This window comes from Limanda limanda, chromosome 5 (assembly GCF_963576545.1).
Source record: "Limanda limanda chromosome 5, fLimLim1.1, whole genome shotgun sequence".
Taxonomy (NCBI): Eukaryota; Metazoa; Chordata; class Actinopteri; order Pleuronectiformes; family Pleuronectidae; genus Limanda; species Limanda limanda.
Genome location: NC_083640.1, coordinates 15803387 through 15947565, shown reverse-complemented (window position 1 = coordinate 15947565; position 144179 = coordinate 15803387). Strand labels below are relative to the sequence as shown.

The following is a 144179-nucleotide window of genomic DNA, read 5'->3' as shown; positions in this document are numbered from 1 at the left end:
CGTGTGATGCTGTGGAAAAAAGACAGTCCTTAATTCTAATGAAGCCGCTACATAGCCCAACCCAGCTGGTTATTACATGGACACTGCCTCAACATTCAGGAATGTTTATTAATTTCCTCCACTTTTGATAGCTCATTCCACACATCTGTAAAATTTAACAGAAAAGGTTAATAAACTGCTTTCCTGCTTCCAAGTGAAAACACTCAGCAACACATGGACGAAAAATGCTGGATCTATTATTCATTCACCCGGTTTGGCTGCAAAATGTTTCATCCATTTGTTCTGCCACTATGTGACTTCAATAAAATACAACTTGCAAGTATAATACACTTTTATGTCTGCTACTGTATTACTCTGGTGTGTAATGCTGCTTTGTAACATTATATGCATTATGATAAGATTTACAGTGGGAGCAGAGGGGGACTTGAATGCGAACTTGGAACACAAAGCAAAGGCAGCTGCCTTTTGTCCCAATGTGCTCACCGCACCTCTGTAACATTTGTTCTGGTAATTGTTCACATAATTGCTACAGACATCCTATATATGCTAATAAGATTACATGTATTCAACGGAATTAAAACTTGCAACAGCTACCGTATCGATGAAATGCTAAGCCGTAATCACCGCATTCATGCAAATTGAGCTGTTTTTGCACGACTGGATACACTCAGGTAAGTTATTTACGAGGGATTAAATGATCACAATACTTTACAAATGACAGACCTCAATGGAGAATGTGTATTTATGGTTGGTATTGGATGAGTTGACAGATCTCAAGTGATACAAGGTAGATTATAGACAAATAAGGACAAACATTTCCATCTTGCTGTACGTGTTTGTGCCGCTGACTGAGTGAGACCAGTGTGTGTACACGGAAAAGCCACAGGTGGTAGGAATTTATTTTCCCCCCTATGCGATCGTTTCACTTGCGTGAAGGGAAAAACAATATCTTTTAATGTGCCCCTGTAATGGACCAGTCACAGTCATTAGGGACTGTGACGGGCACCATATTTAGAGGAAATCTTTGAGTAATTAAAGGAACTGTTTGAGAGAAGAGGCCTGGCTTTAATGGGCAGTTCTATTCGTCTGTCATGGTGACGCCTAATGGCTGACCACCATACTATCATTAGAAACTGTGTGTGTGTCTGTGTGTGTGTTGGCTAATCGTATAATTAAACGGATTGCGATTCCTCACAGTAAAATAATGAGAATACAAATCTTTTCTTTGCACTTCTCCCCATTACATTATTGTCCTTTTTTTGCTTTTATTTCAGAATGTAATTCTCTAAAACCCGGTGTTGCTTACAGGTCGGCCCACCCGTTTCCATTTAAGTGTGAATTCCCCGTTTCCCTCACCCCTCTCTCATTCTTTCCCTTTGCATCCCCCCCATTCTGTCCCTCCTTCTATCCTCTCTCCGTCTTAATCCAGATTCTTTCATCTTCACTCCTCTGCCTAGTGCCGTCAGCATTTACTCTCTTTTCCCGTCGCACCAACTCCGTTTGCCCGCTCTCCTTTTCCCGCCCCCTTTGCTCATTGTTATCTTCCCGCAATTCTCTTCAACCGTATTCTGTTAGCATATGGCGAACTAGCTTTACTATACAGAAGTCATCAGAATTTGCATCTCCTCGTCAATCCTGTAAGATCTAAGCAGATGGTTTTATGAACTGCTGATGAAGGTGTTCTTGCCTGAACAAAGGCTACAAGTATGTTACAGTTTAAGTCTTTATCTTTTTTTTACTTTAGGAAGGTTGATAAAGGGCATTGTATTTTCAACTACATGTTTATTCAGGTTTTTTTTTAGCCGGAGTGTTACATGTATATTTGTAACTCCTACATTGCATGTTTATATTCTGCTCATTTTCTATGCCAACTGCATGGGAGGAAAGATAATTTCTGCCTGGATTCTGTTCATTGGAAGGTCTTCTTCTTTTTATAAAGAATGTGTGAAATCCCTACACTGCACAAAAGTGACTGGGTATGACAAGGAAAGATTGTATTTGTAAAAATAACTGTTAATTGGTCTGTGGTCTGAAAAACGACGACAAAATCATTAAAATTAGGTTGTTTGAAGTACAGTTTGATGGAAAAAATTAAATGTGTGTGAGTGAAGTATGAAAACTTAATTTGATTTTCATAGGAATTACAGGCAAAAACATATTGACAAATAAATAAAAAGGTTAAAAAAACGGTGCATCTTGACGAAGTGCATTTTCATCTTTACAGGTCCGTGGCTCTTACAGGATTCTGTCTGTGTGCTCCCCCCCCGCCCGAGTGTTCAGTATCATCCCACAGCCATCTTGTAAGATCTGTCTGAGCAGATGGCCTCTCCTCATGAAACTCTGATGACAGCACAGTAATCTGACTCAACAGAGAAAAGGCTGTCAGATTAACAGCTAACTCCATTCAAGTGGAATACCAACACAGGTGCTCAGCGCTGAGCCAGAAGGCCATGTTTGTGTCAGCCCCTGCGTAAAAAAATAGGATTCATCTTGAGCCTCCATATTTTTAGGGAGGAGCTGTCGGGACCCCTGTTAATACACCACCTCATTTATTTAGTTTTTTATGCAGAGGGTGAAGCCGTTTCTGTTTAAGAAACTAGAGTTTAAAACAGTGATAGTGACCAAGAACTATGAAGTCATATGCAGACATATTCTGCAGCGCCTGGCTGGTTGGCCTGCTGACAAATTGGTTGCCATGGCTGTTATGAGAACCCTGGGAAGAGGTGATTGGGTCACAGTATCCGTAGCGACTGTTGTCGAGAGTTGCACTGAAGGGCCAGATGGGGCAGTAGTAGGGGGAGAGAGCTGCCATCCTCGATACTTCATCACAGCCAAACAGAGACATGATGCAGGTGTGAGGATGATGGCCAATCTAAAAGAGCTTTTTTCAAATCAAATGTTCTCGAAGCTATATGACACACATGATTCAAAAAATGAATGATTTGTTAAAAAAATGTGTTTTCACCCTTATCGACATCATGTATTTTTTTGTCACTGATGTGAGTGGTGACACCTTTAGGGATACACCAGACATTTTTAAATGAGGCTGTATAAAGTTATGTTGTTTGTCCATTATTCTTAAAATTGAATTTTCAAAGTAGCATTCATGGCATGGGGCAATTTCCTTGTCACTGGCATAGAAATGTTTCAAGTTAGAGTAAATAATTGATGTTCGTTGCTCCCTTAAAACTAGGAATTGAGCAATTCATCATTTGCTACCGAGGAGATCAGTTGCTTATAATATACTTCAAAGTACTGGGACATTCATGAGGGTTTTTCGGAAAAACTAAAATGCTCTGATATTTTGTTTTTGGTGGAAAATCAAAATATGGCCAGCAACGAGGTGCATGCTATTCTACGCAGATTCCTCAACCAACGAGCAAAGGCCATAAGTGCAGCAAAAAGTATCCAAACCATCCCAAACTTGTCCTCCCGAGAAGATGGAAAATTCTGTTCACATCGGCAATAGAGTGGAGAAAAATTTGTTTTAGTTAAAATAAAATACATACATGTCATATCATTTCCCGTCTTGCTGAATCTGTTGAATCATGTTCAAATGTTCTCTTCAGTTTCAAATATACATAAATAAAACAAATTAAGCACCTGATATACAAATCACTTGAAAATACATTCATTTTGATAATTGTACTGGGTCCTCAACAATGCCTAGCAGGCTTTTTATCAAGATGGTAGAGAGATATTTCCATTAGCCCAGTCGCTCAAGGCTAAATTCTTTATGTGAGTTGTATATTAAAAAGGCTGTGTCTGTAAGCTTTTCCAAATGTAATAAATAATATTTCATTTTCTTTTTTGCTCACATCATGCACCTGAGCAGGCTTATCGCTCAAAATAAATGAAGAACAGAATGCAACATGTGTATGAGCATGACAGACTGAAGCTCTATCGGCCCAGTCTGCCCTCAGAGGGGGTATCAGTCCAAGTCATCTTTACCTGAATGATGCCACCATGACTCCATCCGTCACCACAAAGCCAAGCCAGAGGATGAAGAATGGAAAACTGTTTTAAGACAGTGTAGAGAGTCAAAATAAAGTAGCAATAAGTAAAAAAGAAACACAGGGATCTGAGAAATACGGGCTGTAAATGTTGAGAAATAGAAAAACCCAAAGAATATGTGATTTATGAAATTCGAGACACATTAAGAGGAAAGATGGAAGAGATAAGAAAAGAAGAAATGTAAACAAAATCTTGGTCTACGCACACAGAGAAGAAAATAATGTTTTACCCCAGTAGCATTTATTGATACGATTTGTGTATTGGCTGATGCCTGAAGGGTTTTTGAACCATATCAATTCTAAAGTAGAGCGACAGATTTCCAAAAGAATAAATTCTGATATAAAACCATCTGCAAAGATCTCTGAATTTGTGCCTTGCTCCATGAGGCCGACTTCTTCCTTTGTCTTAACACAAACTCTTTGAAGCAGAGCGGCCTCAAAACGAGATGTTGTATTCATTACATTACATGTCATAACGAAATGAAGGAAATTATTGATTTCTCTGCTAATCCTTGAAGTCAAAGTGATAAAACATGAGCCACTTCTGAAATCACTCTGGGCGGTGTTGTCAGCAGGGATGGGAACTGATCAGTGTGATGGGATCATTGAGGATGAGATATCGTCCTGTAAAAAACAAAACAGACCCTGACAATGCACAATCTGTCATCACTTTGTGAGATTACATGTATATGGAGAAAATCTTTCCTGCCAAAACTTAAACTTGTACAAATCCCCTACGATCGAGTGATGAACTCAGTGTGGTTTGCGAAAATGAAACGCCAGTAACAAGGTCATGCATTTTATACATTCCACATTCCTAAATACACAACATTTTTCTAATACATCGTGTTTTAGCATGTCTTACATGTACAAAAAGTATAAGCTGTACCGGAATCATGAACACCTGGACAAACATCAGTGTGATTAGAACTACCTGCAATGACAGAAACCAGTCCCATCCATTCACATGGAGGAGGCACTTTGGACTTACCTTTGAGCAGTCATGTCATTAATCTTTATATATGGTCTTTGCTACTTGCTTTACATTACTTCATGTATTTTAGCTATTTAAGGTGACCGTGTAGATTTCAAATCTCAGGTCAGTTTATCCAAAGAGGAAACTGTAGAAACTTGCTCTGGCATTTTGGGAGATGTGAGGAGTTTGGTGCTGGGTGAGATCGGTGGTCACCTCAGCAGCTCACTGGCCAGCTCCTGACACAACTGAGCTTCTCGTCATTCAAGGAGAACGGTCATATCTCAGTAAGCTTGATCGATAGCTAGGTAGGTAGATTGGAAGGTAGGTCCTTCTATGGCAAATTAAATCTGGTCTTGATGTTTTAATATGATATGTGCCAATTTTTCGCAAAAGTAAAGCTGAATACAAAATAAATTATCTTTTTATGGTTTGCAAATACAACAACTGCTTCAGTGGATTTTGTTGAGGATACCGTTTATTATTAATACTTGGGAGACATATTGTATTTGTTGCTTAAGTTTATCACAAACTAGTAGAAACATATTTTGAGACGAAAAAACTATTATTACATATTATTATTTGCTTTCTAATTGTGTTTTGCATTTACAAACAACACTGTGTTTGTTCGGGAACCGGAGGACATTTGTGAAACATGTTTTATCTGTTAAGTTTGGTCAGGGAATGATCTCCATACGTGCTGCTTCAAAGTGCCTCAGGTTCAGATGGTAATGTGACCTCAGCAGTGATACTGAGTGAGTCCTTCAGCTCATCCAGGCTTTGCACACAAGGCCAGATTTCCTGTGCTGTCTAAGTCCCACCAGGGCTCTGAGTCTGCAGATCTCAGACAAAATCTCAAGGATCTGGCTGCGGAGCTCAGAAGTCTGGCTTACTGATGTGAATCAGCTCCATCTGGATAATGTGGGTCATGACATTTTCAGGGGACACAATGTTTCGCTATTCAATTGATAAAGTCAGGCAAATCTGAGTGTCAAGTGTCATGCAGTGTGAAGTGTATTACTGTATCAAAGATACACTATTCACTTTCACATTCATGCTGTAAACTATATCTTACCCTCTTATCATAAACATCATCAAACCTCTGAAGATTGAAATCATTGTAGCTCGACTTTATGACCTCACTCCCTCCACCCGCTCTGTCAAACACGCACACATTACATCGGATGTAATTCACTCACTAATGTAACCCTCATTGTGAAAGTAGAGGTCATGGTTGTTACTCACAGGCTTTTTGGGAGCAGGGGAGAGTGAAATTGATTTGGTGGGGTTAATGACAGGAGGAGCTGAGGGGTCATTTCACCTCAACAGCTCTATTCCCTCAATCTCAGCAACACTGACAATAACCGATAAAAGGGTTCCAGCTGCTACTTAACAACTCTAACAATATCCATTAAAAACACAAGAGTCATTGGTGTCCTTCTATGCGGAAGAAACATATGTTAATGTCTGATGTGAAAGGTGTAAAGTCCAACGAGGGATGGACCACAAAACTTAACTTTAACAAAGGTCGACTAATTTAGTTGTTCACATTCTAAACAAGTTCTAGTCAAACATTCAAAGAATAAGTGAAGTGTGTGTTTCCATTATTCATTCTTTTCTACTTATTAAGTAAAAATACAAAACCAATGAAAGGAAGTAAGACCAAGTGCATTTGTGGAAAAAGGACATGCACCCCCCTCTGTGCTTATTATCACATGAGTGTATGTCCAGTTCTTAGGTCAACTGTCTTAAAGTAGAGAAAAGGACAAAAACCTCAGCCTGAGTGCAGCTCCGTCAATCACAGGCACTTTGATTCATGAAAAATACTACTCATAAAAACGACAACAATTATGTGAAACGAGGGATAATCAGCGGAGCAATTGTGTCAATCATTGCTTTGAGTCTCTCTCGCTCCGTCTCTGAGAGACATAAATGGTGACATTTTCTTGATAACACCCTTAAAATGAAAGGGAACAGAAAGGTCAACACCATTTTCATCTTCTCTTGCATCCGTCTTCTCTGCTCTTGTTCTCTCATGAGCGAGTTGCAAATCTTACATAAAGACAAGCCCACATAGGAAAAGGAAGATTTGGACAGTACATGTGCACCTACTTGTTTTGAACTAAATTAATTGTGAGTTATACAACAGCAGCAAGTCAGGTTTGAATTGGCTCATCTGATTCCCATTAGTCAAAATGACACCTATTTGCTGTGTGGTTTTACACTTAAGTTTGGTCCATGTACAACCGCTAACATTTATGAGCTGTACTGCTGCCAACCACAGGGGGCGCCACCATTTTGTTCATAATATATATATGGGGGAAAAGGTGTACGACTCACAAACAAATACAAACTTTATTCCAGTCTCTGCATCACTAGACCAAAGAAAAGGTGATACTTTATTTTGAAGGACAAGAGGGAAAAAATAAAAAAGCAATTACTGGCAACATAAAAGATGTATAAGGAAAAAGTTATAAAAAAAAAATACTTTTACACTGAAATATATTCCAAAGAATTGCTACTTACTGCACAGTAAGTAGCAAGTAACTGCACCGCAAACTGTTTATGTTACATTTTAATACATTTTATGTCAGATATTATCTACATTATAAAACAAAACAAAAAAAATGTCGACATACTTTCAGTCATGTCGCAAATTTCGATTTTGGACACTAGTTCAGATAAAACTAGCAATTCAAAAATATCCTTCAAGCTGAACAAATTTGTAATGGACAATTCCACTGCTTATAAACTAAAAGTTCAATTAATCTATTAATTGAAAAAATAATCAGTGGCTGCTACTTTCAATGTGCATGAGGCTCAAGTTCTGAGCCTGAAAGGATCCCTCTCGCCCAGCTCCCCCCCCCCCCCCTTACTTCTTCCTTCCCGCTCTCATCACTACTGTATAGATCACAATAATGTTAGTGGTGACACTGGCTGCCATGGTCATTCATCTGAAACAGAATTACATAAGCCATTTACCACCCAGTCTCCATGATGGATGGCAGGGCCCCCAGCCAAAGCACCCGAGCCTGATCGCTCCGCTTTCCTCTGTGACAAATGTCACCAGAAAGACATATGACACCTTCCAATTTCCTACACTTTTAAATGAGAATATGTTTGTGATAAGGGAAGTGAGACAAAAACACATGGCGCTACGTCATACCTGGCAATTACCGACAATTTTCCTATTGATTATATTGATTTATGATGAAATGTTTTTCCCCCCACCCAAGTGGTCAGGTTGATTTTTCACATCGTGATTGATTATCTGTTCAAGGAAGTGAGCGTCATGCTGTGGCAATTTGTGTTGGTGTGTAGTCAAGGTGGAATGTCTAAATTGTATAATGTACATTGTACTGTGGGTGTCTGGGGGTGGGGATTATTCTATCCTTATACATTTTAGACAGGACTGGAAACCTGTTCACGTCTTTGCACAATTGCAAATGCTAACACAAACCAGCCAACATATTAAATCAAATGTGCCTTTTTAATCCAATTCCTGGATATAAACATGTCTGTGAGTGACAATTTTATTTGAATAAGTGATTCAGAAAATAAATGACAATAGATTGACCATTTAAAAAGATGTAACTGCACTACCTTCTACGTATCTGTTTTTCTATATGTATTTAACGTCACGGTTTGTGGAAGGAGATGGACCCAGGATGCAGAGGTATAAACAGAAAGGGTATTTAATACAACAAGAGTCTTTTAACAAGACAAAAACAAAACATAAAACACTGGAGGGAACAAAAACACGAGGAGCATAATCCAAGCGACAAGGCGCACGGAGAAACCCGAAGATCCGGGACGGAGACAGCAAGACAAGACAAACCATATATGACAACGAGTAAAACGAGTAACAAACCGACAAGGGACAAAGGGGAACACAGAGGCTTATAAAGAGACACATGGAAGGCAGGGGTAATTAGCCACAGGTGCAACACATGAGGATTTGGGAAGACATCCCCAAGACAGGAATTGACACACCCAAGAAGCTGAAATAACACACAAGGGAACGAGACTACAAAATAAAACAGGAAACAGAAAACACAAAGCGACTGAAATTAACAAACTAAAATGACAGAACATCACATTTAACGTTGAACATAAATAAGTCTTTAGTGACCATATTTATAATCTTTTCATAATATCAAACTATAATCACATTTTGATTTTGAAGAGCACAAAAGTTTTGAAGAATGTGTATTATTTGTAGTAGAAGTATAAATGAGTCCATGTTGTAGGGTCCGAAGCAGAGTGATAAAGAAGAGGACCAAATGGGCTCTGTGCATAAGCTGCTGTTGTCCAATAGTAAGTGGTGTGGTAGAGGTGTATTCACACAAGGAAAACTTGAGGGGTTTGTTTGATTTGCTAGAGGACTATGTGGATGGGCCCTAAACAATTAAAGAAAAATTGTTCGGGGCGCACACAGCACAGTGCTCACTAAATGGCAGGATGCCAAACTGCTGAACAGGCACAGGCGGGGGGGGTAAACAAGTTCAGCGCAGCTTTGTACCTGCTTGAAAATGGAGCCCAGAGTTTTTGTGTTTATGAGTGAGTATATATCAATGAATTTATCAGTGACCCAATATCACAGACGGATTCATCCAGCAATATCACTCTGTGTGTGTGTGTGGGTGGGTGTAGGTGTCGGGGTGTGTGTGTTTCTGTGGCTGTGGGCACAGATTTGACTGCATTTAAGGCTGGCAGATAGAATTTAGACCGGTCTGACAAATGATTTATAGGTACAATATTACCCAGCTGTCATTGCACTTTATTCAGCTTGACATGGTGTGTGTGTGTGTGTGTGTGTGTGTGTGTGTGTGTGTGTGTGTGTGTGTGTGTGTGTGTGTGTGTGTGTGTGTGTGTGTGTGTGTGTGTGTGTGTGTGTGTGTGTGTGTGCACTCTTATACGCTAGATGTACTGTATACAGTTAGAGTGTGTATGTATGTAAAAGCCATCACAGCCAGCTGGATGAAATGAGCAGAAGCACATTTACTAAACTGATCTTGGATTTAAGTAAGCAGAAACGATTCCCGTCATTTTCAAGGAGCCACTCACATGAACTTGTTGGAGGCTCATTCACTTTGAATTGTGTGACGTCAAGTTGAGAAAAGCTCAACTCTTCTGGTGGCAGCACAGGCACCAGCCAGTCAAATCGCTTTAAAACAGATATCCAAATGCGGGCGCTAGCAAATCAAATCCCATTAAAACAGGTTGATTGTGGGCTCCATACTTCCCTGAGCATGGACAGCTAGAATGACATGTTGGTACCGAAGTAAGCTGTGTTGTGTCCCTCTGGCAGGAAACCGTAATAGGTTGTTGTTGCTATGACGATCACACCAGCACAGAATGTTAAGAGTTGCATGACGGTGGGCGTGTCTTTGTTTGAGTTTTCAGTCAAAGCACATCTCTATCAACTCAGTTGAATTCTAATGTGGTGCTCTTTTGTCCAACTTTCATCAGCTGTAATGGCTTCAGTGTGTAAATAGCAATGTCCTCCATCGGAAAAAATATGTAGGAAATAATCAAAACAGCAGTTTGCCTTCTGGGAAGCGATGACAGTTACTGAAATACAACACAGCCACTGAAGGAGGCCAGTGGCTTAATTGAAAACAGCTAATAATTAAAAATGTTATATGACCTTCAGAATATACACATTCAATTCCTGCTTTATTGGAAAAGTAATGAGTGATGCATGCATGGACAAACCAGATTGCAATGATCGCTCTGTGTTCAATTGTGTATTCAATTGTGTATTCACTTTTATCTGACTGAAATGTTAGCACAGCGAGTTTGCCATTAAAAATGTTATGAATCCGAGCCACTTCTTAAATTTTGTCCATTTTTGAACACTCCACCTCACTGTGTTTTTCATCGTAACTTACATTAAGTGCCAGCTCACACAAAAAAACATCTCTATGTTTCAGCTTGCAGACTCACTTAAATCAGGCTACGTTGGACAGAGCTGTCTCCCTCACGCCCTTTAAACAGTTTCAACAGGGATTTAATTTTGCTGTGCCACCGCTGCAGCGCTCTCAGCTTTTACAGGTTGAACCATTAATCAGCAGAGCAGCTAATAGCCTGAGCTGAAGTAATGTAATGCAGCTCGAGAAAACCAAGTGCTCTTTATCTCGCCGCGTGTCGATTGACTGAAGGCCGTTTGTCTAACTGCTTCACTTTTGCTGCTCTCCATTCATCTCTCCAGATAGTTTTGGCTCCTAACTGCTGTTTTCTTTCCCATTTTCTCTTTGCTCTTCAATTGTCTCAATTTGCTTGGTTAAATTGTGTTAAATGTACTAAAACAAGTTTAAAGGGATACGTTTTATTCTAATTACACACATCAACAAACTCATGGATGCTAGTTCTATGCGTCTACATGCTGATCGAAGTTATTTTATATGTAACAGCGATTTTAGCTAAGAAGTAACTTGCTCTCCTATTGTTTAAAGCCCGAGCTCAGCTAGCTACTGACTCTTGTTTACATCTGAGCAGGGTTGTGGAAAACGATTTAGCAGCGGAGTGCATCTGCTCTAACAGAAATGTGCAGAATAGTCACAGCGCACGTCAAGAAGTCAAACTCAAGCTGTATCAGGGGTTGGTGGACCATATAGGAAAACTGGGATGGATAAATAGTGCACCTACATTAGTCGCTTGCCAATAACAACTTCAACCAGCCAAATAACTTCTTCCCCTCTCTTTACGAAGTTCGTATGAGAACTTTTCTTTCCTCTGTAACAAAGCATCTGGGAATTAATTCAAAATTTGCCACGATGATGCTCGAAAATGTAAATGCCTTAATCTACACATTAGGCAAATCAAACAGCTGAGCAATCTTGCAACTTGTAGTCCATGCTTTTTCCAGTATGACTTAAACGTGAATGGACCATGCATGCTCACAAATGCTGGGAGGTTAATTGTCACTGAAGCTTCAAAATATGCTATTCTGCCATATACAATAAAAAACCTTATTTGCAGAGGTGACACAGAGACCATGAAGAACGGCAATATTTCAGAGAACATCTCACTTGGAATTCCCTATATTGTTCTTAAAACAATAATAACCACATGAATATAATTATCTTCAAAAGGGCAGAATCGTACATTTCCTGCCTTCCCAGTATGTTTCCTCGTGTCGGGAATGAAGCAACGAGGAATCTGTGTTGTTTCTGTGCTGTTGCTTCAACAACTGATGGGCAGTCTTATCCAAAAGTACTGTGCAGCTTTGACAGAGCTCTGGTAAGGAGTCAGGGAAAAACTCCTCACAAGGGGTTTGAGAGCCTTGAAAACAAGGCTTTGTTTACTTGACTGTTTCACGGCTTCTGCCTCTTTCTGCAGACAGACACACACACACACACACACACACACACACACACACACACACATATACATACACATACACACACACCCCGATGTACATTTCTATGAGAATGTTGTCTGTGTGAAGCTTAGCTGGTGAATCTGATAAGGCTGTAGGCAAGGACATATACACAAGCCTGGTAAATGGTGGTGGGCGGCATGCGTGCAGTTTCTAACATGTACTTCAGAAAATGTGACATTAAAGATTTACAACCTGATGAGAATACTTTCGGGGCCTGTACGAACTATTTGAATGTAGCTCAAACAAGAACTGTGCAGAACAGCAACTTTAACGTTTGATTAGTTGTGTGAAAATGATTTTACCCTTAAAAGAAAATGACTCATGTATCACTCATACATTTGAACAATACTTTGCAATCAATACCTCACCAGCCACTGCTCTTTTCTAGCAGTGTTTTTTAAAGAAATATACCAGGCCTGAAATAATCCTCCAGTGTCTGACACCTGTAGAGAACCACATCTTATAATCTGTCTTTATACTCCTGCCGGCAGCATGAGGCTGTGTATATCTGTGTGCATGTAGCCGTGTGTATGTCTGTGTGCATGTAGCCGTGTGTATGTCTGTGCACGTGTGAGAGTGGACATGGCCTTTGTGCTCAGCTCTGCCAGTTGAGTGGACAGTGTCCAAGATGATGAATCGAAAGTTCCGAAAAATATCTGTTCGAATTTGAAAGCCATGGAAGGAGAAAATTGGCAACGTTGTCTAAGGCAGAATCCTTCACAACCTCCATTCATCATCCAGAGATAAAGGTTAGATGTGTGTGTGTGTGTGTGCGTGTGTGTGTCTGCGTGAGTGTGTGTGGCTGGTCACAGACGGATATTTGCTTTTTACTTATTAATCAAGTCAAATATATTTGTGAGTCATTTGTGTGCAATGAGATCAGAGTGCATGTCTGCATTTCTATACAGTCTGGTGTATGTTTGTACGCATGAATCAAAAGCACACACATGTTGATTTACGTTGACAACAGAACAATGTTAATACTGGTCACAGAAGGGACACAATTGTTTTCTCTTCAGTTTTCAGACACCGCAGAGGTTATTTCTGAAGTGTTCAGCCATGTGTGTGTGACAGAGGGAGAATTTGTGGCCAGTGTTTTCTGTAGAGTGGAGGTCTTAAAATTCTCACTGAGTATGAATGTAATTTGTAGGAAAACATGGTTTGTGTGTGCGTGCGCGCGTGTGTGTGTGAGACAATATCAACGCGCAGCCTTTCTGGCATGCTTCATAAACATTCAGCGACACAGTCTCACAGCAGGTGGTTCATTACACGGCCGGTAATTAGGCTGACTTGACTTTCTTCTGCTCCTGATTACAGATACATATTGGTTTCAGTGGAGCATGAAAACAACATTTTTTTTAATTATTTGTATTCCGACAAATTATTTGTTGCCTTAGTGTTGTGTGGAGTGCTTATGAGTTGAAGTTTTGAAACAAAATAAAGGAGAAGGTGAACCATTCGTCATCAGTATATTTGGGGTTGTTCCACTGGCAGTCATGCTGGTTCTTACAACGTTACATTATTGAATTCACTAAAAATCCACTGAACTTGCAATGATCTCTTGGTTATTTCCACAGACATGAAATAAGGGCTTCTTCTCACTGTACAAAAATGATGCCAAAATATCCTTGATACAGGTGCCACCATCTTGTGCTCCTGAGCTCATTTGGAGCAGTCTGTGCAGTAGTGATCCTGGTGTGGAGCTGTGGTATCATAGTCCAGACAATACCTGCGTTTAAACAAACGTAAGTTAGTCTCAGGTCTCCATCACAATGTTTCACCCGTTTTTATGGCATCAAATTTCACATTAAAAACCAAACTTATCGGGAAAAAAATGCACTTGAGATACAGAAGCTTGCTACAAACTAACAGAAATGATAATGAAATGAAAAATTAAATTCATTTGACAATGTAGTTTGACTTTTGTCCACAAAAATGGTAGAGGCAGGGTTGATTATATATACTACAGGCAGGCATCAGAGGATCATCAAGGTGCATCGGCTTCACTTCTATGTTTATTTAGAGTCTGTGGTTATGTCAGTGTGGATGTGGCTCTTGATACGCGGCATCATTTCTGAGTTGTGTTTCATATTAGTTGGCTGTGTTTACTGTTTACTGGGGCAGAGAGGATAATTCTTATGCCAATGCAAGCTACAATCACAGTGTGCCTATCCGCTCTGATAACTGTTGTTACTCAGTTAGTTAATTTGAAAGCAAACTAAAGCTTCCCCTCGAAACTTTAGTGTAGCATATCCATCCATCCTTTAACCTGAGGTCGAGTCATGGAGGCATCAGGCTAAGCAGGGTGTCTCCAGACAGCCCTCTCCCCGGGGACGCTTTCTTACTCCTCCTGGGGGATCCTGAGGCGTTCTGAGGCAAGACTGGATATGTAATCTCTCCAGCGAGTTCTGGGTCTACCCGGGGGTCTCTTCCCAGTTGGGCGACATATGCCTCTAACTGGAAGCTAACTGAAACCAGCTCAGAGAAAGAGAAAAAAATGCTACATTTCTCTTGACTTTTCCAAAAGTAGTTAATATTTGCATGCACTTGCTCCCACTGGCTCTGATATTCCTATGCGATGGGTCGAGGAAATGGAGGATGGTGATCAGCTAACCTTTCTCCTCTGGCAATCACAGGCATGAGGTGACTCACCAAGTGCCACCTGACCTAGATAAGGCTGTAGGTAAGCGCAGCTGTCAGAGGGGTGGTGGAGTAGGATGAGGCTATAGAGGCTCAGCTGTACACGCAGCCTGGATGTATGTGAATACTTTATATTTGGCTTTAAAAAATTTGTCGAGTAACATATGAAGATGAGTACAAAATAAATAATGCTGTAAAATAGATAAAATAATAAGATTTACATGAAATCTAAATTTGAGATTGAACGGGAGTTTTTGTGTTCAACCAATCAGCAGAAATATGGAGAGAATGGAGACCTGTGCCATTTCCCAGTTGTCAAGTTACCAGAGGTTCAGAACCCTGGACAGCGACAGCAATCATCATCACTGTGGGTCCAGAGGCTGCCAATAACACACACCTAGAGAGAGTGACAATAACACACACCTAGAGAGAATGACAATAATACACACCAAGAGAGAACAGCTGGTGGTCTGAATAAAGGAGGGGAGAACAGACACAGAATGAACAAAGTGCAGCTAACACCAGCCTCAGTCCACATGCTGGCACATGTCTCGACAGACATCTGAAATCACCAGGACGACAGCTCTGTCTTTGTCCTTCTGTGAACTCTTACATAGACTGGATCACCTCACCTGCACCCATCGACAATACACTGCTGCTGCTCCCTTCTCATTACTTTCTCCAACACTTAGCCAGTCTGATAAGCTCTTTTATTTGTACTCCCTCCAGCCCTGTGATCCTCAAGGCAGAATGTGAATGTTTGCCTTGTCTACATCTCCCCCAAGTAACACAGTGTTGCAGCTGCGGTGTGCAAATAGAGTTCAGGAACATGAAGACTGCGTTATCACTAATATCATAAACTTCAGCTTGGAATTCCTCCATACTCGTAGGCAAACACAAAGAGCATGTGGGTGGTGTGTCAGAATTCCGTTGCTTAGCATTGTAAAATAATATCTACAGTTGTTCCTCAAAAAACTCTGATTGGATCAAGCATCAGTTTGATTGTCTGGGAGTGAAACACAAACTCATGTCATAACTCAGAGTTGTGTCAATTTGTCTTCAAACAAGATCAGAATCAGAACTGAGGTTTGTTGCCAAGTAGGTTTACACATAGAAGATATTTACCGTGGTTTGTTTGTGCAAGTTTAAATATGAAACATTATGCAATATGTTGTATATAAAGAATGATAACTTCATTTTTACAACTATAACTTATCTCACAATTCACTTTTAATATGGAGATAAACAATAAGAATAAGCAAGATATACAATTCCTAAAATTAAAAAAAATATTTTTTTAATACTTATTAAATAAATGGACTCAGAGCAACAAAATGAGCTTGTTTAGGATTTTTCAAAAGAAAGAGGGGATGCTTAGAAAACAGAGAATCTTGCAGCTGAAGGATCAGCAAAGCAATGATGACACATGAAATGGTAGCATGGCAAGATATCTCACATAGGAGGTCATGTCATTGCCCTGATATATGAAAAAAATACATCTGTGTCCCTTGAGGATTACAGGCAATGATGTATTTCATTCAATATAATTTGTCATACAAGCCAAGCAGTTGCATGTGTGAAGAATATGGTTTCCATTATTAAAAAAGTAGGGCTATGAGATATAATGATTTGGGGAAAATGTTGTATTGTTTGTTCTGTTGTGTTACAAATCCCTTGTTAATGCAATATTTTTCAGCATTTGGACGACACTTTGCTTTTTTCTATACTGCAAAGATGCAGGCAGGACGCTGCATGAAGGGAACACAAACAAACATGGAGGAGAGTGAGCGTGACCCCAAACAGGACGACTGAACAGAAGGACGCGGTGAGGGTCCGACCAGAAACTGCATTTTCTAAAGTGTTCCCCACAACAGACACAACTAACCTCTTGGAACCTCTATGGAAGAATCCATTCATACAAGTCAGAGAAAGTGTCTGAATGGGCATCAGAACAACATAATGGAGAAATCCAAATAACACCCAGACTTGGAAGTTGCAAGACACTTTGGACTGTCACACATCACAGGGCAGGAAATCAGGGACTGCTGTCACATCTTACATTTGCAAAACCATGGCAACAAATTACCTGGTCGAGAAAAAAGTTTAATGAGATTTGGGTCATTTCACACAATCCTAATTCTAAGAAAACAACTTCAATCAGTTTCCATTTCTTTGAGTTCTGCCCTATGTTTCCCTCTCCTTGAGTTTAACAAGCAATTACATGGCATTAGAGTCTTTCCACTGTTAACACAAATACACTTTGTTACTCTGTTGTTTTTGCTTTCGTCCAATGCTCCTTTTAATGCACTTTTTTCCCTCCACACTCTTGACATTTACGGCATTAGGCACAAAATGCACTTGCTGATTATGTTCTTGCTGCATTTTGCTTAAACCGTGGCCTTTAATGATTTAGTTTCCTCTTACCGGTCGATGAAGCTTTCGAAAAAGCAGACATACTGTGGCTCAGCGGGTAGACAGAGAATGGGAAAGGGAGACAGGGAGAGAAATTGAGAAAATGAGATCGAGACAGAGAGAATGAGGCAGCGCGAGATAGACTGAGTGAGGAGAGAGAATTAGAAGAAGTGTGTTCAGGAATTGAATGACACCGGATAATCCATGAGTCGAGATATTCCAGGACCTGTACCACAGATACAGATACTGGAGCAACAACCACATTATACTGCATGATTCAGCCAAAAACTGATCTTATACAGTTTGTAATGAGACAGAAACTTTAGCCTCTTCGTAACAATAATTCATATATTTCTTGGTGGAGGTTTTCTTATATAATAGTGTAATTTCACCTGAGAAACTGAGTATTGCCCAATAAATCATTAATGTTGAAACATCCCACCTCCTCTAATGATGAAATCAATGTTAAGGGGGAGGGCTATATACATGTATCCAGAAACACACACAGTCTCAACTTGGATCCTTATTACACAGAGGTTAAATGTAAATTTGTGTATATGCACATAAAAGAACTTCAGTGATTTGTCAATATATGCATCTTATCTAGAACACCTTCTCTTGATATTGGCCCGGCTGTGGCTCAGGAGGTAGAGTGGGTTTCCACTATACAGAGGGTCGGCGGTTTGATCCCAGTTTCCCCTATCCTGCGTGCTGAGATGTCCCAGGGGAAGAAACTTAACCCAATATTGCACCAGGATTTTCTCATTGATGTATGATAGAGAAAGTGCCGCTCCTAGACCTATGCAATGTATGAGTGAATAGCCTGTAGTGTAAAGAGCTTTGAGTGCTGATCAAGATATTTAATGTTATGTGACACGTTTCATTCTTTGTCTCTTGTATCATACCATGTTTCAGTAAGTGTCACGTTACTATTGATCTTTGTCCCACTTTACATGTATATATAGTATTTTCATTAAGTTAATCTGATCCCATGTTTCACTGCATCCAATGAAAGGAGAAGTGTTTGTGTTTACTGCAAAGCTTACTGCAAGGCGGCAATTTACAAACACTAGCGATTGTTGTTCTGGGTTTGTCTATCTTTTCTGTTTTTGTACTCACGCTTCTCTCTGCACACACACACACACACACACACACACACACACACACACACACACTCAAAAGGAAACACCTCGGGATGTGAATAACCTTCTTTCTGAAGGTGAGGACATGCAAATTTAACCCCCAAATTTAATGAGAAGGAAAGGAGTTGAGGCAAGACAGATAGCTACATTTCACAGCGGCATGCGAGTGTGCTGACACACAAATGCGGATGCATGCATGCAAGCACACACTTGGAGAAGGCTAGTGAAAGCAGAGAGAGCGGCTATAAAATGTGCCTTCCAGCACATAACGCCACCAAACACAACGGGCCGTGTCTAGATGAGCGGTGGCACAAGGTTTCTCCTCCACTGAATACAAAATGTACTGTGCAATCCCAGCATGAAAAGATGCTCTGCACAAAGAGCGCGCAGGATTAATATCACTTAAGTTATCAAGACTTGTAGCACAATATGAAGTCCATAGATCAGTGCACCCCGTTAAGCTGTCATAGGCCCGACATAAGTTATAACAGTGAGGCAGACATGACAGAAGTCATAAAGCTGTCTGCTAGTTTGACTCAGTCATAAACTGCATTAGCCACTTTAGCTTGGCTGCTTTGATTTGAACATATGTCAGCCGAGCGACACAGAGTTGAGGGAACGTGGGTAACGACCTCTCTTGCAGTGCACGGCAGGAACACGACAGACTCTAAGCTTTGAAAAACATTCACATTAAATATCAGGTAGAAATGATTTTCTAAATAAACCCATTGATGTTCTGAAGGTCATATTTTTCTATACAAAACACGTTTCTATCTGCGTAAAGATGAGAATCTCAGCAAAGTGGGCTGCCTATTCTACTTAAAGAAATTGTTTCCACTTTATCTACTGCCTCTATGAATTGTCAGAGACCAATCAAAAGGATCACTGATCCTCTCAGCAGATACCACATTGTTGTTGATGTTAATTTAATTCTTCTTCACTGAAAATATTCAACAGATGTCCCTTTGCAGGTGCAACAGACTCAGTCGCTCCTGCGAAGGGACATCATGACAGGCTAACTCCACAACCATTGCTTTTCACTCGTTGATGTCAAATACCGAGTGACATTCTCAAAGCAACGTATAAACCAAATCCTTGGTTGCATTTTCCATTTACCTTCACAACAAACAGTTTGAAACCATTTTGATGTGATTTTGAAAAACTTTTCCATGCTGAATAAAAGCATTAAATACAATATAGACTCAGGCTATATATATATTCCATTTAACCAAACCTGCACGTCTTTGAACTGTGGGAGGAAGCCAGGGCACTTTGAGAAAAAGCCACGCAGGCACGGAGAGAACATAAACACCTTCTTACTGTGAGTGCTAACCACTGCACCACAGTGCTGCCCATTTTATTCATTAGCATCCTGGAATATGCACAGTATTATCATTTCAAAGATCTGAGGTCACGCTGTATGATTTCTAGGTCTAAAGGTTGTTGCAATGTTTTTGAACGGAACATCTTTGTATCATCATTACGGGCTTATTTGGAAACAGCTACTGTGACTTTCCGACAACAGTATCAAAGACATATACGTATATTTTCCTAAAACCTAATTAAGGTCAGTCAAACTACAATGGCACGGTGGTGTAGTCAGAGAAGCTGCCTCATTATAACAAGATCCAGGGATTGATTCCAGCTTAATATCAAGTTGATTGAATGCAGAATGGCTCAAAAAAGAATTCAGATCTCTTCAGCTTTTTGCTAAATATATTGTGATCTATAGTCCCCTCAGAAACCACTAGAACAAATGATTTGTACACTGAAGACATTTGGGTTTAAGATCAAAACACGAAGATGAGACGAAGAAGCAGCTTTTCAGCTTTTATTTGACGCTATTTCCATCTCAATGAGCAGCCATGAAATAATGTTTAAGACTTCAGAAGACATTCGACTTCAATCACTGAAACGCTTTCTCCTCCCTTTCGTCATTGAGTATGAGCTGTAGCTCAAAACAATTGGCGATCATTGGGTTCCAGCTGTTGCTAAGCCAGTGTCTAAAGGCGGCAGAATGATGGCCTATCTGCTCACCATTAACTGAGGTTTCCATATGCTTGCTCCAGATGCCCAGTGTCTCCACTTCCTGCTCATTATCTGCTCTCCGTTCCTGAGCTGGCAGAGTGTGGGAACCATATCTCATTCTAAGTGCAGCTAGGAACATGTGGATATTCAGCTGTCCCTTCAGTTTAAGTACATGCTTTACTCATTACAAACACTTCCGATCATTTTATTACAGGTAATCATACACACTGATGTACTAAGTAAATGAAGAGCTCCTACTGGGCAGTGCGATGTGACCAAAATCTAATTACACATCCAGATTACAACTTGTTTGGACTTGTTACTTAAACCATTTCTCAACCTTGTCTTTGCTGATGTGTAAGTTCTACAACAGCAGCCGGATCTTCATAGGTTTACATATCATCTGATACTGATACATGGTTCCATACATACAGTATTTTACCCATGATTAAATTTGAGATCAACAAAAGCTCCTGGTCTGAATTTGCTCAATGTTTAAAAACAGAAATAGGGGGGTTAATATAAAATTCATGATGTGAAGCCCCGGCTTTGACACTAGGCTCTGTGGTTTCTATGTGTGCATATCTCATGTTTCTCCGTTCAACATGTAGGAGGAGCTGGAGATTGCAGGCTGTGGTTAATGAGGGGCGGGGCTCCAGGTGATGACCACCAGGTGATGGCCATCACTATATAAACAGTGTCCCGGAACCTCAGAGGTCTCTCTTTCCCTGCTCTGGCCTGACGCCGGAAGGCTGCCTGCACCTAGTCTCGATACTGTTTTTGTATCTATTTTGCTAACAAACATGAAGTATTGTTAGAACGTTACCCGACGGTGTCTGTCTTCCCTATGTCATGACTACTGTGAGCTAGGTAGTCGTGACAATATAAAGAATCATGGTCCTTGTAAAGGGGCGAAAAGTATGTGCACCTGATCGGCCCACTTTATTTACCAGAGATGAAAAGCTTGTTGGTGTAATTAGGTGCCGATCTGCTGTGCAGAGTGGCAGGGACACGCCTTAATAAGGGAGGCTGGCACACACACTCACGTCCTCAAGTACACACAGTGTCACCTCAAGCAAGATATTCACTTTGAAAGTTGGGCAGAACTGTGTGTGTGTGTGTGTGTGTGTGTGTGGTAACTCATATCACATTCATGTAACGTAACAACGTTTTTTGTCAAATAATTAAAACAGCAGTGGCCTCAATGATTGAACGTAACTACTGAATGATAAACCAATGTTTTGTTCCACTGATGATACACAAAATGATTTGTTCTGCTTCCAGACTGGAAACAACCGACGTCTTTATCTAGTTACTGTAACCGTTGTGATTTAAAAACAGTTAGGTTCGGATTATACGTGACTGTAAAAGTATTCCAAATATAACATCAGTAAGATGTTTTCACTACATCATACTTAATGCTCCACAGTAATAAAATGCTATTACTCAAAATGCTGCAAGTTCACAATGACATGTTAATTCCCTTGTTTCTCAAACAACATAACAAAATTACTAATTAAATTTTGATGCTCGCCTGAGACAACAAAAGCCTCATGTCTTACAATAAATTGATGACATTTTCACATGAATACTTTATCTCGTACACCTCAATTCTAAATGTTACACTGTTTGTCACATTTTGGTTTGTTTTTCATTATGGCTTCATTTTGCTATTATCATTTAAAAAGCCTCCTGCTTACAAAGACAATCGTCAGTCTATTGCTGTGTGACCGATAACAGTTCAATTAGAAAACCTCTGGCAGAGGAAGGCTGATAACTTCGGCGCCACCGTGAGAGAAGTTAAAGGGCAGGACTGGTGGCGACGCCCACTTTCTCTCCACTGCCTTGCGTCTTTCCTTAAATTCTTTGTCCTAAAGAACCTTACTCTTACTGATTGGCTTTTATTGAAATGTTTTTAGCTTTCAGGTTTATTTTGTACTTTTCTTTTGCGAGAACTTTTGAATAACATTTTAGTTTGTTGTCTTTGATTTTATATTTTGTTTTATATTCTTTCCTGTCTTTATTTTAGAGGATGTTGTATTATTTTACTTGATGTTATTTTGTCCTCTATTCGAAGCACTTTGTGATGGGTGTTTTGAAAGGCACTATATAAATAAAGGTGTTTTTATTACAAATATTATTTGTCCTTTCATCTATAATAAACCAAATACTTGTTTTGCCTTTGCAATGACACTTTTTACTAGAGGCATTTTATTTCAGTGTTTTCTGCCCGTTTCTTCGTCCCACTTTTGTCGACATAATATACTGCAAGAATATCGTAATGGAATGTCATAAAATTTGGTACAGAGGTTCATTTGGTCTAAAAGATGAACCGGATCGATATTGGTGGTCAAAGATCAAAATTCATGTTTTCTATGACTACAGACAAGTTTGACTTTTTTAGCCAAACATTTCACACAAATGCCTCAAAGAATGAAGTGATGACAATTACTTTCCACAAAAACACGTTTCTTGCCACAATTCAACACCATAACAGGAGAAAAGATTAAAAGACCCAACAACTTCGCAACTTAACAATCACAAGTCAGTAATTCTAGCTTCTTTTTGCTTTCACCTTTACTTCTTGTGCTCTTTTCTGTTTCCTTTCAGTCTCTTCCTTTGTCTACTTTATCTCCCCTCCTCTTTTTTTTTTTTTTAACTGCATCTTGTTTTGCCTTTGATATTTGTGCTTTACAGTGTGATAATAAGCTGTCTGTCTAGTCATGCAACGGTCCCCAAGAGCCACTCGCAGTGTTTATTTGAGTGTGTGTAAAGGTGTGAGCGTGCATGCGAGGCAGAGAGAGACTGAGTGTTTGAATGGGAGTGACACAGTCCCTGCCTGTGTGTGTGTGTGTGTGTGTGTGTGTGTGTGTGTGTGTGTGTGTGTGTGTGTGTGTGTGTGTGTGTGTGTGTGTGTGTGTGTGTGTGTGTGTGTGTGTGTGTGTGTGTGTGTGTGTGTGTGTGTGTGTGTGTGTGTGTGTGTGTGTGTGTGTGTTTATGCCCTAGTGCAGACATGTAACCGAGTGAAAGTGTGTGTGTGTGTGTGTGTGTGTGTTTGTGCCCTAGTGCAGACATGTAACCGAGTGAAAGTGTGTGATGTGTGTGGATGTGAAGAAAAGTGACAGTGAGTGTGTGTGTGTGTGACATTCAGTTTTTCTCAGACTGTGAAGGCGACCCACAGAGCAGGAAGCGGGGATAAGGCGCCACACCCCCCGCTGGTAAAAGAGAGAATGAGCAGGGCAGATAATGCCCTCTTATCTCCCCCACAACCCCCTCACCTCCCTTTTCTCCCTCTAACCCGCCTCCTCTGACTTCTCAACACACACACACACACACACACACACACACACACACACACACACACACACACACACACACACACACACACACTCTCTCTGCAGGAGGGCAGAAAGCTTTAAGTTGGATTTGGTGGTGGTGGTGGTGGTGGAGGAGAGGGGGACTCACACAAACAAACACTCGTTTTTTTAGTCAATCATTCGCAAAAAAACTAAAATATGACTTCATACAGACAAACACATCCTGTTTTTTACTTGTGGCAGAGGAAGGAAAGGAATTTGTTATGCTTACTTTAAGCAGGCAACGCAAATTGAGATACAATTTGTTTTTGCCACAATTTGGCCTGACGTTAAGACCTGTCTTAATGCATATCTGTGAGTGACAGTCAACATTGACATTATTGAACAGAAACTTGTCATGATTATTACCAATCTCAATTACCAATCTCATATCCGTCAGCTTTTGAAACGTCCTGTTTAGCTAAATCTTGGTACGACCCAGTTTTATGTTTGAATGTTAGGCGACCTCCGGGAGCAGATGTGTTAATTATCATTGGAGCACTAGAGCAACAAAGTCCACATGAGGAGACCGCTGTTCATTTCCAGTCTACAGACAACATTGATTATTTTACACATTTGGGCTGTTGGGTAAAATGTAACGTCAACCACACTTTATCATTGTTACCATGACAACGGAGGTTCGACTAATCAGAGTCAATTTTTCACTCAGCCACAACTTCACTTTACTTACTGAGTGACTGATGTGAAACCAGATTATTGGTTATTTCAATATATGGCATGCAATATAATTCGGTAAAGGATAGTGATGGGATATTCAGCTGCAACAAGCAACTTCACCACTTTTAGTGTTCCCCTTTTAACCTTTGCAAAAACTAAAATAAAAGAGCTTCGCTGATTCCGATTCAGTTCCTAAGTTAAGTTCCTGGGGTTATTTGGTAAAAAAGGACATAAGACATATCGTCCTTCAGACAGGTCTGCGGTTCACGTAAGGTCACCACCATCCTTAGCTCCATACAAAATGACAGAGACTTTTAATAATATCTGAGAGATATTTGTTATAGATATTTGTCTGATATGTCAGACCCACACAATTGAATTATACGGTATCAAATCAGGCAATCTTTTGATCCAATTAATCGCTTCAGGTCTGGTGATGCTAATAATCTGCTGTTGTATTATCCTCACAAGCCTGCAGTGAGAATCTGTGGGTATGATTATAATCAAAATTATGTTTAAATCTGTTTACATGGTCACATTATGGGGACAAAAAGTAAGTCCCCATAATGTAAACATTATAAATATGTTATACGGTTAGGATAGAGTTGTGTTTCCAGGAAATTCAATGTAATGTCCTCTGAAGTCATCGAGGCCCTCAGTGTGTGTGTGTGTGTGTGTGTGTGTGTGTGTGTGTGTGTGTGTGTGTGTGTGCGCGTGTGCATGCGAAAACATAGCCCGGGGTTTCCATGATGAGTGCCATTATTGTCGTTAATGACAAAGATAATGGGATACAGATGCAAGTGTATACACACACACACACACACAGAGGGGGACGCCGTCTTCCGGCCTGCATCTCTGCCTAATTGGGAAGGGAATAGTTGCGGTGTGGGCGATCACACCAGAGCCCCTAGCTCATTGACACGAGGTTAAAGACCCATTAACTTGACCAGTAGAAAATTGAGGAGAGAACAAAAGGAAGGCAGAGCAAGAGAGACCAAAAAATCTGAAACACAGAACCGGCGAATGCAGCCCGTTTCATATCCAAACCAGCCTGTCCACTAAAAACTTGGATGTATAATGCAGTGGTGATTACATGATGTCACTGCTGAATCTGAAATCACCCACCCACTCACTATTGCCTACTTCTCTTTCCCTCGTAAAAAGGGTAAACGCTTACGGATACAACTCGCATAGAACGTCTAACTGCAGCTTCGTCATTGCAACCTTTACCATTGAAAGCTGATAGACAGTAACATGAGGTCATCAAAGTGAAAGTTAGTGAAGACATTCCCTCAAGCTGATCTTAAGATAGTATGTTCAAGAAAGACATAAACATACTTTGTTGACCTTGGGCTACCAAAATGAAATCCAAGTGAACATCTGTGGCAAATGTGTGAAAATTTCCTTCATGGAGTTCCAGAGACGTCACTTTCACAAGTCCAAAAAGAAGGGCTTTGTGAGGTCACTATGTCCTTGACCTTTGACCTTTAACCACTAAAATTTAATCAGTTAATCCTTCAGAAAAGGGGATATTTGTACCAAATTTGAGGAAATCCCTTCAAGGTATCCTTGAGATACTGTGTTCACGGGAATGGGACGGACAGAGGCATCAAAACACAAGCATTCAATGCACGGACACCTAGTTTAATATACACATCCCCTAAATTAGCAGGTTGCCAACTTACAAAGTTCACCATTGTTTTTCATCAGAGAGAAAGAGGAGAGTGAAGGCAAGTGACCTTTCTGGAGGTTCACATTTTTGCTGTGTATAAACTGAAATAATTATCATTTCAAAACAGCCTTTTGCTAAAATGTGTGATGTTATATTAATCTTTGAGCTCCCCATGCTTTCTTCTAAATCTTTTCGACTCTGCTGAATGCAAAGTGCTTCGGTCCACAGGGTGAAAGGTTGAGTAAATCTATTCCTTTTTAGCTCAAGTTTGGTTTGTTGTTAATAACGATGCATGTTTTGGTTTTGAAATTAAAATGAGCAGGCTCATAAAAGGAATATTCATGTGATGGAATAATGAGGTGGCATTAATAAAAGGTAATATGGTCTCAGTAAGTCTGGATTCTTATCAGACTTGGTACGTTTACAGATATTTGACTATAATCAAACTCTGCTGTGTGTGACAAGTGAAACCTACAAGGTAATTTCCACTGTCAATTTCTGTTTTTCTTTCTGTTGCTCTCCCAAAAATTCAACTTCTAAACTCTTGAATCTTCTCTCTCTTCTTCTTGGATTTCTTCCTTCGTTCTTACATGTTTGCAAAGGGTTAAACTGGAGCTGGGCGATAAAACAATGTTGTAAATCATCATGAAAAGAATCCAGTAATGACAATGACGAACTAATGAGTCATTTTCCATGAACGTGTCTGTTCTGCACTCAGCCCTCATCTGCATAATCCCTTATAAACGCTCATTAGGCGACGGCAGTATAGTTACTGACAGACGTAGCATCAGAGCGAGGGGAGGAAAAAAAAAAACATGTTGATAGAAACTTAAAATCTAAACTCCAGCAGAACAGCTGGGAGAGGAGCATGAAAATTAAACCCATCCAATGAAGAGATGAGAGCAGAGACAGGACGTGTGTTGAGTGTGGGAGCGGGGGAGTGGACTGACATTCTGATTTGTCGAGTGAGTATCTGGATGGGATCAGCAGGAAGGAAACGCCGGGTTGCAGCGCACGGAATAGGAACTGGCTTGACATTATTGTGTAGGAAACTGCCAATCAGATTCCTTTACGTGTTACTGAAAATTCTCCTCCAATCTCCAGGTGTAAAAATCATATTTGTCGTATTTGAACATCTTCTGATCTTTCATCATCCTCCTGCTCGTCTTGGTTTTTCTGCAAACTGTTGCCAAACATTCATTTCGCTCTTAGACACACAGACAAGGGACAACTTTCATTTCTGCTTTTTTCATATTATTTGATTCAACTACGTCCCATCGCCACTGGTCTCCCACGTGACATGACACAGCACACACCTTTCCATACCCAATCAACCACACAGTCAGCGATATTCTAAAAGCCAAGACACAGCGAGTGACGTGCTCCGAAGTAGCCTTTGTTCTGTTTCCCAGGAAACATCTGCACCTCAGCAGGACAGGAGCAGTGACTAATAGCACAAATGGCTTTCATATAAAGTGAAGAAGAAAAGACTGTTCTTTTAAGTATTGAGTGAAAATGTATATTTCTTGAATTCCTCCGAATCATCTCATCTACAAAAAGAGAATTAGAAATTCTGTGTGGTTAAAACATTTTAGTTGGAATGAAAATTAGCTCTTTTAGAATCCGTTAGTCACACTGTGATTACGGCATCTTTTCTTCCATCTCTGTATCATTTGTTATACTAATGTGTGTCCAATTTTTTTCATTTAATGCTTATAAATAACATGTATTGATGATTTTGTGTGTTTTGAATTTTCTCTTTTGTACATTTTCTAGGTGTTTATTTCATATAAGCCATTACTGGTTTCTTCCACACCCCAATTAACTTATATATTTTCTATTTATGTTGCGTGAAATAAACTACGAGAGCATGAGAGAAATAAGACAATGAAAAAGGAGAAAGAGAGAGAGACATTAACAGTAAATAGACCAAGACTCGTCGTTCTTCCACTCATTGCATTTGTTTTATATTGTCATATTTTCCAGTTCGTTTTGCAGGGTTAGGGATTGGTACCAGAACTTGGAATTGAATGGTCCCCGGGGCTAAATTATTAAAGACAGTATTGATATGCTCCAACATTAACAGTTCTGCTCTCGGTGCTGGAGAAATTAAAAAAAAAATTGATTCCTTGTTTATTATTGTGACATAAAAGTTATCTTGCAAATGTTATTTGACCACCTCCATTCCTGATTAAGACATTTATTCTGATGCATTTTCACACTTTACAATTCAGACACACACACACACACACACACACACACACACACACACAGTAATGGCAGTGAGAACAAAACCTCTAAATGTGTGGTTACACTTCAGTAGAGTCTATGTTGACAATGTCATTTGCCACAAGTGCACCAGTCTTTTGTTTGGAGGGGGAGGACACGTTGAGCGACAGACAACAAACAGGTAAATGCACGGTTTTATAAATATGTATATTTCTGTTTAAAAAAGACTGATAACGGAATTGTTTAAGTTCTGCGTCAATGAGCAGTATTGGTGAGAGTAGAGCGCCCATTAAAATCTTAACAATACCGGGAAACCGAGGTGAATTTTAATGAAGCAATAAATTTGGCAGTGGCACCATACAAACCTGAGGCAAAGTGTCAAATTATCTAGAGAGGGGAAAAGATCTCCTTATAGATAGATCATTGCATATTCTGTTCTTTCTATAATGAGGACCAAACAAAGCTGACCTCACAGGTAACAATAAGACCTCATGGCTTTAATCCTCTCTTCAAATATGTGTAATGGTTTGCAGAATGAAGCTGCTGATTTATTCCTGCCAGTTATTTATGCAAGGATCATTTTAATGGTTTAAAAAAAAGTCCTAATGTTGTTGTTTCTAAATCAAGTTAAACTAGAAATGTTCACATCACTGGTTTACTGCTGAACATGGAGTGACTGGGGGATGATGTGTTACCTGTAGTGATTGAGGCCGATATGGGTATTTTACATTTAGAAAGGCCTTTTATATTGTTGTTCCACTGTGTCCAGCTTATGATCATTATTGACCTTGTCGTCCCACCGTGTGTATGGGAATAGGCTGTGGCGTTTTATGTTAATCTCCACACAAAAAAATATACTGGAACAAGCCCACGACTGACACTGTCAACTGATACTGAAACGCTCATCAATCAATGCATTTGACTCACCATGTGCCGTCCACTCTGCTATAACATTTGAATGCAACTGACAACGTGTGCTTTTTTATTTCTTCATCTTTATAAGAAGCTTGTCAGACAAAGTGGCTGCACTGTACGTTTTCTATGTGAGAATTTGAGATTGTATAGGATGGATAATTTTAAAGTTTTAAAATAAGTCTATCAGGAGGGCTGCTGGATTGCCACGGTTTGGGTTGGGTTTAGAAAAGAAGTGTGGTGATTGCTCAGGGTTAGGGAAGAATAAGGTCAAGCCAATCAGTGGCATGATGGGACTTCCCCATCTCAAACTGGAAATTAAATAATCTACCTCCTCTGTCGTAAGTGTAATTCTCTATGAATAGTTTTTATTTGAGTATATCAAAGAAAAATCCTAGTATTATTCATTGTTGAAAAAACACGGATGTAGGGATAGAAAATCATAAAAAATAAAATGTTCATGTCCTACATTGTTTTTCCTTCTGGTGGTGGAAATAGTCCTGAGGGGATATTTATGCATTTAAATGTGTTCAGACAAATGTGTTGAGCGAAGCTACGAGAAGAGTAAATGTAGATGTGAGACAGAGCTGCACAGAGCAGATGGTCGTGTGCTCTCAGGTACAAAGACCTGCAGAGAAAGATCTGTCGCACAGAGGGAAGGAAGGAGAGAGGTGAATAGTGGGAGGGACTGAACAGTACTGAGCATGGAGGGTTGTGGAAAAGCTACAGAAAATGGAGAGAGCAAAGAGAATTAGGTGATGGTGATAGAGAGCAAGATCGGAAGAGAGGACAGAGAGCGGAAGCTGGCGGCAGTAGAGGGACGGATGGAGGCTCGGTGAGTGGGTTAGAAGTTGAGGTGAGAGGCAGCGGGAAGCAAGGTGACCAAAGAGATGAAAGCCAGGGTTGGAACGAGACAAAGTAAGCGACTCAGATCTGATCCAGAGGAAGGAGGGAGAGAAAGCAGAGAGATAGAACATGAAAAGGGAAATGTTTTGGAGGGCAAAGTGATGAGCAAAGGATGAAAAAGAAGGACTTATTGATGAAGGAGCAACTGGTCACTTCGACAGTGTGTAGGACACAGGCAGAGGAGAGGAGACCAAAGAGGAGAATCTCTGGATTTGGGGAGAAATAAGAAAAGGCAAGAAAGAGAAATGTCAATTCTGTCAGGCCTGGACTGGAATGAGGACTCAGAAGCAGAGAATATCACGTACCAGCACACTTTATTGATTTCAGAACCTCAATGCAGAGTGACAAACAAGAAGGCTATGAAAATCTCACTAACTATATCTATATAATAATATAATACTTGGCAAGCAATAACTGGGGAAAAAGAACTTCCTAATAAATACAAAACATACACTAGAAAAAGAAAAAGCTTTTAAACATAAACCACTCCCGAAGGAGGACAAACAAATGGCAAGAGCAAGAAATCAAAAGCGCTCCCGAAGGAGGAAAACCAAACTACTAATAAATGGGGCAAAAGAAAAGGCTCACCTAAACAGGAGGCTCAACAAACTAACTAAATCTCTCTTAACATAAATCGCTCCAAAAGGGAGGAAGAAAAACAGTTTACAAACACAAAACAAAGCTAAACTGGAAAACTTTAACAAACAAAAAATCACTCTCAAGGAGGAAACAGAAAACAACTTACGTGGCGTAGCAAGAAACTCTTTGGCAAAAACGACAATGACTGTGGGTAAGGCTTAGGTGCACGAACAAGAACGAAACACTTCGGCACAAGACAAAGGGGAGACGCAGACTATAAGCACATGAGGGTGAAGGGAACAGGTGGAAACAATCAGAGACAATCAGACCGGTGACACATGAGGAAGGGAAAGTGACCTGAAACGAGAGGAGAGTTAGGATTTCAAAATACAACAGGAAGTTACGAGACAAAAACCTCACCGCGGTGTGACAGTACCCCCCCCCCTAGGGCCGACTCCTGACGGCCCAGGCTGGTCAGGGTGGTCCCTGTGGAAGTCTGTAATGAGTATAGAGTCTACAATGTGACGAGACGGATCCCACTGCCTCTCCTCAGGACCATATCCTACCCCGTCCACCAGATACTGTTTACCTCGACCCCTGTTGCGAACCGCCAGCAACTGCTTGACCTTGTATACCGGACCGCCTTCAATCACTTCTGGGGGTGGCGGAGGGGTAGCGGCTGGAACCATCGAACTCTCCTTGACGGGCTTGACCCAGCTCACATGGAAGGTGGGGTGAACACGGAGGGATCGGGGCAGACGAAGGCGAACTGCTGCAGGACCGATGAGCTTGATGATGGGAAACGGGCCCACGAACCGCGGCGCCAGCTTCTTGGAAGGGACTTTAAGGTGTAGATCTCTGGCGGAGAGCCACACTCTCTGTCCTGGCTGGTAGGCGGGGGCGGGTCGTCTCTTGCGGTCCGCAGTTTTCTTCACTCTGTCCCCTTGGCGAATCAATACCTGCGTGGCGGCTGCCCAGATGCGGTGGCAGCGGCGAACCATGGCATGGGCGGAGGGCACAGACACCTCCAACTCGTTGTCTGCGAAAACAGGGGGCTGGTATCCAAATGCACACTTGAATGGTGACATACCTGTGGCCGAGGTGGGCAGTAGGTTGTGGGCATACTCGACCCAGACCAGGTGTTTACTCCATGTCGAGGGATTCTGGGAGACCAGACACCGGAGGCCGGTTTCAAGCTGCTGGTTTAGGCGTTCGGTCTGGCCGTTGGCCTCCGGGTGGTAACCCGAGGTCAGGCTGGCCTTAGCTCCGATGAGCCGGCAGAACTCCCTCCAGAACCGGGAGACGAACTGGGGACCCCGGTCTGAGACAATGTCTTTGGGAAATCCGTGAACCTTAAAAACATTGTTCATCATGATCTCCGCCGTTTCTTTGGCGGAGGGCAGTTTTGGCAGAGCGATGAATCGAACCATCTTGGAAAATCTGTCCACCACTGTGAGGACAGTGGTGTTACCTTGAGAGACCGGAAGCCCCGTGACGAAGTCTACCGAGATGTCGGACCACGGTCTGGAGGGGATGGGAAGTGGCTGCAAAAGACCCATGCGTGACCCGGAGGACGTCTTGTTTCGGGCGCAGACCGAACAAGCCTCTACGTATTCCCGGACCTCCGGGAGATAGCGAACATCGTTCTTCGAACTCCCGGATGGCAGGAAAGCAGCGTGGTGTGGGCCCAGTGGATCACCTGTGGGCGCAATTCAACTGGGACAAACAAACGATTCTCTGGGCACCCACTAGGTGATGGGACCTCACCATTAGCCTGCTTAACCTCATTTTCTATCTGCCAAGTCAGTGCTCCAACCACACAGGTAAGTGGGAGGATAGTTTCTGGGTCCTTGGCAACAGGTTCGGGGTCGAAGAGACGAGACAGGGCGTCTGGCTTGACGTTCTTGGACCCCGGCCTGTATGAGAGAGAAAAAGAGAATCTGTTAAAAAAAAGCGCCCACCTGGCCTGGCGAGAATTGAGTCTTTTGGCTTTCTTGATGTATTCCAGATTTTTATGATCAGTCCAGACCATGAATGGATGTTCAGCACCCTCGAGCCAGTGTCTCCACTCCTCCAGCGCGAGTTTGACCGCCAGCAACTCCCGGTTACCAACGTCGTGGTTCCGCTCCGCCTTGGATAGCCGCCGTGACAGGAAGGCACAAGGATGCACCTTACCATCCTGCTCTGACCGCTGGGAGAGGATGGCCCCGACTCCTTCGTTGGAGGCGTCCACCTCTACCACGAACTGTCGTTGAGGGTCAGGCAGGGTGAGGATGGGAGCCGAGGTAAAGCGGTGCTTGAGGATCAGAAAAGCAGCATCAGCTTCAGGAGACCACTGGAACTGCACCTTTGTGGAGGTAAGAGCATGGAGAGGGGAAGCTATTGCGCTGAAGCCTCTGATGAACCGCCTGTAAAAGTTAGCAAACCCAAGGAACTGCTGAACCTTCTTGCGGCTATCAGGTGTAGGCCACTCGACCACAGCGCTAATTTTAGCCGGGTCCATCTGCACACTTCCAGGGGCTACGATGAAGCCCAGGAAGGAGACAGTGTCGGCATGGAATTCACTTTTTTCTGCTTTGACATAGTTTATTTTCTAGCAGTCTTTTCAGTACCTGAGTTATATGGTCTTGGTGTTTTTTCAGGTCAGAGGAGTAGATAAGTATGTCATCTAAATAAACATACACGAAATGGTCAAGAAAGTCTCTTAACACGTCATTTATCATAGCCTGGAAAACAGCAGGAGCATTTGTGAGACCAAAAGGCATGACTTTATACTCATAGTGTCCACTGGGTGTATTAAAACCAGTCTTCCACTCGTCACCTTCTCTGATCCGCACCAAGTGATAGGCGTTGCGAAGATCCAACTTGGTGAAGATCTTGGCCTGTTGGAGCTGGTCAAACACGGATGACATAAGAGGAAGTGGATAGCGATTCTTTATAGTGATGTCATTGAGTTGGCTGTAGTCAATGCACGGTCTTAGGGAGCCATCCTTCTTCCCCACAAAGAAACCGGCTCCGGCTGATGATGATGAGGGGCGAATCAGACCCGCTTTCAGGGAGGTTTCGATGTAATCCCGCATGGCTGCCCTCTCTGGCCCAGAAATCGCGTACAGGCGGCCTTTGGGAATGGTTGAGCCCGGAATCAGCTCAATGGCACAATCATAGGGTCGGTGAGGAGGAAGTGAGAGGGCTTTAGTCTTGTTAAAAACCTCTTTGAGGTGGTGGTAGCAGGAAGGCACAGAGTTCAGTTCCGGGTAATTGGGATCTGCGGCTGGATTGACAGAGATCAATTTAATGTTCGTGACTTCCTCCTCCCAAACTGAGGGGTTCAAACAGTTGCTCACACAGTCCCCTCCCCAGCCCAGGATCTCTCCTGTTCTCCAGTTTATATGGGGATTGTGACGGAATAACCATGGCTGTCCCAAAATTAGAGTCTGTGACGGTGACTTGAATACATAGAAACGAATGTTTTCCCGGTGATGGTTAATGCACAGTTTGGGAGGTGCTGTGATATGTGTGATAGTAAACAGTTCCTGACCATTAAGAGCTTAAGCTCTGATGGGCTTAGCTAAAAGTTCTGTGCTAAGCCCCAGTTGTTCTGCTAGTTCCCAGTCCATCAAGCTTTCATCAGCCCCTGAGTCTATGAGCGCCTAGAGTTCAGTGGTGGTGTGGTGCATTACCTGGACTGTCGTGAGAGTGCGTGAGGTGGTGCCTGAAACCTTGAATTCACTCACCACCATGGTCCGTTTGGCAGTGCAGGTGGCGACGAGATGACCGGGTTCACCGCAGTAGAAGCATCGGCCCTCCTGCAGACGTTTCTGTCGTTCGCCGGGTGTTAGTCGAGCTCTTCCTAGCTGCATGGGCTCTCCCTCTCCTTCCGGATGGGAATGATGACGCTGCTCTGGCGGTGATCGACGTTTGGTTGACCATCCTGGTGCTTGAGTGCGTAGGGGTCTATCCATCGTTGTGGGTCTTGGAAGACGTTGCTGTCTGAGTTGACGGGTTCTGTTGTCTGTCCGGATTGCGAGTGCGATGAGTGAGTCGAGATCTGTGGGTAGGTCCAAGGGAACCAGAAGGTCTTGGATATGAGCTGCCAGCCCCTTCAGGAACACGTCGTATAAGGCCGTTGTATTCCAGCCACTCTCCGCCGACAAAGTGCGGCAACGGATAGCGTAATCACAAACGGAGTCGCTGCCCTGTCTCAGCCCGCTCAGCTCCCCAGCTTTCTCCCGGTCGGTCGTTACCGGGTCGAAAGTTTTCTGCAGCGCCGCTTCAAAGTCTGTGAGGGATTGGCAAACTGGCGAATCCCGGGCCCACTCTGCCGAGGCCCATGCCTTGGCTCTTCCGGTAAGGTGGGAAATCATAAAGGCAATCTTGGCTCGGTTAGAAGGAAAAGCATTGGGGTTTAGTTCATAGTGTATGGAGCAGTCTATGAGAAATGTTTTGCATAATCCTAATTCACCAGCGAATCGTGATGGTGGGGCTAACTTGCATCCCGCTCCAACGGCTGGCACAGTCAGGACGGGAACCACGGGTGTAGCATCCGCTGCTACTGGAGGCTCGGGTGCTGTAATTGTCATCTGCACCAGACAATCGTTCAGGCTCTGAAGTTGTGTCGAGAGAATCCCCATCTGGGATGCCATAGCGGTCTGGAATTCCTCCTGACGGGAGAGCCGGGCTTCTTGGGCTCGCAGGACTGCCGTGAGTTGTGTCATCCCTGCTGAGTCCATACTGGCCGAAGTGTAATGTCAGGCCTGGACTGGAATGAGGACTCAGAAGCAAAGAATATCACATACCAGCACACTTTATTGATTTCAGAACCTCAATGCAGAGTGACAAACAAGAAGGCTATGAAAATCTCACTAACTATATCTATATAATAATATAATACTTGGCAAGCAATAACTGGGGAAAAAGAACTTCCTAATAAATACAAAACATACACTAGAAAAAGAAAAAGCTTTTAAACATAAACCACTCCCGAAGGAGAACAAACAAATGGCAAGAGCAAGAAATCAAAAGCGCTCCCGAAGGAGGAAAACCAAACTACTAATAAATGGGGCAAAAGAAAAGGCTCACCTAAACAGGAGGCTCAACAAACTAACTAAATCTCTCTTAACATAAATCGCTCCAAAAGGGAGGAAGAAAAACAGTTTACAAACAACACAAAACAAAGCTAAACTGGAAAACTTTAACAAACAAAAAATCACTCTCAAGGAGGAAACAGAAAACAACTTACGTGGGGTAGCAAGAAACTCTTTGGCAAAAACGACAATGACTGTGGGTAAGGCTTAGGTGCACGAACAAGAACAAAACACTTCGGCACAAGACAAAGGGGAGACGCAGACTATAAGCACATGAGGGTGAAGGGAACAGGTGGAAACAATCAGAGACAATCAGACCGGTGACACATGAGGAAGGGCAAGTGACCTGAAACGAGAGGAGAGTTAGGATTTCAAAATAAAACAGGAAGTTACGAGACAAAAACCCCAAGACAAGACAAACCTCACCGCAGTGTGACAAATTCGGGGGCCGCATCCTTCTCAGGCTGCATTTAAAGACCAATTGAGTCAAAGAAGTTCGACTGGACTTTCCCAATTCGAAGGCTCCTCCAAATGCATCGTTCCAACCCCGAGCAATCCAGGCTCTACCAGGTCGAACCTTCCCGGCCCAACATATCCCATAATTCATTGCACTCCTGTGACAAACCAAGAGGTAATGGAGGCAGCAAGTGGGGTGAAAGAGTCGGACGAATTTAATCTTATATGTAAGTACTCACTAGAACAGATAGCACAAAAAAGCAAAAACACCTTTTCAACGTTTTTTTTAATCAAACAAAGAACGTTTTCGTCCATAGCTCTGTTGCTATCGGGTCGGTCAACAGCTATGCAGCTGACGTCGGGTGCAAACACACACAATGCCCAAATATCCATCTGTCCATCCTTTATGAACCATACGTCAGTTTCTGCTGTCATTTACGTGGTCCCTTTAAAAAAAACCTCCTTCCTCCCTCATGTCTTTCTTGTAATTTCTCCTTCAACTTCTCAACTTTATATCGCTCTCTTATGCTTTCCCTTACAGATGACAAACAAAGGTGATATTCTACATTTTTCTTTTCGTAAACAAATACCTTAAAATGAATCAATTTAAAGGAAGTATTGTCTGATAAATCATCCTCAGGGTCTTACCAACCGTTATAAGACGTGAATGAACAGAAACTCTTTGTGATGAGCTTGATCGCTTTGGAGAGAAAATACGGAGAAAATACCAGACTAATTAGAGCCTTGTGCAGAGTGTTGCATTATGGGTTGTTTGTAGCTTTAACGCTGCTACGCTAGCCAGTGTCCAGTCAATCGTTCAGAGTTAATCAGGCAGAAATGTGTTTCTGAAGACGTTTCAGTGCCAGAGGAAAAAAAATCATGACGAGTGACAACTCATCTTCTGACGTCTTCACTACACAAATGAAAGTGAGAAAATGCGCAACAGTAAAGAATCACATTGGTCACAGATGATGAGTTAATAAAAGACTACGGTCTGAAAAATATTAACTTACAGAAAATAATTAGTAGTGTAATGATAATGGATAGATGCATTGATAGCAATGGATTGACATATGGATTTGCAGATTGGCACATTTTTCTCCATGACTTCACGCTCTTGTTACAGGTGTGAGAATACGTTTTGCACCATAACTGTAGCAAAAAGAGAGGGCAGGAGTTTGTTGTGATTTGTAACGTTTGTGCATCTCTAATGGAGTATCTGAGAAGGTGTAACAGATATATTTGTTGGAGAGTAAAATGTGTCCAAAAGTACAAATTACTTTCTACTAGGTACACATTCCATTGGCCTACTACTGGCCAACAGAGCCTCCAGCAACCTAACCCAGAGAATAACCTGCCTATTCCTCTGTGCCAGAGAGTAACCGTTTATCTACTACATCCACTTCTCTTTACTGCGGATCCTCACTGAATCTGTACAACTCTGCTGCCGAACACGTTTCCCTGTTTTCTCTCTGACACATGTCAGTACACATCAGTTCCAACATGCACACTTCTCACTTTCGCCCCTCTGCTCACTCTCCTTCACTCACTCCCTCTCTCCTCCCGACACGTGATGAACTTTTCGGTGCAGTTCTCAGAAATCACGTCTACATGTCTGTTCTGTGTTTTCTCGGAGACAAGAAGGAGGGAGAGCGAGTAACAAGGAAGATTAGAGAAACCGATAACAAATCTCTTCCTGTGCTGAGCACGGCTTTGCATCTTGTTCCTTCTCATTTGTGAGGATTTGATCAAAACAATGACCGATGTGGCAATTTGCACACAAAGAATGTTCTAACATCAGTCATGACATTGGACTTCACACGCACCAAGCGGGTCCCACATGAATACGGATTGATTGGCGCCTGGGGGGAGTCTGCTCTCTCCCATTATCATCCTCCACTCTTTGGGAACGTGTGAATAGAGGTTTTGCCACCAGCAGCGTTCGGGTCTGTATGAACATGTATGAATTATGGGGGGGGGATCTCTGCTTAGCTTTTGTAAGCCAACATTTCTGCATGCGTGTCGGTGTTTTAACTTTTTTTCATGGCACTTAAATTATCACAACGTTAATTTATGAGCTGTGCTGATGCATTTAAATCAGATCACACTGTCTTTATCAGCAGATGTTCCCGTTGTACACATTTAACAGTACTCGTCACATTTCTCGGCCCCATGATTCATCTAAGTTGACTTGAAAACTTAATAAAGTAAATTCTTTACCTATTAAACAGAAATGTTGCCGATACTTTTTTCAGAAAAGCTTCACAGCCTCTACGACTGAAAGGACGTGGTCGTGAGGAGATTCTAGCAACTTTTATTTCCAAGGTCGAGAATGAACTTTCAATCTCAAAATCATAATTATGTGTTGAACCGTCTAAATACATTATCGTCCACTAAAGTACAAGTTTGGCTTAGGTTCAAATTTGTTGCCTCTCACCGGTGATATTAATTGACAAAAACTGCCAAGCACTAAAAGGATTTTCAGTAAACTCCTGCAATCATGGATTTATTACACCTTCAACACTCAGAAGTATTTGGAGCCTGATCGGTATAAATAAATAACCTTAGCAAGTAATTTGTTCAGAAAGTGTTGCAGTGCAGTTATACACTTTAGTGTTATGAATGGATTTGGTCTCCGTCTGCCAACACCATCATAGACTACAGTATATGCTACAATTTGCAAATTACTAATTGAATTGTGTTATGTATGCATCATAAGAGCTTTGCGGTATCACTACTGAAGGTCATACTAACAAAGAGCTGTGAAGGTTGTTATATGAACATAATTAACATTGATTTATGTGTATTTAGGACACGCTATTTATGTATTTCACCGAATGTCTCTAACAACATCTTCTTTGACCATGTAATATTTCTTTAAGTGTTGTATATTAAAGAAAGATGGTGAATCTTTGGGTGCAGTTACATAAAATTTAAATATAAAAATACATAGACCCACTCTATACACAAACTATTGAAACATTAATCCCACTATTTTGGTTGTACAGTGAAGACGTTTGATTTTGAGATCAAAAGATGAAGGAGTCAACAGTTTGGAGACATCAAGCTGAAAATCAAACAACAACACAATGAAATTTGTCTTGCTGTTTCAATAGTTTAAGGGGACTGCATGTTTTGTGCTTCAGGAGAAGAGAGTACATTTTGCACACAGCCCATTGTACTGTGCAAAACTGTTGGAAAAAAAACACCCACATCCCCAGAAGGTGAAAAAGCCCTTCCCATCTACATGTCAAATTTATATTGCTTTGACCTTTTCCCTCCGGTCCTCCCATTTCTCAGTGCATGCAGCGATTCACTGAACTGCTGATGTGTGCACCACGTTTGCCTCTTTCTACACATTTGGATAACGGGGAGGTGGTGGGGGGGTGATGGGGGGAGCACTCTCTACACCAGCTCTTTCAGGTCTTAATTCACACAGAGTGTTTTTTCTTAATCTTAAAACCATTTGTTCCACAACAAAAAGGTGGAAAAAAAACACACACGTTACTTGAAAATTGGTTTGCTATTATTGTGTGTGTGTGTGTGTGTGTGTGTGTGTGTGTGTGTGTGTGTGTGTGTGTGTGTGTGTGTGTGTGTGTGTGTGTGTGTGTGTGTGTGTGTGTGTGTGTGTGTGTGTGTGTGTGCATTCACACTGTGGTTCTTACCGTCATGTGCATTTTCAAAGACTTCATAGTGCAGCCATAGAGAGTTTTAACGCTCTTTTACCTTCATTTATTACCTATTATTTGTAACGATAATGTTGTTGGAGTAGAATCAAAGAGAAATTATGTCACGATGAATTGAAGTTGTCGAGCTGTGACCTTAACCAACGTTGTACAATTAATCAAAGGTGCATCTGATGCAAATAATTGGCTTCCAGGACAAAAAGGGACAATTGCTATCTGGCCACATAACTACAATAGGCAGCATCACTCCCTGCTGTGCACCTGAAGGTCACTGGTAATGAGGTGAGGGAACAGTAATTAAACATCATGACAGGAGGTCCGTTCAAAAACGTGAATCCACATAAAGGGAATGTAAAGAAAAACAACTGCATGATTGAAAGTAATGATATGTAACAATTCTTTATTAAAATGTCCATAAAATTACGAGACCTGTCATTTATCCTCTTGACTTATGTCCTTACATTATCCATAATTTTGCAGCAATGTTCAAACCCAGAGAAATCCCCAGTTTTACTTAGGGTACAATCATCTACTTGCAGCACTTTGTTATTCTATGGGGGGCCAATCAGGGTTCAGCATCTCGCCCAAGGACACTTCGGCATGCAGATGGTTCAGACTGGGGATCGAACCACTCTACCCCTCAGCCACAGCCGCCCATCATCATCATAACTAAACACAAATATAAGTCAATTGTATCCTCTGATTTTGGAATACACACTAAAGAGATTTGTATCCACTTATTTAAGGGTTATTCGATGTATATCCCTCACATTATTTTAACAATTCAACATTACCCTCCTGTTTGTTAATTTCGTATAAATCTGTTTTGTTGTTTCTTAGTAGGTAGTGATTAAATGTTTCCCTTGTATAAAATGACATCTTTTGACAGGATGTGTCAGATGAGCCTACAGCACAGACTACCATGCATTTTGTGCGTATCTTCTGTTGTTTTTTAAACAGTTTAAGAGTCTTTTTTTTCTTCTCCACACCCTGTCTCTCCTTTCCCTTCTCCTTCCAACTTCTCCTTCTCATCTTTGGCAGACCTCCATCATATTCCATCGGGGGTCAAGGAATAGTGCTCAGGAAAGGAGATATTCTCTTTGAACGCACGCCAGGTTTTTCGATAGTGTTTGGCTTGAGAGACCCCGAGCAGCCAAAGTTTATTGATACAATTGGAAAAAGTTGATCCCTGTGTACGCCTATTTTTCAAAACATATTCTAAACAGATATTTACTTGACATCACTGTATGTGTATAAAAACATGGAGAAAAGTAATGTGAAAGTTCCTTTCTGTGTGGCTGATCTAGTTGGAATGAAGAGGAGGAAGAACATGACTGTCTGAGTCAATCAGTGTCAAAGATGACGGTTCTTCATCGTCCTTTGATTCACTGTCCTCTTGTCACACCCTCAGGGAAAAGTTAGCACATTTGTGTGTCTGTGTGTCTGTGTGTTTATTTGTGTGATTACGTGTGACCCAAGGCAAGTGCCAGCATCTATGACCAGATTTCACCACCTCCGAGCGCGACACATTAGCCAGTGGCAGCTGAGAGCAAGGACGCGATCTAAGGGTTATGTGAAGGTTTATGTGTGAGGCTGAGCTTGTGCATGTTTGTGTGCTTTGATTTTATATTTATGTACATTACATGACATAACATTTAGCTGACGCTTTTATCCAAAGCGACTTCCAATAATGGATAGGGTGTGCACATATGGAACTGTTGGTGTCTGCAAAACAGTGTCAACTATAATTTCAGTCATCGTCTGCTGAAGGTTTCACTTTTATTTGTCAAATAGGTCAGTTGCAATAATTGTCTCGTATTTTAAACTTTCATCGCAATCAGGTGGACAGAATTTTCTGTTCAATCTGACATCATTACTGAAGGTTTACTCTGCTACAAATTAATTAACATAAGAAGTTGTGTACGTAAATTGTCGGACAACCTGCTCTACCTCCTGAACCACAGCTGCCACATGTGATAGTGCTCAGATAGCAATAGAGCCGGTGTCTTTGTGGCCCTCAATGCTGTGGATTTAAAGAAATGAAAAAGTGAATAATTTAATAGCATCTTTTCTGACGTTTAAATTAAGATTTACTTTTTAAATAACCAAGACAGTCAAGTAGAAACAAAGGGGGACTGAAGTAAAAGTCTGACATTTTTTGCAAAAAAATTGCAAATTACGTGTTCAGAGTTGGATCGTTTAGATCCAAATGTTTGGTCCAATTTTATGACTCAACAAAGACAAGGCCAAACTGAACTCAGATCACTTTAGCTGAATAGAAGTCATTTCCTTGCCCTTTATGGAGAACACCAGGGTCCGCTCCACATTATATTACTAATTATATTAGTAGTTCTCTTTCCACCTTAAAAACCGCCGCTCTGAATTTAAAGAGCCCTTTGGCTGACATTAACCACTGAGGACGAATAGGACTTCTTTACCAGCTTTATCCACCTCTAAATAAAAAGATCTCTCTGCAGCACTACACACAGAGAAAGACGGAGCACTGAGCTCCACATAACCTACGCAACCACTTACCAGCGCTCACACACACACATAAGCACATAAATATATGAAAAGGACACGCAAACACATGCAGAGAAAAACAGACTACGTGCTGTTGAGCGACGGAACGACATGAGGACACACAAAGGGATAAGAGAAGGTGTTTTCCAGGCTTGGCACACACCAAGCATATGAAGAAAGAGGGTTGACTGGTGAGTGGGGTGTTAAGTAGCATAAATGCCTTGCTAGCATTGAATAGATCAACGTAAGTAGGCCTGTTACACCACCTATTCGGATCTATTGTTAGAATGAAAAGACTTTGGAAAACATGTTAAAGGCTGCTGCAAGTAAAGACAAAAAAAAAGGGAACCAAAAAGACAGAAAAAGGCTTGAGAACGGCAGAGAGGAGTGAAGAGGATATGCCGGGCAGGTTAAATGTGGTGTGGGGATACGCTGTAATAAAGACGTCTTGCCTTGGAAGCTTTAAAGCTCTGCTGAGAGCTGCAGACACAAACAGCCGGGGGATTAAATACAAACCTTAGACCTTTCTTCTGCTCCCTGTCTTTTCTGTCGCTGGTTTTATCACTTTGTGGCTCCTCTTTCTTCCCAAGTCCCCCCCCCACCCCCCTCACACCAACGTGACTCATGTTATGTTTTCAAACGCCACCTTTAAAACACAAACTAAGCTGCTTTTTCTTCATATCCAACAAATTTTTCTTTAATCTCCTTTCTCCACTCTTAATACAGAAGTACTCCCTCTATTGAAGTTAAAGAGCTTTTAACAGACAAAGCTGATACGAGTAATTCCTGAAAACCAACAACCACACTGGCTACATCCTATTATCAATATTAACATTATTATTATCACGACAATCATCCAAATTTTCATCAGCATAAACAAAACATATGCTGGCCTCATTACTCATCTTTATCATCAACACTTTCCATTAATTGTCTAGACTGTGGCCGCCCACCAAAGTCAAATTTGTCCCGCCACTGTTTTTAAAAAGAAAGACATGTCTCATAATAACATAAGTTGGTGTTTTGCTCTATTCTATATCTGTCTTTAATGCTATTGGCATCGCTCTCACCATCATCCATAAAGTAGTTACTGTCCACGCAGGCAGGCCTCAGTCTCAGTTTTATTTGTGAGTATATCTGCAAATGGCAATCTCTCTTTCACCCTCTAGTCTCAAAAAGATACAAAACAACAAGACTTTGTTTTTTTGCCTACCATTTTCCACAGAAGACAAAAAATGGAGAAAGAAAAAAAGACCCTTAACATTGGTGCTTTAGAAATGTCATGTTGAGCACTTTAGCATTAAGCTATATTATAGCCTCACAAACCCAATAAGCTCTTAGTTTCTTTAAATTGGTTCACATGATCCCCCGTCCATTATCTCATTTTCATATTGCTTCTAACAAATTAAAAATAATTTTCAAAAAAATTAAACTGCTAAAAAAGATATTGTTTCCTGTTACAATGAGAAAATGGCAATTTCATTTAATTTGGAGGAAACATGCAGAGAAATGTAATAATTCATTGCTGTATTCACTGAGGTGTAAGATAGGCTCTTCCATAAAGACAAGGTATATGTCATCCTAATCGAATTGCCTCATTTCCCGCTCATGGTTGTGTGTCTGTGTGTTTGCGTGTTTAGAAAGTGGTCTACTCCATTAACTGTGGTGACAGCTGATAAAGATGATAGACAGACTGTATTCATAGCTCAGTATAGCTTTCTCCTTCTCCCTCAGATAAACACACGTGCAACACACTTCAATTAAGTCACAGACACACTCACCCACTCGCCACTCTGTCCCCAGATCACCTTTACAACAGAGTCAACTGCTTCTCACCCTTCCCTCTTATCTACCATTAAATTGTAGATTATGTCGTACATGTGCTATAATAATTGTTTGGCGGCTTTTCCAAAGCGAGGGTATAATTATGTGGATACACAGACTGTGTTCAAGTGAACAAGTTCTCTTACAGAGCTTCTAAGAAATCGGAGCTAATAAAAAGTTTGGTGTTAGAAGAGAACAGACTAATAGTGTTCCCCCGGGGAGGCGTGACGTAAAACGGGCACTTGGCCAAAGAGACACATCAACTTTTTAATGTGGGGAAACACACACACAAACACACAAACTCCCAAAAACATGTTTTAATCAGAACAGCTTGTCTTAGTGACTAATACACAAGTCTTCACGGACCATTACCTTGCTCCAATTAAAACATGAAGCAATATGTTGTTTTCCAAGCAAGAGTTTTTGCATTCTCCTTCATCAGCCCTCTGGGATGACACCTTGAGTCTATTCCTGCGTCTTATCCCTCCGGTCATTCACATATGGTCGTTTGAGGCTTTTCATTGCTTACATTATTCAAAAAGAAGATCTGGTTAAAAGCTCTTTTCAAGTGAGCTAACTGCATATAAATACTAGAAACAGTAAGAGCTGCCACTTCAATGAACAAGGGAGAAAATCTTGGTGTTTTTTGATGTACCGTGCACATCGCCATTCTGAGTGTACACGCTTTGTGCTAATCTTTAGTCCTCCTGAGGATAAAAAAATGTTTAATAGGACTCAAATTAATTGTCACCATACAGTATAACAGGATTTAACATAAACAGTGAGATTAAAAACACCTCAGTTGTCTTCATACATCCTTTGGGACTGATGCAGAAGCCCCCTCCCTCTGCTGATCCCCCCGTTGTCTCACATATGCTTGGATGAAATTTGGCAACTTGCTTACAATATGTTCTCGGGTGCAGTCGATCGCATTCGCGGCCATGGTTTGAAATGGCTTGTAAAAAGCCCAGACAGAACAATATGTTGGTAGATTTCATCACCAACACTTTGAAACAAAACTGTGTTCTCCCGCTCCGTCTGTCCGCTGCCTCATGTTGCACATTGGTGACTTGGTGACAGCTACACGTGTTGGGAGAGTAGAGAATGCTACAGGCTGGAAATAAACTCGTTAGCCTTAGCATTGTGAGAGCAGAGTGAGGAGGTATAACACATAATTGATCTACCTCAGATTTGTAGTTAAAAACCATGACCTTCATGAGGAGCAAAAAGTTTCATATAATTAATATAAATAATAATGTGACATTTATCATGACAATTATCGATGTAGACTGAAATCTTTTTACTTGATATAATTTTGGGCTATGTTGTTTAGATTTACTAACCAGTAGCTAGTCAAGTTTTATGGAGCCAACACACAAGGGTGATCATTTGAACTCCCCTTGATATTGTTTACTTCAACCAGAATCTTGGTTTAGTGTGGAAAAGCCACCTTTGATTATAAAATATTTGGTAGCTACATGTACATGCAAGATTTTGTCCTTTTACACGGACAGATTTTTCAGCAGAAGTGTTACATGGGATGTGATATGTTTAAAAATGGCACAAAAGTCTGCTACTGGAATTCAATCTGCACTTGTTATATGTGGGTAGGTTTCCAATATGGTATCTGTATCCGATGCTACCTTTTTTAGTATACAACTCTCACCAAGCTGAGGTGCCTTCAAAGTGCACACTGTAATATTTCCCTTTAAATATTATATTATATATATATATATACTATAAAATATTTGTTCCTATTGTCATGCATGTTTATTTAACAAACAGTTATCTACATTCAGTTGCATGACGTGTAAATTATTCAATCAAACTATTTGACAGGATTCTTCAAGGTTGTTAAAGGAATGTGGAACAGAGCACGCAGCATGTCGTCCAAAGTCAGGGGAAGATGTGAACCTGTGTGGATGTCTGTGCGACAGATACCAGGCTGGATGAGCAAGAGCAAGAGAAAGAGAGGAAGCGAGAGAGAGAGAGATCATATGCAGTGTTATCCATCCGACAGAGACAGGTCTGGGGATTTACGCCACATGAAGCTTAGCTCTGCAGGGGGTTTGAGGTACAGACACTCCCTGCAGCATCCCTCGCCACGACGAGAGAGGCAATTTGAAGAAACTGACACTTTTTTTCCTCTATAGCTCAATATACATGAGGATCCTGGACAGAGGGGGAAATATATTTGTACAAACAGGCATAAATAGTGGATGAAAGAAGGCAAGAGAGAGAGAAAAAACATTCAGAGGAACAGAGAGCTTGACTAAATGCATTTAATTCAAACTGTTGTTTTGTGAAATAAAAAAGAAACTCTGCTTGACCTGTTACACTTCTGCAGTTTAAAAACAACACGTTTATTTTGCAAGCCAAAAAGCTCCACAAATTGTGAAATATTTCTCAGCAGGAGTTCCACTCGCTACTTTGTCATGCAAACCTTGTCTCCATGCTTTACTTCACATTAGAGATTCAGCACTGCTATAAAATGCAGATAAACTATACCAGAGTTACTACTTGAGGGATATAGGTATAGAATTTTTTTTTTTTTAAATAGAACGAGAAATAAATTAGAGTTGTGGAAACAGTGCACATTGTACGAAGGGAAAGAGATGAGGAAGAGAACAGAAAGTCTCGGCATTCATCTTTTGCAATAATTTGTATTAAGTAGACAAACTAAAGGGATAATGCAATAAGCAAACACATTGTAAATTAAGTGTATTTTATGAGGAGAATGTTTGCTACTCATGACACTTCTAAGGTCAAATTTGACAGATTCATATACGGCTGTGATGATGTGGTGATTGTGATTCATTCTAAATGTGAGATCCAGAGGGGTCCACCTTTCTCTGTCTGTTCTTGAGCCTAAATTTAAACAGTGTAAAGAATTCAAGTGTTGATAGTAGAGCTGAGGCTATAGCCGGGGAAAGGTGATAAGTAGTGAAGAGAATATGCAAAAACTTCAATAGGATGCAGGAAACTTTTATTACTATTATTGTCGGATCTGAAGCAAGAGACATTTGAAATAATTACAGGTGGAAATGTAATAGTTGGGTATAATGCTGGTGTATTCAATTTAAATCTAATATAGCGACAATAATGGTATTTGTAACTTTAGCAGCTGAAGTAACTGAATCAAGAACCAAAAATAATGTCTTCCTCTGCAGTTCCAATAGGGACAAGTTTTTGTAGAAATCTGTCTTTCATTTATTACATTTACCGACCTTCAGCTAAAGAAGACGCTGCCTTTTTCAGCCATTTGTGTGTGTGTGTCTCCTATAAAGGAGGAGGCATTAGAGGTAGAGGTGAAACAGATATCTGGTCAAGGTGTCAAAGGGTCACTTCCCTGGTCAGGTCATTAAATTTCCAGGTGCCCAGGAACACCTGGCTGGGGGTGAACAACGGGTGGTCCAACATCAGCTATTATTATTGCAAATGCTGTGTTACAGCTGGTCGGGGTAGTAAAGGGCAGATCCCACATCAGATCATTAATGCCTCCAGCAGAGCTAAAACAGAGAGTGGGGGAGGGAGGGAGGGAGGGAGGAAGGGAGTGAGGAGGAGGAGAGAGAGAGCTAGTGAGGCACATTGAAAAGAAGATGGTGCCTTTGGAAACCTCTTCTTTCTCTCCTCTAACCTTCAGTATTACCTTGTGCAAGCATACCTGCAAACACCTCATGAGCTCTAAGGCTGTTTTCAGACAAGAAGTCTGGAAAATATTTGGCAAATTGGGTCTGGACATTTTCTGCAGTGGAGGAGACACATTAGCGCGGCAAAGGACGAGTAGACACAGAGATAATGGAGTGTAAGGCAGTTTTAATTTCATTAACGAAATCCATCCTTGAGCTTTTTTACAAGTGACAATGACAAGATAACTCCAACCAAATTCAACGGGACGACCATAGAGAAATGAAATCGGACAAAGCGAGCCTTCATGGCCACGTTTTATGTCTAAGGGCTGAATTGGAACAGGGACCTTACACTTCTGCAACAGGATGGTGGAGGATTGAGGTTTGCACGGTTCCTCACAATAATACACCGACCATCTAATGAGACAGAAAAGAGAAAAGTTGAAACGAGCAGATGTGCAGATCAGCAAACTCTCAAGCTGATAAATGCGAGTGTGAGAGCAGAGAGTTCCACTTAAGCTGTGTTTGGACTGAAAATCGACCCTGTATCAAAACAACGTGTTGTTTAAAGTACCAGTGAGACACTAAAATATGATTAATAAAGTCTAGTTTGGGGAACACATGAGAATTTCTTCTGTGCAGTAATTTATGAATGCAATGCTACAGATGGTTTAGACAAGGCCTTATACTGCATACTGTTTATGGGCTCAGCCGTTCTACTGCATATTACAATGTTAAAATTAGACTATATTCATAATTGAACAAGGACCCCCATAATTTACATGCATGCCTGTGATTGGACACGCACCGACGACCTAACACAAGTCTATGAGTGACTACAATTTACGACTGACAGCTGAATTTACAACTGGAAAAAAATATGTTTTAGCTACGGAGCCCTTACAGTGATCAGTGGGGGTCAATGAGTGTGTGTGTGGAAGTGTGTGACTCACGATACAGATGGAGAGAGAAAGTGGGAGGAAGAAACGAGGGCTGTGAAAGAGAGAGACATCAATCTTCTGTGTGCCCCCCCGTGGTCTGGGGGTACCTGTCCTGTTTCTGACATCAACAAAGCCAAGCCTTCTGGGTAGTAATCAATCAGTCACACTCCGACAAGCTGGCGGAACAGAATGATCTGTGTGTGTCAGTGTGAGTGTGTGTTGGAGCGGAGGGGGCACATTAGCGTGGCAAAGGATGAGTAGAGACGGAGATAATGGAGTGGAGAGCAGTGTTAATTTCGTTAACGAAATCTATGACTTTATCGTCCTTAACCTTTTTTTTTACTTGACGATGACGAGAAAGCACCAACGTCATCGGTGACTACGACAACATGCAATGTCACTGATGAAGAAAATACAAGACTGATATGTAATTTAGAGAAGAAAACGTTGGTAAAATCTCTCTGTATTATCATTGATGGCAAAAGAGATGACGCCATTTCAGGACTACATGGACCGGCAGCACATAAAAGCACAGCGTGGAGCACAGTGATGAAATAATATCTTTAAAATCTGTTTGCTAAAGTTTGAAAATAAATGCTTGTTCATATTACAGCAAAACTTGAAAAACAGCTTCACAAGGTTGTTGTTAGCTAGTCCTCTGATTGATCGACAACTAGAACAAATTGTTGTACTTTACCTGAGACGGGCTGAGACTAAAAAAGTGTGATGATAAAAGAAAGTGAGGTTGAGTATAAGTATATCACTGCTTTCCTGTTTCACTCCCATCCTGAGTGATAAAGAGACCTGAAAGAGGTTGTGTTCTCCAAGTGACATTGACTGTCCAGACGTCTCCTTCATAAACATCTCAGAGACCAGAGATTAGTTACAGTAACAGCTTCAACATGGATAGATGGGGAATTTAATAGCTATTTTTTTTTTCTGTGTGAGAAAGGACAAGAATAATCACAAATTGCAAAAATGTTCCAAAAATACCATGATACTGATAAAATCTATATAAATTTAGTGAGCATTCATGCCTCACTTGGTTCACCCACACATGTTTTCTGTGAAAGCAGGTTATTTATGTCGGACCTGTTAGTACAGAACAACAACGCTTTTACGGCCCCATTCCAAAAAGGGATGATATATTGATTGTAGGGTCAAAGAAACCTGAGGTGTTTCTAACAACATTAATAATATCTTGGATATATTTAAGTGCCTTAGCACATTGACAGTGAGCCAGCAAACACTATACCAGGACTTGGTTAAAATCTATCACATCTCTGATCTAGTAAAGATTTAAATAATGTATGAATAGGTTGCAAGACAACAGGTTTAGAGCTATTATCGCCATTTTAGTTGGCAAAAACAGAAATGTATAAAATACGTATATATGACTTAATTTGATGGATTTTTGTGACATCCGATTCAAACGCAGTCCCAGTTCATACTGTAATTTAATAGCATTTTATTCCTGTGTCCTATTCTTATATATATTCTTATTCATATTATTTTACTCTAAACAGTTAATGCATTGGCAAGTACACATCAGCTTTGCAATCTATTTGCAGTCTAGATCAAGCTCTTGCACAATGTTATATAAACCTTTAGGGAGAGAAAAAAATCCTTCCTCTGTTTAAAAAAAAAAAGTCTTTCATATGTTCTAAAAGCAGTATTTTTATTCCTCCATTACTTAATTTGTTCATTGTTTCCTGAGTTCTCCTTAAAGCCCCTCAGTCAACTCCCATTGGGACATCGGACCTTCCAACCTGGCACAACAATAAACTGGCCATCATAAATCACCAATGATCTCTATTGAATTAGCTCTGCAGCCAGATCAAATCTAACATAATTGGTTAAATGCATTATGTTGATTAATCAGTTCCGCTCACAGTAATAATGCAACAAGCAGCACAAGGAGAGCAGATCGTTGTTGCTTTCTTTCCTCTTTCATTCTCAGAAATCTTTACAAATGACCTGACAAATGACTTCTCCGTTCTTTTTATACCATCTCTCACTCCGCTCTCATTCGTGATTGTTCTTCCATTCGGTGTCTCTGGCTTCTGGTAAAAGCTCTTTCTCCCACCACCCCGTCTATCACATTATCTTCTTCTCCATCTTCTGATGCATGGGCTTTTAGGAAAGAAAAACTTTGCAGCCCAACAAAACTGTCTGTACTAATGAAGGAAATTACAATCTTCCTCCCTCTAATCACGACCCATCCATCAGTGAATGCTACTCACATGCCGCCTGTATTTAAGGGAATGCTGTTGTGCTTTGAACAATGCCATAATTACTGAGCACGCAAGAAAGAGCCACCAAATCTTTTATTACAAAGACGCTCATTGAATTTGTGTCTGCGGACGAAAACCATTTACAACTAACAAGTACTTCTTCAGCAGAAAACTTCCCAGAACCGGGTAAAAAAAACACACTGGTTTGGTGCAGTGCACATTAATTGTAGCATGACTGTTCTTATAGATTTTAGTATGAGATAAATCTGCTGACCAACGATCTTCTGTTCTGTCTTGTTATAGTAAATTGATGGTCACATATGTGGTTGTAAAGCAGTGCACACAGAAAAACTGGTTCGAGAAAACTCCTGTTCTTGTTTGCAGATAAAGATTTTAACATTATTTTTGTTTATGATTCACTTTAGTGGTGAAAACAAAACTAATTGATTGTTAGCTTATTATTCTGTGAATGCAAACCGGACTCTTCCTGCTGCTGCTTCACATTAAAAGCTTTTTGTCCACAAGGTTTTACAAACCTCCAAGAGAACAAATAAAGTTGAGAACCAAGATTCAGTTAGCAAGACATGGCTAATTAACATGATCAAAATGTTTAAGAAATGTGTTACAATGCATGTTAACATTATCAGGATTAGAAATGTCCTCCATCAGCGCATTAAGATTTGGGTCATATCTCACAGCCCTACTGCAAGAACGTGCGTAGCTGTCTGTCAGGACATTTTGACGTGACTATGTCATATAAACACAACATCGTGACCATTTATGAAGATAGGAGCAAAGCATGCATACCTAACATCGCAAAAGTATGAACAATTGGGGCAAGAGATAGGCAATGGAGAGAGAGAGGGTAAAATAAATGAGTCAGGAGGAGAGGAAAAATTATGCAAGGTGATTCGGTCCTATCAAAGCTATCTTTGTTAACTTTAGTGCTCTTCTGAAAGTAAAACGATCACTGCCGCAGTATAACGTGTCGTTACAAATTATACTTCAGACCAGCAGCTGTGTTTAATAATCTTCCACTCAAAAGATTGAATTGAGCACGGATTAGACTCTCTCTCTCTCTGTAGCCTTTAGCCATTAGTCAATGTTCCACACTCAAATACACACAAACAAGCAGATGTCCAACATGTCTCATGCTCCTTTCTGCATGTCCGTGCATTAAGCTTTATTTTATGTATTTAATATTACTAAAATAGTAGTACTATTTATTCAGGCAGCAGGTTTTCCTTGCAACTTCCAGGTTGCTCATATAACTGGGGATCCATGAACAAGGGCCTGCCTTAGAAGAGGGTGTCTTGTAATTAAAAGGCAGAAACACCTGATGACGCTAAGGAGCACAACTGAAGATATGTCCCTAACATCCGCTGGTGTTCACTAACATCAGATAACATCTACTGGTAGTTGGTATCCTAAGATGTGAAGAAGACCTACAAACGTGCAAAGGACCTTTAACATCTTGTCCTTTATTCCAAATATTCTGATAGTGTTGATTTGACACAATAATATAAATAAACAAAGAATTTTTTTTGTACAAAACTTTTACTTTAACAATTTTGGAAACTAAATAAGACAAATCAATAAGAAAAGGAAACAAACATCATTCAAAATCGATCAAATCCAAACAGCACAAAACCCTGATGATAAACTGATCTACTGAAGATATGAATTGCTTCTCTGAAGAAAAAGTGTGAGCATCAGAGACTATTCCAATGAACTTTTACTTCTCAGAATGAACGAAAATCAGTGTGTGGAATAGCGCGTTTCACAGTAGCATCACTAATGGTGGCAGTTGGGGTAATCAGCAATTTGGATGCCAGATAGAACAAATTGGTTGGTTTATGATTTACTATTAAGGTGAATGTCACAGCTGTAGACTGCAAAACAAAACTGCATCGATGGTCCAACATGATGGGAAAAATGGTGAAACCATTTAGTTCAGCAAGTAGAGAAACATTATTACTGTCAGCAAATTTGATTTCAGGCCAAAGTTTTGTATCGGTACGTTGTTCCTCACCATATAACAGGTAATGAATCGAAATAAGTTAAGTGGAGGCAATAGTTGAGGCAAACCAGGCCTCATCTCCTGCTGAACAAGTTTGCTTTACCCTATTACATTATTGCTCATGAGAATAAATATTTATATGTATGTGGAACATTCAGTCCTTTGAAAGTGTCAGCTGGGATTGGTTACAGCCCCCTTGCAACCCTCAATAACAAGCAGTATAGCTGATGGATGACTGTATAGATATATGGAGCATGTCCCTTGTCTGCAGTGATATTACAGTCTGTTCCTCCAGTAATCAAAAAGTAGCCAAGCATCAATACAACCATCCATCATCCATCCAAATGATCAATCTCTCGACTGACAGAGCTGCAGCTGAGAACTCCATGTATTGACACAACCATGACAAACTGGCCAATCTCTGTCCATGGTCTCATGCAGTAATGATGCTATTTGATGAATTATGGTTTTACCAGAGTTCTTCGACAAGATGAATTAAAGCTTTGATCAGTATCCTTCTCCACGTTTCCATAAGGGTGTGTCCATCTGGCATTTCTTTCTGAGCATCATCTTTTCTTTTACTTGTCCTCGAAGAGGAGACCGCTATTACAGCCACTCCGAGCACTTTTCGTTAAAAATCTAACCCTAACCCTAAACTTTCCAGAAAGCCACTAGTGTCACTCCTTTTCAGGCGACTCTGGTCACCCTGATAACCAAGAAAAGGGAGGAGAAGATTGTTCTGGCGATGTCTGTAGAGTATGATGTATCTGACAGAAACTATTACAACAAAGACAGAAAAGCTCATTCGAAGGAGCAGATCAGCCGGACACTGATTGTTGTTATGCTGGTGAGCTGTATGCTTTTATCACTGTAAGCTTTTTCTTAGCCGTGCTGTTGACACAACACAACCTCTTGCTCAATGGCTGTCAGACTGAGAAGAGACAAGCTCAGCCATACAAAGTATGAGGTCAGGTATCGTCCAGCTGGTGCTCATGGTGACAAAATGTCAAAAAATAGAAATAAAAAGGAAAAGAGTGATGCTAGTCTATAAAACGAGGTAGTGGTGGTATGTTGACAAGATATTGTCGTCATAGAAACAAAATCCATGCGCACTGCTTTTATAATGAAGTGTTGGGATGAAGCACTCCCCAGCATCCTGCATCCGCCAGAAAAAACTATATAAACACGCGGCCTAACGTTACATCTGTCCTGTTGCTGCTCTTGTTGTTGCTGCCTTTTCACTTTTCTTCTACAGTTTCACAACAGAGCACAGATGAATAGGGATGTTTTATTCTAAAGTATGGGACACATCTAGGGGTCTGATCTGTTTCCAACATAAATTTGATCTGCTTGTGTGTAGAAGTCTCTCCACATCACCGTTGTTTTTAAGACTTTCACTGCAGTTCATTTTAACAGCATGCTGGATGTCATAATCACCTCCGAGTGCTTTTGGTCACATGGGAGTTCCCAACATTGGACTAGATACGTTCTGAACTATTCATGTGCAACACCCTTCCACTGGATCACACCTCAAATGCAAGTCTGATCAGATACTCCAAGCTGTATGTGTGAAAGGAGGTTGTGAAAAAACCCAGTGCAGATAGCCGGCTCTTGAAGTCACAACAGTAAAAATGGCTTCAAAAACCCAGATTCCATTTGAAACGGCCGAACAATCCTACAGATGATTGTGTAGTTCTTATAGTAAGACGGAAAGGAGAAGTGGGAACATATACTGTATATACATATGTCAGGACACACACACACACACATACACACTTCCTGATTCTTTATCTTTGGGATGATATATGAGCCGTCAATACCAAGCCAATTCATTGTCTTGTTAGTTAAATAAATGTTGTCAGCCAAATAATGGCTGCACTTGTAATAGAGGTTGGAAATGTTCATACATTAACTCAAACAAAACTGCCTTTTAATTAAAACGTATTTTCCATTATTCGAGGAACGCTGGTTCTGAGTTTGCCTCGGCAGACACTAGTGCAAGTACTGCCAAGATTTTAATTGACATCTGTTGCTTGTTTTTCTTGTCTTTTCTATTTTTATGCCTCATCTTCCTTAATTCTGTGTCGGTTCAACTTTTGCTATTTCGGTAGATTTCATCAGACATTTAAAAGGTTTGAAGTTTTAGATTAGAGACTTCATAGAGAAGTTTAGGTCAAAAAGTGAACATTGTGTCCTTTGAGCAGCAGTGTAAGTTTGCATTTTTTTGGGGGGGGGTGTTTTCTAGTATTCTAACATTTTATAAGATGGTGAAAAGAACATTTGTCTAACAAGCATTACCAATTATAATTATATTATATTTCTGTCACATTTTAAGTTAAGGTCAAACATCGAATTCTGCTGTATACAGATAGTGAGACCAACGGTTTTTGGTAGAAGGAAAAGCGAGTATAAAAACAGAATACAAGTCGTTATAGTTTTTTATGGAAGTTTTCTGGAAGCTGGTAAAAGGAGAACTCAGGCAGCAGCAGATGTCTTATGCAGATACTTTAATGTAGACTTGATGCATCAAGGCGTCCAGAAGGTGGAATATACCAATGCTAAGATAGTAACATGAGCAATCGTCACCCTCAAGTCTCCAGAGTCTCACACAGCCTCCCAAGAGATCTCCCTCTACTTGCATCACCCATTCCAACAGCACATAAGCCATAAAAGGGTTAGGGTTACTCTATACCAGTTATAGCAGCTAAAGATACTTCCTTCAGGGGTTGGTGGAGACCAAAATAGAGGTAAAAGGAGAGGGAATATTGGCTGTGAATGTTAAGACTGCTCACACTGTATTCATCCTCATCCAAAACATTTTGTTATATATGTATATATAATTAATAAATTACAGTATCAAGTCTATCATATTGGACATGAGGCTGCAAAGTATGACCAAACATTTCTGCTAAAAAAAACATTAAAAACGTGTCACAAAATTGGCCTGTCAGTTTGTCAGTCTGAGGTTGTTACAACTTCATTGGTCTATTAATTTAATTATTTCACTAGATTTTTTGATGAAAGACAAAACTGTCAGCATTATTAGAGCATCTCTTCCACAAAAGCAGCAAAAACCCTGGACACATAGTGAACGAAATGAACAACCTTTCTTGACACCACATACCAAAAATATAAGTTAACAAAATGAATTGCTGTGACACTGATGTATAAATATATAGCAGCTCATGTCACTGCTTCTGGCTTTAGAACTACTGCTGTTTATTTAAATGCTTAATACTGAAATCAACCTCACATGATTACAAGAGCGCATTCAAACACGCACTGATGAAATCCAAGTGCGGCTGGAAAGAATACAAATATATTTTGATTGCCGTGAAATCAAATAATCAGAGGATGAAGTAAAAACCACATCTTCCATATTGCTTGGATGTGAAATAATAAAATACACTTGACCTTCAGTCCGTTTGGCGCCTCCGGGCCATCTTTGTCCATCAATCTTACATGGAGATACAGAAATTGATTAACATTTCTTTTCAAGTACACATTGCTTTGTGTTTTTCGCAGGAACATTATTACATGGCAATCTACCTAGAGCTTTAGCTAAGTCACTTTTCAGCACAGGATGGACAAAGGATTGGAAATCAGATTAACCTTTTGCTGGTATCACGTAGGTCGACATATTGCAGAATAATATACAAGCTGAGCTGCTTTTTACAGAATTGTTTCCATTTGTATTAAAAGTTCAAGCATCAGAAAACGCCGTTATACCATGGTTCAGTCCTACAGAGGCTAAAAGAACTGATTTCCTTTCCAGTTAAGGGTTCAAATCACCCAACTTTGAAATATTTGATATTTTACTGTCCTCTACCTTTGTATCGGCCTCACAGCTTCCTCCAACTCATATTCTGTCTTTCTTTCCATAACACACACTCAACTTGTGATTTGAAATCAACTAATGGTCATGCAGCCACGCAACGTTGACACACACTCACCTCTCCGCTGTTTATCATTAATTAATGGGATTGGTTCTTCCACCTGTTTCCATCATTTCTATTATTCAAACACTCCCCTCAACGGCCCCCTGGCGAATAGCGTTACTGTTGTTTGTTGTTTTGGCTCGAAGTGCCAACTGGGGTGAACTTGGTTTATCACTGAAGAACTCCATCTGTCACCCGACTTGAAACAGTCTGAGGAGAGCGTTTTATCTATATGGCAGATGAAGGTCATGTTGAAAAGGGAATCCTAATACACTACACTTCAAAACACACATGCCTACAGTCATGTTCAAAAATGAGACGTTTGACTTTTCCCAGCCCTTCGTAAAAAAGTGATGTGTTTGCATCAGCGACAAGTTCACAGCAAGCGAAGAGACAGAAGTCTGTTTCTTCTCCGAGGGCAACAAAGGTTTCCAGGATAATCAAAGCAAACCGTAATCAGTGTATGTTAATCAGGAAACCGCATTTGTTTTTCTTAGTCACAACACTCGTACAATTTGTTTGAGAAGACGCTTTGATTATGACGCATAACTGTGCAAATGAAATCAGACCTCTATTCTTTAACGAAAACCCCCGATGAGGGGAGACAGACGGGGGGAGGTGAAGAAAATAGATCCTGATGTGCAGCGTGTGTCCACAGAGAGATAAACAGACTCACAACACGATGAAGAACATGTACTAAGCACAATATTGAGAATCAAATGACACATGAACAAAAACTGTAGTTGAGGATGAAATTAATTAATGCTGAAGTCGGTTGATAAAAATTAGACTTGCTTATTTTTTTTAGGCGAGCATCTGCTGCGTCTTTGTTTTGCACTGTTGAACTGGCTGACAAAACAAAGCAATATAAACATGTTCCCTTTGGCGATGAAACACTGTGAAGGGCATTTTCAATATTTTTCCGGCAGTTAAAATAATAGCAAATGAATAAATGTTTGAAAAGTAGTCAAAAGATTCAGTGTTATGAAAACTTTTGTTATTTATATTTTAAACAAACAAATGTTCCAATTCCACGTTACCTAATGTGAGGCTTTTCTCTATTTATATATATCATTGTCAATTGTATATATTTGTGTTGGATGGTTTACTGCATCAAATACTCAAACTAAATTTGTGTTTTTTTTCACAATTTCTGACATTTTACAGACCTTGAGATAAAATGAAATCAATTCCAAATAGTTGATAACGAAAATAAGCATTTTTTCAACTAACCTCTGTTGTGCAATAGGAGTAGACTTGACGTTGGCTAATTATTAATAATCATGAAATAGGATTATTAAAATAATAAAAATTATCTATCAAAAATAATTAAATTATTAATTGAAGATGATCAGTAATCAAATAACAATAAAACCACTAATGAGAAAATAGGAATTATCAATTAGAAAGTACAAGCTGTCAATTAACAATGATAAGGTTATCAACCAAGAATAATGAAAATAATTAGTCTAAAACAATAAAATTATCAATTTAAGAATAATACTATCTATATTAATAATTGAGAAAGGGGGGCACCACCCTGGTTACCAGGGACCAACGATGTCAAGCTATAATTATCAGTCTCATAATGATAAATGTCAAATTAATAATGTCAATATTTTAATATTAACGATTACTTAATAAACAGTGAAGGCTTCTAAGTTCGAGCACAGGCGATCATAATCCAGCTGCAATCACATACATATGCACAAATAATCACAGACTACAGATACTTTAATTACAAAAGTATTTATTAAAAAGGGGAAATAAAGTTATAATGTTATTCAATGATTTATCATTTTAACAAGCTCCAATATTTCAAAGGTAAACACAGCAGCAGCACTTATCACAATTCAGAAAATACATGGACAACCTGCGGTCTACCTATGTATGTCTGTCTCTATGTGTGTGTGTGTCTGTGTCAAAGTGTCTCTCTGTGTGTGTGTGTCTATGTGTGTGTGTGTGAAATAAAGTTAGTGTTATTTAATGATTCATCATCTTAACAAACTCCCATATTTCAAAGATAACAACAGCAGCTTATCACAATTTAGAACACGCATGTAACCTCTGGTCCATCTATGTGTCTCTGTGTGTGTGTGTGTCTGTCTGTGTCTATCAATGTGTGTGTGTGTGTGTGTGTGTGTGTGTGTGTGTGTGTGTGTGTGTGTGTGTGTGTGTGTGTGTGTGTGTGTGTGTGTGTGTGCGAGAGAGAGAAAAAGAAGGGGGGTGGCGATGACGCGTAGTGACATCACATCTAAGATGGAGGCCGATCATGATTCGTGGAATCAAGGCCTAAAAACTCTCAAAATGGCGGATTGACTACAAAACAAGATGGCGGAGCCGTTATGAATTTAGAGCCAGGATGGGAGGAGAGAGAGAGCGGAGGCGTGGCAATAATAGACTCAAAATGGTGGGTTAACTTGCGTTATTCAAGATGGAGTCTATGTTAATGACACCATGTGGCCGGAGCGCACACTGGTGGTCGTCACATGAATTACACAAAGGAAATTTTAGACAAAGAGAATTCTTATCTCTGCTTGGCTTTGGGGCCGAATGGTTTCCAGATGTGTTCAGCCTCTCTAAGCATAGATTTAACTATGTGACATGACCTGTATTATAAATACAGGTCAGGAGTGTGTATAGGTCGGTTTAGAAGGAGAGAGAGAGAGAGAGAGAGAGAGAACATGAGAAAACATGTAAGGAGAGTTCAAAGAAGCTCTTAAAAGTACACGCCTGAGATGAGTTAACTGTGATTCACCCCTCAGCCCTCAAGCGAGCGTTGTGGGCCGAGGTTCTGATCGGTGAAATCACTGCAGACTCACACAGACGTTAACAGTGCGTGGCTGGAGGCTTTCCTCGCGGCCTCAAGCACGAACACAAAACCCGGAAATGAACCGGAAGTAGCGGCTCGTCGTAGCCGGCTAAAACAATGAGACTCAGCGGTCTCGCAACAAATACAATCAAATGTTAAATAATATGCTACGTATCAAAACTAACATCTGCCCAGACAACATAAGCCTCTTACTGTGACCGTGATTTCGTGGGTTGCCTGCGCCTCGGCGCGAATCTCCCGGAAGTCCAGTGAACAATGTCTTGGCCTCTCAGGCGAGCTCCGGGCTCGGCCGCTGGACCGGAAAAGGAAGCGAATTATTCGTGCTGCCTTGACGGAATGAAGCTTCGTCTTCTTCTGTAACAGCGGAGATCGTGCTGTTTTACAGGAACGGAGTGGATTGCCTCTTACTCCTCAGCGGGATGAACGTCGCGCTTCTGCAGGGGACGGCTGGTTTGAAGCCGTTTGTAGATCGTTGGAAAAAAGAAAAAGTAAAGTCTATGGAAGTGTGTGAGTCCGTCCAGCGGGGTACTTCCTGTTTCGATGTCTAATCGCCTCCTTAGTTACTGAGTCGTGTGGTTAGACCTCTTGAGGTCAGAAAACAACTTGAGCAGCGTGGAAAATAGGATGACAAAGAGAGTCTCTTAAAAATACCGAGTTAACTAGTAGAACCCCGGAGGGGTTCTGTTGTCGCTTGGGCATCTGAGTGAAGAGAGACAGATTTCTGGGAGCAGAGGGGTTTTGTTCTACCTGGGAGGTACCTGCCCCCCTGGAGGAGGGGTCAAGGGTCAGTGTTGCCCTCAGCCAATTAGATGTCAGGGTCCCGACCTTAGTGGGCGGGGATTCGACCTCAGTGGGCGTTTCAGAGTCTCATTTGGGTTTTTGCAGAGCGGCCTGCAACATCTCCCCACCAGGCCCTGCTGGAGGGGGGGCACAGTGGGGGTTCAGGACATGCTTCCCCCACCAAGGCGAGGCTCCAGGCTGTCTAGAGAAGGTGTGAATTAAGACTGAAACTGGTTGAACTGGTTTCAGCTGGGCCTTGTAGGCCTCAAGTATTTACAACCTATTGTTTGATGGTCACTCAGGACCTCACCCCCAACACCTCATTACTTAATATATATCAGGTAGATTAACACAGCCTATGAATCATTGTCTTTAGGGATACGCTGTGTTAAGAGAAATTAAGGATTGCTGAATTAACTGAAGAGGAAAAAAGATGAATAGTGGTGGGCTGAGCGCAGAAGAACTATTTTAGAAATTTTGAAATTTTACATATATTTGTGTGCCGAGTATTGATCCGGTCAACTAATTTTACAGCGGAGCTCTGAGTTCGGATTCACAGTGATGTGTGAGCAGCAGTCTTCATAATCAAGTAGATTTGTTTTGTCGGTTGTTGTGTTGCCATCTCAGCCTCACACCTACAAACAGAACACATCTCCAATGACTCACTGCTTTGCATGATTTGCTATTATACAAAGCTCCTGCTAGCTGGTTGAAAATGAGCCCTCGATAATGGCAACGAGACGAACGCGGCAAAATGTGGAAATGAAATCAGACATCTATTCTTGAACTACAGTGGCCTGATGGGGAAAGATGGGGGAGCGGAAGAGAGTGCACAGGTAAATTAGATTGAGAAAAAAAGAAAGAAAGGAAGGACACCAAGCAGCAGAATGTGGAAGAAATGGAAATGAATCAAAAGTGTGAAAGAAATTGATATATACTGTGGTAGGAAGGGGGAAGAAAGAGAGGGGAGCAGTGGGAGAGAGTCGGCGGTAAGCGAGCTCTGAAGAGGAAATCAGTTGCTTTCTAATGGGCGCTGATTACATCTCCTCCTAAATGTCAAGTACATTTCCATTTAAAGTGCCTTGCTGCTTAAAAAGGCATGAAGAGAGGCACACCCAGACCACACACACACACACACACACACACACATACATGTGAGGTGATATGTACAGTCACACCGCTGCACCACCACATACGGGACAGCAAACACACACACACACAAGCAAACAACACACACACATACACAGTTGATTCACCAGCTGGACGCAGACTGTGTGTATTTGGGTCCTTTCTTCAAACCTCCCTCTCTGCGTGTCCATGAATCACGCAGGAGTGACACAGTAACCGAGGAACACCGCGGTCTCATCAATAAAATCCACACACTTCTTTATCCTTCATTTCAACCCGCCCTCAAATCTGCTTTAGACCAATGAGGCGTGTCCTCCCCCCGGGGGTTCGGTAATGACTGCCAATCAGGATCACTGTAGCCGTGCCCAACAGCGAAGACAGATGAGTGGCCCCGAGGCCCCTGCTGCACTGGAGCGAACAGAGCTTAGAGATGGATTCAATATGTCACAATAACACACACAGACACACACATGCTCCAACACTCCTGCACACCGTGAAGAAAATAAAAAAATTAAATAGTGTGTGGGTGCAAACACAGTAAATTCATTGTGTTGCATAATTATGAGATACTAAGTCGTAATAATGAGATACAGATTTTTATTTTCTTCATCACAGTGGCTCTAATGGGCTTCCATAGTTTTGACCTCTTTTTATTTTACCTGTAGAGATCTTTGTGAGGAATAATCAGACAACATCAGTAGCACCTGTTTTCACCTGGTCGTCACGTGAGTTGACGTCGTAAGGGTGCGGCACCGGGTCAGGCCACAAATAAACCCAGAAGGGGGCGCTGTTACTTTCAGTTCAGGATTCAATGAAAATGTGTTAAGAGAATATTTGTTTTTGTTTGTTTGTTTGTTGTTGTTTTTTGTTTGTTTGTTTGTTTTTAAACTATAGTAAAAGCTGTAATGGACAATGAAAACTTTGGTCTTAGAAAAGCTAAAAAGAATCATATTTTTAATATTTTATATTTTTTTGTGAAACAAAATAAATATCCATATTATATTTTAGTATATTATCTGACGAATTAATCCCTTATATATACATACATAAACTGTATACCATACATATATTCATAACAGTCTATACATGTATATACTTATATACACAAGTACAGTTATATATATTTATTTTTTACTCCTGATGACTGATGTTGGTCTTATTTTTGGTTTTATTGATTGTTTTACAAGCTCTGGTTTTGTGTCGTTATTTGATGTATTCATGTATTTATGAATCTTTGATTTTTTTTTCTTGTGCCAGAGCTTGTGCCTGTGTTCCCTTCCCTTTTTAGTTTTAGTTTTCCGCAAAACAAATTTCCCCTCGGCGACAAGAGTGGAAGTTGAAGTTGAAGTCAACATCTTAATACATAATAGACAAATACACTATACATCCTCATGCAATCACCTTGTGCTATTATTACTCAAGTCTGTTCACTGACAAATAATATTTCCAATGGTGGGGTATGTTATTTACATATTCTTTTCTGTTTTACACTTTCACATGTTTCTCTTGTTTAACTAATTTTGCCTGGGATTATTAAAGGTTATCTTGTTTTTTCCTATATTCTATATCAAGGCATCAAAGTTGAAGATTTGTTTTTTTATCTTTCATTTAACCAGAAAGATACAATTGAGTTACAATTATTGTTTTCCAGGGCATCCTGGTAAAGATGGTCTGTAAGTACAGATGGACAACACATCTCCACTCTCTCGGACTATCCACATATGAGTCTATATATAGAGATACTTTACGGAGAGAGTTACGGCGACAAACTCCCAGCGCAACACATGCTCGACCAATCATGAGTCAGTCTCAGCTGTCAATCATGATGTTTCATCCTGTTACAACATCATCAAATAAATAACTGAAACCAAACTTACTGGAAAAAACATGAACATAAATCAGTATGATAAGAGCTACCTTTAATGTTTTAATGACAGCAAACTTATAGGAAAATTTTATTTGATGTGGTTTTTGACCTTTTAGTTTCATCCATGTCTCGTCCACTAACACGCTCTTGGCCTGTATCCAACCCAGGACATCAGAAGTCACCACACTCAGCTTTTCTTGGACAAAAATGACATGGTCGATAAATCTGTCGATAGGAGGAAGCTCATATATGAAAAAGTCGACATCAGGAATCTTCAAAAATCCCATTCAATTTAATCTACAACAAGCCTAAATACACTGTAGCCGTAAAATTAGGAATTGTTTGCTAAATGTCAGATGAAACTTCGGCCTCCACCCTGAGCTCAGTGGCAGCAGCTCCAGACTCAATGCTGGGAGGACTCGCTCGTCTCACTGTATCTGAATGAAGCCTCATCGTCTCCTCTGCCCTTGTCAGCACTTGTTAACCTCTACATTGATTCTCCTGCACTACTGTACATCTCCTTTAATTAAAGGCACCGGCTAATCTGGTTTTCCACCCAGCTGTATTTGAAAGTGTGTAGCTGTCATCTCCAGATGACGGTGCTAAATATAACCGGTCAAATTTACATATATTGATTAAATTAGCTATAAGGTCGGCAGGACATTGATTAAAAACGAGTTTGACCTCTGCTGAGTTTCACCAGTGACTTACACTTTTAGCAGCGATACTCAATACAGTGACCTGGTTAAAGTAATGGTGTGAAAAAAAGGTTAATCAACCACATCTAGTCATTGTACTATATTTGTATTGTATTGGTGAACCAATCACATTATGTCCAAAGCCACAGAGATAGAAGTCAAATTAAACCTCAAACAATATTTTCACATTATAAAAATATTCACATTTTGTTTTTATTTTAATGGTAGGGCTTTAATATATTCACAAGAAAATTGAAAGAAGTAGAACAAATAGAAGAGTTAAATGTTACTATAAGCTTGAATCACATTAATAACCATTTTTGACATTTTGTAGACAAATTGTACATCAATAATTCCAAAACAAGTTAAAATACAAAGTGGAAATTATCACAAGAAAACTACAGTTGTGTAGTCAAACTCATGCAATAAAATACGTGCCATGTGAAACTTGTTAAAAACTGTTAGGTACTCTTTTTGGATTATATTATTATTATATGAGCAATTCACTGACACCTGTTTGCTGGATGTTTTATTTAGAGACATAGTAAAATGATATAAACACATTCAAGACTTGTGTTTTGCCTTGAAATGAAATCTAACCATCTGGATTGTTGTGCCTTTTCAAGACTATTGATATTATGGAATACGAATAGCCTATACATTTTATTCTTGGTTTGACAACAATTTTTTATTCAAACGTTTCCCACTGACACTTTTTCACTAAACATGCCCAAACAATTATCTCCTGGAAACAAACTGCAGCTTTTGCAGCTACTACTTTACTTGAGTGTGTGTTACAGTTAGGGATGGGTATCGTTTGGTTTTTATCCGATACCGGTTCCTAACCGATACTTTTAAAACGATACCGGTGCCTAAACGGTGCCTGAACCGATACTTTTTTCAAAAAAGTGCACAAAACGATGCTTGACTAAGAAAGGCTTTTTTAATTGCCAAATATATTAACTGTTTAAAGCAGATTATAAATATAAATATATACAAAACCCTTTATAACTTAAAACTATGAATAACATACGAACTGTTAACAAAAGTTTACACTATACTTAAATAAATAAAAATAAATACAAAACACACACACTCTGACTCGTGACTCTGACTTCAGTGCCTGAGCCAAATGAAGACTGAGGGTCGCTTTTCCATCACTCGGAGACCCCCGTTTCTCCGCGGCTGAGGCTGCCGCAGGGGGGCTTCGGCCCCCCGCCTTCGTCCCCCTAAACTGCGGACGCTTTTGTGAAACCTGTCTCGGCGTGGTCTTCGTTCCTCCCGCCCCGAGCCTTTCCAAGCCGACCCGGAGCCGGTCCCGGAGCACCGCCACGGAGGAAATGCGCCCGGCGGGGGGGAGGGGGGGCCAGCTAGAGCCGGGGAGAGGGCTCACGAGGAGATACTCCCCCCCCCCACCTGCACGGAAGCCCGGACACACGCGGGAGCCCGGGGACAGACTCTTGTCCCCGCGCCCGGCGGCCCCGCGGGAGCCCGCCGCTTCCCGTGAAGGAAGGAGCGGAAGTGTGAGGAGGCGGGAGGAGCGGAGACCTCAGTCTTCGATTGGCTCAGGCACCGAAATGAGGCACCAAAATCTCCGTTGCATTTCGGTCCGGGTAGGTACCGGTTGTATTGGAACCGGTTCCATATTGGAACCGGTTCTCGGTACCCAACCCTAGTTACAGTCCCACTGTAACCAATAAAAACACTGATCAGCTTACCTCTATTTCACAATTATCGGGAGATCTCTCAGGGACAGCTTCAAGGTTTGGCGGAGCTAATTAGATTTAATAATGGCTCCACTGCAGAGACGGAGCGTTTTAGCAAATGAGCTCATAAAAATGCCTTTTGGATGCTCGGGCACAAAGACAATACAAATAGCCATCATGAGGGGGACAGTGTAGGACACAGCACAATATGTCTTCATCCCACAGCGGACAGCTGGAAGTGACGGCGCTCGGTGCCGCGTGAGGGATGAGAGGAGAGCGGAAAAAAGGGCCCATTTGGGCATCGATCACATTTGTGCCCCTGGTCTGTTTGCATATTTTAGACCCATAAACAACATGAATGATGTGCCGTGTAATGCACCATAATCGAGATTTATTCAATCTCGGGTGGAGGAGGTGGTGGGAGGAGATGTTCACAATCCCAGAATCAGGAGGGGTTGTTGTGGCCATGTGTGTGTGTGTGTATGTGTGTGTGTGAGAGAGAGAGAGCACTGTGATTTATTTGATTTAATTAGATCGCAGATGTAAAACAGCTCGCAGGGGGAAAAAAAGGTAAAGACGAGTACCGAGGGAGACATAAATAACACCAGGCTCTTTCCCCTTCCCCTCTGCCTTCCTCTCCTCCCCTGCCTCCTCTCGTCTTCTCTCAACTCTCTGATCTTTCCTCTGCTCGTATACAACCTCTAGTTTTAAATCCATCCCGTCTCTTTTTTCCTTTTTTCTTCGCTTTCTCCTGGCTCCATTTCGCTCTACATCATCGCATCTATTCTCTCAAGTGTCCTCCCCCTCCCCCCCACACCCCTGTCTCCCTCCGCTCTGCTCCCAGCTGAATAACGATAGGGGGTAAACACCTCATTAGGCTAAAAGGCCCACAGGAACAATCGCAGACATTGTACTCCGGACCTGTTAGTCTGAACGTTTACAGAGACATTTTGAACGCAGCAAGACAAGAGCAAGTGGAGGCTGTGACAGCATCACCAGGGGCTCTTAACACGTCTTGTGTCTTTAAGACTAGAGAGGACACACGCTCACACACATGTCCGTGAACAGCAGATATTTGGCTCATGATCAGCAGAGAAAAGGAGAATAAATCTACTCTTCTTCATTGTCAGTGGCCAGTAAATGTGGTTTATCTGACACTTTGAACCGTCTGCAACATGTCATCACAGCAAACTGTTGCTTCTACTCTGATACAAGGTCAGGAACTTATTTCACTTCACCACTCAGCACAGCTCTTCCTTTTTTTTTCCTTTACTTTTGCATGTTTTACTTTCCACCACATCAACGTCCTTGATTTCAAACACATTTCCCCGGACCTGGCAGTGGTAGAATTTAAGATTAAATAGATATCTGAATCATCTGTAAAACCAGGTGCGCCTTGTGTTTTCTGTGTGATACCACATTGTTGAGTTTAAGGTTATTAATTCAAAGCAACTCTTCAAAATGTATAACTTCTCACTTGAGAGAGAATAAGTGTGTCTTAAAAAATGTTCTCCTCTCAATTCTCCAGTCTCTCTCCTCTTAAGCTGTTTTCAGACATGGACTCTAAAAAATGTTTAGGGATATGCTTTATGTTGCATATCATGTGTATTTGGATGATGGACTTTAAGGTAATTTGATAAATGAGTTATGAGTCTTCATTATGACTTTCACACCTGTCCCTCTGGTGGTCAGCACAAACATACATAATTATTGATGCATGCTCAGACATAATGTATGGCCTGGATACTGATAGCATTTTCTCTATAACTGTATCATGTGCTGGTTTATCGTCATTAGATAAAACATGACTTCGGCCAATCTCGGCCACAGGAAGTTAAACAGCAACAATGTGTGAGTTGAGTTAAAGACATGCAATTAGTCAAATTTGTTAGTAAAATTCAGAAGTCATAATCCTCCCATTATTTCTGACAAATTTACAAAGTGCTTTACAAGGAGGAACCAATGACTGTTAAATAACGGAACATGAGCAGAAAAAATTTTAATTAAATAGATAAGATAAAGATTAATGAACAGTATTAGTGTAAATAAGAGCCAAAGTCAATCACTGGTAAAAGCTATCATACAAATAAAAGAAGCTGGAGAATTTGTGATTTCAATGAGGAGTGCTTTCCATAATGTGACGGCTCTGAAAGCAAAGGCTCAGTTACCCTTTGCTACAAGGTGAGACCGGGGGGTAACCAGCAGGGCTCCATGCGTGGATCTTTGCGGTCAAGTGGTGCACGTACCAGGAAACTAATTCTGAAAGGTATTTTGGTGTCAGGCGGTTTTTATTGCCTTAAAAGTGAGCAATACAGGATATTTATAGGAAACTAAAGTGCCATATGGTCATGATGTCCTTTTTAGGAGTTGTCCTTTTCAACAGTTACATGCTTTCAAAGGGCCTAAGGCAACATTCATATTAATAGCTTTTTAATTGTTATTGATTATGGTGAAGTGGTGTATACAGAAGCTGTGCCAAGGTTGTCATTAGCAACAGTAAAGGACCAGGAAAGCATTGGTTGTAGACGCAGGGTCCACTGTAGCCACTTCACTCTGCAATATTGATTAAAGAGCAGTCCTCTTCCTGCAAACTGCCGCCTGAAACAATAAAAGAGAGAAAACGAGCTAATCACTCAGCATTTTGCTCAGATACATTTGAGGTTTAATTCACATAGTCACAAGTTATTAGCTGCTCTAATGACTAAATTCACTGTGAAATTAACTGTGAGGGCAATTTCCAACACTTGAAAAACTGAAGACTGTTAACAAAACAACAGCTCGGGGGATTTATTGTGCGCTGTTATTCGATAGCAATTTTTGGGCTTAGACGCACACACACAGACACAGATACACACACAAACACACACACACACACACACATGCAGCCAGCAAAATAAACAGATACTGGAATAAACTGTTTAAGTGAGCGTTCAAAAAGTGTCAGGGAGTAGAAATAGCAACACAAAGACACTTTAACAAGCTCCATAATGCTTCAGTGATGATTTTTACAATTCATATAAAATTTTAAAGAAGCTTTATTTGGAAGTGCAATTCTCTATAACAGATCCTGAAATGTGTATATATATATTAGCACCTTTCTGTTTATTTAATTATCAGATACAAGTCAATATTTTTTTTAAAAGGCCACTTCATCATCAAATATATACTCAACAGAAATGGATATAACCATAAATATTCATGATAACTCCTCTTTTAGCAGAATCTGAACTGGAGACCTTGAGGTTGATCTTTCGCCCTCCTCACCTTTCACTTCAGAAGTTTGACCCCCAGCGTCTCTAAGAAGTGCTCCTGGTGACGGAGTCAATGGTCTTCTGGGCCCTTAGAGGGTCAGGGGCCACACGGCGGGAGCAGTGGGGGTCCAGAGGGTTGTCGAGCGTTACGTTGAAGGTGCCCTTCAGCACCGTGTTCATGATGCCTGGACTCAACTGCAGGCACATAAACACAACAGTCAACGACAGATTATACAGTTAAAGCCATACCGTATTTTTTATATGGAAATACACATGCACGCACGCACGCACGCACACACACACACACACACACAACAGAGGAGAACAACTCCACAGATAAAGAGAAATGCCTTCCTGCCTTAAAATTCATTCATCAAAGATGATGTTACACTGAAATTAGTAATGGAAGTCAAAAAGTTTACAATTGAAAAACCACGTAAACACACTGTTGTTGAGCAGAACAAACTCAGCAATGACAACAAATGACTAAAGTATGAATAAATGAGATGAGTGGATGTCCTGTGACTTTAAAACAGGAGTCATCAACAGTTCTCGGCATTTTCTTTCAATTACTTTGCTTTTTTTTTTACTGCATTTAACACTGATAAAACTTCACATAAACCGAATTCCTTGATAGTCCTTGAACCTGCCGACTAAAGGTGACAAACTCATGTGAAACACTTTAACAGTGTCTTCCAAGAAATGTGCAAGTCTCAAAGACACAGAACTTTTCTCAAAGAACGTGGAATCTCTGGAGGTCAGGCAGGTGTGGAATTCGTTTTATAGCTTCATTCCATTTACAATTCCATCATGCATGTCCATGACTCATCTTTCACAACAGGTGGAGCTCCACCTCTGCAGCAGTGTCTGCCTGCATTTCACTTAAGTTGTACATCCAATGTGCTAAGAAGATTTATTGCAGTGTCAGACAATCATTTAGAAATTTTGGGAAAAAAGGTTTAAACCACAAACTCGTCTGTGTCCTCACTAACATGAAGAGCTGTTTTTTTTTCCAATCATGAATACGTGTCCTGTGTCAATAATGCACATTCTCAGAACTCAGGACAACCGCAGCTGCAATACACACAGGAACACTAGGGGGAGATACTTGCCAATGAAACATTTTTTATATAAAATGAGAATCGAGAGGTTTTATAAGGTCTGAGTTCCGTTGTGTGCCCTCTATTTGCATAACACACATATGGTACACAGCAAGTGTGTGAAAAATTATGAACAACAAACAGGTCAGTCAGTCTTTTTTAACTGCCCTTGCTTAGCTCTTGGTCCTGATTGCTAATTAAATTGCATTACAACCTTTACTTCAGACATGAATCAAACCCCAAACTCCCAAAATGAAGAAATAAATGTTGAGAATATAAAAACAACAATCACCTCCCGAACAGCAGGGATTAACTCTCTCTGCTATTCTTCAAGGGAAACAGGTCATTGCGGTTGAATTCAAAAATATGTAACAAACACACAGCAACAAATACAAATGATGAGTGTGTCAGCTTTTACTTAAAGACAACAACACATAGGAAAGTCTGACCTTCGGATCACCTCGTGAAAAGAACGTCAAAAACAAAAGCATTTCTCTCCCGCACACACAGAATGATGGGGACAAACATGAATATATAAGCTTTATGCACTCATTTTATCCACCACTTCTCCCACCCAGGTACTGCCTGAGGACTCAACCTCTTCTCTACGATCAGAGCTCTCCCTCTCTCTTTCTTTCTCCCCCTCACCTCCCTGCAAACACACACACATCAGTATGCCAGAGGTGCCACAGGAGGATTTAGGCACATTGGCGGGGCCGCTCAGATCTCAGTATTGATCCCAATGGGAAAAGGGTTGCAGGTTCAACTCCAGGTCACCCTCAGGGTTGCCCGCGAGGTCAGGGAGATGAGGAAGAGCCCTTGGAAGTGACAACACCATCGGCATGGCAATGATGGGGGGAGATTATGAGATGTTTCACTAGGTCAAGGAGGGAGGAAGGAAAAGGGGGCATCCATGCGGGGAGCGGGTGATGGTGTTAGTCGGTTATGTGCGTGGATGAGTGTGCACACAAGAGCAAAGTGTTTCCCACAACACACACACAGTGGATGACACACAGAGAAAAGCAACACAGGCTGCATCCCATATGTCCACATGTCAGCAAAAAAGAGGAGGCTGATTCTCTGTAGGTGCATGGAGACATTGGCAGATTCCCCATGGACACAAGTCCAGATTGCGCTTTCCAAAACAAAAAATAAGACCAATTTCTATGAAGTACTTTCTTATCTGCTACATCTACAAGGAAAAGCTTGTAGTCATGAGAAGAAGCTAATGCTGATTGGAGGAGGGTGATGACACACCTCTTCTCTTCGTTCCTGAACGTGTCTCACTTCCCTGCTTAATATGCAAATCATCACATTCTTCATTTGTGTTTGACAAAAGCCAAATGATTTTGTTTTTACCCAGTTTGTGTTTGCAGATGTGTCTGATTTCACTGCGTCTGTGTGAGTGTGTGTGTGGAGGAGGGGATGAATGAATGATCTGTGCCAAGATCTACTACTTGACAATACTTTTGAAAAGTTTCCTTTGAGTAAAGCACTACACCTTTTCCAAACTATCACTGACTCCCGACAGGAAGAGGAGTGACACTACGACTGTCACAGCCTCATGCCCACCTTCTGATAAATGACAATGTCTTCACAATACAAATTATGCTGATACTTAACAATACAACGCTAACAATAATTTGTACTGGGAAAACACAAACATACACAAACAAACTCAAACTTCACATGACCATCCAGATTTTATTTGGATCTGGACCCATTTGCAAACACTGATAAATATGAAACACACCTGATTTTTGTTCCCACTTAAATTTAATTTAATTTAAACTTCACATACACATCAACAGGAAAAACAACGGTTTCTATCTGAAAAAATGATGGAAACATAATGAGAGGGTATCAGGTGCCAGAGCTTCACACTTACGCATTAAAAGCAGAAAAAAATTCGAACTCTCACACTGAGCACGTACATGTAGCGACATAAACAACACACCGTGAGGAGTGTTTGAAGAGATGTCAGCTGTGTTAAGGAAAACTTCTGCTCTGACTCACGATGAAGATCAAATGAACTCCAGCGTCTCTCTTTTCTTGGCTTCGTGTTCTTTGCACTTGGCAGGTTTACATACAGGCAAAGATCACAGCTCTTAATTAATATTTGTCTCTAGCTTGACATCTGCTCGCTGGGTCTTTTTATATTTCCCGTGCACCCTCCGTCCTCCTCTTTGTTAAATGAAGCTCGACCAATAAGAACAGAGTTGTGTGTGAGGGGAGGGTAATCAGGCCTGTACTCTCCACAAGTGGGTGGCTCATATGGTGCATTTAATGGGGAAACTCAATGAGCCCTCGCAGTGGCCTAATGCCACTCAAGCAGACAGTCTTGTAACATTACACACATGTAAGAATGGACGCACTTGGACACACTGATGCCTAAATAGCTACCGTCTGCCTCAGTCGCACGCCCTCAGAACACATTTTCTGCTGTTGAATTTAACTACCCTCTTCAGCTGCTCAATTTGCTGCAGTCTGTCTCTATGCTTCTCTTCCCCGGTGCTTTTCCACCACTTCTTCCGTCCCTGTCTCACCCCACGTCCCTCGTCTCTATACCTTCCTGCCTCCCTCACGTCACTGGCATCCCATCTTCTCTGCCTGCTTGTCTTTCGCTCTCGCCTCGGTCTCGCTGTCTCTCTCTCTCGACACTACCATCTTTAAATCTGTACGGCCTCTGGTGTCGTATGGATTCACAGTCACGCAGCTAATTACTGCGACGCGAGCAAAGACATGCATTCGACAAAAAAAAAAAGAAGAAGAAAAACTCCTTAAGCTAAACTGAGATACGAGAGGTTTCCCTCACAGTGCAAAGCGTCAGTCTGAACATGTGTTAGTGTTCAGGGGTCACACAACATGATGCTGGGCTTTAGCCAAGCCATATAATGACATAAAGAAATATAAAAGTGTCAAAGTAAAATTGTGTGAGTATGCTAGTAGTAACGTGCTAACCAGCTTGTTGAAATGTTAATGATCCAATCATCCAACTTCACTGCTATCGAGTTTTATCTAAACAAACCAAAGCCAATTACCTCCCAACATTAGCTCCACGCTCTGGTTTGACTAAAGTGGCTGCAGACAAACTCTTGGCGAGTAAAAGTGGAGGATTTCACTTTTAATTGAATCCCTTAGGGGAACACATTTTAAACTTCAGATACCCTGAACGAGAAGAGGAGCGGAGAGGATCACGTTAGAAACTTCAACAGTTTTACTAAATATTTCCACAGATGCTGTAAATTTATACATAAATATATCAAAAAGTGATTCATAATGAATTTTACAAAGACAAAAAGTAATAAGAAAAGTGGAAAAATTCAGATGAGCAGGTGGAGGGAGAGATGCAGTCATCAAGGGCTCGAAGCTCCGCAGAGGAGAGTGAGCTGTATATGAGCGAGGTGAATTTCAGGTGAGCTGTGTCTCAGTACTGAAACCTGATGAACTGGAATGGAGGAGAGCTTTAGTTCAGGCAGAACAATGAAGTGATTTGCTGTGTTCATGCCTCATATTCACTATACGCGTATTCATCAGCCAGCTACCCGCTGACCAGTAGCGTTTAATCATATTCAAGCAATCAAATCCTGTGAGAACAGGAATTCTCACATGCTTTTGCACTAAAATGGGAATCCAGGTCACAGTAAGCTTTGGCAATTGATGCTACAATTTGCATAGGAAAGGAGACGAAAGTGCTAAATTAGGCTGAGAGACACGTTAACAGCACAAACCTGCAGATTCTGCAGAGACGAACCTGGGTGGGTTCTGTCTGCTGAACCTCATAAGAAGAGGTGAACTTGCAGGGAGCTGTGGCTCTGTATTTAAACCAAGTCAAGTGGAATGGAGCATATTACTTTTTTCTTGTCTCTCACCAAAATGAATTGTGGTTATTCTTGTGGTCTAACTAATGTAATGGATGCATCATGAATTCCTTCCACATAGACTGAACAGAAAGTGTGTCCTAGCTCCAAGGCCTCGGATTCATTTAAGCTGTTTAAAACATCCAAACTGTCCCAACAGAGTCCACGTGTATCGTAGCCTGACATCGATGCTAGTTAAAGCTTACAAAAAAAAGGTTTAAATCGATAAATTAAGAATTAAGAAAATTATAGCAAAAAAATGTTTTTATGTAAATTATTTAAATCACAACAAAGTAAAAGGGGGCTCTGAGAGAAAAAACTCTGCCTATATTAATGCCCTATTCCGCCATGTCAAAGCTGTGTACACCATGTTTTATACAGTGTTGGCCGACAGTTTCATAATGAAAAAATCTTTGACATTTCTCATTGTGACGTAAGAGATCTCTAACTGAGCGCTTTCTGCCGCGCACTCACTCGCCGTAACATCCATTAAGTAAAAGCAGTTTAACATTTAAGAATCTGACTTTTAATTATTCTAGATAACCTCCTTGAAGATGGATCTAGAAGGAAACTCTAAGAGCACATTCATCTGTCACAGCTATCTCTGTGAAAGAAAGAGGAAAAACAATGCATGCATCTGTCCCTTAAGTCGAATCTGCTCTAAACCTTAATGAGATTTTCCGTAGCCCATACCCCACCCTCCCAACACGATTCAATAAAATCAGTCCAGTAGGTTTTGTGTAATCCTGCTATCAGACAAACAGCAATGAAAACCTATGACCTCCTCGGAGGTAATCAGGCCAATAATTAGAATTCGAGAACCTGGACAGAGGAGGACTTTTTGCTGTATTATTAGAAGGAGACTGATAAAGAGGTGGAAACTGGCAAATGCAGCCTGAAGAGAGACGGAGATGGTGAAGTGTGGAGGAGAAGGAGAGAGGAAGAGAAGTTGAGGAGTTTAATCCACAGAGAGACAGCAGACAGAGTGGGAGACAGGCAGACCGAGAAAAAGAGAAGAAAGAGGCGTGTGATAACATTACACCCATGGACATGAACACGACGATGAACGAGGTTTGAATCAAACTCGGCGGTTTCGTCTTTGATGTTCACCAGTCGGCTGGGACTGGAAGCAACATTAGCTCTCTCAATCATCTCTCACACACACATCCACCAGCAGCTGTTAACCCCCGTCGGTAATTCCTATTAAACACCCAGGAACGCAGGGGAGAGAGATTAGGTTCTGGTTTGGTTTCATTACATCGGTAAAATGCTTCATCCGTAAAGTGCATTTATCTCTGTCAGCAGTCTGAGGTGGCTGCATTAACCAATATTACACTTAATAAAAACGGCCCTCACTTTTCCCTGTTTCAGTTCAATCAATTAGGAACAAATTTGCCCACAAAGTGAAAAGCTACCTTGAGCAGGAAGCCACATTAGTCAGCCTCCAGTTGCATCGGTGGAGAAGCGCAGACTGAGTGAAACCACAGAAACTTGGTGAGGTTTGTTTTTACTTCTGCACAGCTCAAGGTCACAGAGAGAAATATGAGAATATGATTGTCAGAGGTTTACAAAATAAGATGTCATGACATACAGCGTCTCATGCACACACACGCGCACAGACACGCAATCACACACACAATCACACACCCTCATTCCAAGGTTTTGTGATCCAATATAAATATTTGCTATGATGAATTTAAAGCATAGTATGTTAAAGTACGGCCCGATTCTGTCGTTGCACATGCTAGTTCTTAATGTGTGGACTCATGAAGAATGGGTAGTGGTGGGAAGTGAGAATTTCTTATCCTTTCTTTTCCAAGAATAAAAAGTCACTTCAAATATTTTTAAAAGCATCTTTACCGGATAAGTTCCAGGTCCAGGGTTGGTGTTCATGGAGACCTTGAATCGATTCTCTCTGGAGGAGATCAGAGCCATTTGAGGGAAGGATTTCACACTGGGGTTGTACTGGCCAGGGCCTGACAAACAAACAACACACACACACACACACACAAACACACTTTGAATAATTAATTCCATGTTACTTTAACAGAGACAGGAAAGAATGGTAAACAAAGTAATGGAGGATGAGTTGGGTCATATATTATTTTCATAACCCCTTAATCCATCTCAAGTATATCTGTTTGAAAGTTTCTTCTCATTTAAAGTTCTGCATTTTATTCAAATACAGACTTTACACCACATGTATTTATTAGTGAGGTGTAATGATTCTCAGATTGCCCACGGCAACGCTGCAAGGTCTATAGCAAAGCGCTGTGGCAGATAATGTACAAGGGTTGTTAATTTGAATCAGCCACTTCATTACGATCTGCCGAACCTCTTCCTTCTCACTTCGTTCAAGGTTCATATTAAGTTTTAATCACGTTTTTCTCAATCTTATGCAAAAAAGCCACCTTTTCACACAATCTCCCTTTTCTCTCGTTCACGTGTGCCGCAGTCAAAAGTTACAGCGGTACAGTATGGACCCGTCAGGGCTTTTTATCACGAGCTGCAGAGTCATGTAACTTTGAGTCTCTGCACTGTGATCAAAGCCGCGGCAGTTGACTGAACCGTTTCAACTCGGATGTAGCACAGACAAGACACAGTGCAACCAAAGCTCTGCAAGGGTTGTCAATATCTTTTCTGCACTGAGACGAACATACAAGCGAGTAACGAGTACAGAGCTCCATTCACGCATAGTACTCACGTTTAAACCAATGCTGAGACAATTACAGACAAAGAAGCACTGACTGTTACAATTATGGACAATTAGTCTACTTTTTTGACTACTTCCTGGTCCCTTTGCCTGTCTGTGTGTGTTCTGCTCTGTCCTTGATCTGTGCTTCGCTCGTGACAGTCGCTGTGTCTCTATTTAGGGTCCCCATCCCTCAGAGGCTGCATTTGAAAGCGGAATGAGTCACAGTAAGTGCGACTAGGCTGTTCTATTTCTTTCTAAAACAGATATGTCAGTTGCAAATGTGTAACCGTCCATACACTTCAATGCATCTTTTATTTTGACAAGGTTGTCAAGCAATACATCCACAAGAGGGCAGCGCAGAGTCTGAGACTTCCAGATAATTTGTGTCTCTAGAAATAAAATTATAGAGACGCCTGTATTTCATTAGCAACTCGCAAAGTTCTGCGATTGTTGAAATGTCTTCATCCGGGCCAATCCTGTCTTACTTCAACTATTGGCTAAAGTGTCCCCCCGCATGATTTCCGCTGGTACTGCTCCATTTTGTTTGTTGCATCCATAACCGTAAGCTTTCAGAAGACTGCAACGAATACGGATGAAATAAATGCAGTGTGCTTTTTTGTTTTTCATCTGCTGAGGATCACCAGCTTTCCTCCTCCTCTCCACCCCCCTCAGCCAGCCCCTCGGCCACACTTCCTCTGGACCTTGTCAAACTTATCTGGATAAAGCCAAAGAAACTCTCTAAAGTTTGCCGGTAGTTTTTCTGTTATTGGTCAGCACTCCACTGCGTGTTCTCTTTTCACAGCACTTTTTGATAATTGTACATTGAATCACAGTGTTCATTTTATCTTGTGTCTCTGCTTCTGTTCCCCCATTGAGTCGCTATTATACACAAACCCTAATACTCATAATAAAGAAAAAAGAAAAAAGCCAAACACATATACTTGTTGTTGAGAATAAAAAAAACTTTTATAAATCTATTGCCACTTAAAGAAGACACATTAGAATTTAATTCTGAGAGGCAGAAAGCTGTTCTGGAAATAAAGAAGCTAGGCCTCGGGGGTTTTAACTATTACACAACATGTTTCCATAATCCTTTTTTATTTGAAACCTCATCTGCCAACTTTTCAGGGTTTACGGAAACAACTTTTACAATTGATTTTGAAAGGCTTTAATGGACCCCAGGGCTGCGGATCTCATTCAGTGCATTAAGAATGATGATAAAGAGAAAATGCCATCATCCGTCCAACATTGGTTTAAATTAATACATCAGCAGGTTTCTTGTTTGAACCAACAGCCAATGAAATCAGTCTTATGACAGCAGAGAATAAGTTACACACAAACACCCAAAAAACTCACAAGGTTTGTGTGTGTGTGTGTGTGTGTGTGTGTGTGTGTGTGTGCACATATGAAAGTGTGTGTGTTTGTATGAGTCTCCATATGCTTGTGTCTGAATATCTGCCCCAATCTATGTGTGTACGAAGGAGAAACACTACTGCAAACAGTCTGAATCTATTTATATGCAAATTGGGTTTTGGTTAAACGGTTTGGGGTGCCTCGTGGGTTGAGTCCCTTGGTGAAATGGGGCTAGTCATAAATTATCCAAGTTAGTCATGAATCTATCAATTTTGAAACAACATTTTTCAATGGGCGTGTAATTGAGGTAAATATTAGGTTAGAGGCCCACAGAGATGGAGCTAATTGGACTGCATGATGGTGAAAGGGAGGAGTACAGTTGCCAAATGTTCAGCACTGAAAAGAATAGATAGATGTTAGATAGAAAAATGGCTCGATCGACAGACAGACAGACAGACAGACAGACAGACAGACAGACAGACAGACAGACAGACAGACAGACAGACAGACAGACAGACAGACAGACAGACAGACAGACAGACAGACAGACAGACAGACAGACAGACAGACAGACAGACAGACAGACAGACAGACAGACAGACAGACAGACAGACAGACAGACAGACAGACAGACAGACAGACAGACAGACAGACAGACAGACAGACAGACAGACAGACAGACAGACAGACAGACAGACAGACAGACAGACAGACAGACAGACAGACAGACAGACAGACAGACAGACAGACAGACAGACAGACAGACAGACAGACAGACAGACAGACAGACAGACAGACAGACAGACAGACAGACAGACAGACAGACAGACAGACAGACAGACAGACAGACAGACAGACAGACAGACAGACAGACAGACAGACAGACAGACAGACAGACAGACAGACAGACAGACAGACAGACAGACAGACAGACAGACAGACAGACAGACAGACAGACAGACAGACAGACAGACAGACAGACAGACAGACAGACAGACAGACAGATAGATAGATAGATAGTATACCTGGCACGCTGGGGTCACATGGTAGGAAGAAGTCAGTGCGCGGTGTAGCAGAGAGGAAGCAACTCTGTCGCTTCTTGGCTCCTTCACTTCGGGGTTCTGAGAACAAGTGACCATTACACTTCTCGAATGTCTGACTCACATTGTAGCTGTTGGGTGGAGGAGAATCCTACCGGCAGAGAAGAGGAAAAACCTTGAGAAAGTCTGTTTCCCTGGATTACTTAAAACCATGACCTTCTGATGGCGCTGGATGAAAATCATGAAAATAAGGACATTAACCGAGTTCTTATTGCTGGCTGCAGTAATGGTCATGTCCTCAGTCACAAATTGTTTTCTCAGAAAGGTTTTTTGTCGCTTTAGCTTGTTCTTAATTTTTTCGATAAAATTAATTTTAAATGTGTCAAAAACAGAGTTGAACATTATATTTGAAGACTGATAACTTGTGGTTGGTCAAGCACCTTTCAGCGGGACAACACAATTGCAACTGTACAGACTCTGAGACTACAGGCTCCAGCTGATGTCCTGCGAGCATGATGGCAGCGTTCGTATCTTAGATCTTCTGCCTCCGTCCTCCATCTTTATATAGGGTCTATCCCAGGGGTGGGCAAACATTTTGACTCGCAGGCCACAATGGGTTCCAAAATTTGACAGAGGGGCCGGGCCAGGAACAGATGGATGGAGTGTTTTTTGCGAACTAATATAAATGACATGGAAAAATCATTACATGAAAGGATTTGGCCTTTACCAAGTAGCAAAGCACTTCTTTGCAAGGCAATTTAACAAAAACTCGCCTTCAGAGAAAGGCTTTCTAGCCTTTGCTATTTCGAATGCCCCCCAAAAAACATGCCTTGGTAGATGACTCTTTAATCGCAGTTTGTCTGTGAAAAAAAATGTTGCTGAGTCTGTAAATTAGTCGGCAACCTGACTGCTTGCTAGCGTAGATAGCATGCTTCGTAGCAAAGTGACGGCTGATGTTGTACTCCATGAAAACTGCGACAGTTTCTCGGCATATTAGGCATACAGCCTTCGATTGGACTTCAGTGAAAAAGTATTTTGTTGTCGACTCAGTGTTAAACACTCTGCACTCATTTTCCACTTTTCGTTTCCTTGATCCTCTCATTTTACAGAAGGGCTCACAGGGCAAAGCTAAAAAGTGAAGGGAGATCATGTGCCCTTTCGAGCCCTATACACCACACCACAAATTTAATTTAGCTGACGCTTTTATCCAAAGCGACTTACAATATGTTCATTCAACCCTGAGGGTTCAAACCCAGAACAACAAGAATCAAGAAAGTTCGATTTCTTAAAATATAAAGCAAAACTACAAAGTGCTATAAGTACGTGTAAATTGTTAGTTTAAAAAAAAAAAAAAAAAAAACTTTTTTTTTTTTTTTTAATTTAAATTTTTTTTTTCGGTTCAGTTCGGCGGGCCGGATTAAAAAGCCCAACGGATCGTATACGGCCCGCGGTCCGTACTTTGCCCATGTCTGGTCTATCCTCTGGATATGGCAATCCCCTTCAACAGTTTTCGAGACATTTCATTAAAAAAACAACCAACCCCTGCAGGCACACCAAAAACACAGGAAACAAAAGGGTCAGCCAAAGCTTCACCTTGCATCGTCTTTAACGCTCTGTGAAATGCCAATAACAATGTGACACACAATTACACACAAAATGTGTCACTTCTAAGGTCCCCTTATCAAATTACACAACTGACATGTCCGCAGTAGGACAGACGCACACTTATAATAAATAACAAATGACCTATTCACCCATCTGTTATCAGAACACACTGTCAGACCTGTTGCCATATCACCAATGACACACGTTCATGCATGAATATCAGCTTGCACACACAAGGACATCGCGTACGTGTCACATCATCTACATGCAAATGCAGACAAACACACACTGATATCTCCTCCATGGCACAAATGAGTGCTTGACTCGCAGCTGTCGTGCTGCTTCTCCGCAGAGGGAGGAACAATGATAGAAACATGAGCAACACATTATTGCCTCCATAACAAGGCCATTACATTCTTAGTCATTAATGAATCACTATTAATTAAGAGGTGATTCATGGAGGCACCCTCACTGATGGGAACATGAAATGATTCCCAGTTGCAGAAGATGGGATTTGAAAAGCGGGAACTTGCAAGGGTTTGAACACTGCTGCAGAGGAACCTGAGTTATCGGGCATCTGTCTTGTTGGTTGCTCTCTGAATAATGGATGGTGAAGGCTGAATATAGCCTCACGATCCATTTATCCTAAACATAGCAGAGCTGTCATTTACCTCAAACTGTCATTTCCAGACGCCTGTTTCCTCCTTCTCCTCCCAGGTAGCTGTCCATCTTTAATCATTGCTAACCCGAGCCATTTAATTTTTATTATAGACTCAGTGGGAGGAAAACAGGAGTCAAGCACAACACGTGCATGACAATACAACCTCACGTGCACACACACGCAGATACAGAGACACCGCTGACAATTTACAACCACAAGCTGACTGTGTGTGGTGTTGAAAAGCAGCTTTGGTCTCGAAAAGCAAAGTAAATTGAATGAGGGTGAGGAAAATTTGTGTCACTTGTTTCTGTTTCCATTAGTTTGGTTTGGAGCTCATGGTGAAATTGACACAGAACAGAAACACACACACACACACCCCTGTAGACACACGTGTCACAGTTCTATCTAACAGTGCGGAGCAATCATTCCCTCACCAACACACACCTGTCCTGGAGCCCTATGGTGTGTAATTATACCCTAACATAGGGCAAACCACTGTTCCCAGTAGCAGTCGTCGCCTATGACAGCACTCCGGTTGACTTTAATTGCGAACCCTCGACATTTAGACAGCTCAATACCCATCTTCCTACGAGCACACAGAGATACACACAAATACACTTTCTTTCCGCCCTAACGATTCTGTCAAGTCGCCCTTCACAGTATGAAAAATATCTCAGAGTACATATACAGCGGGGTCCGACGCCACTTTATAAATATATATCTATCAAGATGTCAGATACACATTTGTGGCAGGCAGACGGGCAGTGACACAGTATGACTGAAATTGAATATTGATGTTATGCTGCCACACAGACTGTCAGACCAGGACAGTTTCTTTCTTTTTTCCTTTTTTTATGAAAGCAAAGTGGTAAAAACTAACAAGAAAAAAATTATAACTTCCTGTTTGTAATGCATTCAAAGCTTCTGATTTGATAAATAAACTTGAAACCATAGTTAAAGTTTGTCGAGACAATGTAAAAAAAACTACAGGCCAAGCATTCTGAGCGAGCGAATGTTTAAATCATGAGGATGTGGTAAATACTAAATAAAGCAACAGGTAAATACTAAATTAAGAATAACAGTACAATGGGAGGCAATGCAGCTGGAGCACACTGGCGACTGCATGTCCTGAGGTTAATACTGCAATGGGCCTCATGTAGAGAAAGACATTATCAGGAGAGGAGTGGAGTCCAGCTGGAAATCCATCTTAAGTCACACATCAATATTCCGTCATTGAAGGTTTACAAAAACACAACTGAACAAATATACGCACTTCAGTTTTTGGAAGATGTGATTTTGATGATAGTGATGATAATGCCCTCTAATTACTAAACAGTAAGGCAGCACCATCCCACTGTGATAACAGCAGGGTTTCATGTTTAGTAGACAGCAGCAGAAGCAATATATTCATAACAACTACACAATTTAGTCCAGTCTACCTTGACCAAGCAAAACCTATTTTCCAGTAGCTTAAATGTTGGTTTTTATTGTTCTGACCTTATTATTGACTAAGCAGTTGATTCCTGCTGCTGTGTCTGCATTACTGATGAATTATTAAAAATGCTTTCTGGACTTCATTGTACAAAAGTGATGCGTATTGTCAGGGGCTGATTGGACTTGGACACAACAATTCAGGACAGGGTCTTGCAAAATGACTAACATTCTGCCATTTCTAATATTTAAAGTAAGCAACAACTGAAAAACTAAAACTTAGGACTATTCATGAAAACAAAAAAAAATTCAAATTAGGGGATAATACTTGATTTTGGGTCTGATTCACCCCTCCCAACATGAATCCAGATGTTGCAGATTGGACTGTTCTGAACACATCATCCATCCAAATGATCCTGCAGTATGAGGGGTTTGCAGAAATCATCCCAATGTCACAGACTGGATTGGATTTTCCCTTATTTTGAATCGTACATATCAACCATGTTTGATAGTTGTGTAGTACGAAAGTGGTGCAGTATGAAAGGAGCAGCAATTTGGCCGGTGAGCAGAACCCTGCACTAGCCCACGAGAGCCAGCTGACTGGGAAGCATCACCAACCAGATGTATGATTAGAACCGAAACATCGCTGCCAACAGTATAAAGACTTTTGTTTCCTGTGCCTGATGGACACTAGAAAAGGAGGACAAAGGAATTGTGACAACAGCAGCGCTTGTTATTCCCTCTATTAAATAATTTGTTTAAACAGCAAGTGTGTGGTGCTGCGTCACCACCGGGTTGTCCAGTGTGTGGACTCTCATGATGAATCTTTTAAAAATCAGTTACATCTGTCTATTTTTAAATCATGCAGCAGGCATTAAACATAAGAGACTATCTTGTGAAGGGAACACATCAACGTCAATGTCCGCCAACATGTTGACATTCCCAGCTGTGTGTCGTCATTACTTCATTAATAGAAGGGAACTGAGAACTCAGCTCACCCATCTTCACACTCTGCTTTGAGTTTGACCTCAACTCCACACCCCCTTACCCCAGCCCTGCCTATCACAACAAAATTCCTAACCTCGATCCACAACCCTTAAATCTAATTCTAACCCCGACTTCCAACCGGGTCAACAAGAGACTCTGCTCTTTTCTAATCACTCACATGTAGAACTGATCTTTGTAATAACCTCCTGAATTCATATTTCATGGAAGAACGAGGCGTCACGTCACAAACAAAAACTACATTAATTCAGTTATTAATCGGGGGTAAAGTATCATCAGTCCAGATCGTTCCGGTCACTTTAACACATGTTAACACAATCGTTTTTCCAATGTTTTTCCAATATGTTAAATATGTGTTTAGAGTAAGTGAAACAAACAGAAAGTAATCTTCAGTCCAAACAAGGAACGAGATGAATGTAGTGGAAACCAGTACGTGAATGATTTTTCTTCTTTCTCCTCTTTTTTATTCAAAATTTGAGATATTGCGTTTGCAATTAAATTGTTTTGTTTTGTCGAGGAATGACATAAACTTAGATAAATATAAGTATTAAACAAATTAACCGACTTGAGCAAGTTTAAGTCGGTTAGAGGTTATTAATGTCAGTTTCCATATATTTCCAGGTAATTTCCCAGCCCTAGCCCATGGCTTAGTATGAATTCAGCGTTAGGTCCCTACCTAGATGTAAAAATAATCGTTTTTATATATACACACATAACACACACTTACATTGTGATAACAATAGCAACCAAGTCGTTGCAGTTGGTAATAAGATGTTTCTTGTTATCGTCTTGTAGCCTTTCTTCCACACCGTCTTCTCTCATACTAATGACCACTCAAGTTCACCTGACAACGACCATACTAACGACTTGCCTTAGTATGTACAGTGACAGCTTAGACTAATGGCCTGGCATATCACATGAGATTGTGCGTGTGTGTGCGTGCGTTACCACCACATCTGAGTCTTCATCCTCTCATTACTCTTAAAAAATGTCATCCTCCCTCGCAGAGCAGAATGCTATTTTCAGACTCTGTATTTCCATATTTCACATCTTTGTGCCGGAGATAATATATATTCTGAGAGTGCGTATGTGTGCGTGTTTGAGAAACATTTCCAGTTTGCACACAATCACCGGTGACGTATTCACATCCCCACTGAAAAAACTCACCACGGTTGTTCTCTGTCAGGATTGGCTCTGATTCATTTGACATTTTATCTTTTCAGGTTAAAAATTTATTTGGTAGTTTGTGGTGAGCTGAGAAACAACTGACAGCTCACTGAAGCTTAAGTTTAGAGACTTTAAAAATAGTCAGAGGCTAAATTATGAATCTGGTTGGGAACTCATTTGTTCAGTTTGTTCCACAGACGGAAGAAAGTTCTGCACACGTGAAATTAAAAATGAAGATAAGAAAAAATGTACACGTGGACTCCATTTTAAACGCTGCTCACACTTAAACTTGTGATTGCTCTACCTCTGCTTTCAGTCTTGCAAGAAAACTGCAGATACTGAACAGGTTGGATATCCTCATTTAGAGGCTAATAAATAATAATGGTTACTTAGGCTGTGCTACTTAAATCCAAAGTATCACTTGAGGGGCATCTGTTCCTCTCGCCAGTCAAACATATGGGCAGGCAAGGTGTTGTGTATTAAACAGCGACCACAAACACTGAGCAATAAACACAACTTCTTTCGCACAACTTCTTTTCTGTTTATTAACTCTGGTTTTGCAAGCATGCCCAATCTAGTATTCTGTCTTCAAATAAAATAAAGGCTGATCATATCATGTAGTATTGGTCAGAAGAGCATCAACAAACGCCGATGCAGAATGTCGTTCGTTTTGTAATCTTAGACTGAAGTTAAAAAATCCACGTAGACTCTGGAACTGGAGTGTGAAGCCAGTGCGGAAGTGCCTGAAAGCTGTATTTTCTTGAATGACCAGTGGAGGGCGATGACTGAAGTCTGTGCGAAAATGACTCTGTCTTTATTGATCTATAATGTCGGGAAACATTTTCCTAAGGAGTTCACCGTTTCAAGTCTTCTTTAATACAGCGGAATGTTCATTTAGAAAGTAATGGTTCCACTTAGAGGGAAATAGATGATATAGGACAACATGCATTGAGGCGTGGACACCGTGTGAGTGACAACTTGTCTGGTCCAATGGGTTGAGGTTGTAGGTGTATTGTCCTCAGGCTCTTGGACAAGCTTGTATAGATACTTCTGGTTTCAAAAATACAAGAGGGTGCTGGACAAAACCCCAAACTTGGGACTTCAAAATAGCAGCTCACACACCAATTGGTTAAGGCTTCTTCCTTTCATAAAAAATAAGCAGCTTAGAAACTAGCGTGACACTAGAGTGTTGTGAATAAAATGAAGAAGGCCACATTTCGTCTATATGTCAGCACTATGATAGGCTGTCCATGTTGGGGATTGGCTCCAGCCCCGCCACAACACAAAAGGATAATCGTGTAAATAATCGGTATAGATAATGGATGGATGGGAAAAAGTACTGCCTCAATACTCCCTGTCTAAAAGTGCTTTTACTGGATATCTCCTACCAGACAAGGATTAGCGACGTTATTACCATGATGAAATTGAACAGATTTGTGTGCCACCATTTAATTCAAATTAAAATCCACTTGATTTACTACTTCGCTGCGTGTACGTCTGTTGCTTTCTCTTATGTAACGAAATATAGTGCTTGTGTTTAATTGAAAAGTAAGTGTCGCATTTGTTTGCTTGATTTACTCCCAGAATCGACTGTCTATGTCATTCGGTGTCATAAGCACAGCTGGTGTCTCATCATAGAGCCTGATAACCATCTGTCAGATTCTAGCAGCAGCGGTTTGGCTGGTGTCATAAGGCCTTAATGAGATTTTAGACAGGTCTTCAATATAGATGGAATGACAGAGGGAAACCATATGGGTCCCAGTCGCTTCCTTTTCGCACTTTATAGGCAGCACTTAGTCTCAAAATGTGCTGACAGCTACAGTTTTCTTCTGTGTTTTGTAGTCTTGTATATCTTCCTTTCTACTTTATTTATTTTTATCCTCTCCTTATCTGCTTAGTCTTTCTTTGTCTGTTTTTTATTGCTCCTGATCTTCTTTCCTCTATCCATCATAGTTTGATTCCAAATCGCTCTTCTGTTTTCTCTCCTTTTTTCATTTCACTCCTCTTCTAGCAGTTAAACAAGACTGGGCCATAACCTCGTATACGGCTGCACCAGGGTCAGGCTGAGAAATTGAGGAGCAGAGAAGTTTTATGGAACCCTTGTGAGCCAATTATCTTGTTCGTGATGTCATCATGTCGGATAGAATTCTGCCCATTAAACATTTCTCCACTTCTTCCCACTATCCAGAAGCCAAAATATCCTTGATACAAATGTGCATCTTGCCGATCGGAGCCAGAGACTGTATAGGAGCAAACAGTGATGAAGCCGCAGTATCAAGGTCCCAGCGATACACACTCAATCTACAGTGAATCGATCTCAGCTGTCAATCAAGATGTTTCACCTCGTTTCACCCCCCGACCATCAGATGACTGATCAAAACTAAACTTAAAGAAAATATGAAGACTTAAATAGTGTGAAAGTGTGATAACTACCTAAAATGATCTTGTAGAAAAACTTATTTGAAAATGTAGTTTAATCAACGGCCCATCCTCTATCATGGAAGAGGTAGGATTTATTACCTGTACTGCAGCCATCCCCGGGTGGCGATCAAGAAAATTTGGCTTCACTTTTGGGAAGCCGTCATGTTGATCATGTCTATGATTCTACTGGATGGATGGAATAATGAATACATGATATAAATACACAGACATAGAGTGGGACATAGAGTGAGAGTCATCACTTTGAAATTGCAATTTAATACAAAAACATTAAAAGTCTGTTTGTCCTCGTTACAATGTGTATGCGACAGAGGGTTGACTTACGGCCTGTTTACAGAAGGAGATTGTTTAAGTCAGACATTCTCACAACAACAGGAAAATGTCCAGAACATTCAGGTGAGGTGTTGCCTGAGTAGAGCAGGGAGAACACAACTTAAATTCCAGTGCGGAACATTAACACTAGTGTCAGATAATAGCTCTGGCATGTCATCTTCTTTCCAATTTGACATCTTCATCCTTAGTTTTTTTCCAGTTTTGCATCCATTTTGAAAAATTATCAACACTCACTCTGGCTCACTCTGACATTTTGGGGATATTTTTCCAGGGGGGTGTCTGGACAAGTTCTGGAAGTTAAATGCATGTCTGAAAGCAGCTGATCTGATTCTGAGTAGTTTGTGGAATGACCAAATTCCAGCTTAGATAAACCACAAACCCAAACTCCATTCAACCCAAGACTGAACCGTCCTTTTGACTGTGTCTGTAGAAATCACTAAGCTGTCTGTGGAGGCTGGTCAGGTAAAGGCTCCTAAACAAACACTGACACCAAACAACAGTCATCGAGTGGAGGTCCAGAGAAAAGGGCTGGTTTCATGAGCACCCAGTCGTTCTTACATCTTACTGAACCTGGCTCTCCATGTTGTCCCTCCGGCTGCCCGCCTGGCCGACTGTCTGCTTGGCTCCTAAACTCATCACCTGCTACTAAACAGCTGTCCATAAAGCAAACACACCCAAAACACACACCAGCTGCGTGAGATGGGAGGGAGGCTGCACGTGTGTATGGGAGCGCGATCACACACACAATGCATGGTACACCCAGCTGCTGGCCACAGCTGGTGCCCATACCTTGGACAAAGAAACGCGCATGTAGTCATGAACATGCACCGATCGGATCCAGCTGTTTGCCACATGTGCCTACTTCATCCACACAGGGAGTTGGGAGAGGAGAGAGAAAGGGAGAGCGTAAGAGACTGATTAATTGAGGACACAAAAAGAGATGGAGAGCGAGTTAATGACAGAGGGACAGAAGGTGAAAGCGGACAAATCAGAGGGGAAATGGGATCGAAAGAGGCAAAAGAGGAGAAATCAGTAAAGATCTAAGGGGAAAAAATGAAATGAAAAGATAAAACTTGGAAGATAAACTGACACACAGACCTCATGATAGACAAAGACAGGATCCTATAACAGGACGAGGCCTGGTCACATCTCACTCCCTCTAATCCAATCTGGAAGTGGAAAATAAGTTTTTGATTTGTTTAAACGCTGATCTCTATTCTGAGCAGCGTCACATGCTCACTGGTATCTGCTGACAATTCCATTATTCTCAGATAAATAAATACAAACAGGATCCAGTCTCTCACATGCTGCTGAATATTTTCAAAAGGCGGTCGATGCAAACGAAATTCGACAGATTGAGAATGTGGCTGATTCTGAGACAAGACAGAGAAGGTGTTATCTGAAAGGGTTAATTTATCAGAATGTTGTTATGTTACTATTGACTGTATAAAAGCTGCTAACTGACTGAGGCTCCCCTGTGTTTGTGTTTCTGTCTTTTCTTGGACACGACTCTGGAATCAAGACAGAGAGAGTGAGACGCACATCACATTAATGGGAGACATTATTTTCTTGTATGGAGCATTTTCCAAGAAAGAGAGAAAAAAGACAACAAACAAATCAGGTCAACTTAAAAAAAAGGGAAAGTAGCTTTGGAACTGTAACTAGGTTTTTCCTGAGCTTTTAACTGGATCCCCTCATCATTCATCCACATCAACAGATACAACAAAGGGGCTCTGGAAAAATGTACTAAGTGGATCTTGAGATGAGATATTTCGGTCAAACGCTAAGGATCGTCTGATGGGCAGCTTTATCTCTTCCCATCCCAACAAAACATCCCAACTTGACCCATAACTATAATCTTTCCCTAACCATAACCCAGTAGTCATTTAAACCATGTATTACAGGAACTTAAAGGTGCCCTGTGGTAATGAGATGTTACATCAGTGTTTCATCCATTTATTCTGTACGTCAATGGGTTCCAATATATGTGTTGAGTAGATTCTTAATACATTTTTTTGAAAAAAAATGTCTACGTCAATGTAGCCTCGACTGTAAAAAGATGACATGAGCAGCCATCTTTCACTTTTGACATCAAACGGGGCCAAAGTTTGTTGATCGTGGAGTCAAGGTATCAAAGTCCCAACGATACAATGTGAATACTTTTTATCTTGACATTTCCCCCCATTTTTATAGCATCAAACAACTAATTTAAATCAAATTTGAAGAAACAATAAACACTTAAAATGACAAAAACGATCTTCGAAAAATATTAAAATACAATCACTAGTTCCTTCATGTCCAATAAGGTAACATGGAGGAGGCAGGATTTATTACTGGGGGCTGTCAGGATGATTTGGCTTTATTTTTTTGGGAGCGTTCATATCGTCCATCTTATAAACAGTCTACGGTTTGCAGTGGTGTTTTTCACTACACTTGTTTTAACACAATTCTTAGGATGGCATGAAAACAAAATGGAAGAAATGTTTGATGTATTGAATAATGCTTACACGTGATATAAACAAACTCCCACCACAGCACCACTAGTGGTCAAAGGTGGTAGTGGTAGAACTTGCATAAATCTTAAAGGCAGCATTTTCTAATCTCCCAATGTACATTGGGAGATTAGAAAATGCTTATATAAATAGTTTTTGTAAACCTGCAGATATGATGTTTATTTAAATTACTGTATTTTGACACAAAAATAGACCCTGGCTAGCACTGTGTGGGCAGAAGAGTTGTGTGACAGGTGACTATCAAACAGGCAACAGAGCATACAACACACTGAAACATGCGGTAGGTAGGAACTCTACAGATCCTACTCCACAGTGGTGAGAACATACCAGAGATCATGTTGTGTTTATCCATCCTCACTTGTAAAGTGCCTTTTATTCTGAGTCACAGCTGTTTTTGAGGACGGGCTGTTTTTCAGTTGACTTGTTTTATGACAGCAAGACAGCAGGGTGGTAACAATAACCAGGACTTCACAGCAAGAGAGCGAGAGCAGGAAAGAAAGAAAAGGAATTTCAGACACACTATGTGAACTTTTCCTCCTAGCAACTACTTAAGAGAGCAACCGCACATAAAATCTTAAAAGTGCTACACAGACAACTTGTCCATCTGGGCCCTATCACACATTTTGCGATTTTACTTCTTCTCTTTCTCCCTCTTACTCATCAGTTACTCTGTTGCTCTTGTGTGCATCCTCCTTATTTTTATTCCTACCTCTCATGCTCTCCTTCTAATGCCTCGAGTCTCCACTGTCACCTATCTTTTACTCTATCTCTCGCCCTCCCCCAATGGCGCCCAATTTGCCGCCATGCTAATCACCATAGACGTATAAAAAGATGGACGACTTTTCTCCACTTTCTCTCACTTTCCAAAAATGAAGCTGTCATCTTGTGCCGATTACACCATTTGGACCAGGGGGAGTGTGGAGGCGCAGTTTTGCCAATACACATGCTTGACCGATCGCAAGACAATCCCAGCTGTCAATCATGACGTCTCACCCTGTTTTTATAGAATCTAATAACTAATTACAACCAAACTACCAGAGAGAGAAAAAACACTTGAACATACATCAGTGTGACAAGAACTACTGTAAATCTAAGAAACCATCTTTGAATTTTGTTCATTTCATGTGTGCTTTGACTCCCTAATTTGGTCCATGTCCCATCAACTAAAATGGAGGAGAGGGGGATTGTGATGTCTGGTGCAGCCAGCCACCAGGGTGCGCTCAAGATGCTTTTGCGTCATTTTTAAGTAGCTGTCATAACGTCCAACTTCATATACAGATTACCTGTTGGTGGATATTTGCATTGACAGTTAATAAAAAACAAGGCTGAAGGGTGATAGTTGACCAGCAGTCTCCTGTATTGAAACAACATAAAGATTGTTGACTCATTCATCGCACAGTAGTACACTACTTCCTACTTAATACTGATGAAATAGAGAGATTGCCACACCCCCAGAGACCTGTATCACATGGACGTAAACAAATGCTCTTTAGGGGCATTTACTGAAACAACCAAAGCTGTTTCTCTTGGGAGGACTAAACAGCAATACAGCAATAAACAGCAACTTGAAGGAGGTCTCCAAATTACTGTATAATTTGTTGAGCATATTCATGCTTCTGGGGGATAATCTGTTTTTAATTCAAATTACACCCATGGCCTTTCCCAAGCACCACAATCAGGCTTAGTATAAGTTGAGTAGTAAAAAAAAATGTGTTTTATTCGATGTGTGTAATTCACGCAGCAGCCTCTGGAAGTCAAACCTTTTACTCTTGTCCTTTGTCTCTGTTGATCATCTTTAACGCAGCGTTTTCCCCAGCCCATTATGATCTGACAATCAGACTTCAATAAGATCCTGCAAACTGTTTGAATCAGAGACTTTTTTTTCAACTAGACTCTCGCACATCTTGTAATGGACAGCAATTTAACATCGATTTAGCTGAAAGGTAAAGCAAGAAGAAGAAAAAGAAGAAAATCCCAGACAGAAGGGATTAAGAGACACAGACGAGGATCAAAAATAGTCGCCATGATTAAAAGGGAGACGGGCAGTCGATCAGGGTAAAGCACTGGACCTGCAGCTTTTACTTCAGACCAGGGCCGGGTCTAGACAGGCATGTATGAGGGGGCAGCCACAAATCTTGAGGGGGCATTGTGCTTTATTATATTATTATTATTATAAATTGGGATTTAGTTTGAGGGGGCACAACATTTATTTGAGGGGGCCAGGCCCCCTCTTGCCCCTGCCTAGACCCGGCCCTGCTTCAGACACTCTTCGTTAGTCTGTATTTACACAGACACATGCTCTCCGATGGGGGCGTATTGTTTCATGTACTGGTCAGACAATTTGATAAGATCCATGACGTTCAGATGAAGGAGCAGATTCATGTGTTTAACAGTTAATTAAACAGTTAATTAAATGCCAAAACACAGCACAGTGGCTTACAAATAATCACAGAGGATTTTAAACTTTGTGCTTCTCAGTTTTCTTGGACAAGGTCGCATTGTGTTGCAGTTGAAAAGTACCAGTTTCCACGGTTTTAGCAGCACGTCACTGCATCACTCAAGACAAACTCAGCCTCATTGATTTTTCACAGTGAACAGCTTGTTACGGATTCATCATTTCTCATCCAGTGGACTTTTCTGATTCCTTTTTCTAACAACAGGACACACGGGGTGGAAAACCAGGGTTGGTAAAGTTTAACATGAACTGGGTTCTGCCAGCGAGGGGGCTTTTAATATTAGGAGCACTTTATCTGATTGTCTTCACCCTCTGCTTCACAAGAGAATAGCAGGTTTTCTCAGGCTCTGGTGTTTGTGTTACAGGAGGGAAGGAGGGTTTTCTCCCCTAAACCAATAGATTCCCTTCATATTGTGAATATGTAGAGGGATAGTTAAACACTGTGCCTGTAGCTCAGTGATGACAGGTGCAGCCCTGAGTCACTGAAGACTTCAACTTTGTTCTGACGGAGCACAAAACAGATTTTAGATGGCAACACCATTGCAGTCAAAGTCAATGGACGGACAATTCACCTTCCTGCTTCGTGGCATAACAGAGACCAGAGGAAAAAGGAGGGTGGAGGGAGAAAGAAGAAATAATTGGAGTTCCTGTTGAGGTCGAAGACAAATAGACGATCACACTCCCACAGGCATTGTTCATGCTCACAGCTAACGCACAGTTGATACTTTTGGTTATCTGGGTCACAAGAAACGTCCTTAAAACCAAGTGATACACAAGGTGAAAAACACATCAGGGTGTTCAGACACTGATGTATGATTCATTCATTTCACTGGCCGCAGGCACAAAAGGATCTGTGAAAATATTTGATCCAATACGTGAACGCCAACATTGTAACATGAATCGTGTGTTTTTACTGTTCAGCTCGCAATTGTTTGTTGATGCGGGATAAGACAACTGTTGCCATGATAATCATTTCTTACTGTGCAGTGTTGTGGCTTCTGATGAGCCTTCAATGGATCCATTACTCACGTCTGAACACAGTTAGTGGACATGGGTTTGGGTCTGTGTCTAGTCAACTTAAATACACCCCTGAATGGATGAGTGAAAGAAAATCAATGCAATATTTTATTGTAGCTGTTTCTAGATAAGAACTCAGAGGAGATTGTTAAAATCAGATGCGCACACAACAGCAGGGAAATGTCCGCAACATTTTGGCCAAAGGTGGCGCCTGGGTAGGAGGCGGGACATTGACACTGTTTTTTTTTTTTAATCATGGCCGAGAGCAAATTAGAGCGTGGGTGAGGTAATGGGTGGGGAAACACAGAGACAGGAGAAATGCTGCAAAAAGCTCTTGTCAGAAAGACCAGTCAATACAGCTACTGGGTACGACAGCATCACTACTCTGTTCTCCCTCCTCTGCTCCACCCCACCCTCAATTCTTTCCATCCATCACAGTGGTGAATCGTTCGGGACAGTATAGTGAAGTGCATTATGGGAGCGTTACCATGTGAAGCCTTGGGGCAGGAGTGTCACTTAGCGCTTCTTCCCATTCGGTCACTTAATCGTGCAAGTGTGTGTCTCCTGTGTGTGGGCGATACACTCACATTTGCATGCTCCTTGCTGTGTGTACACTTGCTAAGTGTTGCATTTATTTGTTCGCATGCACATTTGAGGGAGTCACGTTTGTCGCGCGTGCACTACTGATGTATTTTCCGCATGGGGCCGAGCTCGAAAATCTCACAGGGAATCACATCATCATCATTACCCTGACAGCTGACAGTAAAATCCATATCAAATCTATAACTCCATTTTCCTGTTTTTGTTCCTTTCTTTCATCACTCGATTCCCTTGTCTCCCATAAATAGAGGCTGTGCCGTGACATGCCATTAGCTGTCCGTGGATATATCATAAGAATGCAATGAAACACACAGACAAAAAGTCAATAAGTGACAAACCTTGGGCCTCATGCATATTTCCCCTTCCCTGATATTTCAAGAATATCTTGCCCATGGCATTACCTTCAATGCGACTGTCACACTCTGTCTGACTCAAATGGCATTAATTTATTTATCATCCCTCCATCTCCGAAGCCACAGACAGGGATGTCTCACTCCTCCCCATTGCTTCTGTCTTTCCACCTTTCATTCTTCGTCTACATTATGTTTTTCTGTCTCTGTCGTCAGCCTCTCCTTCTGCCTTTCTTTCTTTCCATCTGTCTGTCTGTCCCCTTTTCTCGGTTATTCCGTCATCCCTCTGTCAATCTCTCCCTCCGCCTTCGCTCGCTGTATAATTTCACCTCCTGGATTTTTTTGCCGTTCGGTTCCTTCTGCAGCACAGCGGTGTGACGCTGCTCTTCAGTTTGATAAATGTATGTTTAGCAAACACTCTAATTATCTCAACCAGAGCTAATTGGATAGATAATTACACATTATACACAGTGGCTCTCTCTCTGTCTCTCTGTCTTTGTCTTTCCTTCCTTTCTTCCTTCCTTCCTTCCTTCCTGCTTATTTTTTTATTCACTTGCATCGCTTCTCTCTTTCTTTGTCTCTCTCTCTCAAGCCAATTATGCATGGTATCTTTTTTACTGGGAGAGAATGAGGAGGTTTTCCTTGTGTGTGTCAGGACTTGTGAATGATGTCGGTCTGTGTTGCTGGACCATAAATACAATATTGCACCTCCTGAATATGTTTTTTAATGCGAATATGGCTTCAATGATGGAATCTGAGACCAGTAACACATAGGACTGGTCTCCACACAGCACATTCCTTACATTTTTAGGAAGGTTCCAAACACAGATGCAACCTTGACAGTTCATCCTAAGGAGTCTTGGGCTATTTTGGTCTTTTTAGACTTTGCCTTTATATACCACATTAAAAAACAGCATTGCCTATTTATGTTATATTTTTTTCAGCATCAAATTGCCTTTATCACCAGACAATACATTCGCTTTGACATAATATACTAACATATCAGACTCAAACACAAACAGGGAACATCATCTGATTTGACTCCAGAGGATTATATATCCATTTAACTACTGCATTTGCAGCACAGGCACCATATCTGTTCATCTTGGTGACAAACATGAGAAATGAGAGTTTATTAGTATATTGAGTGAACTAAACAATAAGTGACTATAAATAGTCCTTCATATACAGTATATGACTATGACATTAGAAGTCAGTATACTACCTCCTGCCCGGGCGAGAGTGAAGGATGGAAATGTCTCCGCTTGTGAAGTCTCTCCTTCTTCTATTTGTTTTCATTATTATTTTCACACCATTGGATTGTTATGAATCCTTCTTCCAATCACTGTCAGCGCTACATGTAATAAAAAAACGTGTTTTAATATCGTCCGTCTGATTCCATCAAGCCAGCTACACAGAGGAGGGAGAATTATGAAGTGCTGTTGATTGTCAGCCTGGCAGATATTAGTGCAGATAAACTGAAATTTGTTTTACTGACAGCGACATTATTGTGTGTTTACATCACTTTCAAATGACTTGAGCAGAGCCCACAGATCTGACTGAGCAGGAGCTTCATATTGTCAAAGACTTTTATTGGATCAGAATAGAGATGGAAATTACTTTTTATTTACTGGTATTATTGCGGGATATAGGAAATATTTCTCAAGCGCTACTTTTATCTAAATTACAATCAGAAAAGGTAATAAGAAGGTTTGAACCTACTGTAAGTTTAATTGTACCATAGGAAAAGCTTTTAAAGCAATCCTTAGTATAAGTAGATCTGGAGAATTTACTTAATACTCAGTCTGATTGCCAAGTATAATTTGAAGTTGTGAATTTCTGGCTAAATACTATTCAAGTTGAGGCATCGGTTGTGTGATAATGTTGATCCAACCCATTCACTGTAAGATGGAAGACAAGTCTCCACTTCTTCCCACTATCCAGAAATGAAGCCAAAATGTTCCAGATATGAAAGCTGCCACCTTGAACATATATAACCGCAATCGGGAGATGGCTCCACGGGAACAAGGTCTTGTCAATACACATGCTCGATCAATCATAAGTCAGTCTCAGCTGTCAATCAGGATATTACACCCTGTTTTCATAGCATCAAATAACTAATTAAAACCAAACTTACTGGATAAACAAACGCTTGAACATACACCAGTGTGATAAGAACTAGACTTTTTGGTCTGGTCCATGTCTCATCCACTATTCAGTTCAATTCAATTTTATTTGGATAGCACCAAATCACAATACACAAAACAATAAGAGAGATAATTCTAGATGTAAAGATGTTGCTAATGGTAGCAGCAACAATTCATATAATAGTAATAATAACATGGAGGAGAGATGCTTTCCTGTCGTCCATCTTTATATATATTTTATGATCCAACCTCACAAAACTGGACTGGATTTTCATCAGCTTCATGCCTATCGATGAAGACATGCCCTGACTTAGGACCAGCTCAGTTCATCTCTACTTCTACTAAGGGAACGTGCACCTCTTATTGAGGCGATCGCCAACTCCTCATTCCTGAGGCGAGACCCTCGACACTGACAACCCCTCACACTCTCTCCGTGTAACAATAAGCATCCATCAGCGTGTTTATTGTTAAGCAGCCATCCATCCGCCCTATTAATCTCTACATCATTGGCCGCGGAACAAAAATCGACGGAGATCCCGACAGGCAGAAACACATTAGTAAAAAAAAAATCTGACAGAAAGACAAAACGCCCAGTCATTTCACTGATCTATAAAAGAGACAGGAACTCCACCACCTGAGGCTAAAACATAGGTCCAAATTAAAATCCTCACTTATTCTCTCCCAGTGCTGCCTGAGGCTATCCCACAACCTCTGCAAAAGAAAGGTCATTATCAGGAAGGGTTTTCCAGAAGGAAGGAGGAGAAGGTGGGGGGAGGGGGGGGGACAGTGAAAAAGGGAAGGAAAGAAAGAAAGAGAGCACAGCATGAGAAATGGGGATGCATGGGGATCAAGTGGAATTATCCTGGAAAAAGGCAATGCACTATAAGGGAGAGAAAATCAACTCTTATTTAAGCCGTGCTCGACTCATAATCATCACTCTCCTTCAGATGTGTCACTTCACAACGCGCCTGCTTCTTTCTTCTCCACAGACAGGTAATCAACTCCTATCAGATGCAGACCTCCAGCTCCAGCTCACATCTGACATGCTGTAGCTTCAAATATTTGAAGAAGTCGAGGTGAATTCGATTTAGACCGTCTGGGAGTGTACGCGTCCTTTGAATGAGAGCTGAACCAAAAGATAAAAAGCATCAAAATACATCATGCCATGTTCAATATGTGTTTAACCACAATCTAATTGGATTTGGGGCTCGACTGATTTGAAATGCATGGTATTGAATACATGATCATAAATGGGGACATTTAAAAACAGAAGATCTGGAGCAGCAAAGCAGCTATAAGAGCAAAAAACTGGAAAGAGTGTCATAAATATCCTCTGGTCAGTCAGATAACTAGTTGCCCTGTTGTGTTTAATGCACCCGACAAGAAGGCGGCTTCAGGAGACATGGTATGGCTTTTATATTTCTGATTTCCAACCCACTGCAGTGTGAATAATTCCTCCAGCGAAATGTCGACCTCCTCCGCCTGCCAAGAACTTTCAAGCAAAAGAGAAGAAGACATAAAGTCCTGAACATAAAAGAGATAATAAAGACCTACTTTCTGCCTTTATTCTTTCTCACTCCCTTCTCATAATCGTGATTGTTTCCTGATTAGACTCTTTTAATATCCATCCCAGCGGGGGGGATGGCCGTTACCAGGGATACAGCATAGGCTGCGGCGAGGCATGTGGCTAACAGTTATACGGCAAAGACGTCCCCGGGTGATTTTTCATTAACTGGCCGTAAAGAAGGCTCTGTGTGGAGCCATTACCAGTGAACTCAGATCTTCTCCACGGAGTACTCAGAGGAACTACCCAGACAGGGAGGGAAATATGGAGGTTATGTTGTTTCTCTAAAGTACACTCAAATAAGTAGTTGTTTTTCTAAGTGTGTGTGTGTGTTTGCAATTTTTTTTCTCCCACTCTGGAAAGCCTGAAAAACCTGTGCACTGCAGTTCTCACCGCTGCTAACCCGCTGCTGTTTGCCCGAGGAGGGCAGCTCACCGGCATATATTACCTCCATGACATGTGGGGCCACCGGCCACTTCTTCCTGCCTCGACCTCAACAGCCCCCCCACCTGCAAACACTGCCAATTACCTTTGTGGGAACACACAACCGTGCTGGAAGCACAGCTGCTGGGAAACCAACCAAGTCAAAGCCGAGTGTTAAATATTTAATCGCCCTGTGTGTCCAGCATGTAATGAAAATCTACAGTTGATCGTTTAAACTTGCATACATCCAACATCCGGGCCCAGAAACTGTGTGGACTGTGGGTGGTTGTCAAGTCCTCCACTGTCCACATTAGGATTTAGCACAGCGAGGATTCTGAGTGAGCCGGATCATCCATCAGTACAATATACTGCGGCCTGACAGAAAACTACACGGCACATTTGTCATGAAAAATGGCAAACAGTGCCGACAGTTATATGAGGTGGAGACTATTACAGAGGCGATCAGCACTGGAATCTTTAATGGATCATTCTCCCTTTCTAATGAGTCTCATCACACAAGCTTAAGTTCACTTCAGCAATAAAATGTGATTGACACTGTAACATTAGCAGTGATGTGAATGTACAACCACACACAAACTGTGACACACAAACTAGCTTTGCCCAGACTGCAATGCAAAATACACTGAGTGCAGAAACTGGAACAGGAACAGATACCATGTGGTAGTTGATGTATCAACAGTAAATATAAGTAAATATAACATTATTTATCTAAAGTGTGAGTGTCATAAAGTGATCAGTCTTTACCCAGATGACCCTGACCTCACCTACTCTTTTCTATAACATCATATTGCTGCCTATGATGGAGCCTCAATTGTTGATTTCTCAGGCTACTCGCAGTATCATCATGGATGGCATGACAGCTGCCCAAAAGTGAAGCCAAAGCGCCACCTGGTGGGTGGCTTCAGTGTAGGTCATAAACCCTGCCTCCTCCATGTGAATGGATGGAACATATAACAAACTAGACAGTAATTATTTTCTCAAAGATGTTGGTGAATGTTCAAGTGTTAATTTTTCTGGGAAGCTTGGTTTGATTTTGTTAATTGAAGCAATAAAATCAGGGTGAAACATGATTGAGAGACTGACTCCTGATTGGTCGATTGCGTGTTTTCGTTAGAACGGTCACGCTCCTTCCCCCAATCACTACTGCGCTACAAATGTGCAAAATGGCCATGTATGTACCCAGGATATTTCAGCTTCATTTCTTGATAGTGGCATTAAGTGGAGACATGTCGATTAGAGAAACCTACGTTTTGTGACTAGATTTCTATTTACTGTTTTGTTTTACAAGTTATTGTATTTATTGTGAAGTGAGTTATATCTGAAGTGGATTAGTGAAGGATGTACACAAAAGCTACAACGTGACAAACTAAACCCAGTGATGTCGGCTCAGGAAAAACTTTAAATCACATTGTAGCCCAATATCCCAAATTAGCCACAAGGGGTTAACTTGAGCTGTGCATCTACAATTGTCTGTTCTCTGATAAAAATCCTGAATCAGCTTTATACCCTTATATCATTCTATACAGCGACATAGTTTACAGTGTACAGCTCAGTTCTGGACACCTTTGCCACGAGACTTAAATAACACTTCTAACCTTTGGAGTTAATCAGAGTGAACACCAGCTGGAGCCCAGAAGGGAACTTGGAAATACAAATTGTGTATCTTGAATATTAAAATGCTGTGGCATACACTTGAGCGGGAACATTTGCATAATTTTCTCCAAGAACAATTTTTTTCCAATACTAGAGTCGGTGAGATTCAATCGCTAACGCTCACATCCATCTGTTTCTGTATTTCTTCATTAGCACCTTATTTATATGCAAGTAAACATCATCTTGTGTCGCACAGGGCAAAGAAAAGCAGCTTTCACAATCCAAACATCGACACGTTTTCAAACGCAGCCCAATCACTGTTGTTATTTATTTGTTGACACAAGGTGACACACAATAACAAGAACTGTGTACACAGTATGTGAGAGTGTTAAGACAAGGGTTTTAACAATATTTCCAATAACATCTAATTCAAAAATGGATGCAATCATGAAACACAGACTTGAAATAAAAGGACTCTAAATTTAGTCCTGTGCAGTTTGTGCGTCACAGCAAACAGTTAAAAACGGACAAACTGCGGATAACTTTTTTTGCTGTTGCTTGTTTTGTAACTTTCGAGGTCGGTTCTGATGGTACACAAATTAACAAGTGCACACTGCAACTCTTTGTGTAAAAACTGAAACCGCAAACCTAGGCAGCATAAATCAAGAAATGGAATGTCGATAGATGAAAAACAAAGGTTTCACTGAGAAGAGAGGAGAAACTGTGATGAGTAAAATCATGGGATTAGGAATATGATTTTGATGTGAGAGGTTTCAAAGGCCCTGCTGCTGCATAAATATTGTATTTATAGTGATTTATTAAGATCTAAATAGACTATCTCTATAAATGGTAGATCCACTCCAATAACACTCAAAGGTCAAAACTAAATGTACTTAAAGTCATTAAAAAAAGTTTCATGTTGTTTAAGTTTTAAGTCCTACCCATAAATATTTTAATTAATAAGAATAAATTTGTCTAGTAAATAATAACAACTATTTATAATAAGAATAACAAACAATATAATAAAAAGTTATACAAATAAAATAACTAATGCGAAAATGCAATTTAGAAGTGAAGGTCAATCTCTTACCATATAAACATTTTTTATTGTTAAAAAGTTTGACAGGAGTAAAATCCAGGAAAGTGGGTGAGAACGATCAGATAAAGGGGGAATAGAACATGGGAGAGGAGCATGGTGCTAATTATTGCGAAGTGTGACCTGTTTTTGTTAACAGGAAGAAGAAAACAAGAAATTATGGAGTCAAAGAAAATAAACTTCTTGAAAACAAGACCCTTGCCATAGTGGGTCAGATGCTTCTGCTGCGATGGCCCAGTTATGAAGTAAAACCTTGGCGTGTAGTTGTGTTTGACTTCACTTTAGATTCTTATGTAAAGAAGGTTTGAGCAGCTTTACAACGTCCCAGTGTGGATGGAAGAGAGAAGACAAAGACAATGGAGCCAAATAGAGAGAGAGAGAGAGAGAGACGGAGCTGAGAGAGAGAGGAAGACTTACTTTGGCAGGTAGTGACGATGCCAGACGTTCTGTGGCTGATCTGAAAACTGCTGTGTGCTGCTTTTTATAGAGCTCCTCTGTCTTCCTCTCTGTCTGAATACAAACATACAGCAGTCACACAAACAAGCATGGTGATGGTGAAGAATATGAAAATTCTTCTTTAGGACTCAAGTAGTAAGAGAGATGTATATTTCTGCCCTATCTATATCAGGGAATGTAATGTGTCTCCAGGAGGATTATGATATGAAGAAACAGGTAAAAAAAAAAAAAAAAAAAAAGCAGGAGAGCAAGAAACAAAGAAAGATACAAAGACAAAGAGCAAAAGAAAGAAAGAAAGAAAGTGAAAGAGTAAAAGAGCAACAGAAAGTGAAAGAGAAACAAAGAAAGCAAGAAAGAAAGAAAGAAAGAAAAAGAGGGAAAGGAGAAAGAAAGCAAATGAGTGAAAGAGAGAAAGTAAGAGCGAAACAGAAAAAGAAAGAAAGAAAGAAAGAAAAAGGAAAAGAGTGAAAGAGCAAAAGAGTGAAAGAGGGAAAGAGGGAAAGAGGGAAAGAAGAAAACAAAAAGAGTTTATGAATGACAGTACAGTGAAGTGATGGATGGTGGTACCTCGTACTGGCCGGGACTGGGGGCCTCTGTTGACTGCTTGTTGAGAAAGAGTGAGTTGCGTTGGGCGGTCGAACCGAAGCCCCCCTTCCTGCTTCGCTCTAAAAAAGCCTTTTTAAAACTCTCCTGAGCTAAACCCTGTTCAAACACATTGTAGGACCCTGGACCTGGAGAGAACAGACACAGGCTGGATTATTGTGTGTGTCTCTCTGAAGAGTCACTTTTGTGTCGTTCTTCTCTTGTTACTGATGTGAGATGAAAACACAACGTCGTAAAGAACCCGAAGTACCTGAAGAACTAACTATCCCTCAGAGGAGATGTCTTTTCTGTCTGAAGACATAGTGTTACACTAAACTTCATAATGCTATTCTAATATTTGACTGACTAGCAATATCATATCATGTCTGCATAAAAAATATCAACTTTTCATTATTTTTGATGTTCAAAGAATATGTTTATGCAAAACGGTCGATGGAAATGACAGAACAGAATTGTTCACAGTTCATTCATTGGACAATACAAGCAAGTAAATAACATTAGAACATGTCTTTACCTTCAAATATAAAGATAAACATAATGGGAATTTAGCTTTTGTTCCCAGACGTGATCATAAAATGTTAATAAATAATACCTACCCCCCCCCCACACACACACACACACACACAGCAAAATAGCCGCAAAAAATGTATTTCACTTTAGTTCAAAATATTAATACAAGCTGCAAAGTATTACTTGAAATCGAGGATGCCAAGTCAAAATGGCTTAAAGAACAACTTGTTTGAAATGAAAGATTGTGATGCAGTTTTTAATCCTGCCTCAGACATTAGAAGTGAAAAATCAAGTGTCAGTGATGTCTCACATCAAATTGGTAGTAGGGACAAAACACTGTCATTAAGTCTAAAAGAGCTGGATCCATTAGAGTGAAAAACAATTTGGATCTTTTGCACAAATGGAAGTATACTAGCTCTTAAAGACAAAACTGGACTTCTGATGATTAATTTAACTTCATATATGAAAAGACGAATTTCACTCACACACACACATCCTCACCTGGTGTGAGGCATTTTTTGAGGTTCGGACTGAAGCGCACAGCGGTGACGCCAAACGGGCTTTTCTTCACTCCTGTTGTCCTCTTCAGCAGCTCCAGGGCACAGCGCGGGTCATTATACACACCAACAGGGGGCGACACTTCTTTGAAAGTACTAAACCTCTAACGGAGGGAGATGAAAAGAAAGGAAAGACGGATACAGATCAGAGAAAGACAAAAAACAAAGGAGTGGAGACAAAAAAAAGAAGGAAATTGTATACTTAATGATAACAGCAGTTCTGGTGATCCAACTGATATCAGCACTGTTTTAAAAAACAAATAATCCACTTATTTTCTCTACTCAGCGCACATCTGGAGCCCACAAGAACAAATCCAGCTGTGAATATTTGCTTTATCCACAGGAACAGAGAATGACAGAGAGCCGTGTCTCAGCGTCAGAGATCAAACATCATGAACAAACACAAACCAACTGGCCACAGAAAACATGGAGTCTGGAACATGTCTGTCTGTCTGCCTATCCCTCCGTCCAGCTGTCTGTCCTCTGCCTGTCCGCTGTCTGTGACCAATCATTGCTCACCAGTAAATTAATGGAGGGATGAGAAATGGAGCTATACATTTGATGTTTTTACAGCTTTAACACTAAAACTGACATAGACTCGATGCAGAAAGTGAAGCCAAAACGGGAGGGCCTGAAACCTGTATTCTCTTCAATGACCAGCAGAGGGCGGCTCCTCAGGTTTTGAAAAGAAGTATTGATTCAAGTCAATAAGTTAAATAATATACAGCATGATCTTCATTTTGTGAATCATGGTCCCATTTAAAGTCAAATGACGTAATGTGTGCATTGAGGTATGGATACTGTGTGATTGACAGCTACTGTCATCCAATGGGAGCAGGTGTAGGTGCACCTGCAGTTTCCTCAAACTCTCACTTCTCCAATCAGTTTACTTCTGGTCTCACTTAAACCAAGATGGTGCTGGAAAAAATGTCAAACTCGAGGCTTCAGAGTGGCAGGTCACAACCAAATGGGTGACGGTGGGTTGTTTATATTAAGTTGCCATGTTGGTAGGTGTCTATTCAGTCTAATACACCTTTTCTAACAATATTAGCTTGTTTTTGAACGCGAGTAAGCCTGCTAGTAAATGGTGATTGACTCCTTTCCCATTGCCAGTGGTGGAGTTTTCCTTTCCATTTTTTCCTCCGGTGCTTCATGTTTGATTCCATGACCGCACCGAAAACTGAGGCACTCTCTCACCTCACTGTCCTGAACGATTAGCGTGTTCACCCAGGGGCTTCGTTTCCATCGCTGCTGATCGGAGCTTAATAAACCAATGTCTAATGCAGAGTAATTTGCATTACTCCTATTCCTTTCCCATTGCAGACAAAAGAAAGATGTTGCTGTTAACACTCAAATCAAGAAAGAAAAGAACAAGAAAAAAGAATACATTTGCTAGAGCAAGAATAAAATCGTGATAACTGCGGGACGAAGACGGCACAAACGAGATATGGTAAACAGGATAACCCAAAGGTAATGATGCACACAATCAGGTATGTAATTTTCTTTGACTGTTTTGCTGATATCAGAGCTGATTCGGCGCCGCAACATCTTTGCGTCTTCACTTCCAGGATACAGATGTGTTTATCTGATAGCCCATTATGACTGCGCAGACAATCAAGAGACCGGAGCAGAAAAAAGTAGTTTTTTGTGTAAGAATTACTGAAGGTGAACTGTGTTTCAATGGAACTCTTCATTTCTCCTCAGCCGCTCACCACTGAACCATTTAGGGGGTTGTTATCGAACGCAACAGAGGAATAAAAGGAACGTGATTCCTTCAAATACCAGCATGGACATGATTACAATGCGCGCGCACACACACACACACACACACACACACACACACACACACACACACACACACACACACACACAGGATGCTCAAACCAAAAGAATCATCTTAAACGTGACCTGTTTATTGGAGACATGCCAGTCATTGATTGGCCCTTTCCAGTTAAACAAGATGCAGCCTGTGGAAAATTTCTTTCTGGGGTAATGAAAATTTTATTAGTGATGCACAGTTGAATTATTGAGCTTTTAGGTGAAAAAGGAGAAATGAGAGGAAAAGAACGAGTGAAGATAACGCGTCGCTGGAGGAGGACACGTGGAGAGGAGAGGAAAGGGACAGAGATGGTAAGTGTTCAGGTTAGGGATGGAGCGAGAGTCTGAGTCGAGGAGAAAAGAGGCGAGGAGCAGGAAGTACAAGATGTGGTTTTCAAGGCCCAAAGGAACTGATTATTTCATGTCAGTTTTCAATTTGAGGTTTGTGAGCATCTGTCAATCCAACTCTGCCCTACTTGCTTTTTGTTGAGTCTTACTCAAGGACACCTTTTTTTTCTCTCCGAACTTCACATAATGAACTTTGTTGGAACTGAATCAAATCTTTTTAATGTTTCCTTCAGATCCATCTCTAAACAGGGCCATTTTTAAAGCCCTTCTTAAAACGCTTTGTATCTGAAGTGTTTGCTAGAATTTAAAACTTTTTGAATATTACATTTTTAATGACATTACATATACTAGTACCTCAAAACGTACTTCTACCAGATAGCCTTTTTTTGATCATATCTGGAATGTTTATATATTTGTTATTTCATTTTTTCCCTGCTTATTGTGAAGCTCTTTGTACCTGAGTTTTAAGAATAGAGCTATTCAAATAAATAAATCAAATTATATATTTATTATTATTATGACTGATAAATATATCCATAAACATTTTAAGGGAATACTTTGATCATCAGTGCTGAACTGTTTACAAAGCAAGTTCCCTCAGTGACAGAACGTTTTAAGGTCTGTTTATGTGGATTATTGAGGCCCCAGAGTAAAGAGATGTTTTTCGTGGCGTCATGCTCCTCAGCTCATTCCACCTCATGTAAAGATGACTTCAGACTGATGCAAAGCTTTAGTAGAAACATACAAATGAAGCCGGGTAAGAATGTACTTTCTGTTCCGTGTTCTGAAAATGCTTAAGTCTGCATCTATTCAACCTCTGGGCAAGACCACATTTATCTCATAGCGTACTGTATAATAATCATATTAGCCTTTCAATTCATTGTCTGCCCACATCGTTGATATGTGTATCAGAGCTGAGGGTTGTTATTTATGGAATTGGCTGAGAACATTTTGAGCCTAAAGCTCATCACAGTCTACATTATCAATGGCTTTCATTTTTTATTACTTTTATTCCCAGGAAATCAGAGAACACAGCATTCAGGATTCAGTGTCTTTCAGTTTGCATTCATTTATAAGTTTGTATAAACAAAAAATTCAAAAGTATGTTTAATATTTCACATGATAATGTTTTTATTCAGTGAGTGCACTTATCTTATCAATTGACCAAAAATAAAAGGCACTTACGACAGAAACGAGGGAGGAGAGAGAACAGAAAGGTAACCATCCGTGAAGAAAACCAAAGAATTAAAGGTAATAAAATAAAATTGTAAATGACGGAAACAAAAGACCCTGCCAAGCGTAATAAATATCAGGCAGAAATAGGGGTTTAAAAAATTACAGCAAATGAATAAATGGAAGTGAAGGAACAAAATGGAAAAGGGGAAATGAGTGTAAAAGTGAGGGCAGGGGGAATAGAGGAAAGGCTTGTTTTCACAAAGTGTTAGATTGATGCTTTGATATTGGGAAATTGGGAGGTCAAAGGGAGGAGGGAAGGCAAAAACTGGAAGATTCCAGCTGTTCCTCCTGTCCTCCCCTCCATCCCTCCTTCGTTCACTCCCTCCCTCCCTCGTTTCCTCTCCATCCCTCCACAGGGTAACAGTGTCAGATGGAAACGGAACCACAGGGATACGAAGATCTGAGAGAACTGACGCTCTTAGATCTGCATTGGAGATGACTTGTGACACGTGGCACCGTGGGGTCGACGTACGAGCACAGCATGAGGCCGGGGAAATTAGGTCAGGGCAAACTGTGACATACACACATCAAATAAACACTGCTATCTTGCATCACTTGTTCTCACCAGGAAACTAGCAAAATGTTTTATGTTTCAGAGGTTATTAAGGTAATTTCAAGAATTGTGTGTGGGGTGTGTGTGTGTGTGTGTACGTGTGTGTACGTGTGTGTGTACGTGTGTGTACGTGTATGTCAGCAATCCTAGCAAACTTGCCTCCAGTGTTCGAAACTGTCTACAGAAGAAAGTCGCACAGGTGTGTGTCTGAAATCTTTATGTGTGAGTTTGAACACCCACATTTTGTGTCACATTGTGTGCATGTGTGTCAGAGTGATAATTAAAACATCAGTCGGAGAGTTTCAGAGGAGGGAATCTGTGGGGCAGTGCCACAGAGGAGTTAAAGTATTCCTGAGACACAAACCACACATTTTCACATCCTTCATCTTGGCTCCTCTGAGCCACTTAATAATCTCATCTTCACCCCATCTGAGGAAATCCTCCACTCCCAGCACATTAATTAAACAAGCAAAGCCCGGCTTAGTGTCTAGGATCTGTAACTTAATCGTATATATTCCATATTAAAATCCAGTCTCTCCTTTGAGAAATTGTAAATTGAATATGTCTGCCTCCTATAGATTATGCTTGAGAAATCTTTTTTAATATGGTCTGATTGGTTTCTCTGTCTGTGGAGCATTAAGTAGTTATGAGCTAAAGAAGTTGAATTTGCTTTAATGTGGAACGGTAGCGAATCAGCTTAGCCAGGAACTACAGAGTCAATTATGTGTTTTGGGTTGGGAGGAGAAGAAGTGTGGTTTCCTGGAGTGCCTTGCAGGATCCCTCCTACTACTTGTATCGTATATACTTCCCAATTAAACGGATAATAACACTCTAACCAATGCTATTTTCTATTGGGGATCACATGAAGCGAGTAGGGATGAAACGGTTACCGGCTTAACAGTTTTCCCGCGGTAAAATTCCCTACGGTTAGATTTACAGTGTGAAATTTAAACTATCATTATAGTTGCGGTTGATTACGACGGTGAAAAGCTCATGGTAAAATCTGTCCAGCAACAACAACAGTGAGCAACGGTGTCTAGGCGCACAGACGTTTGTTATGTGCATGTGTGAAGTTTACTTCATCGTGTGTTAGAAAAACTTGGCAGAAGTAGCGAAAAGGCGCGTGGGTGGGGGGGCTTTAACAGCAGGAGAACTGTTAGCAATCTTTGGCCATAGCTAACAAATGCTAACATCCACTGTTGCCACATTGCATGAGTTTAACAAACGTTGATATATTCTGTCCCGTCTGATATTTGGGGTCGAAGTCTATACTTAACTTAACAAGTTGTCCACCTTCGGTAAATAATGAAAATACAATAATCATTTTTATTGATAATATATATTATGTCAATATAAAACTTGGTGACTGCGTGTGTATCAGTTACATCGTGTTAATTTTTGGCACTATAATCGTGACACAAAATGTTCATACGTTTCATTACTAGTAGAGAGTTTAGATTTCAGTTAGAGATAATTAAGATACAATAAGTGTGGTAGCGTAGGCAGAAGATAATGGCTTCAGTAACTGTGAGGTTCGGTCAACCAATCCCAAGTCCTAGCTGTGAATCAAGACATTTCACCCTGTTTTCATTTCATCAAATAACCAAATTAAAAACAATCTTCTTGGAGACATTAACACTTGAACTAACATCAATGTGATAAGATCTACCTGAAATTATAGAAACTATCTCAGAGAAAAATCTATTTAATGTGTACTTTGACTGTTTAGTCTGGTCCATGTCCCATCCACTAACAAGGAGGAAGCAGGATTTATGACCTGTACCACAGCCAGTCACCATGTGGCGATTGAGATGCATTGGCTTCACTACAGGGGAGCTGTCATGTTGTCCGTCTTATTACAGTCTCTGATACACGTCCTTCAGGGTGGTTGTCTTCTGACTGTGTGTCTGTCAGGTCACAGGGAGGGTGAAGAAAACACATGTAACATGTCAAAGCTGACAAGCATCACGGCGACTGTGAGGAAAAGAAAAGTAGATGTGGGGAGTTGTGTTTTCCAAGAGAAAGGGACAAAAGATGAATTTGTGGAAGTAAATAACACATCACATTCATCGGTATGAAAGAGGCTGACATCAAACCAAAGACTTTTAAATAAGTGGACGACCCACTCTACCTACTGAGCCACAGTTGCCCCAAACAGATATCACTGAAGCCGTGTGGACGAGCAGGCCTAGTTATAGTCTGAATGGTAGAAGTTTTCCCGGCAGGAAGAGGGAGACACACTGAGTGAGAGACGTCCATCTCCCCTCTGATAGCACGACGCGATATTAGAGGGAGCTAATGTTGGAACTCTATGTATTCTGTACATTGACTGGAGTCCACCAGGCTCTTTGTTTTATCGTCGTAACAGCGCTGCTTCCACACACTGAGCACCCTCCACACTATTAAAGGAGACATGTAGTAGCTTTTCAGTATTTTCCTTTTCTCTAGTGTTATATTGTTTCGATGTGTATGTAAAACGTCTGCAGAGTTAAAACCCCCCAAAGCCAGCTCCTCTCCTGAAGCTCCTGAAACGCATCGCCACCAGTCCATCTGGCCAATCAGCTCCATCGGAAGGAGGGCCTTAAAGAGATAGGATCTAAAACCTAGTGTTTTAGACAGAGGCTGAAAAGAGGAGCTGCAGCAATGTTGCTGGAGAGTGATGAATGTTCTGAGCATTAAGTCTTGAACCTGAATAAGCGTACGTCTGTTTTAAAAGCCTGAAAAGGAGTCTTTCTTTATTAGTAGGTGCTGTTTGGGATAAATAACGTGTTTATATACAACCACGAGATTGATTGTTACAAACCAATTAGTTAATAAGTAGTAACTTCCTGAAAGTGTATTTTTATAGGTGCCCATTTAAAACATGGAGATCTAAAGTGGGGAGAAGTGATGAACGACCTTTCCTCTAGAGAGGGTCTGGTCGACTGTGATAATTTGAACGGGGTCTTTGCACAGTTCAACCTGTCAGTCATTGACAGACATGGTTTTATTGGTGATTCTCTAGTTGGTCACTGTGAAGCAATTCTCACAGTGAAACGTGGCATTAGAAAATGAACATTATATACAGAGAAGCTCAACTGTCTGAGATTGACTTTAATTCTTATTTGTAAATAATGAACTTCGAGTCAGTCACTGCTGAACGTACACAGACATTAAATCAATGCAACAGATAAGCAACTACAAAAACCACGAAGAAAAAAGCAGACTCTGGTGGACAGAAGCAGAGATAAAATTGCTTGAGAAAGAACCCCCTCTATAAAGTAAAACCCAGTTCACCTAAAAACGCACCTACAGTGGAGTCGTGAGTTGCTTTGCTTTTGAACTCAAACCAAATTCTGTTTGCACTGTACCTCAGTCTGAGAAAGGAAGGGGCAGATGAACTTGGGCAGGTTGCCACTGGACTCAAACTGGCCTCTGATGTGGTACTGGCCTGGACCTGGAACTCCCTGATATGGAAACACAGACAGAGGGAAATATACAGCAAATCATATTTGTATTGGTATGCAGTTACATGCCTTGGTAATATTCATGTTTGCGGTGTCATTTAGAAGATTAGAAATGAACTGAGATGAAAGAGGAGAAAAGGGAAGAGAGTTTCTTTGATTTCTTTCTGTTCTAGAGATAAATGAAGGGACCAGGGAGGTGGAGGCACAGACTATTATGATAATGAACCAAATGAAAGACACAGCGTTGAAAAATTAAGTAATGCAAAGAGATGTGTGAGCAAATGGTGGAAACATGCAGAAAAGGCACAGACCATTTTCCTTCTCTCGTCTGCAATTAATTATTACATGTAACAGACACAGACTGGGAGAAACACACATGTGTGGTCTTTTCATCTTCATGGAACAATTATTATATGTGACAAATCAAGGCGACCGCACAATGGTGCAGTCTGCAGTAATTACTGTAACTAGCAAATCAGCTAACACCACCAGACGTCACAGTTAACAAGAGATGCTGACGGAGAGAGGTAAACACGGTCACACACACACACACAGACACACACACAGACCCACACACACATTCCCTGGTGCAGAGTCAGGACATTTTTCTATCTGTTGTAAAGGTTGCGAGGTTGCTGCGCTGGAGGTGTTTTAACGAAGTCTGCAGTAAAACAGCTTGGATTCCTGTGGAGATCTTTAGCAGTTACACCCAGTCTGCACATGCTATCCCCCTTCCTTACAGGACACTGAGGAAAAATCGTTATTCGTGAACATTAACCACAGTGCCATCTTTCTTGCCCTTAACCTGATATGTCACGTTTTTAAACATGATCTCCAGAAAAGGTCCAGACAGTTGGGTCGCAGCAGGAGATTGTCCAAGTCCCACGGAAGAAACAGGACACTGAGGAAATGATGTTTGGTATTTAGATGTTCAGGAAAGCTTTTTACTCTTTATATTCTTTTTGTAATATTTCTGTGGATTTTCTCTGTGGATTTTGTGTGTATTGAGACATTGGCAAACATCATTACACATGCTTAACACCTACATGACATTTATTTAACTTCATACAAATATGGCATGAGTATGATCAATTGAAATGAGCTTATTTCACAGTCTCTCTGTCGCTGTTGTTGGACTGTTAGAATGTTTTTCCCCTATAGGAGCAGTAATGGTTCCAAAAATCAGGGTCGCGTCAGGCAAAGCTCCGTCTGTTTGGCTTTTGAATGCAGAGACACATACGATAAGTGTTTGTTAAAGTGATTTCCTCAGTCGTTGCCCTGGCCGCCTCGAAATGCCACGACACCAGCAGCCCTACACCATTAGAAGCAGACTGGCTGCTGATCTCTAGGAAGTGAAGGTGTTTGTCCTGAGTGTCCCCACTGTGGATAATGACCCATCTGGCCAGTGTGTGTGTATGTGGGTGTGTGAACATGTGAGTAGAGGTGTAAGAAACTAATGATGATGGATGGAGGTGTAGCTATCACGATGGGGGGTCCAAATACAGCATGGTGTAAACACACAAGTGTACAAAGATCCAAAGTCAGGGGACGAATTTCAGTATAAAATACTTTAGCAGATATCAACAGAGGTAGAACAGAGCTGGCGGGTATAATGAACTATTCACAAGTAAATAAGCTGCTATCTGAACTAGAGAAGAGACGGCAGAGCAAATGTTCAGAGAGGACGAGCAGACAGAGAGGTGCAGGTGCAGGGACTTGGCAGCAGGGATCGGTTCACCTCTCTCTCCGCAAATCCAGTCCTGGCGTTTTTCAGCCTCTGCCTCCCCATCTCTACCCCAGCATCCAGAAAAACAAGGCATCACAAAGCATTACTCTGCCAGCACACTCAAGTTCATATGCAGGTGAGTAACTCCCCTCGACTCGACCAGCTCAGGTGCGTGTGCGTGCGCATGTGGGTGAGAGCGTGCATGCATGTGTGTGTATGTGTGTTCAAAGCTTATGCTCTACTGCCCTCTATCGACCACGTATAGAACCAGAGTCATTAAGGGAGGGGGTATGACTCGTTTCATGTTTAATCAACCACTTGAATTAATCCAGAACGAAGCCAAAGAAACATCACATTATGACTCATTCTCAATTTGGAGCTTTCAAATCCTATTGTGTAGAGAATCAGTCTGAGTCAAAGAGCAGGGAAGTGGGGACGAGCAGTTTAACTGCATACAAATATCCAGTGGTCGGTCCTATTGCCTGAAGTTACTGAAACACGTCGGGGCATCAAAATATAATTGAGAACGTTTTGGTGTAATTACATCAACATTATATAATATGAAAAAACTAGCTTTGAAATAATTCTATGGGTGTCATGTAAGCAATCTATTATAGATTATGTTGTGATAATGGCTTTCCGTGTCCTTTAAATTAAGTATTAAATACCAAAGACACAATAAAGTACCATTATCTGTAATATGTTTGTTTTTTTTACAACAGACTATATAACCTTTTTCTGGGATGACTCAGTCTCCCCCACTGGTTGCTAATTTATTTGCTGCTACTACAATGCAAAACCCAGCATCTTCAAGATAAAAGTGTGTATTCAAAGTTCCCTTCCTCTCTCAGCAGCTATTATTTAGTGGGTGGTTAAAACAGTGGGTAGAATCCTCTTTGCTGAGCTGCCTGTCACTTTGACTCATGAAATGAGACGTTACAAACAAACACGAATAAACAGTTTCAGGTGGGTTGTCCAAATAAATGTCATTAACGTGAACACACACTGATGAATGCTGTGTTTCATGACGTGTATTAAAGCAAGATTTGGAAGAACAAACTTTATCGTCCATCTAATAGGTTTAAGTCATATTTACCAAAATGCAGACTTTCTCAATTCTATAGCCTCAGGGGAATTTCTGCTATGGCCGTTATTGGGATGAGCAGTAAAGTGTTTATTTGTGCTACTATTCAAAGCTATGAATTTTATTTTAACAATTGATCTAGTGACTATATAGCTTTTTTAGACATGCATTGAGTTTGCTCTGCCTTTTTACCTTTTTACTTTTACTCACAGCGAAAAACACGTGATGTCCTGGCTCCTGCCTCCTGCATTTTCGCTCCTCATATGTGAAACATCTTAAAGATTCAGTTTGTAAGATTTAGGGGAAATGGATTTATTGCCAGACATTGAATATAAAATAATCCTTGTGATGTTTTCAGTAGTGTGTTTCATCTAAATTGTACCAATATTTGTTTTTTTCACCCTAGAGTGGACCAGTTATATTTAAATATTTTATATTTAAATCAGGAGCTGGTCCTCTCTACAGAGGCCGCCATATTTTTTACATTAGCCCAAATTGGACAAACTAAACACCTTTTGAGTTTTTATTACAAATGAAGGATACCACAGGTTCTCTTTCATGTTTGGAAGGGGAGGGTGAGGTGAGGGGTATTCAGCTGCAACATGAAACTTCACCACTAGAGGTCACTAAATTCTACACACTGAACCTTTAAGTCTTTCAGCCTATTCTTTTGGTTTTACAACTCTGATAAACCAGCTGTACACAAACCGACCAAACACCAACAACCACCTAATGAATAAAGGGAGCATTAAGCAACTAAAGAGCAACTTGTTTACCCTCAAGAGTTGGTTGAGCCCTAAAACAGATGGTAACACTCATTAACCATATCAACATTATAGTCTGATAGTGTGCCATGCTTAGAACTTGTTTTTCGCTGCCCCCACGTGCAAAAAACTGTGGCCACAGTGGTCACATGTCAGCACATTATATAAAGCTCACCCCACAAACACACAGGGGGCCAGAGACTGACACTGACCCCACTCCAAGCTTTTATCTCTAAGACGTATCATTTCTCCAAACCCAGCACCACATGAATACAAACTCACGCTCACCTTCTTTTCCTCTTGCTTGGGCACCAGCTCGTGGTAGCGAGGGATGTTAAGTTCAGCTCTGCCTTTCTGTTCCTTTTGAAGGTTCATATTTTCATATTGTGTTTCTGGGACTCTGAAAGACACAGTGACAATGTCTGAGAAAAGACGATACAGACAAACAAGTTGGAGAGATACATAAATATATAAAGGGGGCAAAGAAGAGTGTTTAGAAAATCATAGAGCAGAAACAGGGAGGGAGGGAGGGAGGGAGCGAGAGAGAGAGAGAGAGAGAGAGAGAGAGAGAGAGAGAGAGAGAGAGAGAGAGAGAGAGAGAGAGAGAGAGAGAGAGGAGGGCACAAGACATAATTGATGGAAGGAGAAGAAGGAAGGAGAAGAGAGAGAAGGAATGAATAGAGTAACAAGGAGAAGAGAACAGGTTGAAATGGGAATAAAGATGGACTTTAAAATAATTTTCTTCAATAAATCCTGTTATTACATTTAATTTAATATACAGTTCATATCCCAGGACTCATATGAGGATAAACCCATTTTTCACATGCTATTGTAATATGATGTGTGATGCTCACATCTCCGGGTAATATTGTCCTGGACCTGGTCCCACCTCCGCCGTCACCTCGCCTCTCTTCCCCGTCATGCTGCCAAAGTGGCATCCTTTATATTTCTGTGCCAAGCTCTTCTCTGACTGTAGAAGATAAAGACAGAGAGAACGAAGATACGAGAAGAAGGGAGAGAATGAAATTACAAGATGATAAATGGATGGATAAGACACTTTTCTGGTTCCTCTTCCAGTCGGGTCTCGAGATGTTGGGGCTGAAATGAAATGTGAGGTTCAGCCAAATGTCAGGGATCTAGGGGAGACCCTCCGTCCTTTCTTATCTTCCTGAGTTGTACGGCCTGCTTCTTCCTGCCTCCAGCTGCTGCTTAAAAACTGAGAGCAGCTGCATCTGGAAATGAGCTGGCCAGCTGTCGCTTAAAAAAAACATTTTAGAGACCCTGTGTACGAGAGTTTCTAAAAACTATATTGCAGAGTGCGACAATAAAGCAAGATTGGGTCAAAACCTGGTGCCGGCTGCAGCGTGTCCGTTCAAAATGCAAAACCGATGATGTTTAAAACTGTTAGGGAACCACCGTATGTTAATTAAAATATGGCATTTGACGTCATGGTGGTGTATTTGCATTCTGCCTGGTGTCATCTGGTGTCTGCCCATTTGTGTGGGATGAATACAACAACCAAAGCTATCACAACTCGGCCTGAGGGGGGACATGAGTGTGTTATCTACAATTCAGAGCAATTCATCAAACAGCTGTCAACATGTTTTATTTTTTTGATTCATAAATCGGGGGATCCCCAAAGTTTTCTTGTAAATGAAGATACTGAGCAAACATTGACCAGCTATTAGTGTTTGAGTGAATGGATCGCCAAAATCTTTAGACCCTGATCATAACTTTTCCTGTTTGTCCGAAATACTAGTTTTAATAACAACAGACAACTTCTGGGAAAAAGCAGGGAAAGTGTTTTGGCTCCAGCCTCTGGGGATCATGACTGAACTCATGAACACTGCCACACCCCCCGGAGCCATCCTGGTAACGTGGCTGAAACAGCAAGGAGAGGTAAAAATGAAAATGTGCTGAAAGAACGTGTCACACAAGCAATGACGACTATTACAATTAATACAAGTGTGATACATTTATAACTGTGGGAGATTTGGGATTTGTTCAAGGCCAGATTTAAGTATTAGCTGTCATTTTATGAGCAATGAGATATTTAAATTCCACCAAAATGAAATGTTATTACATAATTTTTATAGTTTGCATTAAACATAAGTAGGACGAGCACCAAATTTTCATTGGGTGCTTCTACTTTACAGTTTGGTTCTGAGGTCCACTGCTCGTTCCTCATTCCTGCATTCAAATGACAGACAGACTTGGAAAAACAACTCTTCTCTTTTCTAACTTTTGCCTTGACCCGACTGCCCTGCGAGGAAGGTTCTGGGACGACTGGCAGGGAATCTCAAAAGCTTTCTCACTCCATATGGTGTCTGTCTTCTTAACTCAACTTCAACAGTGACTGGAGGGCGAGATCTGAGGCTCTGTCCCGTGATCCTTCAATGCAGGGGATAGAAAACCAGGAGGTTCTGATGTGCCGACACACAGACGAGCACTGTGATGGTATCGCAGCTGGCTTTGAGTTTAAAGCCGCAAATTGCCTATTTATGTCAAGGAGAGCTTTTAGAAGGGAAGAAACAAAAGCACAGCGAGTGGGTACAAACATGTTAATTCAGCCTTGATAAAAATGGAATTGCGGGTTATTTATTATTCAAATTAGAACGAAAACCTCGAGCGGATATAAAAGTTTTGTTTCGTTAGGGTTGTGTGTGTGTGTGTGTGTGTGTGTGTGTGTGTGTGTGTGTGTGTGTGTGTGTGTGTGTGCGGGGATCCTGTGGGCTGAAACTGTTTGTGTTGATTTACACAAACAGATACACAACACAGCATGGGTCTGAATCTGAATGAGGTTCTGTAGAGGACAACATCTTCCCCACATTCCTGTTTACATCTGACAACTTCAAACCAAATTCTGTGTAAGATACTGGATTTCTGTGGCCGGTCTAGTACTGAATTTTTCATATAGACGATGTTAAAAAGTTCTATTGATCAACAATCTGCCACTAAAAATCTGTTTTGCCATTTCTTCTGTACTAAAACTTTCTGTTCCACGTAAACATCTGGCCAGCTGTGTTATGATAATCTGCCAGATCTAATACTTCCATGTGAGCAAACAAAATAATACATCTCATGTTGAAACTGTGTCTAATTTCTGCAAAGTGCTTTTATTATGCACTCAAATGTTTCACAGCCATTATATGTGTTCCTGTTATTAGCCTGTCTCTACCTAAGTAGAGTATGATCGTAATGGATTTTTTTGGGGGGGTGATGTCCATACCAACACAAATATAATCACCACAAACAAACAAAAACATTTGTCAAGAATCCCTTTATGACAAAGAAATGTAATTTAGGCTAATTTTGTTACAGTTTGACAATTCACTTTTATTTCAAATGACTGAAATTAAAATACAAACCACAAATACCATATATTGAACTTGAAGAAGGAAAATGAATGTGTTTTACACAAACTACAAACATAAATGCTAAATCTGCTGTGAATAGTTTATTCTGTAAAATAAAGGTTTTCATATGGTTGGATATCCGCAAACATAAACACCAAAAGGCTGATGTTTTCTGCTAACGGATAAATATCAGTCGGGCTCTAGGGCCAAGTTGTTGGTTCCAGTCAAGCCAGTGATACAACCTTTGAACATAAGTTTAAGGTCACAGGATAAAACTGATTAAACGTTTTTTGTGTTTCTCAATAACATCAAGCCAGAAAAAAAACAAAGTTATGTCCTTTTGATTTCCGTCTAATGTCTTATCATTCAAAAGGTGGCTCCGCCACTTTGAAGTTACGTCCTCAGACAACCACTTAATTCCGCCTCTCCACCCTTTTGAACTCAGTGGGAGCCCGGGGTGGTGGTGTTTGAGTTTACAGCGAGTCAGACAGGGGGATGGAGAGAGACAGAAGCGGAGGGTGAACTTTCAAAGCGAGGGAGCAACAGAAGTTGAGACGGTAAGAAAGCGCTGTGGATGGATGCCCTGCTGATAGCCCTAAATCACAGCATGCCGCCGTGGCTGTGCCGGTGTGTTGATACAACCTCGGCCAACACTCAAGGACACTGTTGACTTCCTCTGGTCATTAACAGATGAAAAATGGCTTAATTGAGAGGCAGACCAGCAGGCGTGTGCATTATTTTAAGTGAATATTGTAATACAGCTTGAAGAGTAATTACTAATGGCTCCCTTTGTTGGCGTGTAAAATGGAAATGGCATTGGTGGGCTGTGGCTTTTTCTTTTTTTTTTAAAGTGGAGCTGCCTTCATTAGCTATGGAAATGGGTTTTGGGCCAAGTGAATGAGGTGAGGTGGGGGTTCAGTGGTGCATTAGATCTGCCTCACACTAATGGACCTCGCCTCGCGGGCAGAGTAAGTACACTCAGACACACACTGCACAGACTAATGAAAGCACACAAGCGTGCACAAATGAGCACTTCACATTCCCTGATTGATGTACATTCAAACTTCAGCCGGGGTCTGCAACTATGTGTGTGTGTGTGTGTGTGTGTGTGTGTGTGTGTGTGTGTCCTCACCAGTAATGGGTTGTAGTAGGCCGGCCCCAGGGTTGCATCCCTCGGAGGGGGCTGTTGCTTGAGGAGCACACCCAGGGCATCCTCCTCGTAGCCATGAGCCTGGCCCGGCGAAGGAATGGATGCAATATCTGACTGACGAACCAGCCGCAGACTTTTAGCCTGCAGCCACTGCTCAGAGAGAGGGAAAAAAGCAAGATGAAGACATGTGGAGTGAGAAGAGAAGTCAGGGTCTGCGATGGAGAGGCTGCCCTGGCTTACAAAGTAGCTGAGCACTGCCTAGGGCCAATTTAGAGTGAGAATGAGGGAAGGACAGTGCCAGAGAGGGAAGGATGGAAGGAGGGTAGACGGAGGATATAAAATAAAAGAGAAAAAAGGGGGAAAGGAAAAAGAAAGAAGAAAGGTGAGGAGTAGAAGTGTAGGAATAGGAACAATGTCTGCTGAGGGAACTGCAGTGAAGCCGTCACAGTTAGAATACATGATAGCTTCTCCACTCACTTCCTAAGTCTGGGGGTAAGGTGTGTGTCTGTGTGAGCATATGTGTTATCTGTGGTCTGTGGACGCACATCTCACGAGCTATTCATCTTCAATCGGCTTCACGATTATGAAGATTGTGTCAAACAGACATTGAAATAGCCAACGTGGAATGCATGAAAAAAAAAGGCAGTGAAGTAAATTATTAAAACTTATACAAACCACACATGTGAACAGTAATGGGAAACAATGCAGTTTCATTTCATGAAAAACATCGACAGTAGCAATTTTATTGCAGATAAACCAGGTTGGATGAACGCAAAGTCTTCTAACTTCACTCTCCAGCACACAAACAATAAAAAAGTGACATTGTATTGTCGAACTGCTTGAGGAGGACTGGCTGATGACAAGGAATTATTCTGACAGTCTCTGCACTCCTTCAGATATTTGCAGCTGGTACAAAAGGAGAAGAGCATGAGCATGATCTCAAAAGAGACTTTTTCATGTTTGGTCGGGTTTCAAAAGTGTTAACTCAGAGCTTATCTGTATCTACACAACTGTTCTTGTATGTTCATTTATCATACAAGCTACGCGGTGAGCTACAGAACCACCTCAGATGGTATCTTTCATGCTTTACAGGTGGGAGCGTTTGAAAAAAATGGATTTACAGCCCAGCAAGGCTCTTCCATGTGTAGGATTTGATGAACTGTGATGATAATCCTGTCGAGGGGCCTCGACCAAAACATTGTTGCCGGACAACAAATAGAAAAAGGTTGAGATGAAATTTCAGGGGTTTTTACAAGGAGCCGGAGTAAAATGGACACGCTGCTGTTCTCACACTGACACTGAGTAAGAACCAGAAAATCCCTGGATAGGACGCGACCTGTCTCTGCTGCTGTTACTGCTTCTGAGGAGTAAAAAAATCTGCATAGTGAGTCTAATGAGACGACTGTCACCTATGAAAAATGAACTTGAGAGAGCAGCAGCCTGTGCCTGGAGCTTCAAGGCAGATTTAGAGCAGCAGAAACAACTACCCTGTCTTTCCAAATCTTGCTGATACCGAAAAAACTGTCACTTTAATGAAAAAAGTCAAGCAACAGATTTTTACAAGACTCTCCCTCTGTCTGGCGTCTTCATATTTCACTCCACATCATCTCCATCATTGTAATTAAAGCGGAGTCTGTCATACATAATAAATGATGCTGCGCTTCAGCTTTTTTGCACAATGTGAGACGATTTGGGACAAACTAAGAAGAGCCTATGCCATATTGTAAATTCCCTTTGTTTTGCTCACCGTGATTAAAGTATGTATTACTGAATGTGATACAGTTACAGCCAATGTCTTTAACTACGAGAGAAGAGATGTAACTGTTAAGGCAGCTATTCCAGTCTTTTGTTTGACAAATGGAACAGATCAGCAGAGGTGTCTTTATTGTTCTGTACGTGTGAAAAGTAAAGTTATCAGCTGTTGTATTTTTGGATCCTTTTTCATGCCTCCCTTTCTCAAATTAAGTTCACCCACAGGAAACACACTGCGTACAAGCTAACGTAGATGAACCGCATCATAAAATACACAAGCAAATCCATTTTTTTAAAAGTCCTGTGCCCACCCATGTGCTTACCGTTTTTCTGCCAAGCTTCTCAGGCTTTCCTGCGCCGGCCGGCATGGCCCTGAGCGAGTTCCCCGAGGCAGGCAGCACATTGTAGGCCCCGGGGCCGGGAACCGCTGACACCTCCTCCTCAAAGCGCTTGGAGCGGTTCTGAAGACTGCGGCCACCGTGGACATTTAGCTGCAAGGATGAGGATTTGAGAGAACGATTTTGTTAACTGTATGCAAACATTATCTTCAACTTGCTCTCATCTCCTGCCTTCCTACAAAGACATATCGCTATTTTGAATGGTTTCATTGGCAATATTAGAATTATACTTCTCTCTGATGGCTTTTGGAAAGTCAAATGAATTCTTCTGCAAACAATTTCCTCACAACTCCTTGCTTGCAGCTTCTCAGTGGGTATTTTATGCTGTTAAGTGTCAAAGGAAATAACCTACAACACCACCATCTATCAGCACTTCTTGAAAGCACTGTGACATAAATAGTTCATGACTTCAGACAAATCTGCTCGTGCTTTCATGACCCTCTGGTCCGACCAAGCGCCACCTCCACCCACTCCATCTCTCCTGGGTACGGTCAGGTCTTGACTTACTCGCATGTAAAAGGGTTGTGTCTAACCTACAGGTACCTTGACGGGTGAGGAGTCATATTGTCCGGGTCCTGGCACCGTCTCAATGGAGCTGAATGCTGATTGTCTGTTGGTCAAGGACAGGAAAGGAGCATAGCCATCTGCAATACAGAAAAGGAAAGAAACCTCACTCACAACCGACATCTACGAACCCGTTTAGTTATTAATGATGCGTATGTCATGTTTCTTCTTATTTACTATTATTTGCCTTTTCTGCTTTTAAACCCAAGTGTCTTTCAGCATTGTTTAAAGCGCTATATAAATAAAACGTGTATTATTATCATTTCCAAGAACAGCAAATATGTGATATAGTTTGTGACAAATATATATTTGTATCACATTTGTTTATTCAACTATATTAATGTGCTAGTTTGTGTTTTCTAATACTATAGCAGATGGACAAAATGAAAGGAACACAAAATGACACAAAAATACTTTATTTATGAACATTTTTCAAAATGTTTACAAAGATAAAACAAGACCAGACAGATAAAATGAGAATAAAACAATTGAACATGGGCAGAGAAAAAAGATTGTAAGGTGAATGTATTGAGTTACACAACTTGAAGTAAGCTACTTGTGTATATATTGTGTATATACAGGCTAGGAATATGAAGTTTTATAGATCCTCATAGTTTAAAATGCCACATCATCAAAATTGTCTATTGTATATATATGTGGATATCAATATGTGTCAACATACATGTACACACACATGCATATTTTGTATATATATACATATATACATATTGTGTACAGATACCTTAAATGTATATGTTCAACTTTGTAACCTCTTTCATGATACATATAAAAGTGTGGTCACACAGTTCGCGTACCACTTTAATATACAGCTAGCTATGTTTATTTTTGATCATATATTTATATATAGAAGCAGCAGAACTTGTCCATATAGAATGAGACCCTAGTGTCCTACCTGATGTCCTGGGACTCCGGGCGACATCGTACGACCCGGGCCCGACTGTGGCTGAGGAGCCTCCTGGTGTCATGGAGGTCAGTCTGGGAGTTCGTCCGTACATGTTTACCTTCCTGTCTTAAAAACCAACATGTAGCTGAACTAAACTCCACCTTATAAACATGTAAGAGTCGGTCCAGAGTTTACAAAGATGTTTACAAACATTCCTCCACTGCACTCGCTCTCCTGTCCTCTCTCTGCGTGCGCCGTTGCCTGGATACCGGATATAGTTGCGCACAGAAAACACAGGAGGAAGGAAGAGAGGGTAACTAGGCAACCACACTCACCTACTGTCTCATAACGTGACGTTTTCAAAACCTGTATCACCTGTATCACCTTTGCATGTTAGTTACCATCACACATACTGAAGAGACGTTTGTGACGCTGCATATATGCAGAAGTTTATAACATACATACATACATACATACATACATACATACATACATACATACATACATAGCGAACATTAAACATATTGTATAATATATTTTATATGGTATTATACGTTATCACCATTTATGCAAATACTTAAAATGTATTTAGGCAAGTGCAACAGACACACACGTTTTACTTTATAGTTTAATAGCATGTACATATATATATATATATATATATATATATATATATATATATATATATATATATATATATATATATATAAAATTTGTGTGTGGATAGTCACATTACTGCCTTAGCTGCTGCCTCTATATTTAATATTTATTATTTTGAGTGGATCGATCCAATGAATAGTCTAACACTTTTCTAACAGTTGTCGAGGTGCAGCCATGGTCCAATCCTACCATCTAGTGGGTGTATGTAATGTGACAGATGCTCCTCATCCCATGCGTTCACTGTGTAGTTAAGTTGGGCTAAAAGGGTTCTTACAACGTATTGCACAATCCCTCCACTGGTGCTTATAGTATTTTACATATTTAAATTTAGTTTCCTATTTTTATATATTTTTAAACATTTATACTTGCACAACTACAAAATTCATTGTATGTGTAAATCTGCTTTTCAATAAAACCTGATTCTGATTGACTGAGATAAACCTCTGGATCCTCACGTTCCTGTGATGAAATGATTTCAGTAACTTGCTTGTTTCTGTATCAACAACAACTCTGTATTCAGCCTTTACTCTCATCTCCTCTTGTCCTTATTTACATGTCCTCCCTACTTCCTCCTGCTACTATTATACAAGGTTGTTAAATTGTGATTAATGAGAGCTCAGTGGAATAAACTCAGGTGACGAGTGGCTCTTTGGAGAAAAAGTGAGGAGCATCTTTATTTTAACTTCCTGCACATTGGTATTTGATTTAATTTGACAAAATGTGGTTATTCCTAAGAGTGACACCAGGGAGAAAAGGGACACTACTTACTACTGACCAGTGGTGGGCAGCAGCGAGCTTCACATGAGCCTCACCCGCATGAAATTCATGCGAAAAGGAGTGGTGCATTCAAAGATAATCGGAAAATTCTAGATAAAGTGTAAATGGGATGGAACAAGGCTTTTTGATGATATAAAGAATTTGATGATACCCGAGTTTAAACGTGTCGTGTAGCGGCAATAATCTGTACACTTTTAAGTCAAAAGAAATGATCACTGTATTTTGCAAATAAATCAACAACGACACAAATCATGATCAATTGTGGTATTCAATTGATTGTTCTGATATAGTGCAGGGTAAATGTAATTTGTGTTGAGATATCTATGTTTTGTTCTCTATCTTATGAATATATTTTAATATATTTTACCTACATTATATCCTGTGAATCAATTTTAGCTGTGTAGTCTATAGAATTAACAATATTACAACTGTTTCTTTTATCCTGGAGTGATATATAATTTCTGGGCTCAGATACAGGGTCAAACACAGAGCGCAACCATCTGAGTGTCAATCTGACTGCAAAGTACAGCTTGGAGAGAAGTGTGAGAAGTAAATTCATCTTGAGATTTGAGATAATGAAAGCACGGATTCTCAGGAAGGAGAGAGGACGTGACAGGACTAACACAATGAACCCTTTTCATGAATTATTATGAGAAAAAGATATTAAGTCCTCTTCTAAAGTCGAATCTGCTGGGTCTCTCCACTGTGAAAAACTCCCTGTTTGATAAGGGCACAATGGTGGGAGACAACTGGTGGAGTGGACCTTCTCTCACAGAGATATGCTTGCAAAAAACTGCACTTTGAGAGACAGTACACATCTGGCCAATTGCTGAGTGCCCTCAAGAAAATAACCGCCTCTGTGTTGCATGCTGTGTTTTTTCAAATACTGTGGACTTGGGAAAAGTGGGGGCTTCTTCTCGACATGATCCAGCAACCTGGTGACGTGTCCAGCAGAACCCCAGAGATTCTCTGTAAGTGTAACTGTCAGCAAAACCGGCCAGTTTATGCAGACTGTTTTATTCTTTTATTTTAGGGTTGGGATATATATTGTTCTTATGTTCAACTACGGTTTGGGTTATTTTCAGTTTTATTTCGTCGTCTTTTACACGTAGCGACTCCCCTCGCATAATTACCTGCAGCAAAGGAGCGGACGGTTTTATTCGACACACCTGATCCCTCGTTTCCGCCCCAGTGCAATAAAATACCTGCCGTGAGCCCGGAACAGATAGGAGCGGAAACCAAACCGGACGCCAGCTTCGTGGAACTTCTCGGACCTAAGAACCATCCAAACACCAATAGCTTAACACCCCTCGCCAAGCGGAACGAGGTAAGGAAGCTGGTCCCATTCACTTTGCTGCGGGTAGTGCGGAAGGGAGTCGCTGTCACTCTAACGAGTCAGATGTGTCTCACGTGGCGATTTGTTTGTTCATTGTATTTTAATGTTCGTATTTGGTTTTAATGATTAAAATCTTTGTAACTTGCAACTGTCATTACAGTTTTACGGTGCTACTACGGCAAGCCAGATGCAAAAATAAAGAGCCGTGTACATAGGTCAAGAGACTCAGAAGTTTGTGTGGAGAAGCGGGGGGCCGTTACAGTAAAACTCGTGGCTACACCGAAACGTCTTCCTGACTCGTGTCGTCACCCGAAGACACAAAACTTACACATCGACCGTCAGGCAAGACCGGATTGCGCATCACAGCGCACGCACTATAGATGCTCTGAGAGACATGTGTATGGAAGTTGAATGAAGCTTTTCACATGTAAATACAAAAATGTTGTGGACTTTCCTGCTGTGTCAAAACTGATCACGAAATAATAATGATGATGATTATAACAACCAATGGTAAATATGTGTCATGTTGCAACATTATTTATTGTTTGTTTGAGGAGCGTAATCACTGTTTAAATTGCCTAGGATAGCTTGCTCAGCATATTTATAACGCATCCTCTTTTGTTTGTGCCTGTCAAGCCTTTTTTCCTTTGCTTATAATATTTATGTTGCATCCGTTTTGTACTGAAACTCTTGAGTATTCAACTGTTTGTAAATGTCTGGTCAAAGAAATAGCAGTTACTAAATTAAAGCGACTACTGGCAGAGGTTCGATTCAGGCACACTGCACATCACACCTAAAGATTAAGGTCCGAAAGTCAAATTAACAACGCAAGTAAAATAAAATGTCACTTAAAGCAGCAGCAACAAGTAAATCAGTTCCCATGCATCAAGACAGACCAGGCTCACGGCAAAAAATAATTCCTGAGAACATCCGAGAGCCGCATGAAAATACTTTTTATAAGGCCTATGAGTCCTGGAAATTGTCAGCAAGAGAAGTTCGGACTGAATTGAAAAACTACTGCTCTCCAGATGACCTCGACAAAATCCAACACAACATTACCACAAAACGTGACGCGGTGCATCATCACTATGAGCCACTCGTACGCAACCAAACCTCCACTTCAGATATCGTTGGTAAAATGGACACCTGCTCTGCTCTGACCGAAGAAATCCTTGCTCTTGTGAGTAATCGCAGAGACATCATCGATAGCAACTATAACGAACGAATTGAGAAGGAGAGAGTGAGAATAGTGCTGAGTAAGGAAGAGCATGGCTCCATCTTTGGACTTACCAATACTGAAACCGCATTTTCAGAAACATCACAGAACTCAGACCAATCAAATGCAATTTCCACAAGCTCTAGCAAACGACAAGATGCAGAAGCAGAACTCGCAGCCAAGCAAGCGGAGGTAAAGGCAACAAAAGACATTCTAGCTCAGCAATCCAAGCTCAGAATACTGGAAGATGAATGGAAACTTGAAGAGGCGGCCATGTTGACTGAATTGGAGCGGAAAAGGACAGAGAGACAATCAAAGCTAGAAGAGGAAAGAAGGAACCTGCAGCAGCTTAAGGCAGAGAAGGAAGTCCAGGTAGCAGCTGCTAGAGTAAGAGCATATAACAGTTTCGAAGATGTCCACCAAGATGGGATGAACCATGAATCAGTCGCTGCTCACCAGGAGACCAGATATGAAGCTCGGCTAAATTCAAATGAGTTACCATCTCAACCTCGACTAGCACCTTTGCGAGCAACAACATCTGAAGATACTGTCTCTCTGGCCCAAGCAATAGCAAGCGCACTAAGCATAAATCGCTTGCCTGTACCTGAGCCAGAAACATTTAATGGCGATCCTTTGAAGTTCACTGATTGGAAGATGTCTTTTACAACCCTTATCGATCAGAAACCTCTCTCACCAAGCGAGAAGATGTATTATCTAAAGATCTACCTCGTCGGAGAAGCCCGCAGAGCAGTGGAAGGGTTCTTCTATAGGAACTCTGAGGACGCATATACAGGCGCCTGGAAAGTACTACATGAGAGATACGGAAACCCTTTCCTTGTTCAAAAGGCCTTCAGAGACAAGCTCGCCAGATGGCCCAAAATCAGTTCGACTGATCCTTTAGCACTGATAGATTTTACAGACTTTCTCCAAGGCTGCTCAGAGGCAATCCCACACGTTAAAGGTTTGACCATCTTGAACGATTGCGAAGAAAACCACAAGCTACTTCAAAAACTACCTGACTGGATTGTACGAAAGTGGGGCCGAATCGTCGACGATAACCTGTATAAATCGGGGGATTACCCCGATTTCAAAAGTTTCACAGCGTTCCTGAACAAAGAGGCCCGGATATCTTGCAACCCTATCACCTCCCCACATTGGATGAACTTTAAACCCACAGTCGAGAAGGAAGCCAGATCCCTCAATACAACTGCCCAATTAAAGTACACCACCCGAGATGCACCTGAAACGGCCGATTATAGGGGAAGACCCCCATGTGTGGTCTGCAAAGATGAAACGCATGGCATCGTCAGGTGCCCTTCTTTCTCTGCGAAATCTATGGAAGACAAAAAGGCATTCATCCACGAAAACCGCCTCTGTTTTGGTTGCCTAAGGAAGGGACACATCAATAAAGACTGTAGAGGGCGACATTCATGTAATGCCTGTGGTCGTAGGCATCCCACTTGCCTGCATGAGGAGTAGTTGAAAGGACCAGGGGACGCGACAAATAGTTTAAACCTGTGGCATATAGATAAATATCGCGTACATAACACTTCTTGATATTTTAATTGAAAGGGCCATTAGATATCTTTAGAAATCCTGTATAGCACAGTCGGGTGAAATGTTTATATCAGGATTTGGTGGGAGTGTAACTGTCAGCAAAACCGGCCAGTTTATGCAGACTGTTTTATTCTTTTATTTTAGGGTTGGGATATATATTGTTCTTATGTTCAACTACGGTTTGGGTTATTTTCAGTTTTATTTCGTCGTCTTTTACACGTAGCGACTCCCCTCGCATAATTACCTGCAGCAAAGGAGCGGACGGTTTTATTCGACACACCTGATCCCTCGTTTCCGCCCCAGTGCAATAAAATACCTGCCGTGAGCCCGGAACAGATAGGAGCGGAAACCAAACCGGACGCCAGCTTCGTGGAACTTCTCGGACCTAAGAACCATCCAAACACCAATAGCTTAACACCCCTCGCCAAGCGGAACGAGGTAAGGAAGCTGGTCCCATTCACTTTGCTGCGGGTAGTGCGGAAGGGAGTCAATGTCACTCTAACGAGTCAGATGTGTCTCACGTGGCGATTTGTTTGTTCATTGTATTTTAATGTTCGTATTTGGTTTTAATGATTAAAATCTTTGTAACTTGCAACTGTCATTACAGTTTTACGGTGCTACTACGGCAAGCCAGATGCAAAAATAAAGAGCCGTGTACATCAGTCAAGAGACTCAGAAGTTTGTGTGGAGAAGCGGGGGGCCGTTACAGTAAGTATTGTTCTTATACAATAAACGTATTACTGTGAAACTTTTGAACATTGAACTTGTCTAAATTATTAACCTTTCCCACTTGAACCTTGAATCAATGAACACGCTGTCTGGTCCGGGTGGGACCAGGCTCAACATTTGTCACATTGGAATTTTAACATGGGATCAATTTGCTACCTTAATTACACATAAAGGTCTGTGATCATTTCTCCCATCAGTGATTTAAATGTTCAGTGTGTAGAATTTTGTGGTGAAGTCGCATTTTGCAACTGAGTAACGCTTATCTCACCCTCCCATTCCTAACATGACAGAGAACCTGTGGCAGTTGTCATAAAAACTCAAAAGGTGTTTAGTTTGTCCTGAGGATTTGAATATAAAGGGCCCATTCTAGGTTGAAGAAAACAACAATTTGTATACAATTAAGATGAAACACACTAGTGAAAAAACATCACTAGAATTATTTTATATTCAATTTCTCCCATGAGATCCCTTTCACCTAAATCTTACACACTGAACCTTTAAAGAGTATATCTGTAAACTGGTCAATTTACACCGTTTAGATTGTTAAGAGCGGCACTTCAGAGGCATGCTGTGGTGTGTGTAACTGTTTGATCGGCCTTTTGTATTTGAAGTTAAACAATCAAACAAACAAACAAACAAACACAATCTCCTCCACAGTCCCACCCACGAGACAACACGGGAGCTCGAGTTTCCGCGGTGTCCGTGAAGTCACCACGGGCTCTCTTCCACCATCGCAGTCAGTGTTTCCTCCTCCAGCTCCGGGCAGCTTCCTCTTCCTCCGGACAGCTTCCTCCCCGCGGTACCCTCCGTCCACCGGACTCCTTCAGTCACACCAGCCCCTCGCTCCACCCTCGACCCCCGCGGCTCCATGAAGGGACTCCGCTTCCTCGTCGTGTTCCTGGTGCTTTCCGCCTCGCTGCTGTGCGACCGGGGCGAGGCGGCCCGGAGTCGCACCAGCAACCAGAACAGCTTCCGGCGGGCGGCGAACGGCATCTACCAGACCCTGAGCAGCGTGTTCGGAGAGGAGAACATCAGGGGGCTGTACAAGGTCAGTGGGGGGGGGGGGGTCCAGGAGCACCCGGGGAGGGTGGGGTGGCTCTACACAGGAAACTAGCGCGCCCGGGCCTGGCTGTACAATTTCACGGTTGCCATTTTGAAAAATTAGCCCGTTATCCAATCTGCGATCCGGCTACAGAGGGGGTCAGGTGACGCGAGGTGATAGCGGAAGCATGTGAGGTGTTTGGTTCCATGTGCATCAGGGAGGGGGCTCTTCTATCGAGTGATGCCACCTCCCACACCTTCGCCCCGATGGATCCAGACCGTAACATTACATCGACTGCTTCTTCCAGATCAGTTCCTGTTAAAGTCAAACATGAGCCCACATGTGATCTCATTGGTTCGGCTTCACTTCCTCAAGTTTTTACATCTAGCATGACTTCCGGCCGCCAAAACAAAAAAAAAGTGACAGTTGATCTTTGGCTGCACACGTGATGAGACTTTGTTTCCTGCTCCATTGATTGAATGTAAAGTCCATTTATGCAAGCACAGTCAGGAGCTATAACATATAATACACTGAAGCACATTCAAATTCAAAACATTTAATATTTGTTATGTGTGGGGCTTTCATTTAGCTGGAACAACACTCGTGTGCATTCTCCATCCTCTTACTTTCACTAGGTGTGTTTCTGTGACATCGTTGTGAATCATTCTAATTGAATGTATATACAACAGATATAGAATAAACTTTTATCGGGATGATTCTACAACCAAAGCCTTAATCCTTCATTTCTTTTTTTCTTTCTATAGTTTTTCTCCAAAGCAACGGAGCGGTTTGTCCATGGAGTCGACTCTTTCCTCGACACCATCTGGAAGATCTGGTCCGATCTGCTGGACGTGATGGGAATCGACTGTAAGGCGTTATATTCATTCATAACAGTTATTTTTCACAGAAGTTCTTCTCACACATTAGCTTGGTGTTTACTTCCTGTCGTCTCTCTCTTTCCTCCGCAGCCTCCAACCTCAGCCACTACTTCAGCCCCACGTCTCTCACCAACTCTCCGGCCCGCGCCCTGCTCCTGGTGGCTGCCGTGCTCCTGGCCTACTGGTTCCTCTCCATGTTCCTGGGGGGTTTCTTCTACCTGCTGCACGCCGTGTTCGGACGCTTCTTCTGGCTAGCTCGCGTCACGCTCTTCGCCCTGTCCTGCCTCTACATCCTGCAGAAGTTTGAGGGCGACCCGGAGCGCGCCGTGCTGCCGCTGTGCTTCATCATGGCGGTGTACTTCATGACGGGGCCCGTGGGGGCGTACTGGCGTCGGGGGGGCGGCGCAGGTTCGCTGGAAGAGAAGATTGACCACTTGGACACTCAGATCCGGCTCCTCAACATCAGGCTGACTCGTGTGATCGACAGCCTGGAACGCACTGCGGATCAGTAGACTCAGGTGGCGGGGGGGAAGCGAGGGTTTATTGTTATTATGGCTGCGTTTGATCTCTGAATGCTGTTTTCCTGCGGACATCTCCAGCAACACAACTTCTGGGTATTTACGTCTCTATTGTCAGAAGGGGGACAAAACTAAAACCGTATTTTAAAGGCATGAGTTGATTTTAGTTGCAAAAAGCCAAAAAATCCTCAGAGGTGTGGACAGGTACCCTGGATCCTACTCAAATCAAACAAACAAGTTTTCTATTTGGTCTTTTTTGAAGCTTCCAATGGTGTCAGCTTCATCGATTATCTGAGAAATGTCCATGCTTTTCTAATTTCTGCCCTAATTCTACACCTCTGCTCCTTTTAAAGTAACTTCAAAGTGTAAGAATAAGCATATTTTATGTAAGTTTGTTTATCTCTTATCTTCATTAATAACCTGGAGTTTACAATTCTTACACAGGTTCATCCACAAACATGTTTCCCACTTGGGTGTATGATGCAGGGGATGGTTAAACCTGTATTTATGATGTATAAAAATCCTCAAGGTGGTGGATAGTTGTCCATAGTAAGATTTATTTATTCCATTTCCATATAAATTGTCCGAATCATGTAGATGTAGTCTGTTTCATGAAGTCCCAGTAGTTGACATCAGGACCTCCTTTTCTTGTATGAATGGGACGAACTACGCGTGCAAGTGTCTGTCAAGCTTATGAAATGGGAAAGCACTGTACCAATGAGTGGCCATCAGACTGGGAGAGATGCAGACAGACAGCAATATCTCAGGGACTCAACCAACACATACATTTGGAAATGAGACAAAGTTTATTAAAATCATGTCTTGGTCTCATTGAGTCACGGGACAGTTTTTTCCCACGGTTGCAAATCTGTCGGTATTTTAACAATGCTTGTGTTTTTGCAGCGCGCTGATATTGTAAAGTTTGATTTATATCTGAGGTCAAGACCAAGTCGAGCGTTTCATTCATCATTTCAGTACTGGCACAAATCTACTGTACTGCAGTTCTAACATTTAAATAGGGAAATATCTTCTTTTTTTTATGTTTAATGTGTGAATCCACAATCAGATTATTCATAGAAGCTGGCTAGAAAAAGTATTTAAGTCATTTGGAGTTTCTTCACACTGGCGTGAAATGAACTTCATCTTGTAGGATTGGATTTTTAGTCGGGATCAATTTTGTAACTTGATTACAGATTAAGGTCTAACGCATTTGATTTAAACAGTATATCATTGTTCAAAACTGCTTGAGCCATGCGTCTGGTGTGTGTTAGTGTTGCCTTCGTTTTAGCTTGATGGGCCTTTTTATAAATCTTTATTACATCTGCCGTTATTTTGTATATTTCTCATCCTGCATTTCCATAAGAGACTGTCCTGTTTTAAAAAAAAATTTTGCTCTCCATCCACCATCTCTTATTATCTCCATCCTTACTCCCTCATGCACACTTCATATAAATGTATAGAATCTGCACTCTATAAACATGTGCTTTATACAAATGACTCTAACTCTAACCACTTATGAAAGGAAAGAAAACGTTTTTATAATCTCGACACTCAGATTAACAAACGCTTTATTAAATATTAGTATATGTGAGGTGCTGTGGGATTAGGATGTAAGAGTGCAGTAGTAACAGTTTTTTGGAGATGGAGGGTGTTGCATCGCTTTAAAACGAGGTACAGACATGAGCTTTGGCTTTTTCTCAGCATATCCAGATATTTTCATATGTTGAATCCAACTTCTGGTTGTCATTACACTGGCATTAAGGTTACTTGCCAGTAAGATTCTTTCTTAAATAGAGAAACATTTGAACGCATGTCATCTTACTGTGAATCAGTAGTTTGTAGGTTTTCTCATAACACACCAACACGTCCAGTTTGTCCCCTGCAGTAAACCACCCCAGGTATTTCCATACTAGCCAAAGTAATCTGGGATTTTATTGCATGCTGTTTTGATGCCTATAATGTTATGTTTCATGTTGTAAATGTTGTGACTGCCTTGGTAGAGAGCCCTCCGGAAATGTGATTTTCGTGATGTGATGAATTAGTCGGATGTTAAATACAAGAGGGGTTTGTTTTTTTATTCAGTCTTTACTTTCCTGTACTGTAGCATTAGTACCGTTCAGACCAAGCTCACATGTACAAGACCGTCAGCCCTCGGAATTCTTCTCTCACTCCATCAGTCAAGCTGATTATTATACGATCACAAACATGTTGACTAATTTTGAATTGTGTAAACTGAATGCAGTTTTTGTTCCTCCAATCTTATCTTGAAGAGAACCTGACCTGAGAGAGGCGCTCGAGCCTGGTCACTTTGTAGTGTGTGGTTAGGCCAACAGTCTGTAGCCAATGACCTGTGTATGTTTTACTAAGGACCGAATCTGTGATCTATGAAGGTGTTCAGCGATTAGAAGTAATCATGTGTGTTGTTGAGGGATGGTTGTACCCAGTTTTTCCAAAGGCACGGCACTAAAGTAGTCAGGTGATTTAAAAAGGGGGGTCCGGGATTTCAATCATGATATACTGAACTTCAGTGTGTACAGAACCTCATTAGTATTCAACATTTGGAGATGTTTATATCAAAACTGTTTTAAGAGGAGACAAAAAGACTCAGAAAGTTCTCTCACAGTTTTTATTATTTCTAGCACAACAAAATATTGGTTTCTGAGACAAGAACCAGCTCGTTAACACCCCAAAGGCCCAAGATTGAGGCTGTAACCCTCCGTTCAAACATCATGGAAGAAACACTGAATACTTTAAGTTGCCACTAGCTCATGTATTAAAACTTACTGTTATCATTCAGATACTGAAAAATTCCAGTACATGTTTCTATTAGTTTCTCTCAGCTCTGGACTGAATGCTATGTTCATATATTTATTGTTTAAAAGGTCTCCTGAATGACTTGTACTTCTGTTAATTTAATGTACTGTATCCTACTTATTCCACTTAGCTTTTTATATCATGCTGTGCCAATATTGTAAATATATTTCATTGATTTAAGGCAATTGTCATTTAAATTTTGTTTTGACAAGGATAGATGTTTTTTTAATTTATTCAAAAACGTTTTTAGCTTCTTTTTTTATAAAATATCTGAATATTTCTGTACTTCAGTGATGTGGCGACCGCCAAACTGTTCTGCCTGCTGATGTCTACTTTGTGTGCGAGTCTTCATGAAAACCTGTTGATGGGTATGTGGTTTGTTTTTGTGACAGAGGGAAAATGAGGTCCAGATTTTAATAAATGAAACACCACAGTATGACAGTCTTCTGCTTTCTGAATCATTGATAATTACATGCAGATGTGATTTCCCTACATGGAGGCCATGTTTTTTTTATATTGTAACTAAAGAAGGGTGTACAAAATGATCAAAATGTGGAATCAGTCAATTACAAGTACACCAGATTCAGAGGGGTTCCACTGAAACCAATGTAAGATGACAGATTATATTGGTAGGGCTTGATCTTTTGTGTTCATTAAAATCTGATGGTGGTTATGTTATAAAAGCAAATTCTTACTTGAAGAGAGAACCCCAAATTCATTCACTAATTAGTGCTCTTCTGTGAAACTGGACTGCATGGGTCTGGCTTTGCTGGGGCCTTGAGTGCCAATGCCACAGATTCACTGGTTATTCTATACGGTAGATACTGACCACTGTAAACACACCCAATAATCCGGCGTTGACCCTTATTAAAGTTGTTCTGATCATCATGTTTGCTAATTTTTCCTGATTCAAACACCTTAATCTCAATGAAGTGACTGTCCAGTCGCTGCCAAACACACGCTGACCTTTGGCCGGTGCCACAGAAATAAGATAGTGTTTTTAATCTTGTGACCGTGTAATTTGCTTGTAGCTCACTTAAATTTCCCCGTCTTATTTATTGCTTAGTATAATGTACCAAATGATGACAGATATAACGGAATTAGCTTGTGATGATTTGTAATTGTCATAAATGAAGTGTGTGATCACACTCAGTTCCCTATAGCTAGTAGAGTTCGTTACATTATAGAAAAATAATAAAACATTGAATGTGGACTCCTAAGCCCCATGACATCATAAGCGACACATCACAGTAGTTTTCCTATTGCAACTCTTTAGATTTCCCTGTGATCTGTGACTTTTTATTCTTATATATCATCTACATTTAACGAAAACAATACACAGTAGATACTCAACCAGATGTTTCCTTTAGATTAACATCTGTAATAATCTGTATTAAAGTTACACTTCTAGTGCCTGAGTCTTTATACTCATGCCCTGACAATTATAGATTTTAATATAGAACTGGCCAAATTCATTCACTTAAGGCTTCTTTAGCATTAGCATTCACTCACTGAACTTTTTAGGTCTGGATTTTTTATTCTGACAGAATTCATGTTCAATACATTTTGTTAATAGCACAGAAGACCTTGTCAAACAATATCTTCAATAACTGCTGGTTGCAGTTTTTTTATTTTCACGTTGAGCAGCTTTACTTGTTTATTCAACCTGTGTTTTATCAAAAAGGGAATCACTATGGTATATTGCATAGTAATTTTCTATTTTAAATACATGTTGGATACCAGCACATCAACTATCAGCAGCTTCAGTTTACAAATATTAGAATCTGTATCCTAAAAATAAAGTATGTTTATACAGACCTGTGTCATATGGAGTCATTTGGCCTAACACTGGACTTCAATCTAGAGCACAAACTAATCAAGAACATCGACGTGTTCCTCTTTACTATGTTTTGGTGATAAAAACAACTTTCCACTTGATAGACAAGACTGTAAATCTGACAGCACTTATTAAATCTGATATTGGAAAAAACTAAATCTATACTATTAGTATGAAATTCTATTTGGCTCAGTAGAAGTCCTGAACACACAGCTGATACTCCTGCCGCCAATTTTTAACAGAAACTCTCAATACAAATGAATACATGTGAATAAAGCATCTTGTCAGCGCCACCTAGCTGTAGTAGTATATAAACTGAGTAAACCTTGGTTCATCTGACTTGGTCCATGAAGGCGTCAGTCCAAGCATGAGGACTCTGGAGTTCACAGTCTCCCAACAGAACATGTGACGGACATACACATGGCTCTGCTGGACAAAAGGTACATCCTCTATATGTCATTTTAATTCCCTCATGTTCTTGCTGATCTCCTTTGTCATTCTTCACTGTATGGCAGTCTAATAAAGCAAACGTGTCTATAGAAATACAGTGTCAAATTATATAAAAAAAATTAATTCAGTTCTATTGCTTGCTGAGTCGCTGAAAGGTCACAGGTGAGGGTTACGAGTCACACCAGGCTCGACCGGACTCTCAGAAACGTGCAACGACTTTAATGTCGAGGCCACCAGCTCCACCTGAACCTGCTGCAGAACCCTGAGCCTGGCTGGATCCCTGTCCCACCTGGATATGGTTGATGCCGTTGCTGAAGCTGGCACACAGCAGATTGGTGGAGTCACTCGGGGCCAGGGAAACCAGTGGACCAGCACCATCCATAGACAACGTCCCTAAACAAACTGAACAGTAGAGACGACAGAAGGAGGGTGGGAGGAGAGTCGGTGTAAAACCGTGTCTGCATCTATGCCTTTATGTATCTTTGCATTCATCTCTCTGTTTGTACATGTTCTCATCCATTTGTGGCTGTTACCTGCTGTGTTCTGATCCCAGATCTTTATGGAGCTGTCATGGGAGGATGTTACTACCTGAGCGGTGCCACCAGGAGGCGTAGGTAGAAAAACACAAGAGGCTGTGGTTTGAAGGTGTCCTCTGTACTCCACAACCTTACAGCCAGGCTGTCGCAGGTCCCAGAGCTAATAACACAGACATAACTCCACTGAGAACAAATCATCGTGTTAGAAGTTAAAAAAACTATCTACATAACAGTGGATACATTCACAAGGTCAACTTAGTGGATGGGTGAGTTACCTGAAATCAGATCTCATCAATATACATATAAATATAGATATATATGGAAGGACTGAAAAACATTCAAAATTATACTTGCCATGAAATAATAATAAAATTAAAGATTAATAAAAACTTTTGGACTGGACCGTCTATAGAACCAATGGTAGTCAGTCCAACAGTGCTCTTGTACCAGATTAACTTCGCCATGTTTGGCTCTCTTGTTTCTTGCTTCTACCACAAGATACAGATTAGGCAGGACACTGATCTAACTGGGGGACTAGCTTATGGAAGACCATCTGCAAAAGTCTAAAGAACCGATGTTGATTGAGTAGCTCTGGGCTTTTACACCAAACAAAATGTTTATGCATCCAAGAACCAAACCAACACTTCCAGTGGCCTTACCGTGGCTTCACAGCCCTGCCCTCCAAAGCCATTGCTGCTGGACACCATATAGTTCCCGTTGGGAGACACATCACAGTGGGTCTGGATGTACTGCTTGGCTGGAAAAGTATTGGTCACCTGCCAGGCACGGCTGTCCCACACCCTGCACACATACACAGTCAGGTCGTTACCGTGAGAATAATCAAATGAAACTACGCATGTGCAGTGTATATGAGCAGCTGTACACAACATACTTAAAGTATGAAAACGCTTTTTCATCGCCGACATCAAATTAAGTAGAGTGGGAGAGCAGAATTAAATATTTCAATGCGATAAAAACCAGGTTCTGCCGTCGGAAACAAGATTTTCAAATATATTGGATCACGGTTAGAGTGATCAATCACTGCTATGGATCAAGAAGCTTTGGACAGAATCAAATAATTTTGATTATAGTAATCAAGTAGTTAACTTATAGTGTTCATTTTGGATCTCTTCATACATGACACCATAACAGTTGTAGCCTACTACTGCAACCTGTCACATAGCTCTCTAACTTTAAACAAAGATTTTGAACTGCCAGTGTTACGACTGTCCACTCCAAACAAACAGTAGGTTCACTGTGTGTAAGAGAGTCTGTGTGCGATCACTAATATATGATGTCAGCAATATTGATGCTTAATCAGTTGCATCCTAAATTCTTCTTATTCACAGTGTCCACCACATATAATTTTATATCAGCATATCCTTTCAATCCTATCCTTCAGATTGTGTCAAACTTTTGTTAAATTATGCTGTTCATGTCTCTTTGTGAAGGAAAATGCTTAATATGAGCCGACTAGGTTCAGTGATGTCATCTCGATAACACCCTGCCTTTTGGCAACTATTCATATCCCACGGAGTCTTCTACCTCTCAACAGATGGTGTGTATAACAGCAATGCTTGTGCAATCAGGGTGCTAAAGGACTCGCTTCTGTATCAAGGAAAATTTAAAAAAGACAAGGTGGATTTACTTTTACATACCAGGATTAATTAATAGACTGCTATTTGTTTTCTCTACGTTAGTTGAGTAGCCCACCTTAGTGAGATCCTCCTTGCACCACAACTCAGGAGCAATGTTTCGGTTTTCTTCATGCATGATAAGATGGAGCCGTCAAATTGAGCATGGTAAGGTACGAGTTTGTTTAAGTTAAATAAACAACAAGTTTTATGGAAGTCCCATCATCTGTAAGGACGTGAGTCTTTTCCTTTTTCGCCGTTCTGCACGCTCTTAACCAAGACACCTGACCCAAACTGTTACAAACTGCTGTATCAAAACTTTCTTATGTACCTTATGGTCTTATCCTCAGAAGTCTGGACTACAGAGGAGCTGGCTGGCACCCAACACACATGAGTCACCTGGACAGAAAAGAGAGGAAAGTGGAAAACATTCATCCCTGCAGGGCTTGAACATGGAAAGTAAAAGTCAGATTGCTGGGCTTATTGATTTGATTATTTTTCTTACATGCTCAAGTACACAGCTATGGGTGATCCAGAATGATTGAAACAAACAAGTACAAGGATTTGTGTGCACAAAAGCACATGTTATTGTTCTCACCAGGTTTCGAGAGATGTTGTGTCTCTGTTCACATTTTGCAGATTCTATGTCCCACAGGCACATCCAGTTGTCACGAGAGCCGGTGCATAGCTTTCTCCCCTCTACAAGCCATAAATACAAACAGCTCCATATGCTCAGATCAGTTAAATCACATTAAAGCATCAACTGCATTCAACAACTCGAACAAATGTTCTTACTCCCATTAAAACTATTCTCAGGAAATCTGTAATTCCAAACAGAGGTGCCTGCTATTTTCACATAGAAAATATCTGAAAGAATAAAGATAGAGACAAAGTGCCCCCAAAAAACGACAATTGGTTAAAAATTTTAATTTTCTAAGCTTAGTAAACATGGCACAATTTTCTACATATATTCAATGATGATGCTTTGTTCAAAGCTATAGAGCTAACAGTGAACAGGGGATGACATAAATTTGAACCTTATTGAATCAGGAATGGTGCATGGATGTTGGACATATAATGGACCCCCTGTTAATATTCTGGCCCCTTTATGGCCCCTGATTTAGAAAAATCATAGATCTGCCATTGCATTACTTATATACCAGACGACAGGTGTGAGGTTAATACATTAGTTTAGAGGTAATCTTTCTGCCCTTATAGCTGTTGAGAAGGCTATGTTTCATCTCAAATTACTGTAGATCTGAAACCAGGATCCATGTTGGGGAAACGTCTTCTTTCTGTTTCCATATGTTTGGAATTTTCTTCTTAAACGTTCCCTAGAGTTTTGCTTCTGCATTTTTAATTTTTTTATTTGCTGCTACAATGACGGGCAGCCAATACAAGAAGACATATTTAACCAAGTCTGCAAATTATTCGGTTCACTGGAGGAGGCAATGTGCTGTTGATGTCTGTGTTCTGCTTTTTGTGTCCTCCAAGAGTGTTCTGTTCACAAACCAGCTTTAAAACAAGGAACTGAGATGAACTGGTTTTAATAGTAGGCTGTGTTGTGAGACAAATAATCGTGTGTGTGTGTGTGTGTGTGTGTCAGTGTGAGTGTGTGTACCAGGGCTGATAGCTAGTCCGTTGACCACCAACTCATGCCCACAAAATTCCTGAATAGGTTCATCCCCCTGGTTTAGGTCCCACATCAGAACAGTTTTGTCCCGTGAGGCACTAAAGATCCATGTACTTCCTGGATAACACACCACCTGCCAGATGGATTGAGGAAAGAATTAAGAGGAGACGAGGCCTGAGGATACGTACGTGTACAGTCGAGGTGTAACCACTCTGTACAGCATCACACCTTTATCAGTTTGCGCACACAAAGTATTGACGTTACCTTAGTAACCTCTCGGTTGTGACCCTGGAAGGTCTGACACATCCGGCCTTGTTTCCAGTCATACACCACCACAGCCTACAGGGACAGACACAGGCGCAAGCATGAACTCAAACAAAGCACACTTACTAATTACAACAACATGTAAAGACATTTTTTTATTTAACCCGCAATTCACGAAAACCAAACTCACAGGTGCTATTGTCCAAAATGGCATGTCATACTTTAACCTGTATGTCGTCTAAAACAGTACTTAACTTGCATGAGACATCTATTTAAAAACCATTGTAAAGTCACTTGAAACTTTGTAAAGCTCAGAATAAAATTATTGGCTAGTCATTGATCAACACTGTAATTTAAAATTCTAATTTCTTTTGAACAATGTTACTAATACATATGTTAACCCGTTACCTGATCACTGCCGCCAGACACACACAGATCTGGGCTGAGATTCGTGACAGTGCTGATGGATCCTTGATGGGCAGGTTCATGCTGCACCACCTGACTGTCAAAGGTATTATCTGCCTTCTCCCCCTCAGATGCCCTGCACACAAAAAAATGAAATAAACATATGTTCCTATATTGACATTTTAGACATTTTTATTACCGAAATAATGTTCTGATAAAATGTCTCCTTATTACTAATGCTGGTGAAAGAAAACTGAATCTCTGTATAATCGCCACATAATGTTTCACCCCTGACTGGTAAACCTGTCCTGCTTAAGATTAAATAATAACCCAATTATTTTTTTGCCAGCCAAAAATGTAGGACATACAGTGAACAAAGTAGCATCTTAAATGATACTTGAATTAATTAATAATTGAAATCTTGGTTATAAATGGTGTGTAGTTCAAACAAGGACACATATAGTAGTAAACATGAGTCACCTGTAGATATCAGACCGCTTGCGAAACTTGCTCTGTAGTTTCCCCATGACTGCCTAGGAACCTACAGCCACACTTATACAGGGACACAGGGAAAAGAAAAGGCATCAAACTGGGATACAAATTGTAGTTGCCCTGTTTTAAAAGCAAATTAATGTCTTGTCATTCTCTGTTTTACATGTTCCTGATATAGGGCGAAGACTCAAGCCTTGTTGCAACCTCAAAGAAATCAGAACAGTCTGATCTAAAGCTCAATAAGTTAAATTCCATCAAACAAAAGCAATGCATACATTAAATACCAATTTCCAGAGAGAAAGTAACAATAGAGTTAATATTAAGTGTATCATTACCCCTTAATACACTTGGGCTAGTATATAAAACCAGAAATACTTTCACAACTCCAATTTAAATTTAAATCCTATCTTTGTATAGCTCAATCCAATGATTTTTTATTGTTTGGTACTGGAGGGTAGTTTAATTTGATAAGAATATAGGCAGTCATATATAAGCATTTGCTTTCTGACAGAGACTTTTCAGGCAATATATAACTGAATCTTTACACTTTGTATACACTGTCTATATTGTTGTGTGTGTGTGATGATGCCTGAAGATAATCAATAAAAATATATTCTCAGTAATACCTTTCCTGTTCTTTAAATTTTGAGAGAGAGACAGAAAGAGAGACAGATGGATGGATAGATGAATGGATGGATGGATGGATGGATGGATGGATGGATGGATGGATGGATGAATGGATAGATGGATAGATGGATAGATGTATTGACTGATTGATTGACTGATTTAAGCATCCAGTAGCCAACAAGCAGTAAACCACAAGAGCATACGAATAATAAAAGGTAAAAATCTGTCAGGAATAAGTCCAAGAGTAAAACTGAAAATACAACACTAGAGAATTTAAAACTATAAAACCAATAGAGATAAACACAGGCAGTAATGGTGATTACGACCAAATATCTTGCGTGAGACGGAGCAGCGCGGCAGAGCTCCTCCCCCGCCGGACAGCCCGGTGGAACTTGTCAAACAAACCCCAGGAAGCAGAGGATTCCAATCCTATTAGAGCAGCATCATTACCGTCACGGGGAATTAGTCTTCCACCTGCCATGAGCCGCAGCCGTGGACATTGTGTAAAAAACCCGGGTTGTCCCCGGAGTCACTGACGGTGCAGACAGGTGGAGGACTCCTCGTTATACACACTGGACTGTGGGAGGGGGGGGGGGGGTGGTCTCTTACCTGTGGTCCCTGCGTGTGATGCTGAGCACGGCGGGCTAACTCGCTAGCATGCTAACTAATCTGTGTCCGCCATGGGAGGACACGAGTCCAAACTGGGTCGAGTCGTCGCCCCCACGACCCCCCGGCTCCCGTACACGGCCATGACACCGAGTGACCCTGTGCGTGGCAAAGTGCAGGAGGAAGTCTCCCCCCTTCACTACAACACCACCATTCCTCCCTCTCTCTCTCTCTCTCTCTCTCTCTCTCTGTCTGTCTATCTCTCTCTCTCTCTCCGTAGCGACCAGCAGAGCGACGCTTTCCCGTATCCAAGCGAGGACTAGGCCACGTGACCCGGGGAAGGAAGTAGTTGAGTGTCTTCTCTTGCAAAATAAAAGTCCGCTTTACTGTTTAGGATTCATTCCTACATTTCCTGTGGTGTATTCTTCCCATAGGCAGTTCCCTTGTGAACATATGTATTTCATATGTGTGTATTTCCCATAATACATAAACAATACGTAACTATACATGAGTTTTGTTTTGTTTTTCTATATTGGCACATCTACACCCGCTGCAAAATGGTCTTACATTTGCTAGTATGTAACTAGAATGGCAATCACATTTTAAGATTTAAGATACGATTTAAGATACATTTATTTGTCCCAAATACATGCACAGACATGCACAAGCACACTCATGCAAGGAGGGGAATTTAACCTCTGCTTTTAACCCATCTGGTGCAGGACACACAGAGCAGTGGGCAACCATGTAGCCTACGGCGCCCGGGGAGCAGATGTTGGGGGAGTAAGGTGCCTTGCTCAGGGGCACTAGCCAGGGTAGGGAGAATCCTCTTACATTTTTGGACAGATCAATCCAGGTTCGTCTTTTTGTTGTTTCTCCGTGGAGTCAAACCAGAGACGAACCAGAGACCTTTTCTGCCCATAGTCCAAGTTTCTGCCCCTAGTCCACTG

General features: G+C 41.0%; 3 protein-coding genes across 3 annotated transcripts; 1 reads left to right on the top strand and 2 right to left on the bottom strand.

Annotated features, from left to right (window-relative positions):
- Positions 1-69570: 69570 nt before the first annotated feature.
- stpg2 (sperm-tail PG-rich repeat containing 2) lies at positions 69571-123330 on the bottom strand. Its single transcript, XM_061071883.1, has 13 exons — positions 123228-123330; positions 122294-122394; positions 121676-121843; positions 119583-119750; positions 115949-116064; positions 115383-115494; positions 111425-111520; positions 104064-104223; positions 103017-103180; positions 102411-102503; positions 79559-79724; positions 76346-76461; positions 69571-69720 (listed from the first exon to the last, which is right to left on the bottom strand). Exons 1-13 carry the CDS (start codon positions 123328-123330, stop codon positions 69571-69573), a joined length of 1713 nt encoding a protein of 570 aa, XP_060927866.1.
- A 6884-nt stretch (positions 123331-130214) lies between these two features.
- On the top strand, positions 130215-135189 carry bri3bp (bri3 binding protein). The gene is made up of 3 exons (XM_061071406.1): positions 130215-130541; positions 131300-131402; positions 131504-135189. The coding sequence occupies exons 1-3, from the start codon at positions 130362-130364 to the stop codon at positions 131923-131925; spliced, it is 705 nt and encodes a 234-aa protein (XP_060927389.1). The 5' UTR covers positions 130215-130361; the 3' UTR covers positions 131926-135189.
- On the bottom strand, positions 134552-143389 carry wdr31 (WD repeat domain 31). The gene is made up of 10 exons (XM_061071405.1): positions 143233-143389; positions 141985-142056; positions 141508-141640; positions 141100-141174; positions 140824-140968; positions 139801-139901; positions 139534-139601; positions 138228-138369; positions 137566-137728; positions 134552-137434 (listed from the first exon to the last, which is right to left on the bottom strand). The coding sequence occupies exons 2-10, from the start codon at positions 142029-142031 to the stop codon at positions 137232-137234; spliced, it is 1077 nt and encodes a 358-aa protein (XP_060927388.1). The 5' UTR covers positions 142032-142056; positions 143233-143389; the 3' UTR covers positions 134552-137231.
- Positions 143390-144179: the final 790 nt, after the last annotated feature.

Excerpts from the sequence above, each read along its gene's own strand:
- wdr31 (XM_061071405.1), bottom strand. The coding sequence starts at position 142,031 with ATGGGGAAACTACAGAGCAAGTTTCGCAAGCGGTCTGATATCTACAG. Across the intron at positions 139,902-140,823 it reads CGGACTAGCTATCAGCCCTG|AGGGGAGAAAGCTATGCACC; the intron begins GTACACACACTC and ends TATGGCTTGTAG. Across the intron at positions 137,435-137,565 it reads CTGGGATCAGAACACAGCAG|TTTGTTTAGGGACGTTGTCT; the intron begins GTAACAGCCACA and ends TCTACTGTTCAG.
- stpg2 (XM_061071883.1), bottom strand. The coding sequence starts at position 123,330 with ATGTACGGACGAACTCCCAGACTGACCTCCATGACACCAGGAGGCTCC. Across the intron at positions 111,521-115,382 it reads CCAAGCAAGAGGAAAAGAAG|GGAGTTCCAGGTCCAGGCCA; the intron begins GTGAGCGTGAGT and ends TTTCCATATCAG. Across the intron at positions 104,224-111,424 it reads CCTTCCTTTCTCAGACTGAG|AGGTTTAGTACTTTCAAAGA; the intron begins GTACAGTGCAAA and ends TCCCTCCGTTAG.
- bri3bp (XM_061071406.1), top strand. The coding sequence starts at position 130,362 with ATGAAGGGACTCCGCTTCCTCGTCGTGTTCCTGGTGCTTTCCGCCTCG. Across the intron at positions 130,542-131,299 it reads ACATCAGGGGGCTGTACAAG|TTTTTCTCCAAAGCAACGGA; the intron begins GTCAGTGGGGGG and ends TTCTTTCTATAG. Across the intron at positions 131,403-131,503 it reads GGACGTGATGGGAATCGACT|CCTCCAACCTCAGCCACTAC; the intron begins GTAAGGCGTTAT and ends TTTCCTCCGCAG.